We start from the raw sequence: 144,179 nt of genomic DNA, 5'->3' as shown, positions 1-144,179 counted from the left end.
AATTTTATTTTTCAGAACAATTTCTCTTTGTCTAGCTTCTTCTAACTTTAATTTAGATGGCCTTAAAGCCAAGTATTTAACAAATTTTGTAACCAAGTAGATGGAGCTTTAAACAATTTTTCAGTCATGTAGTCAAGGAAATGTTCAAATATACGTGTATTTGGTCATTTTGATGGTCAAATAGCCCAGTATGGAACTGCGAGATGATAGTCAGACGCGGGTGGCGCCCGTGCCCCAGCGTCCGCGCCCTCGCCCTGATGGTGCCCCGAGCCTCCGTCGACGTCTGAAATGCGAAATGGGGCACCGACGGGGCTGGCGCGGACGCTGGGGCACGGGCGCCACCCGCGTCTCAATGTCTGACTATCATCTCGCAGTTCCATACTGGGCTATTTGACCATCAAAATGACCAAATACACGTATATTTGAACATTTCCTTGACTACATGACTGAAAAATTGTTTAAAGCTCCATCTACTTGGTTACAAAATTTGTTAAATACTTGGCTTTAAGGCCATCTAAATTAAAGTTAGAAGAAGCTAGACAAAGAGAAATTGTTCTGAAAAATAAAATTAAAGATATAAAAACTAACCAATAGTATTTCGAATACCAAATAATTCGACGTATTTGTTTTTGAAATAACTAAATAGTTTGCATATTTGTCAAAAAAAAACTAAAAAAGTAATTGAAATTACTATTAATTTTACTTGCAATAGTAAAATACTAAACCAAATGTATAATTTATATTTTATTTTATTTAATAAATTTAAACTATAATACTAAACTTTTTCAAAAAAAACTTTTACAAACAAAATTTAAAATACACATTTTTAAAATTTAACTACACCAGCTCCAAGTCAGCTAGCGACTTTTTTTTTTAAGTAACTACTAACTACAATTAAAATCAAAGGATCTGCTATATTTTTCATGCTTTGAAAACAAGTCATTAAAATCTCGAGTTTTTAAATATATTTAAAACACGAAGGAGCAGATCTTTTATCACAAATTTTCAAAAATTATATTTAATTTAGTTTATAATAATATAGGGAACTCAAAAATTAAAAAACGAAAAATCAAAAAAAAATTACTTACTTCAACCTTTCTCCCAGTTATTAGTTTCGTTTTAAACTTGGTTTACGTTTTAGTTTTACTTTGCTATTCTAGAAAATTCCAAAATTCCTTTAGAGTTTATCAGTAAAACCACTTACTTTAAGTATTTTTTTTAATTAGTTCGGTCTAATAGTAGATTACGCACCTATAATCCATGATGTTTTCATTTAAATTCAAATTATATCGAATTGAAAGTTTGAAGAAAATATTAATTTAGTTTGTAAATGAAATCCTTTTATAGTACTCTGAAGGGCTCTTAATACGTTTTGAACTTCCAAAATAATTTAATGTACTAAGTTACGTTTAAAAGAACCTTTTGTAACAATTCCAATATAAATATATATAAAAAAAACCGTGATAAATAGTAAAACCCACTTATTTTTCAATTAATACATTTCAGATACACATATTAATTAAATAAAAGTATTTAAATAAGAATTGCTTCACTAAATTATGCATTTGTACTTTAAATAATACCTGATTTTGAAATTATATTAGAATAATTATATTGTTAAACTTCTTTCATTTTTAAAAATGTAGTATAAAATGAAAGATATTTTAATTAAAACATTTCTTAATTTCTTTATTACCTAAAAATATTTACAATATTTACAAATTTTTATATTGTTTAACTTCTTTCATTTTTAAAAATGTAATTGCTTGACTTAAATAAAGCGTGAAAATTATTAGTTTCAAATGATATTTACAAATCTTATCAACTCTAAAGTCTGTTTGTTTTATTTAAAAAATAGGCTTGTTCACTTTCGATTATTTAAACATTTAACAATTTTTATTTAACTATTGGTTATTTAAATAAATACCACTTTTATTCAAATAAATGCTTGGTTGGGTAAAAAACACAATTAAATAAGTTAAAATGATATTCTTTTTACCAACGTTTTTTAAATAAATCGGAAAATTTGTGGATAAAAATTAATCGACTGCCGAACACTAGAAGCAAGTCTAATTTAAATGCGTATATTTAAATAGGAAAAAATGAACGATTCGATCGGAGGCATATCATTAATTTAACGTATTGAACGTAGAGTAAGAGGCTTTTGTAGTAATTACTACCTATATTTGCATTTCAGAAATCTATTTTAACATATTGAACGCCAAGAAAAGAGGCTTTTGTAGTATTTACTACCTATATTTGCATTTCTGAAATCTATTTTAACATATTGAACGTCAAGAAAAGAGGCTTTTGTAGTATTTACTACCTATATTTACATATTGGAATGTAATTTAACGTATTGAAGGTAGAGTATAGAGATTTTGTAGTATTTACTACCTACATTTGCATTTCAGAAATCTTTTTTAACATATTGAACGCCAAGAAAAGAGGCTAGTGTAGTATTTTTCCTCCTATATTTACATATTGGAATGTAATTTAACGTATTGAAGGTAAAGTATAGAGATTTTGTAGTATTTTACTACCTATATTGGCATTTCGGAAGTATATTTTAACGTGTTGAATGTAGAGTATAGAGAGTGTTGTAGTATTTTTCTTCCTACGTGACTACACCGGAAACGTCTCTGTGTTATTCGCTTTAGTAATCAAGCCGACTCTGAACATATGTTTTACTCTTTATTCTACGAGGTTTAAACATACACCATTTCAGTATATTCTTAACTTATTCCATACGCTATTTAAAACACATGCGATAAAGATAACGAGGAAACAAGTTAACTCTGAACATATATGTTATGCTCTATACGTGAAGGATGTTGTAAGCTTAAATTCATAATGGTTAATGTGCAGTATTTTTCTACCTTTTTACATTTTATAGTATTTATTTATCTATATTTGTGTATCGGAAATGTATTTTAACGTATCGAACGTAGAGTAAATTTTTTTTATATTTTCTTTATATATTTGCGTATCAGAGTTGTGTGTTGTCGTATTAAAAGAAGAAAAAGGAACTTTTCATAGTGTTATTCTACCTATTTACATATCCGAAATGTATTTATATTTTACCGTATTTAAAATATAGGTAATTGTTTTTATTGGCTTGACTTAAATAAAGCGTGAAAGTTATTAGTTTCAAAATGATATTTACAAATCTTATCCACACAAATTTAATTTAATTTTAATTTTAGTGTTTTATAGTATCTTTCTGACTATATTTGTGTATAAGAATTATATTTTACCGTATTTAAATAGTAATAAAAGCGAATTGAAAGTTTGAAGAAAATATGAATTAAGTTCGTAAATAAAATCCTTTTATAGTACTTTGAAGGACTCTTAATACGTTTTCAACTTGAATAAAATTAAAAACAATAATCTAAGATACCCTTTAAAGTTAAATTCCTTTAGAGTTTATCAGTAAAACCACTTTAAGTATTTTTTCAATCCTTATACCTATATTTACATATTGGAATTGTTACAAAAGGTTCTTTTAAACGTAACTTAGTACACTAATTAAGTATTTTTAATTTACCGTAATTAAAATATAGGTAAGTGGTTTTTATCTTATTTTATACCTACGGAATGGATAAATAAATTATAGCAATAAATTTTTGGAGTTTGGAGATGGGTGAAAAAAAAATAAGGCTCTTCGTTTTTCCAACTGCTTTTCTGATGTACCCAAAAATGGACCAAAATAGACCAAAAGTACCCTTAAAACGACCAAAGTCACCATTTTCGGCCCTATGTACCCCATTTCGGACCAAAAGTACCCCAAACTGGACCTATTAGCTTTATTGTAATGTTAAACTCCCATAGAGATTCCCCTAAAAGAAAAAAACTTGCGGTCCAATTTTGGGTACATGAATTATTTCGGAGAGGGAATCCATGTTTTAAATTCAAATTAACCGCGCGCCAGGGCAATCTGCGCCTCCCAGGTAATCCGCGCACGCGCGCACTATCTTCCTGCCTAGGTTATTAATCATACAACTTACATAATTTCCACTTATTTCGTACGATAAAACGCGATCGAGATATTCGTTTTAAGAAATACTCGTTCAAGTGTCAAGCATATTTAAGTACTACAATGATATTAAAATGAAGTTTAAAAATATTTCCATTCTACTTTAACAACGAATATTCCATGACGTCAAAACACTCTTAAATTCAAATTAACCGCGTCCCCCGGGGTAATCTGCGCACGCGTCGCCTAGGTTATCAATTTTTACATCATTTCAACTTATTCCGTACGATAAAACTTGATAAGATATACGTTCAAGTATCTTTCGAGATAAGCGTAGATAAATGAACAAGTTGGCCTGGACACAATATGTTGATATACGAAAAAACAAATCGTCGCGAGAAATATCAGAAATACATTGACTTTTTGACGATTTTACCCCCATTTCATCCCTTAAATCCCGGATTTCGATCCCGAACCCAAACCCGAACCCGGGTTCGGAGCCTCGCCCTTACTTTCCCTCTACTGAAAACGTATTTTAGAAATTTCCCGAAAACATTTTGACATTCATGTTTTACTCTTTTACTTATAGTAAGCTTATAATAATAATGTTCTTGAATATCAATAACAGGAATGCGACATTTCGCTCTTTCCTGATGAGTTCCGATACGACGCCTCTCAATTCGTCGATTTCACATCCATCACCTATTCCAATGAACTGATGCTTTTCTCCGGAAAACCAATCGAGAAACATTCACACGTCTATGCCCTGGTGTTTCTGTTCGACAAACAGGCACGTTTCAATATTCGGTTACGTAAAAATTACATTCACGTCCTTCACAAATGTTTCTTTTTCAATATTTAATTGTCGTGAAATTTTCTTCGAGTCAGTGGCGTAGCCAGAAATTCGTCAAGGGGGGTCGAAGTACGTGAATGTTAAGATGAGGGTCGAGAAGGGGGTGGAAATTTAGTACAGTCAAAGGTAGGCCCAAGGGGGGGTTCTAGACCCGGAAACCCCCCCTTGTCTACGCCACTGCTTCGAATATACCCCATTCACAATAAAAAATTTCGATGGGCGGCGTTGAGAACATTCCAATATGGTACGATCTGGGCTTAAAAAATACGGAAGTGCTAAAAAGACCTTATTGGCTTTGCAACCACGGTTATAACTAGTAGAAGTTATTACGTACTGTCACATAATTTATTTAAGGACTAACCTCAACTAGCGGCACATCAGATTACGATATTGGTGAGTGTACCTGGCCTATGTTGAAAACCCAGAAGTTTCTTATAAAATTATCGTTGACAAAAATACAGACATTGGAGTTTTGAAGCCATCGCCCGTTATGAGTTTATCGTGATTGAAATTTATAAAACATTTTATAGAATTGTCCAAGCTGTTAAAGGTAAATTTTCAATCCAAATGGCCATGATAGTTGTTTACTGTGATGAAATTGAAGTCGAGAATTTCGTCGGGAAGTTTATGTGCACTTTTTGAATTAAATTATCAAGTAACTTCCAGCTTGTCGCCAGTTTCGAAAAGGAGGATTATGTCAATGCTATGCATAAATACTTGAACACAATTTCCTCTACCCGCATTATAATAGACTGTACCGAAGTGTAAGTAGATATATCCCCGTGACTGCAATGCAAAGTCACAACATATTCCTTTTATAAAGGAAACAACACATGTAAAACTTTAATTGGCTAAGTACTTTCGGGTGTTATTACTTATGTAAGCCCATCTTAATGAGGTTAATCATCTTATAAACAAATTAACAGGAGAGTTGTATATTTTATTAATGTTTACCTTATGTAGACTCAGGTATGATCTCCAACGGCTTAACGATTGAAGAACTGGGTTATGAAAACGCCCTTAAATTCTTGGTTCCTCCCTTTTTACCAATGAAAAAACAATAATCTTGCGAAGAGACGCTGCACTCTTTTAAAATAGACCCAACCTTAGTTCACGTGGAGGGGAATATTTCTTGTATGTATCTATTCAACGCTTTATTCCCGTGAATGTAATTGCTTCGGTTTGAATTATTTCTGACCTAGTTACTAATAGTAAAACTGCGATGCAGACTTTACAAGATGAGCTTTTGCACATAAAATGTCAAACTGTTCATTTTTAAAAATAATAACAATGGGATTTAGATCATGCATTACGCCACTAGATTGTTAAGATAAATGTAATTCCTCCTACCAATTTGACAGCGTGTCCACTTACACTATTTTTACTTAATATTGTCTTTTTTGTTAACATTTGATCTTATATCCAAGGTTTTCCATAATATTCGACAAAGTTAAATTAACTGTAAAATTAAGCCTTCGCCTATTTTAATGAAAAGCGATTTGTATTTAGGAATTCCTAACATTGTTTGTCAATAGTCCACCACTCATTTCTTAACTTCTTATATTTTCAATGAAATAAACTTTCTCTACATTGGAAAACCAATTATATTAACTACAAAATGAACTACAATTTTAACCATACTCACTTACGCCGTTTCTAAATACCTTTACTTGCTTACCTCAAATCGTAGCTCTCAGGACTGACGATCGGTGTCGCTAGTGAAATTTAAGTTTCGAATAGTTGTTGTAAGTCAATGCGAATATAAAGGGTGCTTCAATTTGATTGGGCCGGGAATTTGTATAAATAACTGTTTAATCTAGAATTTTGAAATTTTCATTGTTTATGGGCAAGGGAAAGTTTTATTATGTAAATTTCAGAAAAATTATGAAAATGTAAATGTTGTTTTGTTCATTGGTAAGTAAGCAGACGAAAAGAAAAAGGTTCAAGGAGAAGGTTGTAGCGGATATTCTGAAAATCATATTAAAGTCACTTCTGTCGAAAGCGATTATCTTTCTTTTACTTAGTCATGAAAATCAAATTAATTAAATCTAATGTAATGTTTTCGTAGTGATCGAAACAAAGTGGTTCAAATGTATGTCTGTTTTTATCGTTCACTTTAAATTGCACTTCGTTTTGATGAGGATAACTCCTGTGCGTATTGATTTAACTGCGGATAAGCATGTGTCGTCCTTTGGACATCCGATAGACGTCACACTCGGATCTTGCCTTCGTCCGTAGGACATCCCAAAATCCGGGATTGACGTCGGTTGGACGTTAAAGGACGTCCAAATGTCCGGTTTGTCCATAGCCGTAGTACGTCCCGGGGACGAGTTTTCGGACGTCCAACGGCGATTACTGCGGTCGTCCCCTGGATGTCTTTCGGCCTTTAATTTGGTTCAATCATGGCTCAATAGGGATGAAACTAGGACGTTCATTGGATATCGTATTCTGAACAAATAATTTAAAAAGCCAAACTTGATATTAAAATTTTATTCAAAACATTAAAATACAAGATAATGGAAAAATTCCAGCAACAAGTGTACAATTTGATTGTAATAACACGAACTCTGCATAAAAATTAAGAATTTAAATTTATTATATAAGGTTATTTAATTTTTACGATAGGAGTATTAGCAGTTAACATATAAATTACAAAACTTATATAGTTATTTAATTTTTATATAACAAAATAAATTTCGAACTAAACTATTAAAAAATTAAATAACCTTCCTTATACAAATGTAAAAAAAAACAATAAAATTAATTTTCAAATCAGAAGCAAAATAAAACTAAGCCATTTAATACTATTCTTTAAAAAAAATTAAGACTATGGGATGAAAAATGTACTCTAGAAATTGGAATTCCAAATTCAATATATAAAATATAACAGTATGAAATAAAGCTTTAGGCAAACCACTCGGTGAGAGTAATGAATAATAAACTTAAAACGTTAAATTGAAACATGTACAGGTCCAAAATGAACTTTAAAAACAGCGAACCTTCCCTAACTTTCGGAGAATTCAACGCAAATCTTACTTTTGGAAATACAAATTCACTAAACTATTCACCGAACACATTTGAGCTATAAGTCCACCATTCAGTGAGAGTGAAGATGAATACTTCATAAAGGTAACGACTCAAAATAGACTTTGATCAAACATATTTTCTTCCTACCTCTGTAAAAGACACATTAAAAAAACGAATTAAAATCATTAAAAAAATCAAACAGTTTTTTAATAAAATACTTACTCTTATGATATATTATCAGCAATACTAGAGATTACTATGTTATAATCTTTAACGTTTGTGTAGAACGCATGATGGACTTTATGGTGACCGATTCCAAACTATCGAGTAATGGCGTCGTACAAAAGAAACTTCAAACTGGGCTACCAGATATTTTAAAAGGATTTTAGCGCGGCCAACTTAAATCAGCTTTTTTGCAGTAATTGGCTGTGATTGTAGAAATAATTCATCAAATGAAAATAATGGAAATAAAAATTAAGAAAATAATAATATAAAAAAATATAAAAATTAAGAACAGATAAAATTAATTAAATAATTAAGTAGTTTTTAATTCACGTTAAATAAACTCGTAAATTTAAATAATAATATTCATAATAAAATTAATATTTTGTGGTTCATTAATCATTATCAGCTCAAATACAAATACAGGTGATACAATTTAAAATTAATTGCTGATAAACGCGCCTCTAGATAGCATTGATGGACGAAACATTTCGGACGAATAGTGGAGATCCATGCGACGTCGATTGGGCTGAATATCGGATGTCGCGAAATTGGTACTACGAGGACTAAAATGGGACGTCCGTTATTCGTCCCGTAGGTAAAATTTTGGACGGGACCAAGCTGGGCTCTATGGACCATGCTGGGACGTCCCAGGGACGATTTGTGTTTGCTGGGGTGTTGGTTAGCTAGTGGCAAACGTCGTTCCGGCACGCTATACCTCCCTTCTTGAAGCACGGATATAGTTGCTCCGTATTTCATTAAAAAAAAAAAGTTAAAAGCTCTCCATACATAGGCCATTGACAACCCATTGCTCACCATTGTGATGTTTTGACTGAGGATATGTGAAATATTCGAGCAGATAATTTCTTACATGCGCGGATGATTTAGTTCTAAACATATCGAAAAGCCTTCTGGTATTTTTATTATTTGAATAATAAGAAATACGTCTAGCGCACTTTTCACAAGAATAACGTGAAACACTGAACATGAATTTTTAGCTTACATGAACGATTGTAAACAAAGAAAGCGACCCTTTCTATAATAAATATTTCACTGTTCTTTGTCTCGAATCAGAATATTATAAAGAAAAAGGGGACATGTTTAATTTTTGAAAAGCTAATTAGACTTTGATATCCTTACAATAGCATTTTGTGAAATTCGGAGAACAGACAAACATTTGAATCATTTTGCGGCATCATTACGATTAAGATATTTTACGTAGTTCCAACCATGGGCCAAATAAATAGCGCTAACAGCCGACCACTATTGCCCCCTATTGAGAAAAACGCGCGATCGCGGACCTACGAAAATTTGGGGGTAAAATTTTTAAGGGCGGTTTTGAAAAATAATACACGTGGTGATCATAGTAAATATCCTGGAATATTTACTCACAGTTATCATATATAGTGTGGTTATTAATGTAAATACTTATTTTTATACGCACTAAGTTCATAATTGGTATAATAAATAAATTATAATTTCCTAGAATCGTTAACATTAATCTAAAAATGAGGGGCCTATATGGCAGGATTTTCGAATTACAACCGCCTCTTATTTCCGAATTCCGACTTAGTCAACACAAGATGGCGTTCGGGAAACCGGAAATGCCGGCTTGATTTTGCTCCCAAATCTTTTTATTTGCTCCTTTTTTATTTAAATTTAATTAGATCCTTGCTAATATACCAATATTTGTTTTTAGAAATAGGTCAAGTTGATCAAATTGAAACACCTGGTCTTCTTAAAAGTTTCCATTTGATCTGGCAAAAACCAGGACGTTCAGTATTCATTTTGGTCAAGAAAAAGTCAAGAAATAATGAAATACTGTCTAAAATCTACTTTAAAACTCTTCACTTTGCTTTAAAATAGAATTTGAATGAAAACATGTTTCTTGAGAATTCTTGAACAAAATCCCTCTAACGAAATCTTGTTTCAGAAAATTAAAGCTGCTTAAAAGCCCAAAGGGAACTTAAAGACAGAAATATTTGTTAGTGTGTAAATATAGGTCTAATAAAATTATGTCCTTGTTAGAAGGTTTAAATTTTTTAATTTTCTAGCGGATTATGTTATCATAAACTTAAGCGACTGTGTTCATAATCACGATTGGCCACTTTACCGTGCTAAAAATCATATTGCACATTTCATTCTAGGTCTGGTGCTGCATTCTATTTTTCCTCGCGGTAATTGCACTTCTATTAACCCTGAAGGAAACTATACATTCAAGGAAAAGATACAACACTTATTGGAACAATTTCACCCACTTACTTGGAATTCTACTTATGCAAGGTGTGAAATACGTAACTTCAGTAACAAAGAAATGATTGCAAGTATTGAGTAAAACGACACTCTAAAATCAAGTGATTTCATAATAAATAAAATTATAATATTATTTTTAAATTTAAAACTATTTGCTCAATAACAATAAAAACTTTGAGGGCAATTTAGGCAGTGATCTCTTCTTAAAAACCTATTGAATCCACAAAAATCATTTTCTTTTACCCCAATGTTATTTCTCAAAAACGTAAATCTTGAAGAAATTAGTTCTATTTAACATGTTTTATTCCGGTTGTCTGCTTAAAGCACGGTCCCTTATCAGTTCAACCACAGTAAATGTAAAGATGGATGATACTTATGATTCACCTACTTAATATAAGATTGAATATTTTATTACAGGAATGCGTCTGGATGTGAAAAGCTCGATTAAGAAAATATACTGGGCACTGTGGATTCTGTCGCTCCTATGCTTGACATTATTTTTCTCATCCACGCTGTTGTCAGTGATCACCTTACCCGCCACTTTGAAGTACTACGACTCGTTGGAAGACTTGGCGAATTACGAGGACCACAACTTACAAATACTACTTGAGACGCCTGCTCACTATTTCTTTCTAGTAAGTGAAGAATTTTGAACTTTTCAAATTTGGTTGGCAACAATTTTTATTTCTCTTTAGGCCGCTAACACTGAAACGAAAAGAAAGGTGTTGAATAAAGTTGAACAGAAAAATGGCTTGGTCTATTTTCTTGAAGTAGATATCGATACATATTTAGACGAACTGCGGGACGGTAACATTTCATCCATTATGGACGAAACTGGAACATTTGTTTTATTAAATATATTCGGAAAATGCAAAAAAGAACATTATTACCTACATATGTCTAAAGAGCCGATGACGGTGATTTTATCCACTATGCTTTTACGAAAGGGTTACCGGTCAACGACTTCTCTTAGATACAAAAAGATGTAAGTACAATACCTTTAAAATTAATATTGGTCTATGAAAAAGTATCGAAACTTAAATATGGTTTTATAAGAAGAAAATAAGGATGAAAGCATTTTCTTCTTTGTTTTTGTTTTCTTTTAAATATTTATGTAAATTACGAGTTTATTCATTCGTAGACGACCACGCAGGCGCTTTGCGTCCTTTATATTGAAGCATTCTTACGAGATCTGTTGACACTCCTGCCAAGATAAAATATAATTAAAATTCATGCAAGGCGATATCAAAGGGGCACTGGAAAACAAATGGCTGGGAGAAAAATTCAGATTCCAAACAAGAAAATGAAAAGTCAAAGCGATGATCAGGCACTTAAATTTTCATCAGATACTTTTAAATCTTAAATACGAAAAAGATCGCTGCCCCTAATTGTTAATTTTTAATTTTAACAGTGATGTCCTACTCTTTTCCTAAATTTAAATATCAATACTCATACCTTAATTGATGAACTCAGAGACGGACTGGCAACGTGCAAAGGTGGGTCACTTTACATGGCCGAAGTTGTGGAACTCGAGAGTGAATCCATGCTTGATTATAGTTGGTTTTCGCCATCGAAATATGAACAACCTTTTGTTGTTTGGTTATAATCCTTCAGCTACCCTCGGGTTCAGTAGGTAACGGACAAAACTGCGAAGGTACTACGGCTTCTTCAATGAAACGTCGCCAGGCTGCCTCTGGATGAATTCAAATGAAATTAGACCACCTGAAGGTTGAGCTATATTTTCATTTCAGGGTTTCGTACTTTTTCGAAGGAGGAAACTTTCATAGAGCGCTTAAATACGAAATAATAACGAAACCGGCTTGTGCTAAAGTGTTCAATCCGGGCAACGTACGAGTGATTCCACAACTAAAATTGTCACATTTTACTTTCGTATTTTTGTTGTTTTCTTTAGGTATTCTATTTTCTTCTATCTATAAAATTTTAAAATCACTTTTACTTGGTTCTAAATTTCGAAATTGTTGATAATTATTCTGAACTTTCGAAATCGCTTTTACTTTGGTCCAAATTTCGAAATCTTTTATAATTTTGCTGAATTCTCTAAATCGTTTACAATCTTGTTAAATATAAAAAAAAACTTTTACAATTTTGTTGAAATTTTTAAATCGATTTTACTTTGGTGCTTCATTTTGTTGATCGATAGAAAATCGTTGTTTTCATAAATGTCTCCTGACAAAAGCATTCTTGCTAATTTATTGTTCATCTTAAAATCATTTAAATCATAAAAGAGTTTATATTTTTTAATGAATCATATATTTTAAACTTTTCTACTTCATTTATCCCAGCAGGAATAGTTCGCAATCGGTATAAGATCATTCAATGTCATCTAAAAACTGCTTCCTGAAATCTAATATTTGTTAGAGGGTCAGTAATGAAATGGTAATTTAAATACACTGATGATATCTATTCAAAATGACGAAGGGCAAACACCGTCAGAGATCCATTGTAAAGTGTTATAATTAGACAACTTATGCTCTAGAATTTAACCTAAATTAAATATCACAATGAGCCAAACAACGCGTGGGTACTTTTAAGTCCCGCCTTTTGGGTAAACATTTAGCTTAAATTTCTTGTTTTGATTTCGATACTAGCGAAATCTGTTGAAAATAGAGCTAGTAAATGTCGAGCCGACACTTGCGTTAAAGCTACACTTGTCTTTTACCAATCATAACCAGAAATTTCTTCAAAGGAAGTTAGTATGCGTAGTTGTCGTGAACAGCGTGCGTCTATGTAAGAATTATTTTCGGCAATAGTATTCGTATTACCACTCGAGTTAGTCAGTTGAACTTAAGACACTATCCTAACTCACAGAACCGTACTCTGAGTTGTTCACGATAAAACTGAAAACATTGATCCGAGGTTCACTGGACAGAGGCGTCATAGCATCCAAATCGAAAACACTATCTTCGCCTTCTTAGTTGCGAACCCTCGATTAAGCCTTAAATCAGCGAGTTACAACCTTAGTTTGTCAAGAAACATTGACTGTAAAGTGCTGAAGCGTCACAACTATCATCAGTACCGTGCGACCTTTCAACAGACACTATCTCTTTATGACGAAGATATGCAACCTCAGTATGATTTTGGCATCTCGTTCATTATCATGTCTGAAGAAGATCCTTATTTTCGGCGATTATCCCTTATGTCCGATGAATATTATTTTTCGAGAGAAGGGATGTTCAACGGCCAAAACAAGTATTTGTGGAATGATGCTAATTGACACTTTGTATTCCCTTATCTGCACGACTTTTCATCCAAATCATCATAATGAAAAGAACTATTCAGCTTTTTTTCGAAACCAATAGACAAATGAGTTGTCTGAAATTCCTTTGGCCGATTAAAGGCCATGACGGTGCGCTAGCACATCTTTATCGCGATGTTGTAGAATTGGTAACTAACGAGTTCCCTCAACGATGGATTGGAAGGAACAAGTCAGATCCCCGGACCCAAAACCTCTCGACGTGTATTTATCCGGAGTTTCATCAAAGAACAAGAACGCCTGTTACGAGCTTAACAGATTTGCGCAAGATAATCAGTTGAGCTTTCCGTTTGTCAACTCCGGATATGTAACAGAGTGGGTTTCATGATATACTTTATTGAACTAGGTCTTGCAATGCGGTCAAGGAAGGAATAATTGACCAATACGTGTAATACCTGTTATTTATTAAAATATTTGAACCATCAACTCATAAAATCCATTTAAAAAAGTTTTTCTTGACCTCGAAAATAAATGAAAAATTTTAATCACTTAGATCGAAAATAGACTATTTCTACATTTTCAGTATGCACTTCAACTTTCTCATTTAAAAGTTTAATCTGACGCCTATTAGTGAAAAAATATTTTTTTTCGAAACAGCGAACATTTTACCAATTTTGATGAAGTTTTCAAATTAAAAAGATCCTTTACTAATAAATAAATCCTGAGAATTTAAGATTAAATAATGTATGAGAAAATGAGTCTGAGCGAGAAAATTGAAACACTCTGTATACAAAGTATTGATTGTCATTATTCGTTCTCAGCTAAATGTGTTTATTATTTGTTGAACTTCTTACATCTCATTAAATTTATTACATTCAATGTGTATAAAAACATTTGAAGGTTAAGCTCTTTTGATGGCCTCCATATAAAGATCACGTTGGGAAGCAGCCCCTTGACGACTAAAGGCCCAAAACTAAAGATAACCGTGGTTTGGGTCTTGGTGACTAATGCTAATAAGACAAGACGTCTCTTATTAGGGTCTATGATTGATAACGGAATTAAAGGATGACCAGGGCCCGTAACTAAGCTAAATGATCACAAGGGTTCTTTACTAATCGAAATAAAGGCATCCTCAATTTTGATCAAAGCACCTTTTAAAAATCATTACCGAATCTTAAAAGAACTTTTCAACCAGTTTTATAATCATATTTGTTGACAAAGTTGAATAAGGGGTGATTTCTTTGTTACAGCCCTTTAGTTTTACATTTATAACATGTAGCCATTGTATATATTGCCTTCTTTTTTTTCATAATTGACAATACGTGATTTTGTCGCATTTCAAAAGTCTAAGAGCGTGTGCTTATCGTCGCCTGTGAAAATTCTCGTTTTATAAATCACATGCGAAGATTGTACCAATAGAACTTCGTTATTTCATTTAATATATTCCTCATCATTACTATTTATTTATTCATTTTATTGAAACCGGTAACCACTAACTGATTATTTTTGGTATGTGAATTTCCTAAAGAAAAAAGGTAATAACTGATGTAAAGTGGATTAAAAAAACTTAAGAATTTTGTGTAAGCCACTATCTAAATGGAATTTGTAAAACAATAAAGGAAAATGAGGAATAAAGTGCTCCGTTTCCTTCAAACGGGTGTTAAGCGTCATTTTACTTAGTTGTATAAAAACACCCAAGTTGAAAGCGATTTATCTAGTTTTGAATATTTCTTCTTAGAAAGAGATAATCAATAATTTAAATGTATAATGGATATATCTCTGACATCATTATAAAATAAAAATTGATTTGCATAATGGATATTATCAGCAAAGGATATTTGCGCTTTAATTCAATACCATGGGGTGTCGTACATTTTGAATATATAGACACTACAAAGCAGGGATATTAAAACTAAAATTGGATATCCAGGGGACTTTTTAATTGCAGGATAAAGTATACCAATCAATATGATATGCTTTAATCATAATATCAATAAGATATCTGAAGAAAAAGGGTTTTTTCATTATCTAAGTTTTGATTCGGGAGAGCTCATTTTAAGCTTATTTCTTAACTCGAACTGAATAAGTTACGAAAAATTTATTTTTAAAACGCGCCTATATCCGATGGAATGTTACTGAGGGGCGCGTTTCTCGGATTTTCCCGAGACACCTAATTTTTTGGTTCATACAGAGAGCCTCGAAGGGATTCAAATACGATAGAATACATACAATTAAGATTAAAGAGAAATAAAAACCACTTTATGTATAATAAAACTGTATTTAATTCTAAAAGAAAACGACTAGTTTCGCCAGCCCATTCGGGGGCATCATCAGAATACATACAGTCAAGTTTTTCTTAGAATTTCGCAATTTCAAAATTTCCGTTTTACATATCTCAAATTAAAATTTTTTAAGGGTTCACATATTAAATAACATTAATTTTTTAATTATTTTACATTTAACTTTACAATTAATTCAGATAAATCGTGAAATCACTTATTTTATAATATCTTTGGAACGACATTTTACCTATAAGATGTTAGTCAATATATCTTAGACATTTAATTTGCTAGCCAAAACATGCTGCAATTTTCTTTCCTCTATTGCTACAATCAAAATCATTGACGTGTAAACAATTAAACGTATAAGCGTTTCGAGCCTCAGCCATCGTTTTCGCTATTAAAGCGCAGTGTAATGCTCAATACCAACAATAAATCTTTCTTGGACCGCTTGTTCAACCACCAATTCCCAGACTTTTGTATTTAACACGCATACTACGTCGTCTGCTACGTCAACCGCTCCATCGTCTGCTCAATCGCCTGCTACGCTGCCCGTTGTAATTCTTAAAATGCTTAAAACTAGGCATATATGAAGGCCCACTGTTAACGAAAAGGGATCTTTCCAGATGTGAACGCAGTCAAACATCTTGGGCTAAAATATCTATTGTAAGGACCGAGGGTAGAGGGTCCCAAATGCTTACAGTTCAAAGGCACTGGTCGCCCGCGGGTGAAAGTATTTGACCTTGAGCAAGCGATGCTTCTTCGTCCGAGATGCTCGCTAGTTTCCCCGTAATTGAAAATGCCAAGTAGCCGCCACTGCGAGGAAATTACCAGAATAAAGTCCGTCGCCTTTTTCTCGTATTCCATTGCTCCATTTCTAGTATTGTTAGACACCCCCATTTTTGAGGCCTGTTTTATTACGTTGTATTACTTAGAATGCCATACCCTTCGTTTTAAATATTTTTAGTGTGTGATTTATTGTTGTGTACCCTTGTTGGTCTTTTTGTATTTACCCCGTGACATGTATGGGTGTGTTCGCCCATATCTTTCGCTTCGCAAGGACGAAAGATAAATACTTACTATAGTTTATGGTGTCGGACCAAGGAGCGTGAGTTGAAAGCCGTTATCTTCGGAGAAGTGTCATCACCCGAATGGTGATTGGGCACTCTTAATTGCGCGTTTGGGTCACATGACCCAGAACATATAAATATAGCAATTTTGAGCGTGAAACTGTGTGTGCCGGACGAGCAGCGAACAGAACCACTTCTGAGGTCGTTACTAGCGACTCGGTTCAATAAAAAGTGAAAGTGACGGCACCGGTGACTTTAGTAAAACTAGTCGATATGACGAAGTATAAGTCTTACGCGTCTGCACCCATAGGCGTGCGCACGATAGGGCCAGGGTGGGCCATGGCCCGACCTGAAAACACGCAAAAAATCTGGGAAAAAAGGGCGCGTAGAAATAAATCGAAAACGTTAACGGGCAACGATTTTAAAAAGGAACGTCTAAAAAGGCTACAGGTAGAAAGCTAGTAATAAATCAAACACGAAAACTAGATACCTGGATTAAAAAGGATAAAATTAAAGGTTTCACGGATTTTTTTTAAGTAGTAAAAATGTGATTTTATGGGATTGTGAAAATCAAATTTTAAAAAGTAGCACACGTTTTTGTTAAAGCAACACGCGGCAATGTAATTTTGTAAACTATATTGGTTTTTAGTCTAGTTTAAATAAAGTACTATTGTTTCGACACATACTCTACTATACCAATTTCTAGCCACATCTATTGAGAAAGAAAGGAACAACACAGCAGCGCCGTGGTATATAAAAAGTTTCACAAAAAAGTATAGAGGGCGCCAGAGCTTAAAAGGGCGTAAAAAATAAGCTGGCCCGACTTGCTTTAAATGCCTGCGCACGCCTATGTATGCACCTAAATAAATAAAAAAAGGAACCAACAGCATTTACGCCATGTGGCCCACGTCAACATTAACCACCAATCTCTAAAAGCGGCTCAGGAACCTGCAGGTCGCCGCTGATCAGAAGCACAGCGTGCCCGCTCTTCACCATGAACTCCTAAGTTTGATTTTATATTTATAGTAGATTATAGTTGAGTACTCAATAGAGACTCATCGTTTAATCCTCATGACGCATGTGTCGCATAAACTATTTTAATGTATTTCCTTTTGTATATATTTGCTAGAGCTCTAGTTATTCCTTTTGTCGTTCGGCCGTGCATAGTGGGAAGTACTTCCAGGTTAGGTCACCATGTTTTAATATGTTTAGTGTTTCTATATGTACTTAATTTTAACGTTCCCTTGTTATTTATTTTCAATATTAACTGTTTATTCTAACGATCCCCTTTTGTTTAATTTTCAATATTAAAATTAAGATTAATGTCAGTCCCTAGACAACTAACTGACCGATGTTTTGTTTAAGCCCGCTAACTATAATACCAAAGGCGGTTAGGCGGATGGGAACCCGGAGTAAAGTTTGGTAATGCGTTAACCCGTTTGTGTAGTGCTTCTCTCGAAGCCTTGGTTCTTCATAGGTATCCCCGTAAGTAGTAGGAAACTAAATATGAACGCTTTTTTCCAAGATGGCCGCCAAGATGGCCACCAAAACAACCCCCCACCCCCCCCCCAAAAACAAAAATTTTTGTCCTTGGAAAAATCGAAAAACATATTTTTTTTTCAATCTCAAATTTCACCTTGAAGATGATCTTTGACCTCGACGCTCGAGCACTGACAACAACCACTAAGCCTCGGTCTATCACCCCAACAAGTTTGGTCACGATCGGACAAGGTCGAACCAGTAGTAGGAAACTAAATATGAACGCTTTTTTCCAAGATGGCCGCCAAGATGGCCACCGAAACAACCCCCCACCCCCCCAAAATATTTTCCAAAAACAAAAATTTTTGTCCTTCGAAAAAGTCAAAAAAATATTTTTGTTTTCAATTTCACCTTGAAGATGATCTTTGACCTCGACGCTCGAGCACTGTCTACCCCCCCTAAGCCTCGGTCTATCACCCCAACAAGTTTGGTCACGATCGGACAAGGTCGACCCGAGATATCGGCGGTAATATGTGACCCCACCAAATACTTCCACTTGTTTACTTTTGGTGTTACTTTTTTATTTTTTTCGTTTTTTCGCCGTTTAAAATGCTAATTAGTTATTTGCGAGATGGGGAAACGAATTCGCGACCTTCGCTTTAGACCCTTGGCAACTTTTGGCCACAGCCAATCACGTGATATCCTACTTACCCCTGTTGAAAATTAAACTTTATTTACTTTTTGGAAATAAACAAATAAACAATCAATACATAGTTTGCATCCCTACGTCATCAATGACGCAGTTCCAAGTATAGATTTAAGAACCAAGAATAAATATTTAATTTGAGCTAGAATGAACGGTTCTATGCCGCCATTTTGCCGGTGTAGATTTCTTAGTAAAACGCGAGGGTTAACAGTTTCAATCGTCTGTTTGCGGATTTTAATTATTTTCAAATGATTAAGAAATTAGTTTCACGTTAAAAATAATTATCTGCCTGGTTAAAAATTGTTCGAGTAGTTCAATTACCAAGGGAGAGCGAAAATTGTTTATTTTATTCGATAGCGAAGGTAATTGTAAAAAGGATGACCGCAAAGGCCTAACTTTGATAAGCTTTGTCAACTTGTTTTCGTAGATATTTCTTTCGTAATTTGATATTTTATTTAAATAACCCGGCCTTAGAATCTTATCTGACTTTGTTTAGGGCCCATTTAAAATTTGAAAGCATAAATCTAATTAGTTTTGTCGCTTTGACGAGATTACCAACAAAATGGCTACCTATTTAGTAGCTACGCGCGAAATGGTTTGAATTTTTGATCGCCCTCCCAGTTTCCTTGGAGACCATAGGCCCCTCCCTTCGGTGCAAACTATGTATACACATTTTAAAACAAATTACAATGGGGCTGGTCAATATCCGCCCAATAACTTATGTTTTACCCCTGTTGAAATGAAACTTTATTTACTTTTGGAGATAAATAAATAATACAATAACGACATAATAAACAATGAATACATATTTTAAAAACACAACAAATTACAATGAATAAAAGCGGTATTTATTTAAGTAATTGTTTGTTTTTATTTAAATAATAGGCTTATTCACTTTCAATTATTTAAACATTTTGCAATTTCTATTAAACTATTAGTTATTTAAATAAATATTGAAATATAGCCGAGCTTATTTTATTCATGGATTAATCGACTGCCGAACACTAACTTTTGCAACCAAAAGACTATAATTTTACACAAATGGATGTCTGGTTAATTTTTAATAGTAAAATAATATATTCTAAAGTTGGAAAAACATTTTAAATTACATAATCAATAAGAATTCCAAAACCATTTATTGAAAATAAATTAAAAATAGCAACATTGTAAATAGAATTTTCTCTGACTATACACAGTGAACGAACGGGTATTTATTGGTGACTATATTAAAACAAAATTAAGTTTATTAATTTGAATTATTTTCAAAATTAAACATAACTTACATTGATTGATAATTTTAACTTTCTGCTGAAACACGTTACCAGAAACACGAGCGATATCTTTAAATTCATAAATTATAATTACCTCTAGGATAGAACAGGTTCAATTGCATTAGCCTTGTAATTTGATACCCACCCTTAATTATCGTCACGTGTAAACGTTATCAACTACAGTTTCAGCCTTGTAAAACTAGTTTGGATTTTTCAACAATTGACTAATTATATCAATTAAACGCAAAAATGTTTATTAACATCTGGTATTATTGATCCTACTCTATTTTTTCCCAACTTTCGCATCTCCGCGCCAGATTGAATTAATCAATAAAATTATAAACGCAGATCACGTTTTGCCAGGAGACATTCAACAGAGCCCCGTTATAAAGAGAAAAAAAAACTGGTTGCTCTAACAAACGTTGTATATATTTAATGTGAATTAAAAAACGGTTTTTTTCAAAAAATTCAATTTTATTTTGTATTGCTCTGTTGTTTATGTAACTTTTCTCTATATAATACAAGAAATATTTATAAAAAAAGATTTATTTCATTTTATACACAGTGTTTTTCTTAGATTGAGGATAAATACATACCGAACTATATTCGGATTCTATACAATCTGTATCTCTCGAACGTCTTCTATTTCCTCTTACACCACATATAATACAAATTAAATGTTGAGGAAAGATTAATAATGCATCCGATGGAATTCTCATTGATAAACAATTGCCTTGTCTAAAAACAACAGGTTGGTAGTAAAATCGACATTGTTTATTCCAACAATAATACAGGAGTCCACCATATGTTTCTAACGACAACAAATAAAACCATCTTTTTGTACTTTAACAGAACCTCTTTCTAACAAATTTTTGCAAGAACTCTCGTCCACTGTATAAAATGAAGAAATAATTAAAAAATATAATTAAAGAATATTAAAATTACTAAATTACATACTTTTATCTCCAAAATTGAAGAAAAACTGTATTTCTTAATATTCAACTCTCTCGTTTACACGGCGAATATATTTCTAATGATTAAAGGTATAATTCAAGTTTTTATACAAATTATGTATGTGTAGATATTAATATTATCATAAATTAAAAACCCCGAAGATTTCAGGTTATATAAAAATAAGTCAAGGTAAAATCTTTTTTCATAATATAGTATATTTAAAATCACCTTTAGAAATAATTAATCAAATAATTATGTTTCAAAAATAATTTATATTTTGTAATTATTTTCAACCTTATTAAACGATAATTATAATACAAATTTATCGTAAATACATGTACTTTTTATATATTAAAAAGGGTGTTCGTATCGTTGGAATGTGCTTTCCCCCATCAATACACAAACCTGCTAACCTTGAGGAATTTAATATTTTTCAAAATATAAGTTATTTGTTGAGTTGTATAATATCACTGTAAAACCTAATTGCGAGTAAATTTTTTTTATTATATCACAGTTGAAATGGGAAAACGCAAGATGTCTCAAAAATCGCCCTCTTTAAAAGTAAAAAAAATGAAGTTATTTATGGGGAAACCAGAATTTAAATGCGATTCACTAGTTGATAATAAATGTTATTTTGACCAGCCATGTCGAAAACACGCGTTTGATTTTATAGATAGTTTTAAATTTAGTGTTAAATGCTGGGTTTGTCAAGCTTTATTTCTGAAACGAAGAGTTTTTAAGATGCATCTGATGAACCATTTGACATCTAGTTATTCTAATAAAACACTTCTTAATATTGATGTTTGCGATTGTCTTCATTCAAATCAACCGAAATACACAAGCGAAGAAGAAATATTAGACGACCAAATTATTGATTATTTGAACGAGTTTAACGTAAAAAATCAAGAATGGTACGATGATTTAGTAATCGACGGTAAGATTCAACCTTCGATCTCAAATGTTGAACCAACTAGTAAAGAAGAAAGTATAGATTCGAATATTCTTAACATGGCTGAAGAAACGTTGAATTCTTTAATGGAGTCTAACCCTGTGCTTACAAACGATTTGAAAATGCCGAGCGATAATCAGCTGGAAGCACTTATTTATTTTGAAGAATATTGTAAAAATAATCAAATTTTAATCTCCAACAATGCGGAAACTTCTATTGAAGTATTGCAAAATCTTGAAAAAACTTGTAAAATGATTTAAAACATGTAAATAAATCTTTTTTCTATAAAATACACTTATTATTTTCCATAAGAGATGATAAAATAGCGCAATTGATTTGTGAGAGAATATTTTATCCATCAGTAGTAGAGTGTGAAGTATGTTTAACCAAGACTTTACCTAAAGTTTTGACATAATATACTATTTCTTGTTATTAAACAGAAATTTAAAGAAACGGAAAGAGGATGTCATGGGTTCGGTTCAACCAACTAACACAACTTAATGTTTATAATTTAATTTATGTAAAATAATTAAATAAATATTTAACCAACAGTTAAAAAATGTTGGTATATATGATTATATATAGAATTTGTTAAAATAGAGTTAATATAATTTTATTACAAGAAAACAACAATGTATAAATACAATTCCGATTAAAAATTAACTGGGTATATATGACCAATTCTTTCTAAATCAGATCATCCCTTCTATGATTGTTTGATGAATATAATTATTGATAAAATAAGTCTCTCCAAGTTTAGTAATAAAAAAACTCAATAACGCATAATTTTTTTATTAACAATTGATAGCATCGACCCCACACAAAATTATTTAAAAGCTTTAAAAATTATAAATGTGAAGCATGAAATATTTCACTGAGTTTGTAAAAACTGGGATCAGTTTGAATTTTCTGAAATAAGTTGACAACAAAGATAAATCTAAGCGTAAATTAAACTTAAAATTAGGTAAATGAATATTGTAAGGTACCAGAATTTACGTACGTCTTATTATCTGGAATTTTTAGGCATCTTAACTACTATAAGCGTATTAAAACTTAATTTCATGTATTTGTCCGCGTGAAAAAATTTGCATTCGTGAACGTTTCTCTTCGTGTATTGAATAAACGTAACAAATTAAGAATAAATCGTTCTTATCGTATCTTGGTCTGTTTATTGTATTTGTACGTTTTCTGGTTCAATAGGCTACAATAAGTTTTGAAGATGACATATGGAGTTATTTATCTCCCGTCTTTTAATGTAAACAACCTATATTATGTGTAAACTATGAAATACATTTATAATTACATTTATTATTACCACTATTATAATTTCTAGAGGGCTGTATTTTTAATTTGAATGGTTTCTTTATTAAGCGTACAGTCAATGGTTTTTATTGTCGCTTGCTTATGCTTCATTTTAATTATATTTATAATTAATTTAATTGGGTACAAATATTAAATAATGGAAAATTTCGTTACAAAAATGTATGTAGGTATATTGTATTTTTTAATACATACAGCCATCTATTATTATTTTACATTTTAGCGTATACGTCACAAGATTGGATTAAAGACTTAGTTATTGGCAACAGCAAATATAATATATATAACTTAGATTAGTCAATTTATCATTTTCACAAGCACGTTGGTATTTTATAACGACAAAACGATCGTTAGGTTTCATGGAAAACGAAATAATGGGCGGGAATAATAGAACTGGCACGTGCTTTCCATAATGATGTTAGTGTGATGATTAAAAAAAGAATTTTATTTAAAACCGGCACTCTATGAACAAATACCAAAAATTTTGATTTTTATGGATTTTTGCCTATTTCATTACTTTTGACACATAACAGAATAAAATCTGTTGACGACAGTCGAACAAAATGAGTGCTGAACAAAATAAAGAATTGTGTAAGGAGAATGAATTGTTGTCACTACAGCATACAATTATAGAATTGAAAAAACAGAAACGAAAACTTCAAGCGGAATATATAGCAGAGAGAATACTCCTTGCAAGTTTGTTACCTTTCATACGAAAGGAACCTATCTAACGAATATTTGCAAAGGATTTCGGAAGAAAAAAGATTATTGAGTTAAGATGAATTATCCACCTGGGGCTTTTTTCGCCCTTTCTACGGTTTAATTGTTGAAAGACGGAAAGATTGTGATGTACCGTTAATAGTTCGCGGTAATCAGATTCATTTGTGTCCATTTATTCTTGCCAAAAAATTTTTATTTATAATTTTTATTTCAAGGTGTAACGATAAAATATTTTTGTGTAACCTGTTTAAAATCGGGTTGTTAATGTAGTTTATATTACGTGGTCTGTTAGAAAAAAACAAACCACATCGCTTTCTATACAAACTAGTTTCGCTTTGATTTTTGTTGGCGAATAATGACTTATAAAGAAAATAAGGAACCGTTTAAGGACTATGAACTGATTAAACATTTAAATAAAGAATTGAAAAAACTTAATCGAAATCTTGAAATGGATTTAATTGCACAAAGAATGATATATTTTCAAAAAGAGCATAATTCTCACGAAATGCTTTTGGAAGGAGCCCCAAAAACTGGGTTCTTAAAGGCGATAGACAATTTAGTGGTTTTTATAGATAGCGTGTTAAATGTTATTAACGATAGTTCCTTTGTGTCAACAAAAAATGTTGTAAAATATTAATAAAAGTTTTAAATTTTAAATCAGAGTTTTTATTTTAGAGTGTGACAGCTAGAAGGATGTAAGATAATTTAAAAACAAATTATAACCATTTTTTACAAACATATTTAATTTCAGGTTCAGAGTTGAAAATTATTTTATAACATTGTATTATTCATTTTTGAGTTTTATGTTAAAAATAAAGTTTTGCAAAAAAAGTTCTATTATCAATTTTATTAAAATAAGCAAGACATTGACGGTATAAGTTAGTCTTTTTAGATGTAAACTAGATTAATTGTTAAAGAACTAAAACCCAAAAATTAACATATCAACCTCACAGACTGTAAAACGTAGCAGACAGTAAAAGCGAGTCTTAAAATGTATTATAAATCAAACAAATTAACAATGTTTCGTGTAATTGATTTCTTACTATTTTGTACGATCACTTAAATGTATCGGCTGCATTTTTTAAATTTTAATTAATTTACTTTTGTATTGTCTTTAAAAGTTATATTTTAATAGTTATATTTATAATATGTTGTATGGATGAATACAGGAGTATTTTAAATCGCTATTTGACTTGGCCATCTACCGAACATTTAAAACCGTTTTTACTTGGTAGCGTTATAAATTTACATAATACTATTACATACTAAACAATCAGATAAAACAACCCTCATCAAGGCGGAGTTTCCCCAACTGTCTTAGCCGGCGGGCTATCTTAGCGTGAGGGAAAACGTTACGCGCACCAACTCCAGGGTATACCGGGAGAAAAAGCCTTACGATAAGGAAGAACGGTGAGAAACGCTCTCTATTAAAACATTCCTGCACGTTTTATTCGATCTAGCTAGAACTAAATTTACTGTGTTTTATAGCCGTTACGTTGCATTTCTAATTAACTCGGACAAAATTGTGTATTTTTAAAATAACTTATATTGTTTTAAAATTGTTTTTTTTGTTGTTGTAGTATCTTTAAAATTTAGGTCGGACAGTCGACTAGTTGTAACAGTATCAATTTTTCGGAAAGAGCCGATACATTTAAGCGATCATACAAAATAGTAAGAAATCAATTTCATTACACGAAACATCGTTAATTTGTTTGATTTATAACAGCGAGAAGCACTCTGTGATTTCGTAGAAATCTACGCTGCCTTTCGTATTTCACAGGATTATCAAGTGGAAGAAGATTTTTTGGATCAATTTATAGGTTATTGCCCATTTGACGTAAGGGAATTAATGGATCATTGTTTAAATGACGTACAATATTTAAAAAGTGTTTTCAGCTTGTAAATAAATAATGTATTCTCTGTTATCACATTTAAATAAATATTTATTAAAACAAAATTTCATAATCAAAGTAATTTCAAATGTTTACAAACTTCTAAATAATTTCAATTTTTCATTATGTTGATAGCGTTGTGTAAAAAATTCGTTCAATTTTTCCTTGGATGTTAATCCTGTAGAAATTGGATTTGGGTGCTTTCAGTAATATCATCCGATGGAGTAACTTTTCAATAAATCTTTGCACATAAGGATTGAAATTATTTGTATAATTGTATATTTGATTGTCAGTTTTGCCGTTTATATAATTTACCAATTTCTTTGATGTTTGACGTTTTGTGACCTATCAAAACACTTGCTTGTAACTTGTATGGTGGTTCGTAAGGTTTATATATTCCACACACATTTTTTTAAAGTTTGAAACATTGGTTTTTTAACTTTGAAACATTTTTACTGTTTCATTTTCGGAGTTTTTCGGTAGTTAACTTTTCTTTTAGACACAATTATAAGTATTGAAAACATGTTCAAAAATAAAAGTCTTTCAAACTCATACTACCTTTTTTTATTATTCAACGTAATATTTTTAGTCTAAATTACAAACAATTTAATATTTATTTTATCTTTTGTTTTAATTTAAATGTTAACTAAATAATATTTTTTATAGTACTCGATCGACCGATATTTTGCTAAAAAATTAATTATAAAATGCTACAAAATGGTTTAGATTTCTTTCGATCTAGACTGTTAATTAAATTATTAATTAAACAATAGACCAAAACCTTCTCGCTTAAGCTAGAACAGGGTTTTTGATTTCAACGATACTCGCACGGTATATTACCACAGTTCTGCTTTAAAACAAATTTACATCTCGGGTAATATTTTGCGTGTTCTTCGAAAGGAATATCGTTCTTTTTCCAGCATAGCAGCTTTCCATTGCTGGAGAAACATTTCACACAGTCTTTGAAATCTGTGTAGTAAAAACCGGCTTGTGCCAAATCTCTTACGTCTATGTGATCGATCGGAAAATTTTTAAACGATTGTATTCGTACCAATTCAGATCGCATTGGGCTTAAATTCCAAGGATTGTTCGTTATGCGTAGCACGGGAACATTTTCTGTAGATTCATCCTGAACAAATTTGCAATTCGGATACCGCTGTATATGAATTAGTAAAGGATGATCACCCTTTCTACAACTGCCAACTCGTTTACATTTAAAAAGGGTTGCCTTAAAATTTGAGTTGAAACTCTTTATCCTTTTACTTTCGAAATGCATTTTTTACGTATTTTACTGACTGTCAGTCATCGGAAAAGATTCGTTGATAAATGCTGGATGATTATAAAAATCAAGAAAAAGTTGCTGTAGTCACATGATGGTTAAATGTGACTGGCGTCTTCTAGCGGTATTTCCCAAAACTAAAGTTTTACAAAGATTTGTAATATTATAGGGCTGTTTAAATCAGCTACCTGTTTTTGAGCTAGTTCTTAATTATGCCATTTGTTTTCAAAACACCTGCCACCAAATACCTCATGTTCCGATAAAATCCGTAGTTATTCTTCAATAATTCGGTCTATTTGTTCGTTGCAAGCACTTATCTATTTACAAAAACATTACATAAATTTACCCAATATTTATTTTAATTAGATAATAAATGTATCGATATTATTCCCATTAATAATAATAATCACCTAAGTTAATACCTGAGGCACCACCCAATGGTAAATGAACTTACACTTAGTAAATTGAACTTAGTCAAAATTAAAAAACTAAACAAAATGATATTAATTACGCAATATCATTGGAATTTACCAAAAATTATTCAAATAAAAAATAACATTTGAATTTCTTAAAATTTATATAAATGTAGACAATGTTGTTTCTATTAAATTTATTTATTTCAATTAACCCAAGATACAAGCATTTATCAAAATGTATTCGAAAGTTTTCAATTTATTATCAAGTCAATCATAATAACTTCAGTTAATCCAATAATATAAGAACTTACCCAATTTAATTTGATTTAGCCGAAATGTATTCAAATTTACCCATTTTATATGAAATTGCCCATGGGTTTTTTCTTCAAATCGCTAATAATATAGAATTTATCGCAACAAAAGATACATTAATTTGCGCTATTTTGCAAAACGGTGCACAATTTCTTTCAAAAGAAATAGGATTGATTTACTCTGATGATAAAAATGTTGTCATTGTTCCATGTTATTTAATAGAACCAGTAAATCTTGAAAGATAAAGACTTTATTCTAAAATAATTTAATATTATCTCACCTGGAATGACTCTAAAGTTTAATAATCACATAATTTGCAAAATGTTCTTAAATATCAAACTGATGGACTGTTACTTTTAAATTGACAATTGCATACTACATTAAAACTAAAATTATGGAAATGTTTCCTAATGCGATATTCTACTATAATCTTCATAAATACCGCAAAAATAATGTAATTCATAGTATGCCAAATCTGTTATAATAAATTTTACATTTTAAAATTCAAAGCCCATTTGATATATTATTATATTGAAAATGGTCTTTAAGCTTGGTCTATTTATCTAATAATGTTCTTTTGGCATGTAAATATTTTACCTAGGACACCATTATTAATATGTTAAATTTGCTATGATCAACTTTAAAGGATTATTTGTATAGTATGTGGTAAATCCAACTATCGGAATAAATTAAACTGATTGTAATAATTGTAACATACAATGCACATTAATCAAGGCGATGGTCAATAAATCCTATTGAATCACAGATAAGTGAATTGTGAACGTTCAATAACAGACCGTAAAAATAATACCTAATACCAAGGTGAACAAGCTCGGCAACATGATAACACCCCAGTTTTACTACAGGTTCGATTGACTCCATTTTCATCACTTTAACCCACAGGTAAAACGACTAGAAGTTAATTACCTATCCATTAATAGTGTGGCCTACGGCTAGAATGTGTTTTGCGATTCATATACTCTTCGCTCGGTTAAGTGGAACTTATTCTTGCCTGGTTTGAAATATTTTACTAATTCAAGCATTCAAAGTTTTAAATAACACTAAACATCGCGATAATTCATATAAGATTTAATCATACGATTATTACATAATACATCCAAACATGCTTTTGTAGAAAATATAATAAACATTTCGTTTAAGTGTAAATTTTCTTGTCTTATGTGTACATTTAACAGTTTTGTAGGACTATGACGGAAATATTTGTCCAAAAAAAATAGATTTTTAAATAAAATTATAATTTTTCCAAATGTGGATCTTGGTACTGGAAAGGATATCTACAATTTCCACGTTAATTGTAGATTTTCTATATTATAGAACTAGAACGTCGTAAAGATCTTGTATTCGGAACGAAAATGGTTGTAATATAGTATATGTTAAAACCTTGAACCGTCAATTTGCTAATGTTGTTTAAATCTTCAATGTTTGTAATAGAAATTAAAATAGTTGGTGGAAAGTTACCGTGCACATATAAAGAAAAATGATATTGGGTTTATAAGCGATTGTTCAATGATTTTTATACATCAAAAACAACAAAATCATAATCAATTCAAATTGAAATATTCAACAAAGGCTATTTTATTTAGAACATCAACCTAACATTTGTTTCAAAATATCAAACTTATTTTTTTTAAATTTCAATCTCAACTATTTGACAACAGATACAAATATTATTTACTGATAGAGGAATTTATAACATTGTTATTTAAATTGTTATAAACTAATTAATTTTTCTTTAATTAGAGCTCAAACTTATTTTTAATGAATCTTTTGATTATTTTTTCTATTAAATTATTATTCTTATTTTTGTTTTTGGTTTAATTTAATTTAATTTTTTAATTAACTCAATATTAATTTAGTATATTTGTTTCTGCTGTCTTGTTTACCAACATATATAAACATCCTTTTTTATCTGCAAAGTTCGTTTTGGTTTATATAAATTATAATTATTATTGAATATCTTCAATGAAAGTAAATGGTTGTTTTGAATTTTTTTAACAAATATTAAAAATAAAATTTAAATTAATTTTTAAAATATTTTTATAAATAGAATTCCTAACATATTTAACATTAGTTGAAAATGTAAAATTCGCTCTGCAAACATAAAAAACCGAATATTTAAATTTTAATAACTAACAGATGAAATCAGAAGCGCATTGTGAATTTAACAGAATTAATAATGAAACGGTAATTAAGCTTTAAAATAAAAAAATAATCGATTTAAATATCCTCTTTTAAAGAACATGCTTCTGCAATTAATATTTATATTTTGAATTCCACAGTTAATGTAAAATTAAAAAACGTGTACTTAACAGTTGAAATGTCTTTGTGATTGGAAATACGATAAAGAATCTGCTTTTAAAACTGAAATCCATAAATCAAACGGTTTTATGATACAGGTTGTAGAACATGTCGTATAATTAGTAAATAATAATTTAAGCTAAATTGTTCGAAATCTGATACCTTGGATTGAAAACAGAATATAATTAGTGTTAATTAATGTTTAGTTTTCTTTTTAATAGAATAACAAAATCTAAGACCGTTGCGCCCGTACGTTCGAAAAAGCACACAAGTTCAACAAATTACGTTGCCTGTATAAACACGTAAATAATTCCCTCTATATAAAAACATATACGATAAAATTAAATTGTTTGATAATTAACCCTCGATATTTGTGTACAAGGTTACACTTATTATTTATTAATATAAGATAAAAGTATTTTTGAGAAAATTCACTTTATTCTAGTGAAATCTTAATAATGATTCTTATATTTTTTATCTTAATTTATAATAAAAGCTTTTACAGATAATTGATTTATAGAAACTACGCTTACAATATAAAAATACAAAAATGATACTGTTTTTTATTTATTTTTACGTTTTTTAATAATTAAATTTAAAAACATTTTTATATTCAAAACCAAATCCATTCCATTATTAGCAATGATGCTGTTGTTCAAATGTGTAGGGGAATTCAGCATAAAAACCGCTCTTTTAACAACGTAAACACATTACAACAGCATAAAATCAAATAATTTGTTAGTTAATATTTATCATTATATTTATTTAATTATACTTATTAACAATTACAAGATTTAGCTCGAATTTCAAACCTGATACCTAATTTCGTAGTAAAGAAATATCTTCTACGAATTCAGGTAAATATAACTATATTTATTTGTGTCCTTATAATATATATAATTTCTTTAATGTTCTATTTTTACAACCTTTAATTTTTTCATATTACTAATTATCTCTTAATTAAATAGGCTATTTTGTACATATTTTGAGATTGTTTTGTTAATCTTAATTGTTTATATTATTTAATTTGCAATTGTTTAAAAAATAATTTTATTGGTGTAATTTTTTTATCTTATTTATTGCAATATCCGGGTAGCCTATACATTTAGTGTTTGGCGAAAGAAGTATTATTATTATTATTATTCTCAATAGTTGTTAAGTATTATAAACGATTGCATCTTCAAAAAGTAAATTGTCAATAAGCTTTGTTTTTAAAAACATTAATTTTTATTTACAATTTTTTTCAAATTAGGGGATTTATTAATGTATATTTTGTTAATATCTGCGGTTGTTTGTAAAAACCAGTTTTTTCTTCTCACTGGCTCTGTTGAATGTCTCCTGGCGAAACGTGATCTGGTTTTATAATTTTATCGTTTTACCGCGGATATGTGTTATAATGTATGTGACAAGATAATGGTAAAATCGATTTAAATAAAGATTTTTGCGTTTGAAAGTGTGATAGAAAATTGCTGAAAAATCCAAACTAGTTTTAGAAGGCTGTAATTGTAGTTGATAACATTTACACGTAAAAATAATTAAGGGGTGGTTATCAAATTACTTCTACAAGGTTACAATGTTGAACCAGTTATATCCTAGAGGTAGTTTTTTATTTATGAATTTAAAGATATAGCTCGCAATCCGGCAGAATTTCATAGACCGTGTTTCTGGTAACGTGTTTCAGCAGAAAGTTAAAATTATCAATCAATGTAAGTAATGTTTAATTTTGAAAATAATTCAAATTAATAAACTTAATTTTGTTTTAATATAGTCACCAATAATCGGCCGTTCGTTTACTGTGTATAGTCAGAGAAAATTCTATTTACAATGTTGCTATTTTTAATTTAAAAAAGTTAATTATTTTTTATTTATTTTCAATAAATGGTTCTTGGAATTTTTATTGATTATGTAACTTAAAAATGATTTTCCAACTTTAGAATATATTATTTTACTATTAAAAATTAACCAGACATCCATCTGTGTAAAATTATAGGCTTTTGGGTTGCAAAAGTTAGTGTTCGGCAGTCGATTAATCCATGAATAAAATAAGCTCGGCTATATTTCAATATTTATTTAAATAACTAATAGTTTAATATAAATTGCAAAATGTTTAAATAATTGAAAGTGAATAAGCCTATTATTTAAATAAAAACAAACAATTACTTAAATAAATACCGCTTTTATTCATTGTAATTTGTTGTGTTTTTAAAATATGTATTCATTGTTTATTATGTCGTTATTGTATTATTTATTTATCTCCAAAAGTAAATAAAGTTTCATTTCAACAGGGGTAAAACATAAGTTATTGGGCGGATATTGACCAGCCCCATTGTAATTTGTTTTAAAATGTGTATACATAGTTTGCACCGAAGGGAGGGGCCTATGGTCTCCAAGGAAACTGGGAGGGCGATCAAAAATTCAAACCATTTCGCGCGTAGCTACTAAATAAGTAGCCATTTTGTTGGTAATCTCGTCAAAGCGACAAACCTAATTAGATTTATGCTTTTAAATGGGCCCTAAACAAAGTCAGATAAGATTCTAAGGCCGGGTTATTTAAATAAAATATCAAATTACGACAGAAATATCTACGAAAAGAAGTTGACAAAGCTTATCAAAGTTAGGCCTTTGCGGTCATCCTTTTTACAATTACCTTCGCTATCGAATAAAATAAACAATTTTCGCTCCCCTTGGTAATTGAACTACTCGAACAATTTTTAACCAGGCAGATAACCATTTTTAACGTGAAACTAATTTCTTAATCATTTGAAAATAATTAAAATCCGCAAACAGACGATTGAAACTGTTAACCCTTCCGTTTTACTAAGAAATCTACACCGGCAAAATGGCGGCATAGTTCATTCTAGCTCAAATTAAATATTTATTCTTGGTTCTTATATCTATACTTGGAACTGCGTCATTGATGACGTAGGGATGCAAACTATGTATTGATTGTATATTTATTTATTTCCAAAAAGTAAATAAAGTTTAATTTTCAACAGGGGTAAGTTGGATATCACGTGATTGGGTGTGGCCAAACGTTGCCAAGGATATAAAACGAAGGTTTCCCCATCTCGCAAATAACTAAGTAGCATTTTAAACGGCGAAAAAACGAAATAAATAAAAAAGTAACACCAAAAGTAAATAAGTTGACGTAATCGGTGGGGTTACATATTACCGCCGATATCTCGGTTCGACCTTGTCCGATCGTGACCAAACTTGTTGGGAGTATAGACCGAGGCTTAGTGGTTGTGGACAGGTGTCAGGCGTCGAGGTCAAAGATCATCTTCAAGGTGAAATTTGAGATTGAAAACAAAATATTATTTTGATTTTTTTCCAAGGACAAAAATTTTTGTTTTTGAAAATATTTTTGGGGGATGGGGGGGTTGTTTTGGTGCCCATCTTGGCGGCCATCTTGGAAAAAAGCGTTCATATTTAGTCCTTCTCTCTTACATTTGACCACCATTTTGAAAACTTGTCTACAATCATCTCCGACTTATATTTGGCCTACATGTTGAAAACCTTTAATACTAGAAGATCAATTTTGAACATTGATGTTGTAAAGTTCATAAAAACTGTTATACAATTTTGGTATATCTTATATTAACTCAAAGACCCTGCTTTAATTTGTTTCCTTTAGAAATCTGATTTACTATCGTATCTAATATCTGTGCCGTACAGGCAGTTAAACGACATATAATCATTTGTTTTTTCAGGGCAGCGTCTCTTATTCTGATATACAGGGTGTTTCAGATAATTCTGGCACAAATTTACAAGCGTGTCGATTGGGTAACAAGGAGTGGAAATTTTTCCAAGAAACCGTATCCGAGTAATTGGCGGTCAAAAATCACCCTCCTAAACGTCCAAAAACGCGCAAATGTGCAATTTCTATTATTTCTTGGACCCAATTGTTTCCTTTTACTAAACGATCAATAGTATAAAAAATTCGTTATTATTTGGAATAAGTATTCTACGTGTAGAAATTAACAATAACATGGTGTTTCATAGTGACCACGTCAATTGAAAGGGAGTTATTTATTGAACTTTTTTTCAAGTGACATAAGTACAAATTTAACTGAATTTAATAAGTGTACAAAATGATCACCCATGGCACACGAAAATCATTCTTTAACCCGTTCGAGGCGTGTTACGAATTCACGACCGAAAGCTTTGGTTGCGCTCCTTAACGGCGGCGGCCAGAACTACTTGTCGGAGGTAAAATTTAATGAACTGTGGAAGCTAGCAAGTTAGAAACTTAAGCAGACGCTTGACGATTTTAAACCACTTACACGGTTCGGCACCGTTGCGTCCTCTAGACCCGTTGAAGAAAAAATACTTCGAATTTTCCTATTTTTGGCTACGATTAGCTTGGGAGAGCTTGTTTTCGGTAAATATAATTTGGGGACAGAACCGACTGAAAAATTCTATCCTTAATTTATTAACTTTTTTAGCGGGCGCAACTTTATTATTATTTTTATAGTTTTGTGCGTTTTTAAAGAAGATACGTTTTCTTTGGTTGAGAAATACCTTATTTTTATTTGATACTCGAGTTAACTGCTCGAGCGAAGGGGCCCAGGTATTCTAATTCTTATTTTGAAAACATTTTATAAAGAAACTTCGGTACGATGGGAGGGGTTAAGCCCCTACCATGACCAATTGCCCCAAAATACCCGCTGTTAGGCAAGATATTGGTCCACTTAGCGTTCCTTTACTTTCTAGCGTGCAGAGATTCGGGGTTTTTCCACTCTCACTTTGCCCAATGTGGCAATATAAACTTTACCCGAACTCTCTTTGATTCTGGAAAAGGATTATTTTTATTTGGGAAACGAGAAACGGACGCGTTCTTGATTTCAACATACTCTGAAATCTCCCCCCTTTCTAGGAATTTACGCGAATTTTTAACACCCGTTTAGGTCGCGAATAATTTCACAGCGATCAATAATGCGCTGTCGTTGGTCGTCGATGTGGCTGACTTATGTCTTCTGTACCAATTGTTCAAGATGTCCCAAAAAAGTTGGGTATGGGGAGAAATTCGTGTTCTTAGAGTACCACGGGGTAAAAACGTCCTATGAGATAAGTTACTGAAAATTTCTAGTAGCAAAAGCTTATTAAGCGTTCGCATCTAGAAGTATGCTGTCGCTACAATTTAAAATAATGACGGATGTGATTTAATTTACCAAGAGACACCGAAAAAAATTCATTTCTTTATTTTATGGTTTCTCAGAACTAAATAGTAACATGACATTGATCATTGCATTTACGAACATTGTTCGAAATGGCCCCCATTGGCATTTAGGCAAGCTTGGACGCGTCTTCTCGAAAGATTATCGAACACGACAAAAGATTTCTAGCGGGTTTCGGATTGTGTAGCAGTCGTCAATTAAGCGTCAATGTAGGTCTTCAATGTCTTGAACTTCAGTCTTGTATACCAAATCCTTGATTAAGCCCCACAGATAGAAATTCCCTGGGTTCAAATCAGGAGATCTGGCTGGCCATACAACAGTTCCGCCTCAACCAAAGAACCTCTGAGGAAACTCGGCATCAAGATAAGCTCTAACCCGAAGGCTAAAATGAGGGGGTGCTACGTCGTGCATAAACCATACTCGTTGTATTTCTGCTAGCGGTACGTCTTCAAGTAGCTCTGGTAAAGTGTCTTGTAGAAAGGTTAAGAACGACTAATCAATTAGTCTTGGCGATAGAAAATAAGGTCCATTTAAATGGTCGCCAACAATTCCGCACCTCACGTTGAGACTAAACTGCACTTTATGTGACCTAACGGTAGTCGTTGCGCGGATTTTCTTGCTGACACTCATGACGATTATGTAAATTAAAGATTCAGTCACGGGATAAATTAGCCTCGTCAGAAACTAAGAGCGTACTTAACCAATTGACGTAGTTAATCTGCTCCTGAAACCACTGACAAAATTCGTTTCGTCTTGGATAATCAGCCTCATTTAAAGATTGAACCTGTTGTAATTGGAATTTGTGGTACTGGTGTCGTCTAAGGGTACGCCAGATAAGTACATGTCCGACTCGCAATTGACGTCCAACTTTTCTCGTTTTTGTCGTAGGATCATCGAAGAAGATAGTAGGTACTTGCTCTTCCATGTCTTCTGGGACGCGTTCTTCCGCAGTATCAGGGTCCCGTTGGTTTTAATTTTCCAGTTTCTATTACGCGTCTGTCAACCGCCGTGAACGTTTGTCAATTTGCAAGCTGTCTTTGAGGAAAGTGCTCCTGATACAAGCGCCACGCTTCCACCGCATTTCCCTGAGCGGGTCCATACATAAGATACATATCGGCATAGCAAAGCAGGTTTACGATACGTAATTCTATGCAAATTCGAGCCTCAAACCCTTCCAAAAAAGCTATCAGACCATGTAGACTAAACCCGTAGAATATAAACAATTTTTGTGGGTAACTATTTAATTATACCATTAATTACACAAGCCTTCTACATTCAGTGTACTAGCATTCGGGGGAAAAACACGGATATGAGTTAGATACGTTCCAAAATGCCCCAAATGCGTAAAATTTGCACTTATGGCATTAGAAGAATAAAAAAACGAATTTCAATAATTCGCTTTTTTTAATAGGCGTAGTCACCTTGTTATTGTTAAAACGTATTTCTACACGTAGCTTACTTCTTTCATTTTAAAAACGCAATTTTGATACTAGTTTTGTTTTTTATCGACAAAGACCAATGCTTAGTTTAAGCAAACAATTGGCGTTTTGGAAGCCGATTTTTGACGGCCATTTTCTCCGATACGGTTTAATTTAGGAGCACGTTGTTTTAGGACGTTTTCACTCCTTGTTACCCAAAGAACACGCGTGTAAATTTGTGCCAGACTATCCTGAAACACCCTGTTTACAGGTCTAACGTTCACCCAAATTTTCGTTTTTCGATTGAGTTTAGTTTTCTCAGCACCTAACTTATTTCCAAAGTTGTGTTCAGAAAAATATTTCATACTACCTGTTATACAGATTTTACTGAAGAAAACCTTACAGATAGTCATTTTGCACATTTTCTTGTAGATCTGGTGCTGCATTCTGTTTTTCTTGGCACTAATTTCACTAATTCTAAAAATGAAGAAATTTTCACATACCAGGAAAAGTGAAAACACCTTATTTAACAACTTCACCGAATTACTTGGACTTCTTCTAACGCAAGGTGTGAATGATTTCACTTTAATAACGATAAGGTTTCGATGTGTTTAAACTGATCTATGTTGACGTTTTAAAAAATAAGTATTATTTGAAATATTGAAATTATTAATTACCATGGTATAGAATACTAAAAAAAAACAATGAAACTGGAGAAGATCACACGGTACAAATTTATTATTTGGGGACGTTTCGAGCCGTGGCCCTTAATAAATCCACTTGTTTAGGCCAATTAATATAAATGCGTGAGGCGCGTGTGTGAAAAAAGGAACAACGTGAAAAAAAACGGATACCAAATGGAAGAAATAATACAATAAAAATATAATTTTATACATTTAGTAGACACTAGTTAGTTATTTCTGAACAGCCTCTATCTAAATTTAAAGTACCTTTTTTCGAATAAATATGCCTTCTAAGAATTTTGTCTTATACCAATTTGATTATCTCCTCAGAATTTTGATCGAGTGAGAGTCATTTTCACAAATATGTTTCGCAATACCATTTGTCAAATCACAGTTCTTTACACAAATTGTATGTTCTTTAACTCTATCGGTAATTGAACGTTTGGTTTATCCAATGTATACATTAGAACACGAGCATGGAATTTCATAAATTATACCTCGTAAATTTTCTTCGGAAATTTTTTGGTTTTAATGTTGAAAGTTGTTTTCCTAATGTGATAGTGGTTTTCGAAACTAGGTTTATACCAAATGGTTTTAAAATTAATTTTAATTTTTCCGTCGTGTTCTTCGTGTATGGAAGAACCAATGTTTTTAATTTTTCAGAATCAACTGGTTTTAAATTTTGAACTATATTTTGGTCCAGAATAGAAGTCACCGAATTTTAAGGATAGTCCAAGCTAATTAATTGATTAGTTATAATTTGTTTATCTAAAATGAGATTATCAGATATTTTCTCAATGTGGCTTTTTAAACCCTTTATTACTGATGTTTTCACCTGGTGAGGGTGATTGGAATTCGAATTTAGAAACGTTTTTGAATGAGTTGGTTTTTGGTACATCGTGAAACAAAAGCTATTTTTCTCATTCTAAAGTAAATTTAATTGTCGAATTAATATTATTAATAGATTGGTGAAAATAGTAAAAATTTTGTATATTACCTAACGAATTAGAAAAAAATAATTATTTCATTATTATATTTCAATATCATTTAGAAAGTCCATGGGCAATCTAAGCAGTATGCACTCACTTTCAATTTATTTAAGAAATCTAGAGAAAGGCTCCGTTCTGTAAGTATGCATTATAGAATCATTTAACGTTGCTTTATTGAAAAGATTCAGTTAGATTACGAGGTAAATTTGATAGAATACTCCAGTTTACGCTTCGGAAGGCTTCTCTGTTTCAGCTATAAATAGCTTTGCAGGAATGAAGACCTGCAAGAATCAGCTTTGTATTAGTTTTATCTTAAGCCTTTTGTGTTTTACTTGATACTCTATATTTTCTTTGTCAGGAATAAGTCTGAATGTAAAAAACCCAATTGAGAAAACGTATTGGGCACTTTGGATTCTATCACTTTTTGGTTTGACGTTATTTTTCTCAACAACGCTGTTGTCAGTAATCACCTTACCCGTCACTTTGAAGTACTACGACTCGTTGGAAGATTTGGCGAATTACGAGGACCACAACTTCCAAATCCAAATTGAAACGCCTATTCATTACTTCTTTCTAGTGAGTAGATAAAGCCGAGATCACACAAATCGCTAGAAACTAGTCGTCACGATGAGTTTGGATCAATATCATTGTTCCAAACTGGCATTCAAACCGACTTAAATTAGGTTTTAAGCTATAGTGAGATCTCCGCTTATTTTAGATATTTACAGATTTGGGTTAAATCAAGCTATTATTATCTTAAGGCCGCGAACACAGAAACGAAAAGGAAAGTGCTGAAGAAAGTCGAACAGAAAAACGGCTTTTTAAATTTTCATCAATTAGATGTGGACCAATTCTTGGACGAACTGCGGGACGGACTCGTTTCAATATCTGGGGACGACACCAGCACTCTCATCGTGTTAGATTTATTCGGTAAGTGCGAAGAGGAAGATTACCACCTGCATATGTCGAAAGAGCCGATTGGGGTGTTCTTGCTTACCCTGTTTTTACGAAAAGGCTACCGGACGCCGACCGCTCTTCGGTTCAAAAAGATGTGAGTGCAGTTGCTTTTTCTAATTGCGAAGTATTGGAATAGAATTATCATACAATTCACGCATTTTTAAATTTGACTTAATTATCTTATTTTGTCCGTAATACAAGATTAAATATGGATGTAGCTTTTCCCCCAAATCTTTTTATATTAAAAGCACTCTTAAAACCAGGAGTTTATCAGAGTAGGAGTATTCAACTTTGGAACGGCGTCTTATAACCCGTACCCTTAGATAAATTATTTGCTGTTATTCACCTTCATATGTGATCCTATTTAACTATTAATCTGCAATAAAGCTACCATTTCGGTGTAGATAGCTGCAGATCAAAAAAAGCAGAACTGCAATGTGGCGGTCATTTCTACATTTGTTGTTTCACAGCTGCAAATTGCTTAAAAAAACGCGTTTAGCAGAAGGAATACTTGGATGTCTTAAAAAACGTACTGCAAACAAAGAAAACTCGTTGCAGCTACTGTATATATTTAATTTGACTTCATTTACGGGCATTTTAAAGAACTAATAGTATCTGGAAATATATCTAGAATATGTGATTAAAAAGTTACATTTTTACCCTTTTCATTTCTGCATTGGCTGCTCAATCGTTGCCATGGTTTATAAAAGCAGCGTTATCTGCAGTTTATTTTTATATCTTCGTAAAAGATTCCCTTCTATGGCCAGGTATTAAACACTTTATCTTGCAGTTAGCGTGTCTAAGGGTAAACACTTATTTAGAATATAAATGTTATTTTAAGACTAAACTGAGTCACTAGCTACAAACTAGATGTTTGGATTGAAAGGTAGATAAATTAATCTTAAAAGTAAGCTGCATGTAAGGTATCATTTAGCTGTATAAATCTAGCTAATTTTTTACTAGAGGGACTATAACTTAACTGGATTGAATTATATCTGTAAAGACTTTGAAACGCACTTTAAATAGATCTTCAAAACGTCAGAAAAAGGCAGTTAGAATTTTCCTCTTTCGAAGGTGAGACTGTAATATGAACTGAAAAGTATTTCTTTACGGTCTGAACTTAAAGGTTTTTCAGATATATATTAGCAAATTGAAGGTTATTTGATGTGGAGGCGAACGTCTTGTTTGTCAATTTGGTTTGTGGCCAAAATTAAATGGCCACTGATATAATGATTGGACCATAATCATCACTCGGACTTCTTTATTAATCTTCTTAGTTTTTAATGGCTCCCATTGAGCGCGTTGATTTTTAGTAAAATTATACTGGAATAGGAATCGTCAGAGGTTCCTCTTCGAACGCTGAATATTTATATCTAATGAACACATGTTAAATCTAATTACATCGCTCCTGTATGTTAGTGCTTGTATATTATTTTATTTAACAATCATTTTCTTATTAACATATAAACTATTTATAAATAAATAACACGCCTGTATTTTGAATTATTTTTATTTCAGGGTTTCGTATTTTTTCGAGGGAGGAAACTTTCTTCGAGCGCAAAAATATGATATAATAAAGAAACCAGAATGTCTTAAAGTGATCCAAGAAGACAATGTTCGAGCAATTCCACAACTGAAATTGTCAAATTTGTATTTCGTATTCTTGTTAATTTCTACAGGCATTTTACTTTCATTGATGTTTCAAATTTGGAAATCGTTTAAAATTTTGATGAAATTCCAAATCCCCGAAAATTCACATCGAAGTTTTTTCATCTCAAGAAAGCTGTAATTTTCATCGACATCTTTTAAGGAAGTTAGTGATGGTCATAATAAAAGTCTTGTGGTTTCTGGAAATTAGAACGCGCTTTGCAAAAATGACCTCGTAAATACAATTGAAAACGAAAACGTTTGTCTCACAAAATAGAAAAGTTAAGATCCCAATAGCAGACAAAAAGTTTGTGCACTCAAAAACGTTTGTTATTATGAGAAATGTTTCCGATGGAAGTGGACCAATAAACTAACAAAAATCATGAACTAAACTAAAATGAAGCTTTAGCGATGGAGTTCGCTGTTAAGTATTTTAAAAATTACAATCGGAAAAGTATATCCAGTTATGTATCATTGAAAACTTGTACTGCTCATAAACGTTTCATCATGAATAGTTCGTGTAAGGTATCAGATTTTCATTTGGACTGCCTTTATTTGTGCATTGAAAATTCTAATTATTAAACAATTTATCGAAATATCTCTATTAATTTTTAAAAATTTAGGTGCACCAATAGTGTGCTCTTAATAATCGGCTTAGTTTTAATTTAAACGTTAACGCTGCTTTTAATTAATTAATTTTTTTTAAATTTTAAAATCGTCGTTTATTAAACAATAGTGATTAATGAAAATCAACATAATTTCATCGATGTTTTTGATCAAAATAACTCCTGTCTTTCGAGTTGTTTGTGAGTACCCAACTATTTTAAAATGTCAAGACTTTGAATTTGTTCGATCTTAAAGAATGTTGCACTTTTTTTATTCCAAATGCTACAGGGTTCTTGATAGCACAGCTTTTGGCGTTATCTTAGCAAATAAAAATAATTAAATTATGGGGGGGGGGATAGAACTGAATACGCCACTGAAGTAAACACTGCAGCAGTCGTATTTCAAGCTCTTGGGAAGATGCATGTGTTTATGATATTTTAAAATTGGAGGACATTACTCCTTGAGCGTGAGGGGATTGGAATAAACATCTAAAATCTTCTAAACATAGTAATTCTCTTTAGGTACAAATAACCACATTCTTGCTTATATCTGTGCGTTTCAAATATGTATGCAATAAATAAAGATGCCTAAAGGATTATTCCCAAATCACCACCTACAACCACTCACTTTGTAAATCAAATGAAATTGTTAAATTAGATGTTTAAATATGTCAGAGATAAAGTGTTAACTGTAATTTACCAAATAACATTTATTTTGAGTAAAAAGCCAACCAGTAGGCTTTGTTGCATTTAAGAAATTTTTTTAAGTAATTAGTATAAATTTTATTGCAATAATATTTAGTAATGCAATGAATTTTTAAAACTTAAGAATTTAAATAAATATAACTTCTTTCAAAACCTGCAATCTAGTATCTACCGCATAATGTATATAAATAATTAATTGTATTTAACTAAAAACAATGTTATGCTTCGCTTGATATTGTTGCCAACACCTCTTCTTTCAAGGCAGGCTGATTATTCAGCTTGTTCCATATCAAGTTGAATGGTTGAAATCTCCTGCCGTACTGGTCATGGCTGTTGGTGGTGACGTAAATTGGTGAATTAGAGGTGAAGTGCCTGGCTTCAATGGCGAGTGGTTGGTTGTTTTCAGTTGGGGGGGTGTCGATTCCGATAAAGCGGACCTTCACATTGTATCCTGGACTCAACTCCAACGTGAATGTTTCTCCGTCGTATAAATCGCTTACATTCCCTGAGATTATTTCAGACATAAATCTTCTCTAAAATGTAGAAATATTCTTTTCATTTCCAAGACGTACCTTTTTGAGCCTAAAACTATAAGGGAAAAACACATCAAACACGCAAACAAAGTGCTTCCCCCTATTATGATTCTTGTTTTATAGGCTTGTGTGTAACGGTCGAGACTATGCCGAAAGTGTTTTTGCTTTTAATATTAACATTTGCTCACCATTCATAACTGTTTTTTTTAGTTCATTCCCATTCCTTCACCAATGCATTTCTGCTCTTTCATCCTCATTCGTTTCTGATCGTTCACTCCTATTGAGTACTGCATTTCTTCTTATTCATTCCTATTCACTTCTGCATTTCCACTCATACATCCCCATTCCTTTTTAATCTTTCACTCCTATTCTCTACTGCATATCTGCTCATTTACTACTGCAATTCCGTTCATTCTGAATAATTTCCGTACCGCATTTTAGTTCATTAAGCTAGAATAACACACAAGGCAGATGAAGTAATTAATTCCGATCATTCCTTGCAAGGCATGCGAACAGGCCACACCAATGGGGATATGTAATTCAATCATTCGAGAGGAAATGTTTGCCATTAAGAGGCCCCTGGCTTTCATTGTATTCTAGACTCAGATGAGATGCGGGGGAGATGGCCACACTCCGACGGGCCGAAAGATTTACAGGCACTCCTTTGAGGTAGTTTTGCCAAACATGATTTTCCGCAGCCAGAGAATGGTTTACGAGATGATTAAACGAATATTCGGACATACATTGATATAAAATCTACGTGATTAGCAAATAGGTTTTTCTTTTTACAGGGAGCGACGTTGTGCCCAGCGAGAGAAGCTCATTAAATTTGCATCTGTATGGCAGATAATTTATAATTTTTGGTTTATTTGAAGGATTTGTTTATCTTTGTAGATTTTGTCTCGAACTTCATAGATTTGTTAATGTTTCATCGGATTTGGTGGATTTGTTATAAATGCCAGATTTTCAAAAACCCTAAAACTTTACGGATTTTTTTTTTAATTTTCGTGGATTTTCCAATAAATGTTTACAGCCACGAACAAGTGACTCTTCGTTGAACCTCCAATCATGAAACTAAACTTATATTACGTAATGAAATAGAGGCAAGGGTTTTTATAAAATTTATTTATTATTTTTATTATAAAAATTAAGAAATCCAGCATCACGCCTAGTTGTTTCTCAAGAATGAAATATTATTTAGTAGATAATTGTCGTTTTATTTTTTCATGGCCAACATTGACGCTCAGTTTCACGGCCAAGGATGCAGATTGCCCAAGATAGATCATTTCATGTTATACCTGAAAAATGAAAATTATTGTTGTCAATCTATCTATCTTATTAATTTCTTATCAATAGATAAATAAATAATTTAAATTCTGTAGTATAAATTTTACCGGATAAAAAGAGCTTATCTTGATATGAAAAACGGAATTTTGTCACCGCGTTTAACTTTCCGACAAACAGGAAATGTCAAAGACGGCTAATCAGTCCTCTACAATTAACAGCTTTTAGCTAATTTTTACTCGAACAAAGACTTTCTTATCGTAATGAACATCCATTGACGCAAAATACGCCTTCATTAAGTTCTAAATTTGGTTTTAATAATCAACGCCACTCTCTTCAGCTAGATAGTTTCAAAATGAATGTTAACTGAAAAAATATTATAAAATTCGTATGTCTCATAGTTTCGATACACATTAACCACCTAGAGACAAAGTTTGAATAGAAAATAACAATATCTTTTTAAAAATTCGCACAATTTCTATTTTGCCATCGCATACAAGTGTTGACACGAGTTTTACAAATCTTCAACGTCGAAATCTCAATGAATATTAATTAAAATTAACCCAATCAATTCATTTTAATGAAGAAACTCTTCTTCCCTCACTTACAATTAATTGGTAAAGCACTTAAGCTCATATGCCATCTTACATAGTAAATAAATTATTTATGGTAATTATTTAAGCTGAATTAATAAAATTACGGGAGTATTATAAACCCCGTTGAATTTCATCAATCGCAAAATTTAAATCATTTCATCAAACTATAGCCTATATTAAATTAAAATATGACTTTCACATTTTTATATATATATATATTTACTAAATAATTTGTCAATCAATTTTTGGTATATTTCAACATTTCAATATGTTATATATATTTTCTTATGTTTTTTATTCTTGTTGGTTTTTAGTTATTCTCCATAAAGGAGTTTCATAACGATCCTTCCCTTAACAGAAAAAAACAAAGTAAAGGTTGTAAAAGTTATTCTAAACATCAGCTTGCAACGCTTTTCTCAACAAGTTTTCAACCTTAACATATTTTCTAATGATACAAAAAAAACTATTTTTTTTAAATACGTGTAAAACCCAAATATTCATATGGCAACGCATTTCATAAATATTTAGTCTAATGTCATCAACACTTTTCCGGTGGGGATCCTATACGCGTCTAACGATTTTGAAAAACGTTATAATACATGTGTTTTAAAACGTGTAAAACATATACATGTTTAATACCTTTGTTTAATTTGGTAACCGTTGGTCTTAATGTTAGTGGATTGCTTTCTCTGTTTCGTTGGATTTTATTGTACACGCTAAAAAAGGTTGGGTTAAATATTTTGGGTAAAATTTATTTCGACCCAATTGGAGTAAATTTTTACCCATTTTGGGTTGTTCTAAAACTTTTGGGTTATTTTGAAAAGGGTTATGTGTTTGGGCTATTTCCCTGATTTGTCTTATTGCCCAGCTTGGGTTCAATGTACCCAAAAACTAGTAACACTCCATAATGTCGGCTGCTAAACGTTCTGATTGTTTGAATGTTGAGTTATTATTGGTTAATTTAACGTTTACGCGCTAAATAGTCGAAACTAAAATGTTTAATTCTAGAGTTTTCCAGGAACCTTTGAGTTTTTAGGCCCACAAAACAACCATAAACTGAGCTGTCGGCACTTAAATGACAGACGTAATTAAATTGTAATTTTAAATTATTCTTCATTAAGTTATAAGCAGTATGAACTTAGATATTTTAAAACATTGCATTATTTTCTTAACGAAATTTTATGCATTTCCTATACGTAATAAGTTTAGGCTTGGTTTGTTTATTGTGTTAACATGTTTTTACTTCCAAACATTGGTTAAGTTTTAGTTAGGTCTATTTGTTTAACAATATAAGCTTATTTGAATACTAAATGTGAACTGGATGGAAGTTCTCGAAATTAATGACCGCAATTACTTTATTGTAATATTACCAATAGTCATTTATGTGTTCAGTTTACAGGAGTAGTTTACCACCGTCTTTCTGGATACGCGTGGGGGGCGTACCGTGCTTTCCCCCACGCGTATCCAGCTGCGCACGGGGGGAATGAAGCGGGGAATCGCGTTGCCGACCCCCCCCTCGGGCGCGTGTCACGCGTGCACTCGTGCGTAACGAGCACAGGTGTTTTGAATAATTAATTAGTCGACCTGCCACTCAACCTGTTCAAGGTCGAATATTAATGAGCGTGGTATTGTTTAACTAGGTGGATTACCGTTAGGGGTCATTGACCTGTTAGATAGTAACATGTGTTTAGGATCAACAAGTAGTTACACTTGTTTTTTATATGTTTGAATATTAATTTTTGGCGGGAAAGTGTAAGCGTCGTGTGTATAAAAATCAACAAGTGGTTAAACTCTTTAGGTTTTTTAATATACACTTATGTTTGACATGCTTTTGGCGGGGAAACGGGTATAGTTTGTACTCTATAGGTCTATTACATGTTTGTACCTTTATAATTAACCGTTAGGGGTAATTGACCTGGTAGCTATATGGTTGAACTGTTAAAGTTTTGGCACGAATTTAACATGTGTTTCGGTTAGAAAAGCGCGGGAAATTGTAAGCGTCGATTAACAAGTGGTTAAACTCTTTAGGTTTATTAATGTCTGACATAAATATAAAGAGAAACCATAGACCATTTTTTTATGTCTAGTCACCACAAACTCTATAATCAGTTATGAATGCCTATTGAGCTTAATATACCAGATGGCCATTATTCCAAAGCGCCGCGTGGTTAAACTCTTTGAAAAGGTGTATTAATGTACAATTATTGAACATTTTCGGTTTGACCAACACCGAACCATATATCTCTAAATATAAGACTTCTTCAGATGTCCAGAGTCCAGGATCAGCAGTGTCCAAATATTTAGTTGCTGAAACTCTTTTTGACCTTCATCCTCTAATTCGAAATTTAAGACTTCTTCAGATGTCCATAGTCCAGGATTATCAGTGTCCAAATATTTAGTTGCTGAAACTCTTTTGACTCCCATAGAACTCGTATTGAATTCATTATACCAGATGGCCATTATTCCTATTATACAAAGCATAACAATAAAGTTTACGATAAATAACTTAACATTTTTATATTGACATTTCGAATTTACCGCGCCTCGACGAAAATCTCTCCTTTCCAAGCCCACTAGCGCCATCTATGTATTACATTGCAAGATTACCATAAAAATATATTTTCGAACAAATTTTTTTTTAAATATATAGCATAAATATCAGTCTAATTTGTTTATTATATACCAATATTAATAACACTTTATAAATTACTAAATTTTTTATATATAATATTTAAGTTAGATGGCGCCACTTTCTTCACCCAGCATCTTCAGCAACGCGGTCGAAATAGCCATTCTCCAAAAGAAAGTTAAGCCAGAAGTATTGTTAAGATAATGTTTTAAGTTTTGAACGTTTTAAATAGGATTTCGGGCACTCTAGTTATTGCTAATGGGAACTAAATTGTGCTAAGTATTTAACCGCGTAACTTTTAACATTTTTTAGATTTCTAGGAATTATATTGGCCGCATACTTTCCAGGTAAACTTTTAGGCTTATAAATGAACATTTTTTAAAATATTTTAACGTTCTAGGATGTACGCCATTACTAACGGCCATTGGTAAAGCTCAACGAACAGTAACGGACTCATCATTGTCATTTGACAAGGTAAAAAACTATAATTTTGAGCTAGTATTTTGTTTTGGGTCGTATATATAAATATATATATATATTGTATTATTCAATTTAAATAAGGTGTATGATAGAAAGATTTATGGGAGGTCGGGGGGGTTAAACTGGGTACGAGGCCCCGTCAAAAAGTTTCTCCAGCGCCACCAAGTGAGGCGTTTTAGAACGTATGTCGGGGAAACATTAAGTTGTTTTAAGACTAGCTTTACACACATTTTTGGTGGAATATTTTAAAATAATTTGAATGTTATTATAAGTATATTACCATGTCGAGAGGGATCCCAGCTACTGGTAGATTGTTGATTTTTCATAAGGAACGTAAGACTTTTTATCAGAAACATTAACGAATTGTGAGAATACATGGAAAAAATCCCGTCCTTTTATATCAGTAAATCCAGGAAAAACTGGAAATCAGAATCAGGTTATCGATAACTAGAGGTGAATAGCCCTATAAATTAGAAAGGAATGTTATAGTATATAACCAGTTGTTAATATCGTATCTAATTAAAGTTTACGTGGTGGTTCAGGCTAGTGGCCATATTATTTTTGCAATGGACGATCTATTTTTAACATTACCGAGTAACGCTTCAAGCGATTTATACCCGGAAAATACAGCGTCTACTTATAAAGTAAATTTAGGACGACCTTTAAATGTACCTTCAAATTTTGAAGTTGGAATTAGGGAAAATATTACAGAAAAAAACCGGTCATTTTTAGCAGTTTCCACGACAACCGTTAAAAACGTGCAACCGTTTACATACTTTAAAATATCAGTGAAAGTGGGTAAAATTGAAGCGGAGAAAGACCAGAATGGCAATATCCTTCGATATAGTGTCGTGCGAAAACTTATTGCAGCGCTTAATGAAAGTTTAAAAGAATTCGGGCTTGATAATGAAATTAAAATTGAACTCCACGCAAAACCAAACGGGCTCTGTTGGAATTTGATAACCACCAATAACTACCATATAAGAATTCCCAATGGACCAATTAAAGAGCTTCTCGATTTTGAACCTAACATAAATCCATATCGGAAAGACGGATTTCATATTGGGTCATATTTTTGTACGAAACCTTTTGCTGGTTATATAAAGTCCTTGTCGTTAAATAACTTTAATTACATTGAAATTAGAAGTGATAATGTACAAGACGCCGCGTTTAGAGTCGAAACTCGAATTGATTATCAAATACCGACTGGTGCTTACTCGAGTGTCCAAGACATTTTAGACGCAATGTTGTTAACCTTGGATGAGGAAATAAGGGATAAATCTAAATTAACCATTAACCATAATGGATCCGTTCACATTGGAGCCGCGGCGGGGTTTGCAATTATATTTCATTCATCTGAGAAAGGTCTCGGTGAAATGTTAGGCTTTACGCGCTTTAGTGAACTCTTGGCCAATACAGACAGTCTCTACGCTGCTGATTTATCAATGGGAGCCAGAACACTATATATATATTCAAATTTAATATACCCTCAATATGTAGGCGATACGTTTGCCCCTTTGATGAAAATAATACCGCTAGCTAGAAATGATAAGCCGTTTGAAAAATCTATTATTTTTGACAAAATTGATTACTATCCTTTGAGAACAAATAATACAGAAATAGTTGACATTGACATGAAAACTGATTTTGGCGAAACAATAGCCTTTATAAATGGTAAAAGTGTCGTTAGACTTCATTTGAGACGAAATGGCCGACAGTGAAAGTTATTTCAAATATTACCGCGAACAATATGGTGGCGGACCATTTTTTGCCGGACCTGTTTATCAACGGGGAAGAGGCGTGGGCGGAATTTTTAAAAAGCTGATAAAATATATAACACCCATTATCAAACCCGTGACCAATGAGGCTTTTGGAGTAGGCAAGAGATGGTGGTGACCCTAAAGAAACGTTAAAGAACAATTTAAGAATCGCCGGTAGCAATTTATTACATAAAGCGGCTGATCGATTAACGAGAAATCAGTCTGGCAGCGGCTGCCGTAAACGACGAACGGGCCCCATTAGGAAACGAAAAAAAGTGTCCAAACGGAGAGTTACAAAAAGAACCAAACTTGACTTTTTAGGATAATAATGGCGGTTTACGAGGGAATGCTAAGTCAGCTGGATATTTTTCAACGCCCATTGGTCAATACTAATGTAATTACCACAACGGAAATAAGATATTTACCAACAAACAATTTATCGGACAATGGCCCTCTGGAATTTTTTATTCCCGCGTCGGAAGATTTATATATGGATTTATCAAAAACTATGTTAAAATTGAAACTGAGACTTTTACATAACGATGGATCGAATGTCCCCGCCGCTGAAACAAAAGTGGCACCAACGAATAATCTAATAGGGTCGCTTTTTAGTCAATGCGATTGTTATCTCGGGGATACTTCTACCCAGTCCGCGAACAACTGCTACGCTTACAGTTCATACATTGAAAAATTAGTCAATTATGGAGAAGATGCAAAAAATTCGCAACTCCAAAACGGAATGTTTTATATGGACTCTACGACCAAGCCTACGGAAATGTGGTTAGATACGTTCAAGTCAGAGTCCAACGGGGCCCCGAAGCGAGGCTCAAGATCAAAAGAATCGCAATCCTTTGAAATAATGGGGCCCTTGTCTGTTGATATTTGCAAAATTAATAAGTTTATGTTAAACCAAGTTCCGGTACGATTTCGTTTAGTTAGAAGCCCGCGCCTAACTACCGTCATGTCTATGGAAGCTGGCAAGGATTATAAATTAGTTATAGACCAAGCGTACTTGTACGTGACAAAAGTTAAAGTTAATCCTTCAATCGTATTGGCGCATGCAAAAATGCTAGAATCAGATATTCCAGCTATCTATCCCTTAACGCAAACGATTGTTAAAAATTTTAGAGTAGCGAGAGGCCTAACGAGTATAAACCGCGATAACATCATTTTAGGTAGATTACCGAAACGAGCTATTGTGGTTTTTGTCAAGGAAGATGCGTTTATCGGGTCATTGAATAGTAATAGTTTACAATTTGAACATTTAAACGTGACCGATTTGTCCCTCTCGGTGGGTCCTGATCGTTATCCTCCCGATGGGTTCCAAATGGACTACGACGAAGGGAATTATTGTTTACCTTATCAGAGTCTATTTTCCGCGATGGGGATCGATGGGGCCGACCGTGGTAATTTCATAAGTTTTAAAAATTTTAAATACGGGTATAACATGTTTCTGTTCGATCTAACAAGCGACAACAACGCTAGTGGGGATTATATGTCTTTTAGAAAGGACGGTAGTTTACGACTCGATGTGCAATTTAAAAACGCATTAACCCATAATGTGACATGTATAATGTATTTTGAATTCGATAATGAGATTTTGATAACACGCGATCGCAAAGTAATTTATAACGCCGAATAAAACCCATTTAAAGCACTTTACCTTAAGCCGTTTAACAGTTCCTCGCGCGCAATCGTTCAACCATGTCACGCTCTCATTATCTCTCTGATAAACTGGAAATTTTTCTTTCAAATGACATTCCGGGTACCGATCTTAAAATTAAACGCCAAGGGCATAGAAAATACGTTTCATTTAATCTTAACGTTTGGGAAAACTTATGGACATTTTCCGATGAAATTGACACAACCCCCAACCCGATTTCATAGTTGGCTAACAGATTACGTAAAACTCGAAGGATTTATATGTCAAACAGGTAAATTTATTGATTTGCGTTCGCACGTCCGCGGAGCTAATGACAAGTATAATGTCTTGTACTCGACTTCAAACGGTTTTGCAATGTGTAAAACAAGCTGGGAGCGGTTAAAAATTATTCGTTTAAGTCTTAATACGGAAATTCAGGAGAGAAAAAACTGTTACCAGTGTATGAAGAAATGTATTATAGACGAATTAACCGGATCCTGTGAAAATACAGCTTGTCACTTTCAATTGGCTCATGACATTACGTGCCTTCCCGTAGCTTCGCATTGGTCTGAAAGGCTTGAGGCTAATGTGAAAAGAGCTCTTCCTCTGGTCAATTATCAAAAGACTCTAAATAATTTTAACGAAAACTACCCACATTGTTCTTTAAACATACATAATTTATTTCATGCAATGGTTCACGATGTAAATGAAATTATTACAGAATTTTTGTTTTAATAAATGGTATAAATTTAAGAATATGGTTTGTTTAATTTTTATTACAAGTTAAAAGGTCAAAGCGCGCGGATATGAATAAAACCATAGATAAGGTCTATTACGATCCTGAAAATCCAGGGGGATTAGGCGGTGTCAAGCGATTAAAAAAAGTTTGCCTTTAATTCCAAAGACCAAAATTAAAAAATGGTTGTTAACGCAAGACCCCTATACGTTGCATAGAGACCGAAAGCTTAAATTTGCTCGTACACCAACATATGTGACGTCACTGAATGAAATTCATCAAATGGATTTAATAGTTTTGGACGAGTTGAAACCAGATTATAATTATATTTTAGTTAACATTGACGTTTTATCGCGCTTTTTATCAGCGTTACCTTTGAAAACAAAGAGCGGGAAAGACGTTCTACAGGCGCTAAAAAAAATTCACAAAGTTAATAAACCCATGAAAATTAATACGGATCAAGGGAAGGAATTTCTTAATAAGACCGTACAGGATTATTTAAAAAAGAACGATATAAAACATTTTGTAAGTTACGGGGACATAAAATGCGGAATCGTAGAACGCGCCAATAGAACTCTCGAGAACAAAATATATCGTTTAATTACTAAAACTAAGAAACCAAATTTAATTAAGGATTTACCGAAAATTGTTAGATGGTATAATAACAGTGTACACAGGTCGACCGGGTTCAAACCGTGTGAAGTAACGGTTGATAATGAGCATTTAGTTTGGAAAAATCTTTACGGTAAAAAATCAATTAGGGAAAAAGCCAAATTCAAAGTCGGTGAACGTGTTCGATTAACAAAAGCCCCGAAAGCGTTTACTAAAGGCTACAAGGGATACTGGTCGAAGGAAGTGTTTACTATTAAGAGAGTGATTAATAGACCTCGTCCTGTTTACGTCATACAAGATCAAAATAAACAAGTCATCTTGGGTTCATTCTATCCCGAAGAACTACAAAAGATTCTATCATGAATACTAATCAGCTTGATGAATTTTTGAAATGCGATTATAGAACGCGCCCATTTTATATTGGTACATTTTCCAAAGACGCGATTCCCAAAAAACCGCCGAAACAGAAAACGTATTGTTTTATTATAAATACGGACGATTCGACGGAACCAGGTTCTCATTGGGTCGCTGTGTTTATTGAATCGGGAAAGGGAGAATTTTTCTGTTCGTTTGGAAATTCACCTGTTATGTAGAATTTTAACTTGGGTCATTTAGCTAAAAAGTGGGTATATAATAAAAATATTATCCAATCGAATGACTCGGAAACATGCGGTGCGCATTGTTTATTTTATATCGTATGTAAATGTTCGGGGTATACTTATAGAGAAATATTAGATATGTATAATGATACTCTATATATCAATGACATAATCTCGTTATGGAATATGTGTCTGCATTTAATGAATCACGAAAATAAATATTGTAATCAATAAATTTTTTATTGTATCAATCTTTCCATTTTTTAAGAGGGCTTAATGCGCGACGTCTGTTTTTAGGTGTCGGATAAGGTTTGCGAACATTTAGTCTCCTCTTCACGTGCTTTTCATTCGTTTGTAAATCTTTATCCGAAAATGGTAGAGACACAGCCTCCGATAAATTCTCCACGCTTTCAGCCGATGGCCTATACGTTGCGTCGCTGTCTCGTGTAGTACCCGTCGCGCCTTCAGACGTATTGAAGAGGTTCCTTATGTTACTGGTACTTTCGGAACGGCGTGGTGTACTACTTGAAAGAGGATCAAACTCGCGACGGAGTGCTTCGTGGACGGCTTCGGGAATATTCGGTGTTGACTCCGCTATCAAATGATCCGGTAGAAACGCCGGGACTGGGGGAGTAGGTCGAAGAGGGGGTCTCGGTTCCGCGTGTAGATAAACGGGAATCGGATCGGGAGAAATCAACGTAGTACTGGGTGAAACGGGGGAACCGCGAGAGACATTTCTCGGAGAATTTGTTGGTGTAGCTACGGGTTCTATCATCTGCGCCGGTGCGAGAAGAGGGGCCACGGGCCGTATAATCTGCGCCGGTGCGAGAAGAGGCGCTAACGTATTCGATGGAGGAGGCATCGGTGGGGGCTCTAAACGAACGGCGGGAACTCCTTGAAATTCTTTAATTTTAAAGTATCTTTGAAGCATAGTTAAATACTCTCGTAACGTATCCTCCTCACTCCCTACTTTAATCGGTTTATTTATGATACTTTTCATTTGATTTTGAATAATGTCTATTAATTTGGCCGTATCGCTAAAATAGCTATCAGCGGGGACTAAAACGAATTTTTTCATCGATTAATAATACGGTTAAGAACCACGGGAATTAATGAACCGAGAATTGCACCCCAGAATCCGCCTCGCTGAGATATTAGAATTTTGCGACGGTTTAAGTCGGTTAAATTTTTACGAGCAAGTTTTCTGATGCACGCTTTATAGCGCTGTAATATTTTTTTCCTATTTGCGCCTACAGGTTGCGCCCCCCGGGTAATATTAAGACAAATATTAGAAATAGAGTTTAATTGTTCGGGACTAGCGTTTTTAATTAAAAATTTGCGCTGACTGGGAGAAGCTTTTTTTATGAGCGTTAAATAAGGTTTATGTTCCCGTATCGCTCGTGGCCAAGTCATCTTACGTAATGAAACAATTTTATAAATACATTCAAATATATTAAAAAAACACAAAGCATTTATACAATGAAAATATTTTCACATTTTTTTATAGAATATATTTAACAGAATGAATTTTTTTTAAACATTATTTTTAAACCCGTCACCATTACTCTAGAAAAGTTATCATTGGGCCCTCTTCAAATAAGCAATTTGTTCGCACTTTGAAATGTTCTGGTGTTTCTTGATTTAAGTCTAAAACAATATTAGAATAGGGTCGGGAAGCAGTTACATTATTGTACACAGTACTTAGAAAATTTGGGTTATTAGGATATACTTGTCGACTGAGACATTTAATCTGACTAGGATCACGCGGACTCTTAAATAGAATAATATACGATGAGTTCAAGCTAATATCGCTCGACCTTGACCAAAAACATTTTGGGTTAAGAATAATATAGTTAAATTTAAGTGGTGACTACCAACACGAAATAATTCCGAAACGTACGCGTTATTTAAACAACTTTGAGAGAGATCGTCGAGAACGAGCAAGTTATTTATAGAACTATCAAATATTTCTTCCGGTTTCTCACTTAATAAACCCTGATGAAACTCGATATCAGGTATAATTTTTTTAAGCTCATTGAATTTTTCCGACCAAATATTATAACAATAAATGATTCGCTCGGGAGGTTTCTCGAACAGCGTGTGTCGATTTTTTAAAAGCCGAAAAGTCCAAACTGTTTTTCCGCATCGACTCGGTCCACTGATGAGGAACGTGGTCGGCGATTTAAACTTGAGCCGCGTTACTGACATTTTTGTAGCCGAAGGGAATACTGGTACCGTCGCTCTTGAAGATCCGCTTGTTAGACGTAAATCCAACGAGTTTTTCAGCTGGTTTTTGGAATAGCTGCCCCGTTTTTAAACGTTTCACGTTAAATGGGACTTCGACGCTGTATTTCAATTGTTGGTTGCGTGTAGCGAGGTCCTTCAAAGCTTCAAAGTGGACAATTGACTGATTTTTTTAGTCAACGTAATGCCCTTAAGTTTAGTGACAATCTTTCCAGATTCGAATAAAATTGAATAAGCTTTACATCCCAAGGAAACAAAGGCTTTTATATTTTCATTGGGATACTGGTCAGCCAATGTACCTAGGGTAGTCCCTAGCGGAATATTTAAGTCTTTACTCATATAAAGAAAAGCAGAATCAGTATCGACGTAATTTAAATTAGGACCAATTTGAGCCATTAATTTGTATAATTTAATACGGCCGTAACTAGCTACAAACGCGCCTATCGTTGGTGACCCTTTCCGATAAGTTGGAACGTAGTCTTCCCGAAAACGAGTGGTGACTAAGGCTATATCATCGTCTAGTAGTTTAAAATCCGTTAATGCTTTGGTTTTATCGGCCAAAATTTCGACTAATTCCTTATAAGAATTAATAAAAACGCTTTGACCTCTATTTAAATTAATGGAATTTTTGCCCCACAGACTGTTTAGACTAAGTTTACCAATAGCCTTTAAAGCGGGATTATCGGTTATATCGTCTAAATTTAAATCTAACCCGTCAATTTCATTAAAGTCTCGTAAATAATTAAGTTTTTGTTCTAATGTAATTATGTCTTTTGGATACGACGAATTTTGAACGAAAATAAGCGTTAACGGAAAAATTAAAGTTACAAGTTATAATTTCGGGGCTCGATTTTGGATATTTATAGGAACTCATCTGGACGGACGGGTACATGCTATTGAAATCCACGACTTTGATTGGTCGATCGGGAGTGGCTTCGGCGTAAATTACAAAGTTTTCGACCCTCCCCCCGCGAATGGCGTCTCTCGCTCCTATCGGTTTGGTAAAGGGTAGGGAATCGCAAAAACTCGCAATTGCTGGATCCTTTACTAGCTCATCATACTCGTGTTCCCATATACTAATAAACTGCGCATTAGGCTTTTCCTTTTTTAAAAAATTTTCGCGGTCGAGGGTTTTGAGATAAATATTTAAATTATAATCTTTTAACTGTTTATCGTAAGCCTGGTGGTCAGTGTGCAGTGGGCATTTATGGTAATGACAGCCGTAAAATTCGGCAATTATTTCGGGCGAGGAACAATAACCGTCTAATCGATAGGGATAAATGACATGTTCTCCACCTAGCGATCGAGCCGTTTGAAATGTCACGTTGAGTTTTTTTCCCAAATAAGCTAACCATTTTAGGGCCTTGACACTATGCCGTTTCCTATAACCCGTCCCCGGAACTATCGCGATAGTGTTTGGTTCGACAAATCTACTAAGGAATAAATTTGTGACGGCTCCCGGCAACGTTATGGCGTTTGACCCTAACAAATCAAAATCGACTGTTTTTAAAAATAAATTTCTAAAACTATCGAATCCTTTCTGTAAAAGTTTAACGTCATCGATCGCGTATTCGGTTAAAACTTTATTTAGATCAAAAACGACGTAACGTTGGGAATCGTACCATTGATTAAATTCTACGATTTCCTCGTCCGTAAATTTGTCGATACCAAAATATTATTTCTCGGGGAGGGCGCCGCTGTAATCTAAATTGTTTTCCGTAGCAAAAGAATAACAAAAATAACCTTTCTTTTGGACAATCTTAAAAGTTTTCGAGAAATTTCGAAGGGCTGTAGGTAGGAACATGAAACTATCGATAAAGGCTATTTTAAATTGGGCGAGAAACATACCCAGGGCTTTGGAACCGGTATAAATTATCTCGGGTTTTATTTTTCGTTTTAATAGACCGTTAAGAATAAGGAGCGTATCGAAACCACTCCCGAAATGGCTTATTAATATGACGTTTTCAAAGAGAGGCCGCGTAACTCTTTTGCGACCATTAACTGTCACCTGGCATGCTAATAAATAATCTAGGAAATTTTGAACGCAATCAAAGCCGTGAAATTTCCGGTAATCATAATTGGTCGAAAATGGCGCTTCTTGCATCGCGGAAATGATTAAAATTGGTCTAATTGCAGTGTCAGTCGTTATTGTCTCAAAATCAAAATAACATAGTCGTTTCTCATTTGATTTTATTTCTAATGGGCGGACGTGACACTCGTTTTTGGGATGCTAAATTTTGCAAAAACCGCATTTGTTGTCGCAATTATGATTACCTTCATAGTCTTTCCCGCAATTTAAACAGCGCCTTAAAACCTGACAGGTTCCTAGTTCTACGTGTTGGGAGAAACAATTTGGTCCGGCAAAATACCGATTACAGTCATTACAACGGGTAGCCTGTTCTAAACTAGGGTGGAAATCTGGGCCGCGACAGCGCCGGCATTTAAGGTTGGGTCCACAGTCGTGGTTCTTTTTTCTTTGATGTTATAAAAAAGGACTAGACAAAATTTACAATAATATTTTACCCCAAACATGGCCGAAAAAGATCGTACGACGTGGGTGTGGTCTTTAATTTTTAAGAGGAAAATTTGTTTTTCTTTGAAGGGCCCAATAAACACTTTATCGAAATTATAGTCCGCCGAGATTAATATAATTTGGTAGTCGGGTAATATATTTTGGAATCGGTTAATGTCTATTATTTCTACGGGGCCTTCGGGAACCACCGCTTGGGCGTGTAATTTTTTGGCTTCAAGTTCTTGTTCGGGTTTTGTCCCATTTCTAATTGTCTTTAATTGGTATTCGTTAAAACTAGCACCCTGTCCTAAACTTTTCAAATGCTGATAGTCGGCCAAAACTCTTCCCACCGCCAGGGCTCTCGTAAAACATAAATTGTCCGTATTTCTAATGGGGATAAATGTGTTACCTTGGCTAATATACTGATCTAAACATTCATAGCTTCTTGTTCTAACGCTGCGAGGGGGACCTCCCATAGGGGTATCTTGAAGAAATATTAGGTCGAATCTGAGGGGTGAATCTAGATATATTGTCTTAACGGACTGCGCTACCTTTTCAATCCCCGTTAAAATTCTCTCAGCTGTTAACTCATTAATATTCATTAATTGGAAATTTATCGGATCTTGCAGCTCATCGGAAATTACCACCACCCTGACGCGCGTATAGCCTAAGTTATCGGCCGTAATTCTATCTAATATTGATTGGAAAATACGGGTCAGTTGGTTACTGATATCCGCGTGGTTTAATTGGTCTAAATTTTTAAAATTACACTCGAATAGCATAGATTTACACCTATACTTTCGAGAAGAACTGGCAATGATTTTATCTATTGAGTAAAAGTTTTTAGGGTTGAAACGGGTGCTAAGATTGAGGGCCATGGTGTTTTTAAAGTCCTGCGTAAATATTTAATACGGTTTGAATCGTTGTCGTAAACTTCACAGGAATTCTGCAAGTTTAATAGTTTTTCGTAGGCACGTCCACGATTTTTATAGACGTCTCTTGCACGACAGGTGAGCGTTCTACCGCAGAACCACGGATACAGTTACGCTTCACTGAACTCTTCCGAGGAGAGTTATATTTTGGCTTGCCAACTTGTTATACTGGCAATTTTTATCCCGACTATATCCGTCCAGCCGTCGTCTACTTGCTTAGATGGACCTGGCTTGGATGGGGTGCTTTTGGGTGGCGCATCAACTGGTTTGAATGGTGATTGTTTAGATGAGTTGTCGAGAACCCCGTGGCATAATAAGTCTTCTTGTAGAAAAGCTTTTTAAATTTTCGCCTTTATATTCGCCTCTATTGGTGAACAGTTGGGTGTTTCGGTGCAATGCACGAACTTTTTCTAAAATTCAATTAAAACAGACTGAATAAACTATTACTTTGCGGTCAAAATCCATCGTGCCAGAATAATAACAATAAACAATCATTTAAAAAAATGTAATTCCCCAAATTTTAAAATGTACTTACAATTTCTTCGCGTCGAATGCAAGTTGAGAAATAAAGGCAAATCAACGCGCGCCTCTATTTATATTTACAAAACCCCCTAGCGGGACGCTATGGACACTCTATAACACAAGCTAATTTATCTAACGCTTTTTATTAATACATGCGTAAGTTTTCGTAATAAACTAAAATCCCCTAGCGGGACGCTTAGGAACTTCTATAACATGTGTAATTATTTGTAACGGTTTTTTCAAATCGATAGGCTGCTAATTGTTTGCATGTTTCGTTAAAAATTAACTTGATTAACTGAGTGTTATATTTATAATCTAAATAAAATAATGTTGTATTTGTGTTATGTAAAATTTTGAAATTCAAACAAGCTGTACTTTTTCCAAAAATATTGTTCACCTATATGTTTAAAAAGATAACAAATCACCCTCTAAATAGCTCTGTATTTGACGTAACTTAGAATGTCATACTTATCGACTTTCCGCAACTTAAATATTTCCCTTCAACCATTTCCATTACCTCTCGGGTAAAAACGACGCTTTTTAAAAATTGAAACACCTGCCAGTAAATTATTCCATGAAGCATGACGTTATGAAATACCAACGACCATTTTATATTTAACTAAGTCAATCTTGTGACGATAAAATAATAATAGTATGCGTTAAAAGGGTGAATTATAATACTCTAATTATAACAAAGCGTAACTGTTAATGTTTTCAATAATAGTTAGAGCTTTTTGACTCTTTGGTCCGAGTTTTATTCTTGAAGTGTATTATCTTTAAAATGGTTAGCATGTTGCCCCTTTTTATTATGACCGTTTCTACCTTTTCGGTCATTTCACTGTATTATAGTCCATAGGTGGTTTTTACTAACATTATACTAACAAATGTTAGGCTTAGCTTTTTATTTTGGCAAGTCATCGTGGCGCGTGTGGGTCATCATTAACCGTTTAAAAGTTCATATAGGGGCGACTTGTTTAAGTAACGGTTTCTATTCGATACCAGCCTAGCATTGCATGTTAAAAATACTATAACTTGTATACAGTTACTTATAAATGCATTATATATAATTTGTTTACACGAACTTATACATTCATTAAATTTACACGAATTTATAAAGAATCGTTAATGTTTCAATAGTAACATATCCAGATAATAACAAAAGTCTTGACCCCGCGCCCTTAAAGTATTGGCTAATCCTAAGAGTAAATACTTAGTTTATTATATGATTAAAGACGATAGTTTCCTATCATTGTCCCATAACTAAAACATGTCCGATTGGTAAAACTAAAAGGTTATATGTTACGGATATACGTAAACTAATATTTTTGAAGTAAATGTACACGATGTGCGTAAAGACATTGTATACAGTGAAACATTTATAAGGCCAGAGCTGCAGACGTTGTTAATAATACCAAGCTTATTCTTAATATAGGGACAACTTTTTTCAAACTGCGAGGTTAACGAATTTAACATTGAACTTAGTTTTCTAAGGCTTATTAAAAATATATTCACGATGACCACGCTCGACAAGTAATACAAATTTTACCCCGTTATGTAAGATGCCATTAACGCATTGACTATGTTAAAAACTTGAAATATCCAAGATGGCCACTAAAAACTTTAACTCCCTAGTTAATTTCTTCACCCCAAAAATACCCTTGAATACACTGTGTAAGACAAAACGAATTATGTGCTTAAAGACAATGTTAGATTAATAACCTATAAAATCTTTAAAAGGGACCCCTATTAGGGGTGACTTATATTTGAAAACATGTACCCGAATCCATATATACCAGCCTAGTGGCGAAAAATGGCAGCATTGCATGATTATAATAATTTAATTTATGGAAGACCCCTTTCAATAACCGTAAATCAGATGATCACGTGACGCGGCTTTTTGATCGAACTATCTAGGGAAAACGTGTTCTTGAAATGTCTTTTGGCCAGCACGCTAATGTAATTCCCCATTTTCAACACATGTTTACGTGAGATGACCCCAAAGACCCTTCCTAACGGACGACAGGATATACTATCTTTACCACGTTATTAACGTATTGACTATGTTTAAAACTTGAAATATCCAATAAAAAACTAAACTCCCTAATTTCTTCATCCCAAAAATAACCTTGAATACCCAGTTTACATTTCATAAATTTTAGGCTTATTATTAACGATGGCCAGGCTTAACAATAAAACTTTACCACGTAATGCACAATGTTTCTCGCGCGTCCTCATTAACGGTAATATAAAATTAATACATGATACATTGTCATAATATTTATCAGCTTAAACCCAAGGCCCTACCTTAGGCCTAGCGACTTTAAATTCGACGTTTTAGGTTAATATATATAAAAAATTGTTAGCAACAACTTGTTAAACACAAACTTGGTCTAAAGTATATATGGCAAATTTCCTAAAAATAACAGAGATGGACACCCTTTTCAATACGCCCTACAGAACCCGTTTAAATATGAATCATTAAAGATGGCTGCCAAAACACGTGAATTTCCAACCAAAATTACTAAGAGTTCATATAACAACCGTTAAAAGAGAGACCAGCCTCCAAACTTTACCCCGTTCTGTTAAGTCTTTTTTACCGCGCTTCCTAACGTTAAAACACAGCTTATAAAACTCTTTAATATTTACTACTTAAGACCACTTGTTGATTAACCCACAATACGTTACCTAACTGTTATAAACAAATATGCTAATTTTAAGAGTTCAGCTACTTGTTGATTGACCTCTAAGACGCTTCCTAACCGATGACAGGTAATAAAACAGTACGCACCCTACCCATATCAAATATACCGATTTTCCCGCTATAATTTAATATTCATGTTAATAAACCTTTCATAATTCAGAGTCTATGATTCATGTGTTTACATCACTTAAACACATGTTAAGTTCCCGCCAAAAATGCTAATGAGTTGTTAACCATATAGCAACCAGGTCAAATACCCCTAACGGTTAATTATAAAGGTACAAACATGTAATAGACCTATAGAGTACAAACTATACCCGTTTCCCCGCCAAAAATGCTAATGAGTTGTTAACCATCTAGCAACCAGGTCATGAACCCTAACGGTTAACTGGTAATTATAAAGGTACAAACATTACCTGTTTCCCCGCCATAAATTAATATTCAAACATATAATAAACCTACAGAGTGTAACTACTTGTTGATCGACGCTTACAAATTCCCGCGCTTTTCTAACCGAAACACATGTTAAATTCGCGCCAAAAATGATTTGTTAACCATATAGCAACCAGGTCAATTACCCCTAACGGTTAATTATAAAGGTACAAACTTTATAACTAGTAAATACAAATTTTACCTCCCCTCCACTTGTTCATTGATCCTTTTCGCGCTTACCAAACACATGTTACTATACTATCCATATAACAGGTCAATGACCCATAACGGTAAACCACGCTCATTAATATTCACCCTTTTTTAATTGACCTTGAACAGGTTGATTGACAGGTCAACTAATTAATTATTCAAAACACCTGTTAATCTCATTAATTATTCAGGTCACGCGCGCGTGACACGCGCCCGAGGGGGGGGCGGAATCACGATTCCCCGCTTCATTCCCCCCCGTCACGCAGCTGGATACGCGTGGGGGAAAGCACGGTGCGCCCCCCACGCGTATCCAGAAAGAGGGTGGTAAACTACTTACAGGCACCAAATTACTAAAAGAGTTTCGTACTATAAGCATCTACTTGAAAAATGCTTTTGAAACTTTGTATTGACGAATCAAATATTCGTGCATTTGGCAAGCCAAAAATTTGAGGGAAAGTCAACACTGATATTTTTTCTGGACAGAAATGTGGTTCTGTATTTTGGATAGTATGAGTGGAATTGGTGCCATTTGGAAATTGACACATTTCTGGAAAAATTACAACATATTTTAGTGGAATTGGTGGAATTTTGACCTATACGAGTTAATATATAACAGATTTTTGGAAAAGTTAAAACTTATTATAGCGATACAGAGAAATATAACTAATTTTCAAAACATTTTTTATTTGTATCTTGAAGTTGTGGATAGGAGGTCATTTTAAAAAGGTCTTAGCCACTCTGTCAAGAACAGTGAGGCTTCTGTATGACAGTGGAGTACAATCAAGGTTGCAAATTAAAATTTTTAGTTTTCAATAAACGATTATTAAATGTCTTCACGAATTAAAAGATATTATGAGCTGCAAATGGCTGAGTAGTTTATTCCCATTGAATATAGTTTAAATGTAACCCAATTAGTCTGTATTATTCGTCTAAGGCCATTAATAAATTATTTGGGTTAAATGTAGATTTTGGGCAATTTTTATATTTTACCAAAGTGTTTGGGCAAATATAACTACCCAATAATTTGGGTATTTTCCTAAATACCAAATTTATGGGTTGTTTTCATTTGCCCAACTACTTGGGTAAGCAAGGTTTGACCCAAGGTTGGGTAATTATTTTGCTCAAATTGGGTTGTTTATCATTTGCCCAAATTTTTGGACTGGAGCAATACGGACCCAAATTTTTGGGTAATATTGACCCAATTTGGGTTAAATTTGACCCAACCTTTTTTAGCGTGTAGCTCTCCCTAAAATAAATACAAACTTTAAACCAGAGCCATTTCGTTACATGGTGCCGAAACCCGGGATTTGGAAGACCAAATCAATGGATCACCGGAAAATACGCCAAATAAGTGCTCCAAGTCAAAACCGTGTTATCAAGCCGTCGGAAAATACGCCAAATAAGTGCGCCGGACTAAACAGTTCAGCCGTCTCAAGGGATAATTTGCCAATTAAGCGCCCCGGACAAATAAAATGACCGAACATCAAATCACCTTGGAACAATCACGCCTCAGCGAGATGTTAAAAGCCAAATCAATTAGAAAAATTGCCAGAGGTAACTCAACAAGTATACGAAATCAAATAGACGCTCTAGTTCAGGATGAAGGAACGCCAGTGGAAGAAATCGAGGACCTATTGGTCCTGCTTCAGCAGAAGGAAGACATCCTCAAGAAAGTGGACGCCGACATCATCTCGCATTGCGTCATTGAAATCGAGGTAGAGAAAGAAACCATTGAAAGCGTGAAATACCAAGAAGACATCGCTTTATCGAGAAAAAAGGCCGAACGTTTCGTCACTAAGAAGCGAAGCGAAGTATCTCAATCAACCGTTATTTCGAACCCAGATGGAACGACAAACACCGTGACCATCATTTGCGATAGTGATGAGCTAAAATAACCGGTGATGCAACTTCCCAAATTTAATGGTGATATAACGGAGTGGGCCGGGTTTTGGTCACAATTTGAAACGTCAGTCGACAAAAAAGAAGGATTAGGTAAGGTCAGAAAATGTAATTACCTATTTTCGCGCATTGAGGGTGACGCCAAAGAATCTATCGTTGGCATGAAGGCTTCGGCGGGAAACTACGATGAAGCGATTAAGATTTTAAAAGAAAAATACGATCGTACAGATCTAGTCATTCACGCCCACAGCAAACGATTAATGAGAGTTAAACCTATAGCCGATTCTAAGGATGTAAAAGGCCTACGGAAATTGTATGACACAATCCAAATCAGTACTAGATGTTTAAAGGCTCTAGGAGTGGAAGCGGCTCTAAGCGGAAACTTTATTTGCCCGGTACTGATAGAATGCTTGCCTCCCGACATACGTCTTGATTACAGCCGAGCCCATAACAAAGACGGGGATTGGAACCTGACCGCCTTAGTAGAATTCTTACGTAAAGAAGTAGAGGGCCGTGAAACTTGTACCTTACTTGTCAAACAAACCGCTAAATTTGATAGACGCCATCCGTACCAAGCGAGCGCGTTAACGTCAGCTTTATCTACTTCGGTCCAACCCGCTCAATCCAGATCGGGGTATTGCATTTTTTGCGAAGATCACTCTCACTCTAGTGTCAATTGTAAAAAGCACAATCTGCAAAGTAAAAAGAAAATATTGGCCGAATCAAATAGATGCCGCGTCTGTTTACGTCGAAATCACCTAACTAAGGACTGTCTATCCAAATTTAAATCCTGCAAAAAGTGCCGAAAAAACCACAATTTCGCGTTGCGCGAAGAGAATCCTGTAAATCAGCCACAAACAAAACCGAAAGATTTTACTCAAGAATGGTCAGCCAATGAAGTACAGGTCTTGGCTACGCCAGTCGAATGCGGCAAGACCATACTTCTGCAAACGGCAAAAATTCACGTCCAAAATCCAGAAAGGCCTAGTAAAGTGGTAACCGCAAGAAGCTTATTGGACAGCGGAAGCAAGGGGAGCTTCGTAAGTGAAGATGTCTCGCGCCGGCTAAAACTTTCCGTTGTCGGATATAAACAAGTTCAAATTGGAGAATTCAGTAATCGGTTCCCAAAGGATACAGTTCAAAAGAAGATAAAAGTCACGCTTCAAAACACCCACGACCCAACGAAGAAAATTGAGATCGTAGCCCTAGAAGTTCCGTACGTCTGTAGAGCCGTCACTATGATAAACAGCGAGGAAATAGAAGAATTCACGCGAAAGAGAGGAATTCGTTTTGCAGACGAAGCTAGCTCGAGCGGCGCAAGTACTACCGACATCGGACTGCTTGTAGGCGCAGACTACTATTGGGATATCGTAGTAGGGAATTATATAGAAAGATTTGGAGACAATCTGGTAGCGTTGGAAACTTTGTTCGGATGGGCAATCCAAGGACCAACTATTGGACTACAAGCAAACCACATCACAGTCACCAAAATCAGCGTGACAGAAGTGGAAATCAACCGTACTCTCAAATCTTTCTGGGACCTCTAAGCTATAGGGATCAACCAGGATGAAGAGCAAAATCCAATAAATCACGAAGTCACGGAGAACTTCAAAAAGCAAGTTCAATTCAAGGACGGCCGTTACCAGGTAACCCTACCCTGGGCAACGTCGAAAGAAATCCTTCCAAATAAACTCAGTGTCGCAAAAAATCGCGTGAAATCACTAGTACGAAGGTTCAAACAAGATCCAACCCTCTATCAAGACTATCGTAAGATAATTGGAGATCAGTTGGCGAACGGAATCGTTGAAGAAATACCGAAAGATGACATACTACTTGCCCCATCAGCCAGTCCATCGACAAGCTAGTCTAACCACGAAACTGCGTATCGTGGACGACGCTTCGTCAAGCATTCGCGGGTTGCCGTCGCTAAACGCGTGTCTGGTTGGCGGACCTAACTTGAACCCAAATTTGCTGCTACTCGTTCTAGAGTTCCGTAAACATCATGTCGCCATTACTTCAGATATTGAGAAAGCTTTCCTGCCAGTCATATTGGCGCCAGAAGACAAGGATAGCGTCAGATTCTTAGGGGTCAATGAAATCAACGGCGTCATACAGGAAGATAACTTTAAAATCTTTCGCATTGCACGGGTACCGTTCGGAATTACATCGAGCCCTTTCTTACTCGCGGCCACAATAAAACACCACGTGCAAGGCTACTTTGGAAAGGAACCGGAAGCTGCTAAGGCGCTTAATGAAGATTTGTACGTCGATGACCTTCTAAGTGGCGGAAAAGTGTTGAAGATGCTCTAAATCTCGCTAAATCCGCCTCAGCTATCTTGAAGGAGGCCGGCATGAACCTAAGAAAATGGTTATCAAATTCAGCCGAGCTAAATGCAAAATTGGGAAATGAAGACTGCCAGGAAAATACCTTAGTCAAATTAGGGGGAGAAACTGGAACCCAGAATTAATAGGTTCTGGGCCTCCTCTGGAACCCAAAAGGAGATTGTTTTACCTTCGATTTGAACAATCTCATCGATATACTAAAAGACGTCAAGAAAACGAAACGATACGTTTTAAGCACTGTCTCGCGTATCTTTGATCCCGTGGTCATTCTCACTCCGTACACTATTAGAGCAAAAGTTATCTTCCAAGAGCTTTGGATTGAAAAAGTGACATGGGATCAAGATTTACCAGAAATAATAGGAAACGAATTTCATCAGTGGTGGGCTGAGTTAAAAGACATACGTCATATCGCTATCCCAAGATGTTACTTACAAGATAGCGCGGAAGACATCTTAAATCTCCAACTACATTGTTTTTGTGACGCATCGACGAAGGCCTACGCGGCGGTTGTTTACGTCAGATACCAAACGAGAAATCAAGAAATCAGAGTGAGCCTAATCATCTCAAAAGCGAGTGTAGCGCCGCTTAATCAGAGTAAAAAGTGCCTCACGCTTCCCCGTTTGGAATTAATGGCTGCGTTCTAGGTGCTAGACTTAACCAAAATGTCAAGAAAATCTTTGAAGTCGAAAACCCAGAGGTATATTTATGGACCGACTCAACAATAGCGGTTCATTGGATTCGAAGAAAGGATAAATCTTACTCTCCTTTCGTTGAAAACCGAGCGAAAGAAATTCGACAAATGACGGATCTAAAATTATGATCGCATTGTCCAGGAAACACAAATCCAGCCGATATTCCTACAAGAGGGGTGACGGCTGAAGAACTACGAAGAAGCTAGTTATGGTGGCAAGGTGCTCCTTGGCTAAAGGAAAGCCAAGAAAATTGGCCCGAGAATATAACAAAGAGGGAACCACCACCCAAAGAAGTAGACGAAGAACTACGCAAAACGGTCGTAGTGGTCACAATAACAGACCGACCTGGAATAAACAAATTAATAGACTTGAACCGATGTAGTTGCATTAATAAGGTCCTTCGAATCACCGCCTATCTACTCAGGTTTCGTGAGGTAATGGGCCAATTGCGCAGTTCCCATTTCCGCAAATGCAATTTCGCGGTTTTCCATTTGCGCAGTATCCCATTTCCGCAGTTTTCCATTAGCGCGTTTTTCATTTACGCTTTTTCCGTAAGCGCAGTTTTCCACTTGCGCAGATATTTTCCATTTGCGCGGCTTATCCTTTGCGCAGGTTTTTCATTTGCGCGGTTTTTCATTTGCGCAGGTTTGTCATTTGCGTGGTTTTCCACTTGCGCAGATTTTCCATTTGCGCGGTTTCCCAATGGGGCTGTTTTCCATTTGCGCAGGTTTTTCTTTTCCGCGGCTTCTCACGACCTGAATATTCTATATTCAGCAATTTTCCTTGATATAAGATTTTTTCAGGTAGTTTATTTTTAACGTAACCTTGTTTACCATCCTACTATGCTGCTGGTGTATTTTTAATTACCGGTCGCGCTGTCCATACCAATAATTTAAAGTTGTTTGAAGTTGACATATCGGTTGTTGAATTATTTTGTTGGGAATAAATCTTCGGTCGACAAGCATCTCGTAGCTTCTCAGCCTTTAAGCTAAAAGAAAATGTAGTATCTGTAACACTGAGTACAGTATATTGGCTGCTGTTTAAATTTAGTGCCTTCCACCAAAAATGCACCTTTAAAATTGCACTGCAGAAAGAATATTTTTTTAACGGTTAGGTTAGCCGGGCGCGCCGCAGGCGCGTAGGCACCGTTTTCATATAGGAGTAGGATGTACCCCAATCTTTGCCAGTTTTCCATGTAGAGGTACACGTGGGTGTCGGCACCGGAAGTCCCCGCTTCCTTCCCCCTTCCGGCAGGTGGCGCGAGGGGGTCGGCATTTCCATCGGGGTAAGTCACCGAAGGTCATTGACCTCCGCAGAGTGGAGCGCGCTGATTGGCTGGCGTGGTAAATTCCCGGCGCGGGGAGCACGTGGTTACTACGCGTGTACTGCGCGCTGATTGGCTGGCGCGGCGCGTGTACTGCGCGCTAATTGGCTGACTCGAAATTATTCAAAATGGCGCCGATTGGTTGGCGTTTTGGCGCGAAAAGGGGTCAGTACTCCTTTAAAGGAATTCCCAGGCTCGCTATACTCGGGCATTGTTGTTTATCGAGGAATGCTAGGTTACCCAGTACGCTGTTAGAGACTCGGGGAATGTGTGACCTTGTAGCTATATAATAAAAACATTTTTTGGCGGGAATTTAGACAAAGGCTTAACATAAGTTTGTAACTTTCTTTTAACGGTTATTATATGAACTCTTAGTAATTTGGAAAATTCACGTGATTTGGCCGCCATCTTTAATGTCGCATATTGAAACGGGTTCTGTAGGGCGGCCATCTATATATTTTTAGGAAATTTACCATATTTACGTCAATTTTTTAACGCTTTTTAAACAAGTTGTTCCTAACGGATTTTTATATCGTTACGTACCTAGATGACTTGAACTTGATTATTATGACATATGTATCATATATTACCGTCACTTAACTTTTAAAAACGACGCGAGGGAAAGCTTTCTAATTTAAATTGAATACATTGCCACTATACGAAATATTTACATAAATTAAACAAGGTCGGTTCGCGCTCATGAAATTTAAATAAACGTTAATAATGCAGTAAAAAGCTAAGCCTAACAAATACTTTGTCGTCACAACTACTGTTACACTTTTTGTTATAATCTCCCGCGTATTGACTTAATAATAATGGTATTTTATAGCGTCATATGAAATAACGGGCGGAAATAACTTACTTACGAGTTTAAGGTGAATCCTACGAAGCAAGAATTACATTTGTATAATAACCAACAAAACATTTACTAAAAAAAAATTATAAACTGAAAATGTTTTTTGAAATATATTACGTCATTTAAACAATGACCAATCAAATCCCTTACGTCAAATGGACAATGTAATAGTATTATGTAAATTTATAACGCTACCAAGTAAAAACGGTTTTAAATGTGCGGTAGATGACCAAGTCAAACAGCGATTTATAGTCATCCTGTATTCATCCATATTATAAATATAACTCTTAAAATATAACTTAACATTTTTAAATACAAAAGTAAATTAATTAAAAAACGCAGCCGATACATTTAAGCGATCATACAAAATAGTAAGAAATCAATTTCATTACACGAAACATTTGTTTGATTTATAATACATTTTTAACGGTCTGCTACGTTTTACATTCTGTGATGTTAATATGTTTGGGTTTTAGTTCTTTAACAATTAAACTACTTTACATCTAAAAAACCAACTTATACCGTTAATGTGTTGCTTATTTGAATTGATAATAAAACTTTTTTACAAAACTCAAAAATGAATAATACAATGTTATAAAATAATTTTCAACTCTGAAATTAAATTCGTGTTAAACGTGTACATTGCTACTATAACTTTTTCAAAAAGCAGCAGTCGATAAGTATGACATTCTAATTACCGTCAAATACAGAGCTAGAAGTTACTTGGTTAACCATTTTTAGGTTATTTTTATCGTTAGTTATTGAGCGTTTCACTCCTATACGGTTCCATGGGAATTATTATTGATCGCTATTGTCAGTTAAAATAAGAATGAAAATAGAGTTGCAAGATCGGAAGAAATTTTTGTACAGCTTTATTTATACAATTTTCATACAACTTTATTACGCGTTATAATATAATTTTTAACTCGGAACCTAGAAATGAAAAATGCTATTAGAATCGTAATTATTTTTTCGGAACCAATTGTTTTACCTCCTTCTACGACAATAGTGATTCCCGGAGCTGTAATTAAAATTAAAAATTAAAAATGAGAAACATGATAGTTTGATTTTATATTTACCATTTCGGATATCAAGCGCTCTTGGTTTGTTCGCTGGGTTTGTCGGGGATGTGGCTGGTGTAGACTGGTCGTCCTCTTCCTCGGGGTAAAATTCTAGGGGATTACCCTCTATACTTTGAACATAGGCAGCCACTTGCCTTGCCTTTTCATAGGCGCACACATTTCTATTAAATAAGAAATACTATATAATTTCCCCACCAAAAGATGGTGATCATTGATTCATACCGCGTATGGTCGTTGTTAAAATGATGGTGAAAGTCACCCGGCTGTAGTTCTAAATCTGGAAAATTGGGGCACACAAACCGCGTGGCGACGATTATTCGATCTAGATCGATAAAGTTTCCCAGGTACTCTTTCGTTTGCCTTTCTTTGACAATAACGTATTGGGCCAGTCGCGTTATATTGAAGACATGGCGCTCGACGGCCTCAATATCGTATTGTCCCTGATCCCTGGGAAGCTTATGGACATAGTAGGCGATCGAGTCGATTTGGCGGTTTGTATCTCCCGAATAATTATTAGCAGCCGGGGTACGAAAAACAATTAGGTCTTCGCAACCATCTGAGCTTTTGTAGCCAATCTGTAACATTTATATTTAACTTAAAATATAAAATTTCCTCTTTTACCAAAAACCGTTTAGAAGAAGAATATTTAGTTTTTGGCCAAATTATGGCGAAAAGAATGTGTATAGCTACAAACGATTCCCTAGAAACAAAAACAAATAAGTATTTGTTACAATAAAAACACCTGGAAACTTACATTTTTTTTGCTTCGGGAAGATTCACTAGTGTTAGGATTTCTAGATTCGGGTGAAAAAAGGGTATATATATATATACTACCTAAAACCCCTTAGAGGGGACGTGTTGAAAACTCCAGCAGGTGTTTCGTTGACAATACAATTAATTATGTAATCGAATTAAATTGAGTCGCGCATTCGCTAGAAATGCGTTAGTGAACAATCCTTTCGCATAGTCATGGTAGAACCGGTTCATTCTGCTTTCGTACTAATTAATCATTTTGACAGTTCAAAGGGTTATTGAAAACACATATGACTCATTTGTTAACTGTCACGCGATTATATTGTTATATATAAGACTTGTCACTAAAATACTACTAAAATCCCCGTGTTATAACGCTTTCGTTGACCGTTAATCATTTTGATAGCTCAAAGGGTTATTGAAATCACATATGACTCATTTGTTAACTGTCACGCGATTATTTTGTTCTTCCCCCCACCCCTTACCAGTATCGCGTTGAAACCAACATTCAATCGGAAACTTCAAACTTGGTAAATATACTTTTCTCTCTCTTTTTTCTTGGTCGTATAATTTATCGTAGAATTAAAAATTAATACCATAAATTTAAATTTGTTTAAAATTTGCCTTTTTTCTATATTTTATTTGTATAGTAAATGGACCATATTTCTTTAAAATTGACATTGGGGGAAGAGTACGTCGGAACGACAACGGACTCTATGATTTGTTTATATTGCGGCGAATGCACCGAAGAAGTGGACGTTAGATGAGGAACACTCTTCTTTTGTTGGGGAAGAGAGTGCGCGCATTATCAAAGGAGTGTAATCTTCCGATATGGTAATGTCTATACCAAACACATCCCCGGGCATCTGATAAAGAAATTTCCGCCCCATCTCCGCTGTACGTACTGTGGAAGAAGAGGGTCGAAGAGCAGCCGTAGACGGGAGGAGTGCGAGGCGCTCGATTTTTCGGGTTGTTGTCACTTCGTGAAACGCCCACGAGACCGAACTGTTGTTCGTTTATAAATAAAATTGCGAATAATTTATAAATAAATGTCCATTGACTTTTCTTCATCCTATAATATAAGTTTATTCCTAAATTTATGAGCTTATTAGAATACGATTTCTTTAAGAGAAAGAATTGCTTAAATTATTAAGTTAGGGTTATAAGTCATCATAATAACTTATATCCAAGAAGTAATAAAAAACACAATCTATGGATATTTTCATTCGGATACATGATTACCTGATATGAAAACTGTTTTCAATAGTTGGTTAAGTTGCCCCGAAACATTTTTCGTGTAAAGTTAATCTAACATAAATCGGTTACGTATACATTGTTTGATAAGCCATCGAACCATTGGTCTGATATATAAAAAGGAATCGCTCACGAAAGACAATCTGTCTAGGGAGAATGATAGGAAATTATGAAACTAACATTTTTAATCTTATAATAAACTAAGGTAGTGCCTCGGGGTCCTGTGGCGTTGAGACATGTTATATATTTGTAGACAAATTAATTACTTCTGAGGGTGGCGCGGTAATAATTATCAATTACTTGTAAAAGTATATTAACAACGTCTTCTAAATAGTACATAACGGGGGTAAATTACTTGTCAAGCGAGGCGTTTTTTAAAATGTTTTAAGATAAAACTCTTGATCTAAAATTGCTTTTTGTTCACATAATCTCCAATTTACAATAAAGATATTTATATATAGCCACTGGGCATATATCGTACTTTTCTCTAAAGCACAAGAATATTTCTTACTTTCCAAATTAGTGTTGTGTTTCATAAGACACGTAAACCTGGGTCTGTATTCATCCAATTCAGTAACCTCCGGGCAACCTACACCATTTAGGTCTATTACTTCGCGGTTTATTAGTTCTAATAAAAATTTGCACTTTTCTTTTCCTTGACAAAATACGCGGTCATAGCCGTCAGTAGCCATTCGCATGCATTCTTCCAATTTGTTGTACGGGGTGAAACCATAGTCCCAAGCGAGACCGTGTATGTTCTTTTCTACCGAGGTGTTCTGGCGTTGAGTTTGGGAAGGTAGATCGGTTAGGGGGTATGGTGGAAGAAAAACCCACGTTGCGACCCGGGATGTATTTTCGGCCGCGCAAGCTGACGCTTCTTTCACTATTTTCTCATCTTTGGTCCGCCCGTCAAAGAATTCAAAATCAACGACTATTGATTTCTTATGCCTATAATTCAAAAGTAAATAGATTACCTTCCGAGAAAGAGGACTAAAATAAGATTATACTTACATAGTTTTGACTTGAATCTTCTTCGAGTTTGAATGGGTAGCCACTGATCGTTCGATTTAATATAGTCAGTTATTGCGTCATTGTTTTTACATCAGCACAGTAGAAAAACCCCTGGATTTCGCTCCACCGATATAACATTCACCACCACTCATTCGCCACTTTAGAACGCCAAGAAAAGAGGTAGTATTTTTCTACCTTTTTTAAATTTTGTAGTATTTCTTTATATTTGTGTATCGGAAATGAATTTTAAAGAATCGAACGTAGAGTAAAGAGTTTTTTGTATTTTCTGTCTATATTTGCGTATCGGAGTTGCGTTTTGCCGTATTAAAAGCAGAAAAAGGAATTTTATAGTATTATTCTACCTACTTACATATCTGAAATGTATTTTATCAAATTTTAAAGGGGATTTTAGTAGTATTAAGCTAGCGTAACTGAAAATGTAACTACTCCGACATTTTATGTAAGGGCGGCATTAAAAAACTCGGATACATATTTTTTTACATTGGAAAATTGACACTTTATTGTAATATTTACACTTTGAAATTCTAAAATATGTTTACGACTTTTGGGTCATTCCATGACAAATCGTCCAAAGGTATCCACCCTACCTTTTTAGATTTGGATAAAAATTTGCCTTAAGGGTTATTTTGGTCGTAAAAGCCGATTTACAAATTATTTTTAATGTGCGATAAGCGGTTTTTGAGATATTCGCTATAGAACTTTAGCAAAAAAGGCCAAAAAGGCCTCAACACCGAAAACTTGGAAATTGATATCTCCGTCAATAAAAGTCTGATTTTAATGATATAAAGCTTATTGTAAAGCATTTTTCTTATACAAACCAGCATAAAATTTTAAAAATTCTATATTGATTTTCTTAGTCTCAAAAAACAGTTTAAATTGTATGACCTTTGACCTTTACCTGTTACCCCAATTTTAGTGAAATATAAATATTTTTTTTCGAATTCCCCGTTTATGATTTAGTCGGAAAGATCAAAATCCCAAAGTAGTATTTTTAGTTCTTTAGAAATAAATTATTTTGTACAACCCCTCGTGCAGTTTTAGAGACATGGAACTTGGTAAACATATCTTGTTAGTCCAGTCGATTTAAATTAAAAACGGGGTGTAACTAAAAAAAATTGAATAGAATTTTTCTCTTTTGCACTGTGTTCCTAAAATCGGTCTGAACAGCCCCTGAAAAATTTCCATGAATCCCACCATGGGAAAGTGGTCAAAAGTGGTCACAGGTGGTCAAGGTAGATTTTATTTGGAAAATACGGTCGGGGAAAGTTTAAAAAAGTTATTCTGACTTCATGCTTTGAGATAAAAGGCTGAAATTTGGTGAATATACTTCACAGCTATAGGGGATAATTATAGGTCAAAGCTTTTTACCGCCGCCATCTTGGATTCAATATGGCGGACGCAAGTTCGGTGTAAATCTCGGAATATCTTATCAAAAAACCTTATAACGTATGCAAATACTCTTGATATTGTCTATTATCTATTTTTCCGGTTTATCACGGGCTTGCGCGGTAATAATATTTTCCCGCCATTCGCAAAATACAATATGGCAGCCGTTTCAACCTACAAGAGAGAGAATCACAATTGTTACTTGGACGATTTATGCCGAGTTTTGGCTTATTCTATAGGAAACTACATTCTCGGAGCGTTCCCGTCAAAATAAACACTATTTAAAAAAAGAAACATGAAATTAACCTAAATAATTTATTTTAAAAATTTTAAAACTTAAATATTTTCGGTATCAGAGTTCAATATCCGGTTTCAATGAGTTTTCGCAAATAGCTAATTGGCAAGGTCCGCAGGCCGACGAACAATTAAGGCTTTGGCTTTTGCATCGACAACTCTTATCGGAGCACCTCTTATTACATTTACAGCGTACTAAATTTAGTAAGCAAATTATAGCTGGTGTTAAGTCCATCGTTATCGGACCACCCTCTAATATCCATCCCCGGTCACTATGGTTCAGATTTTTGACGTTTTATTTCCATACAAATACAAATAGTTAGGGGAATACTCTCGGGTTTCACAAGTGAACTCTTAGATGCAACTTTTGAAAAAAAGGCTATGTAATGACCGTCAAAGTATCAGTTGATGTACCACCAAACATGGACTAATAGATTTGTATAGCCCCGTACCGTAAATAGATACAGAAACAGATAAACCCTGTTCCTTTAGAATAAGTCCAAACTAAATCGTCCCAGTAACAATTGTGATTCTCACTCTTGTAGGGTGAAACGGCCGCCATATTGTATTTTACGAATGGCGGGAAAATATTATTACCGTTCAAGCCCGTGATAAACCGGAAATATAGATAATATACAATATCAAGAGTATTTGCATATGTTATAAGGTTTTTTGATAAGATATTCCGAGATTTACACCGAACTTGCGTCCGCCATATTGAATCCAAGATGGCGGCGGTGAAAAGCTTTAACCTATAATTATCCCCTATAGCTGTGAAGTATATTCACCAAATTTCAGCCTTTTATCTCAAAGAATGAAGTCAGGATAACTTTTTTAATTTTCCCCGACCGTATTTTCCAAATAAAATCTACCTTGACCACCTGTGACCACTTTTTACCACTTTCCCAAGGTGGGATTCATGAAAATTTTTCAGGGGCTGTTCAGACCGATTTTAGGAACACATTGCAAAAGAGAAAAATTCTTTTGAAATTTTTTTTAGTTACACCCCTTTTTTAATTTAAATCGACTGGACTAACAAGATATGTATACCAAGTTCCATATCTCTAAAACTGCACGAGGGGTTGTACAAAATAATTTATTTCTAAAGAACTAAAAATACTACTTTGGGATTTTGATCTTTTCGACTAAATCATAAACGGGGAATTCGAAAAACAATATTTCTATTTCACTAAAATTGGGGACACAGGTAAAGGTCAAAGGTCATACAATTTAAACTGTTTTTTGAGACTGAGAAATTCAATATAGAATTTTTAAAATTTTATGCTGGTTTGTATAAGAAAAATGCTTTACAATAAGCTTTATCCCATTACAATCGGACTTTTATTGACGGAGATATCAATTTCCAAGTTTTCGGTGTCCAGGCCTTTTTGGCCCTTTTTGGTAAAGTTCTATAGCGAATATCTCAAAAACCGCTTAACGCACATTAAAAAAAATTTGAAAATCGGATTTCTCGACCAGAATAACCCTTAAGGCAAATTGTTATCCAAATCTAAGAAGGAAGAGTGGAAAATTTCAAAAAATTTGGTCGATTTGTCGTGGAATGACTCTTTTGTAATATTGTTACATTTCCAACTTGGCATCCTCGAATGAATGGACATAATGGAATTTGACGGCAATGAACTATTAACGGTATATCTCCGTCTTGCCATTCTTCGACCATTAGGCCGCAAAAAGGACATTTGACACTCGTTCCGTTACCGAGCGCATAAAATCCCCAGGCGGCCAAATCTTCGGTTGCATAAGTAACCCAGTTTTTAAAACTGAGTAATCTTTCTCTTTCCGAAAACATTTTTAAAGACTCGTAAGAAGATTCTCTTCGTATGGTAGGAAAACAATCTTCAAGTTCTATTCTCGCTGCTATATATTCCGCTTGAAGTTTTCGTCTCTGTTTTTTCAATATATTGATACTTTTCAATAGTTCCGTACACGGTTCGTTAATTTCCTTATCACTCATTATCCAACTGTCGTCCAATTTTGTTCTGTAAAATGAAATGTGTAATTCTGGCTTCGTAGGGTTACCGAAATATCAACATTAAACTAAAAGGGGCATTTCTTTGGCTAAAAGATAAGTATTTAAACAATGCTTACATTCTCAATAATGCAGTCGTTACAATTAGGGTAGTGTGTGCTGCCACTAAGTTCTTAAGTGTTGAAAAATGGCAAAACAATAATGGTCTTTCATACCCACGGTCAACGAATTAAGTAACGTTCGTAATTTGTTACGTTTAAAAAAGTTCAATTTACCCCTGGTGGTGAAAAATAACAATGCCACTCTAAAAACTCTCAAGTTAAGGTTGGGTTTGGTTGATGTAACGTACGAATTAAACCATTGCAAAATACGTTGGAGATTTATTTCGAGTTGTATAATAATAACGCCCTTGCGCTCTTCAATTATTAGTTCCTTTACACGTTACAGCGTAAAGTGTCTCATTGATGGAATAAGTTTCACGCTAAACAGACAACAATTCAGATGCAATGTTTTTAAATATATTGTTAGTAAGTTTTTCGAAAATTTTCCCCTACGGAAAAAACCAATAACTGCTGGGATCCAAATATTTTATTAACCAAAGAAAAAGAAAACTCATACATATCCAGTAATAATTACAGGCGCTGGATTTATAATGTCAAGACCATAAAAAAATATCGCAGTCTTTTCGACGGAGACGCTTGGAGAAAACGTGTCCATGACCGACGCGTCATTCCCACCACTACGGCACTTGATGTTCGCACTTTACTACGCGAGCCTTTCTTTTCCAGTAATACTGATGAATAGAACTACATTTGCAACACAAATCGTACCACTGTCCATCGTCATCTCGATCCTTTTTTGTGCAAGTCGTATTTTTTTACACACGTCGCATTTGTTAGGCATGGGCTCTCTGGTATCCGAATTCATGATGTTTTTTGAAATATGACGACAATGCTGATAGGGTGTTCTGCTAAATATATATTTACTAAACAGTAATAATATTAAAAGAGTACTAATTAAGACAATACTCAACCGTTAGCGACTAAAATCACGATAAACGGAAGAGATATAAACGCTAATGATTGAATGCTTATACCGGTAGATAAATTTTGGCAATTCAAAAACGGGTACAACGAAAACAGTCTTTTATCCTCCTTCAAATTGTAATTTTCGACCACTTTTTCGTAGCACGCGCTACAAAGAGTTCGCCGCTAAATGAGTCGTGCCTTTGGGTAATATCGTACCTCAGTTCGTTATTTTCCATATCACTCAATCAAACCCTGTTAACAATGGAAATAAACGCCGTGGAGAGAGATATAACAACCAATCCTTATCTGCCTTGACAGTGCTGAAAATCGACAAATTATTCTTCAAGCGGAAACTAAGCCTAACGGAAAACACTGAATCATTTACATTTCGACTATGTCGTCTTAGATTTGCAAGAGATGGGAGAAGCGTCGCTGGAACCGCGAATAGAAGAGGACGGAATGATGGTGGTTCTATAAGGCCAGAGCTGCAAATTGTATACCAAGCTGATTCTTAATATAGGGACAACTTGTTTCAAACTGCGAGGTTAATAATAATAATTTCGTACATATGCGTAGAATTTTTCTTTGTAATATTTCTAATGGTACGATTGTAGTATCATAAGTACCACCCCAGCCAATTATTCCGTATGATATAATTGATTGAATTAGGGCGTAATATACTGTTTTTAACCACGGTATTTTTAGAAAGTTTTTAATTTCACGGAATTTATACATAGTCGAATTTTATTAGTGATATAGGTCACATGTTCATTCCACTTTAGATTACTGTCTATTATTACCCCCAGATATTTTAGTTTATTTACTCTTTATAACTTTAAACATTTTCCAGTGCAGTTTCTACAATTATTATTTTCGTGAATTTTTAATTCTTTAATATCTATGTCGTCGTGGCCATTAGAATTAGAATTTTTTAAGATGCAATTATTATTTTTATATCATGCGGAATAACCGGCGAGAAAAAAAGACCTGGTATTATTTTCAGCTGGGTCTGTGTTAGAGGATGCATTTACATTAGTCGTTAGGATATCATTAGTTAATTTTTCACCAATAGAAGAGAAATATTCATTAAAAGAATTCGCTATTTCTTTCGGTTGTTTATCGCTTATATAAATATTATTTTTATATTTTATTTTGTCTATTGGGTTGAATTTTTAAGAGTTATTTGTTGATTCATTTATAGCTTTCCATATTAATTTGGAGTTACGGTTCCAATTTTCTATTTTAATTTTAAAGTGATCGTTTTTAATGGATCTGATTAACTGGGTTAATTTATTTCGATATTTTATATAATAATTTTTTAATGCAACGTTAAATGGTTCTTTTTTAATACGCTTAGCTAATAAACACAAAATTGGTCAAAGTTTTTTCTCAAACTTCGTATATTTAAGTGGAGAACTTTTAAACCATGCGAGGTTAACGAATTGAACATTGAAACAATCTAAAGGTATTTGCTAAGTTTGTTGATACTCAAATAAACGTCGCGCCGAAGTCACCATAGCAACGGGGGATTCTCCGCTCAACACCTGCTCTAAATAAATCAACAATGGAGATAAACGCGGAGAAAAGCATTCCTTTAAAGGAGCGCTATCGCCGTGGAGAGAGATATAGTTCGCGGTAATCAGAGGAGCGCTAATGGCGTGGAGAGACAGATCAGTAATCAGATTCCTTTGTGTTCGACCTGTACTGAACCAACCACATGGCGTTTTATACAAACTAGTTTCGCTTTGTTTTTGTTGTGGAATAATGACTTATAAAGAAAACAAGGACTATGAACTGATTAAACATATAAATAAAGAATTGAAAAAAATAAATCGTCAACTTGAAATGGATTTGAATGCACAAAGAATGAGATATTTTCAAAAAGAGTATAATTCTCACGAAATGCATTTGGAACGACCCCAAAAAACTGGATTCTTAAAGGCGATAGACGAGTTAGTGGTTTTTATTGATAGCGTGTTAAATGTTATTAACGATAGTTCCTTTGTGTCAACAACAAATGTTGTAAAATAAAGTCTTAAATTTAAATCAGAGTTTTTTATTTTAAACATAAAAGGATGTAAGATAATTTAAAAAAAAGTGATAACCATTTGACAAACATATTTAATTTCAGGTTCAGAGTTGAAAATTATTTTATAACATTGTATTATTCATTTTTGAGTTTTGTAAAAAAGTTTTATTATCAATTCAAATAAGCAACACATTGGCGGTATAAGTTGGTTTTTTAGATGTAAAGTAGTTTAATTGTTAAAGAACTAAAACCCAAACATATTAACATCACAGAATGTAAAACGTAGCAGACCGTTAAAAATGTATTATAAATCAAACAAATGTTTCGTGTAATGAAATTGATTTCTTACTATTTTGTATGATCGCTTAAATGTATCGGCTGCGTTTTTTAATTAATTTACTTTTGTATTTAAAAATGTTAAGTTATATTTTAAGAGTTATATTTATAATATGGATGAATACCGGAGGACTATAAATCGCTGTTTGACTTGGCCATCTACCGCACATTTAAAACCGTTTTTACTTGGTAGCGTTATAAATTTACATAATACTATTACATTGTCCATTTGACGTAAGGGATTTGATTGGTCATTGTTTAAATGACGTAATATATTTCAAAAAACATTTTCAGTTTATAATTTTTTTATTAGTAAATGTTTTGTTGGTTATTATACAAATGTAATTCTTGCTTCGTAGGATTCACCTTAAACTCGTAAGTAAGTTATTTCCGCCCGTTATTTCATATGACGCTATAAAATACCATTATTATTCAGTCAATACGCGGGAGATTATAACAGCAAATGTTTTTAACAGTAGTTGTGACGACAAAGTATTTGTTAGGCTTAGCTTTTTACTGCATTATTAACGTTTATTTAAATTTCATGAGCGCGAACCGACCTTGTTTAATTTATGTAAATATTTCGTATAGTGGCAATGTATTCAATATAAACCCGTTTGAATATGAAACATTAAAGATGGCGGCCAAATCACGTGAATTTTCGACGTAATAATTCGATAAATATGACATAATTAATCGGTGTTTGCGGTTCTCTCGCTATTGTCACTAAAGGTATTTGCGCCGCTAAGTTATTTCTACACCTGCTCGTAATCAATCAAAACCTGTCACCGCCTTAACATTGGAAAAGCCCGAGCGAACCTGGGAATTCCTTTAAAGGAGTACTGACCCCTTTTCGCGCCAAAACGCCAGCCAATCGGCACCATTTTGAATAATTTCAAGTCAGCCAATTAGCGCGCAGTACACGCGCCGCGCCAGCCAATCAGCGCGCAGTACACGCGTAGTAACCACGTGCTCCCCGCGCCGCGTAGTTACCACGCCAGCCAATCAGCGCGCGCCACTCTGCGGAGGTCAATGACCTTCGGTGACTTACCCCGAGGGAAATGCCGACCCCCTCGCGCCGGAAGGGGGAAGGAAGCGGGAACTTCCGGTGCCGACCCCCTTTCTACCTGTACATTGAAAAACCCTGATGATTGTGGACACTCCTACTTATAGGAGGTGTTCTACGGCAGAGGCCATTCTTACGAAATATCTTGGTATTGGCCTCTCACATAGGACGCTTACTGTCCTATATTGGAGGCCATTTCAACGAAATAGTTTTTATATAGAGGTAGTTATATCAAAGCTAACGCGCAACGGTTAGGTTAGCCGGGAGCGCTGCAGGCGCGTAGGCACCGTTTTCATATAGGTGTTCTACTACAGAGGACGTATATTGTCCTACGACAGAAGCCATTTTAAAAGTGGTGCTAAGGTATTAGCAGCATTTTTATCTGAAATTGAAACATTTTTTAATTCCTGTTTATTTTAGATTTTAAACATCGTTTTTATCTTTTATCATTTTTTATTGTTCGGAAATAGGTTTGTTTCAATTCACTTGTTTTTTATATACCATATATATTGCATCATTAAAATCGTCCTTAAAGCTGGAACTGTCAGTAAACAGTTTCTACACTATAATCTTAGCCTAAAGGACGAGAAGCTTCGAGTCGCTGTTGGACTATAGATATTTTTCCATGAGACTAATTCAACGAATGCTATTTCAACTAAGAAAAACCTAATTTTTTTTGGTATTTACAGCCCAACCGGACATTAAACAAGGTAATGTTAAAATTTACCTGCCAGAAATAACCCTTTTTCTAGGAAAAAGGATTAATAGTGAATATTTAAGTCATAAAAATCCCCGCAAATGGGAAGACCCTCCATATAACAAATCTGCGCAGCAGGAAAATCGCGCAAACGGGAAACTGTGCAAACGGGGAAACCGCGCAAACGAGAAAACCGCGCAAGCGGGAAACTGTGCAATCGGGAAAAAGCGCGGAAATGGTAAATTGCGCAAATGACAAACTGCGCAAATGGGGAGCTGCGCAAATAGCAATTCCGCAAATGGGAAACGCGCAATTGGGAACGTGCGCAAACGAAAACTGCGGAAGTGGGAAGTGCGCAAATGGAAACTGCGCAAATGAAAACTGCGCAAGTGGACCCAAACCTTTCGTGACAACGCTAAAAGGAGAAAACAAAATAAACACTTTGTCGAAATCAACGACATAGAACCAGTCAACGCCGACGAACTGGCCAAAGCTGAAATGAAATGGGTAAAATGCATTCAAGAACAGAACTACGTCGAAGAAATACAGGCGTTGAATAAAAACTCCAAAATCAAGTCAAGTTCAAAACTAGCCAGATTAAAACCAATGCTAGATCAAGAAGGATTAATATGCCTAGGAGGTCGGCTCGAAGAAGCTAGCCTTAAATTTGAAGAAAAACACCCCGTTATTTTAAACAACGGACATCGTTTCACGGAGCTCATCATGACTCGTAGCCACAAAGAAGTAATGCACGGTGGAGTCACTATAACCATGACACAAGCGCGAGAGCGCTACTGGATCAATTCAGCGCGACAACTGGCCAGGAAGGTCATAAACAAATGTCTCATTTGCGGAAGACACCGCGCCAAACCTGGCGAGATTGAAACGGCCCCGCTACCGAGAGATCGAATAGACCAATCTCAACCATTCGAAATCGTCGGAATCGATTTCGCTGGTCCACTTCTAGTCAAAAATCTCAAGCAAATAAAAAAATCGTATATTTGTTTGTACACTTGCGCCGTGACCCGCGCGATACATTTGGAAATTGTGCCAACTCTTACAAGCTACGATTTCCTACTCTCTTTCCGGAGAATGATTTTCAAGCGAGGAATACTGCACACCGTCTCAAGGACAACGCGCTCACGTTCCAGCGTGCTGATCGAGATTTACGGAAAATCTGGAACAACTTAAACTCAAACGAAGTTAAAAATTTCTTCGGACTGAAAGGAATCACGTGGAAATTCGTAATCGAAAGAGCCGCCTGGTACGGTGGCTGGTGGGAGAGGCTCGTTAAATCTACAAAAATAACCCTGAGAAAGGTATTGGGAAGAGCGGCTCTTACTTACCACGAGCAGGAAACCACACTCCTAGAAACGGAGGCTATGATAAACTCTCGACCTATTACTTACTGCGTGGCGGATCCGGAAGAACCCTCACCCTTAGCACCCTCACATTCTTAAAACTCCTAACGGAAAAGATGAAATAAAAAATGCTCCTTATTTTTCGATTTCTAATGAATCTTTCTTTCAATCAGTAGTCATTTAACTAATCGATAACTAAAAACTCGAACTAGGATAGCCTTTTTCAGTCGGGGTGACTCTTAATAAAAAGAAAATTAGAACCTTAGCTCTCCCTACAATAAATACAAACTTTAAACCAGAGCCATTTCGTTACAGGGTTGATTGAAAAAGTGGCCCAATTAAAAGAACCAAATATACATTTTTGACCCAAAGAACTGGATTTCTCGATAAGAAATTTGATATACATTCAGTCGTGAAGGTACTTATTCCACAATTCCCAATTTCCCACTGTTGCTAACCATTACACACCCAGGGTGCCCTATATGTGAGTGTTGCATTGAATTTTACAGCAATGTTATTCACCTTCTATAGCATGACGGTCGCTATACAGCAGACAGCTTTTAGGCTCAAGCCTCTATATGAAGCTCTAACGTTAAGAAATATATTCAGAGTTAAAATTTCAGTCAGACATTCAAACCGCAGACCGTTACCACAAATTGAGCCTAATCAACACTGTGTATAGGAACTCCGTCTTTATTCGGAAGAAGCTGCCGATTTCATTAAACTAATATACATCCAGGGTTCCCTAAATGTGAGCAATCCATTGAGATTTATAGTGAAGTTATTCACGTATTATTGCATGGAGGTCGGTATACAGCAGACATCGTTTATGCTCGGATTTAAGATTGAAAATCTAACGTTAAGAACTATATCAAAAGTCAAAATTTCAGCCAGAGATTCCAACAGTAGACCGGTTCATGCGCACCCTATTCTCTGAAAGAAATTTTGACATTTAATATGATTTTTAACGTTGGATTTTCAAACGGAAGCCTTAGAATAATTGTTGTCTGCTGTATAGCGACCACCATGCAATAATAGGTGAATAACCTCACTATTAATTGCAATGGCCTGCTCACATTTAGGGCACCCTGGATGTATATTATTTAACTGATATCGGCCGCTTCTTCCCCGCCAAGACGGAATTCCTTCAGTGTTGATAATCTCTAAATGCGGGAAACCGATTTTGTGTTAGAATCTCTGAAAAGGAAGTAGAAAAGGTAGAAAAAATGAATGTAAATGGAAAAACTAATTAGAACAAAAGCCTTCTATTTTATTTTAATTTGCTTAAAGTTATCTCTTAAGGAAATCCTCTTTGGCAATCTTAAGAAGTTATTCTGTAAAATCTAAAGATAAATTATTCTTAACATTCTAAAGAAGATTTGACCAGAAATTGTTACGAATTTGTTCTTAAGAACTCCTTAAGGATTTGGTGCAAAGAAATCCTAAAGGAATTGTTCCAAAGAAACTCTTAAGAACGATCTTGGGAAAAAGGTGCCAAATTAACCAAGAATTCTTATGATTTTTCCTAAAGAATTTCTAAAACATTTTCCCTTTTCTTCTTAAGAATCTAAAGGAATATTTTTGTAAGGGATATTCCATAGAGCGAAGAAGAGCAAAGTAGGGTCATTCACTGGAAGTGACAGTGGTTTTCCAGGAAAAACCGTATGAACGAGGCATTGGTAGATGTCGCGAGTGAGCTGGTTGTCCGTTAGCCTGGTCTTGGAGCCACTATGAGATATAGATAGAACGTCATCCTGACCAAAAGAGTTGTTTTTATCTTTAAACCGGAGTTATCGAACGTCTCAGGGTACTTATGGATATAGGCATTGACCACCTGTTTGTGTTGCTGCACGAAAAGTCGAGGTGGGCGAGAAGTTAAGAGGCTTTGTTGCGATACCCAGTGACCATTACGGTCGAGAGGCAAGGTCATCGTTCTTTAGAAAAGCGCCTTCAACGGTCTTCAGAATGGGCGAGTGCGGAAAGGGGACGTTAAGGAACTTTTCTCGGGAGGATAAATTGGGCTGGAGCCTCAATAGCATTCCAAACCCAAAAGAGAGGGCCACCGTGCAGAAAGGAATTTTAGAGTGTTTACTCGAATGATCTGATAGTATGGCCTCCGGAGAAGGTAGGCGCGGAAGGAATACATCGAAAATGGCCTTAGTACATGTCTGGCGAGTTTTAATCACGGGATGAGATGTAAAGTGCCAGCGATTGCACTCTGAATGCTCGAATTCTAAGCTCCACATTTTATAAGCCTAGACCACCCGGTTGAGTACTGGATAGAGATAGTGCGATTGCACCCAATGGGCACCTGCCCAAAGAAAATGGATTGATATAGTCGAGGCGGCTAGTTGATTAATCAGCAGTATCTGCCCCGTGAGGGAACAATGATGTCTATAGAGAATCCAGGGGTAGAGTACTCTCAAAACTCGGGTTTTAAGTTCTGGCCAGTTCCGAAGCTCGTAAGCTGAGGAATTTCCTAGATATACTCCAAGAAATTTCCGACCGTCCCAGTTTAATGGAAAAGGTGTACGAATTGGGGGGGATGGTGCGCTATTCACCACACCAGAGAACGAAAGACTTGTCATCATTCACTATTGTTCCAGAAGCGGAGCTGTAGGTTACGAGACAATCGCTTAATTTTATAAACTCTAAGGGATTCCAAGGGAGGCCGTTGAGGTCATCGGCGAAAGTGATGCTGACGAGGCTAAAATGGGCGGGGACGAAATACCTGTGAAATGCGGATCGTAAGGAGCACAAAAACGGCTCGAGGGCTAGAACGAAGAGAAGTCCAGGCAACGGATAACCCTGGCTAATACCACTGGCGAAAGGGATCTCGAGCGAGATGGTATTGTTTACGTGGACCCGAAAAATCATGTCCGTGTAAACGACGCGCAGTAAATCTAAGAAATCCTTCGAAATCTTGAAAAGGTAGACATGATCAACGCAATTGAACGCCTGGCGAAAGTCAATATTGATATTAGCGAGGGTCTCGCGGTTGGAATTAGAGATGGTGATAACATCGCGTAGAACGGAGAAAGAATGGTAGATGCATCAACTAGGAATGGAATAAGTCTGCGAGGGGTGAATTAGCGCGCCTATCACAGAGTTCAAGCGGTTGCACAGAGCTCATAGTCGGAGTTTGTAAGTGAAATTGGGCTCCAGTTAGCTAGGTTCATTAGGTCTCCGGCTTTTGGGAGCAAGGATACGATAGTATTTCTCCCATTATGTAGGGGAGGCTAGCAAGCCGTTAAAGACGTGTACGAAGACTGGGCCGAGGATGTTCCAAAAAGCGGAATCGCATTCGCCGCATGCCTTTACACGGGACCCTTTTAAACGCGAGTTTCTCTGGGAGATTAAAGCCTCTCGAAATGAGAGCAGCGTTGTGATCATCAAGGGTTGGAAAATCGTCGGGTAAAAAGTCAACTCTTTCAGATATCCAAAGATTTGGAAAAGAGGGTGCCGTAGTAGTCTGCGTCCACCTCGCGGATAGAATCGGGATCGGAGACGGTCAGTCCTCGGGAGTCATAACCCGCGGGAATAATGTGGGAAGCGACCGCCTTCTTTTCGAGTTTGTAAAAATCTCGGGAAGGGGTGTCGATACATCGGTAGAACGTTTCTCTTGCATGGACGAGAGAAGCGACTGAACGGACTAGTAAAACACTTAAGATTTTCACTGTGTTGTTCGTGTTCGGGGAGCCGGGGGGGGGAAAGCGGTCACCATTGATGAGTGATGAGTGATGGCCGCCGTTTCGCGAAACCAACGACGTTACCAAAAAGTCACGGAGGAAGATTTAATTTCGGGTTTCACGATGTCCAAGACCTCACGGGTGGTTTTGCGTCGATTAAATTGGCCAACATATCGCGATACTCCAACAAGAATTGGGTATTTTGAAGGCAGCGAATGTTCATGCGCCAAAACGGTGGTGAACGTGGTTTAGAAAATGTATCGAAAAATTGACACTAGACGGCATTGTGGTCGGAGAAACCTGACGGAATATGCTAAACGGCCTTAAGGCGACCTACAAAATTGCGAGCATGGATAGACATTACCACCGGGCTCATGCCACGAACGTTTGAAGACAAGATATTAACAAGTTGGCAAGCCAAAATATACCTCTCCTCGGAAGAATTGTCCCTAGTGGTATTAATTTCTCGAGATAACCCTTAAAGATATATCTCCGCAATTTAGAGTTATTTGTTAAAAATGATATCCCAGTTCTATCCCGCCCGGTATAAAATTTAATTATAATTAAAATAATTGAGACCAAACGACCAATTTTAATATATTCAGAATATCATAAGTTAAGTAATTACAACAGTGAGTTAGACGTTCTATAACAATGCACAATTGAATTAAACCCTTTTTACAGTACAAGTTTGTCAGTTGAATATACTACAAAGCAAATTTTAATGAAAGAAATATCTACAGAGGGTATTATAATGACCGTTCGCTTTTTGGTTTTTAATTTTAATGGAATCGGGCCGATTTTAATTAAACGATAGTTTATCGAAATTTTGTTAAAATAATATTCCCTAAGGCCGCGCGATAAATTTACGAGAATAATTTCCCGTCGCCGTTATATCGAAAATTTAGTTGATTCGGGATTGCCAGAACTTTAATGTTGTGGACGAGTGATTAGAAAATAAAATGGCAACCAGAATTATGCCAAATTATAAATGTTTATTTTTATTCAGAACAGTCTATGGAATTAACTTTCATCAATAACTCAACAATATATATCCCTTCTACGTAATTGTACAGAACTGGTACTCAAGTGTCTAAGACTAGATTTGTCTTAGTTCATCGTGATTGAAAAATAAACCAAAACATACTTACACTTAAGTAAATATCATAAATTATTATAAAATACGCGAAAAATTAGATAAGTCCATATTATTGTTATTATGGACTTATCTACTTTTCGCGTATTTTATCATCCTTCTCACAGTCCATAGGTGGTTTCTTCTAACTTATCATAAATTATACTGAGTAATTTTAACTAAATTCAAACTACCTTACTATAAACTCTTGTCTTAATTAACAGCTGAGAGCTGTTCGCTACTAATTACTTCCAATCTACTTAATTAGACTCACAGGTTGAGTTTATAATTTCAAGGGTATAATTAGGTTATTCCAATTCAAAAAATAAAAACAATCAATTTTATCTTACAGCTGACTTGAGTTAGTTCACAATTACCTTAACACTTTCAGTCTTAAACACGCACTGTTCATACACTTAAGTCCATTTACTCACGTTAAAAACGCGAAACACAATTTAACTCTTTCCTCATAACTTTTGACCGACACCAGGACCCCGTCCTTATGTAGGTCGTCTGACAGCCAAAAACTAAGAAAGACTAAATCTTCTGTATTGACGACAACGGCTTTATTTACGTTTATTTGGCGTTTTTTGTTTTGACCCCTCGAGATTTGACTAAAGTTCGAAAAATTGAATAGATTATATTTTTTACCCGGTTTGATTGATAGTTCTCCACACGGTGGCGCTATATTATTACTTTTATATAGTTTCCGCGGGAGATTTGAATAATTATCCTTTTTCTAAGCATTATTAAAAGGTAAAAAACCCGCCTTATCATAATGGTTTCTTTACTTTTTATTTTCCTAAAGGAAGTCAATGGCTCGGCGGTAAACTATCTGCATTGTAACGATGCGAACCGAGTTCAATTCCTGAACACGATCAAATAAATTATAATACTCAGATATTTAATTAAATGTAATATTAATATTGTTTATAAATATTTAATTAAATATAAGAATAATATAATTTATAAATATCTCATTAAATATAAGATTAATATAAATTATAAACATTTAAAATGATATAGAATAAATTATAGTACCTAACGTTATAACTTTGTAAATTTGAACTAAACCAGGAGAAGACAGAAATCAACTAGCTAAGGAAGTAATGATAATTCTTAAGGAGCTCCTAAACATCACGTATAACCTCTTACCGCATCAAGTATATCGAAGGGGAGAAAATAAACGTATCATTGTTAAGCTTGATAATCCCCACTTAAAAATGGAAATGCTTATAAGTTAAAGAGTTCAAACATCTTCCTGTCCCATGACTATACTATTAGACAAGAAGTCGCTAGATATCATCTTCGACAATTTATAAAATCTGAAGGAAATAGTACGGCCAAATTTCAAACTCAATTCACTGTGATAAAGGAAGGCCAAATTTATTATTATAACGCAGGAAAAAACCGTGTTGAAATCAAAAACTAATTACTTAAATACTTTTTAATATATGAAAAAATTATTCCTTAAATTGTTTTTTATTTTACATATTCATGAAAGTACTTTATTCAAATATTCGAAGTGCAAATGCTAATTTGAAAAAATCTTGTTTCTCATTTTTTTTGACCAAATATAGATATTTTTGCTTTAAATGAAACCTGTCTTAAAAATAACTTATCTGTATATATCCCAAACTACATTTTTACCGGTATCAGAGATAGAATTGGTGGTGGAGTTGCTTTTTACATAAAAAAATCATATAACATTTTCCGTACTAACTGACACCTGCTATTTTGCCCAAAATATAGAAAGCTATTCAATTAAACTTGATAAAACTGGAGATATTATTGTCATAATTTATAGACCACACTCTGCAAATTTCGATATATTTATTGAGAAATGTGAAGAAATCCTTAATAACGTGTACAACTCAAAAGCTAAAATCACTATTGTTGGAAACTTTAATTATGATATTAACAGCAACACGCCCTGCTCTCTGGCGCTTATTGACCTTTTCGCAAGTCACGGCCTAACTTAAAATATACAGGAACCTACTAGATTTGGAGCAATTTCCCCAAAATGTATAGTCAATTTATTTACTAACACTAACGGCGAAGTGACCTTTATTAAAGACACCGATGTATCTGATCATCTACCTATACGGTTTACCTACGATTCAAAGTTAAATACCACCACGGATATACGTATCAGAGATCTCTCAACTAAAAACATGAATAATTTTGTCCTTAAAATGGCGAGCATTAACTGGGAAAACCTCTACCATATTGATGACGTAAATCATGCATACAACTTTTTTAGCGACTCTATTTCTCAGCTATATAAAAAGTTCTTCCCCTTTAAAAATATCAAACTTACCAATCACTCATGGAAAACCGAAAACGTTAAACAAATCATTGTAAAAAAACGTCAGCTTTACAAACTTTCTAAACGCAACCCTTCTGTTGAAAACAAAACCAATTATGCTATCTATAGAAATTATTGTAACAACCAAATAAGAAATGCTAGAAGCACCTATATTTTTAATAAAATATAAGCTGGTAACACCATTAAGGAGAAATTAAGAGTTATTAACTCAGTAACCGGAAAAACAAGACAATGTAAGCCAATTCCAAAAACCATATCCGCAGATATAATGAACTCCCATTTTACTTCAATTATTAACCACGAAATTGAGTATAATTCTTCAGTAGAAATTAGTCGTTATTTATTTTAAACGTTTTCTCGACTGATTAAGATGTTTAATTTGAAATAAAATGAGCGTTAAAGATGCGGCAAGTATTTCGTAAGCGAGAAAAATACAAATACCCTCTGTAGATATTTCTTTCATTAAAATTGGCTTCGTATTATATTTAACTGATAAACTTGTACCGTATATAGGGTTAAATTCAATTGAGCATTGTTTTAGTACGTCTAACTCGCTGTTGTAACTACTTAATTTATAATATTCTGAATAAATTATACCGGGCGGGATTGAACCTGGATTACCCCAGCAAACACAAATCGTCCCTGGGACGTCCCAGCATGGTCCATAGAGCCCAGCTTGGTCCCGTCCAAAATTCGTTGTACGGGACGAATAACGGACGTCCCATTTTAGTCCTCGTAGAACCAATTTCGCGACATCCGATATTCAGCCCAATCGACGTCGCATGGTTCTCCACTATTCGTCCGAAATTTTTCGTCCATCAATGCTATCTAGAGGCGCGTTTATCAGCAATTAATTTTAATTAGTTTCACCTGTATTTGTAATTAACCCTAAATGGGTTAGAGTGTGCAATAACTGGTGGCTTTACCGGGGAGTCGGGGTCCGGTTCTTGTAACCCATAAGGGCGGTGGCGCACTGGGATATGTTAGCTCTGATAAAATGGTCCTAGCTCCACCTCCGACTTCGGTCAGGTAGGGGCTGGATACTGGGCTTCGGCTCAGGCTAACGGAGAGGGTCCGTGCAAACTGGCCGCCTCGGCGGAGTGGGTAGCCTGCTGTGGGGCGGCGGGCCTCCATATGCGGGCACGGCGGTCCTGTTTCCTGGCCTTTTGGAGTCACACCGGGATCTCCGGTGCCAGCTGTGCCGGGTTACTTGGACTGCTGTGTGCTCGTCGTTCCCCTTTAGGAGCTCACTCCAAAGGGCTCGGCTCCCTGCCTTCATAGGTAGGGTGTCGGCTGGAGTTGCTACAGCATCCATTCTTAATCCCACTGCTGTGTGCGAAGTGGGGATTGGTCCACCCATTGCTGCACCTTCTGCTGGGTTGAGTGGCTTGCGTCAAAGGTGAGACCATCAGTAGTAGGGTTCTGCTACCCATGCTGGATTTGTCACCTGCCCGGGCTAGGGGGACGCTGGCGTAGGGCACTATGATGATAGGCCTCCGGTCGTATGGTCTTTGTTACTATATAGGTACACCGGGCTTTAAATTCTGACACACTGTATTTGTAATTGAGCTGATAATGATTAATGAACCACAAAATATTAATTTTATTATGAATATTATTATTTAAATTTACGAGTTTATGTAACGTGATTTAATGAAATTACGTGTTAAATCAAAACTACTTAATTATTTAATTAATTTTATCTGTTCTTAATTTTTATATTTTTTTATTATAATTATTTTATTTGATGAATTATTTCTACAATCACAGCCAATTACTGCGAAAAAGCTGATTTAAGTTGGCCGTGCTAAAGTCCTTTTAAAATATCTGGTAGCCCAGTTTGTGGTTTCTTTTGTACGACGCCATTACTCGATAGTTTGGAATATGTCACCATAATGCGTTCTACACAAACGTTAAAGATTATAACATAGTAATCTCTAGTATCGCTGATAATCTATACTATATTCCTAAGTGTCTTCTGTCTGTCTGTCTCGCGTCTGTTTCTCTATAGGCGTCCGAGCCGTTCAATCTAGGACCTCCAAATTTCTCACAGCTATTCTTACGGCTCAAAGGCAGCGAGTCGCGCTATTTTCATCGATTACCAATTTGGGTTAAGTTAATTAATTAAATAATGTTAAAAAGCGAGTCGAAATCTATGTATTTTTGCCCCTGGAAAGGTGCCGTGAATCCTGCAACCTACGTACACCTATACAACCAATATTTTTCTACCTCAGTTAATTTCGCGGCTGCGTCATCGTCACTTGTAGAATGGAGACTGGGGGGGGGGCGAGGGGAATAGAGTTTTGTTAGTGACTCGGTCTTCACGGGATTTTAGTTCTAGCTGGGGTCCAGCCGAAACAGTCTTCACGGGATTTTAGTTCTAGCTGGGGCCCGGCCGAAACAGTCTTCACGGCATTTTAGTTCTAGCTGGGTCCCAGCCGAAACAGTCTTCACGGGATTTTAGTTCTAGCTGGGGCCCAGACGAAACAGTCTTCACGGGATTTTAGTTCTAGCTGGGGCCCAGCCTAAACAGTCTTCACGGGATTTAAGTTCTAGCTGGGGCCCGGCCGAAACAGTCTTCACGGGATTTTAGTTCTAGCTGGGTTCCAGACGAAACAGTCTTCACGGGATTTTAGTTCTAGCTGGGGCCCAGCCTAAACAGTCTTCACGGGATTTAAGTTCTAGCTGGGGCCCGGCCGAAACAGTCTTCACGGGATTTTAGTTCTAGCTGGGTTCCAGACGAAACAGTCTTCACGGGATTTTAGTTCTAGCTGGGGCCCGGCCGAAACAGTCTTCACGGGATTTTAGTTCTAGCTGGGGCCCGGCCGAAACAGTCTTCACGGGATTTTAGTTCTAGCTGGGGCCCGGCCGAAACAGTCTTCACGGGATTTTAGTTCTAGCTGGGGCCCGGCCGAAACAGTCTTCACGGGATTTTAGTTCTAGCTGGGTCCCAGCCGAAACAGTCTTCACGGGATTTTAGTTCTAGCTGGGGCCCGGCCGAAACAGTCTTCACGGGATTTTAGTTCTAGCTGGGGCCCGGCCGAAACAGTCTTCACGGGATTTTAGTTCTAGCTGGGGCCCAGACGAAACAGTCTTCACGGGATTTTAGTTCTAGCTGGGGCCCAGACGAAACAGTCTTCACGGGGTTTTAGTTCTAGCTGGGGCCCGGCCGAAACAGTCTTCACGGGGTTTTAGTTCTAGCTGGGGCCCGGCCGAAACAGTCTTCACGGGATTTTAGTTCTAGCTGGGGCCCGGCCGAAACAGTCTTCACGGGATTTTAGTTCTAGCTGGGTCCCAGCCGAAACAGTCTTCACGGGATTTTAGTTCTAGCTGGGGCCCGGCCGAAACAGTCTTCACGGGATTTTAGTTCTAGCTGGGGCCCGGCCGAAACAGTCTTCACGGGATTTTAGTTCTAGCTGGGGCCCAGACGAAACAGTCTTCACGGGATTTTAGTTCTAGCTGGGGCCCGGCCGAAACAGTCTTCACGGGATTTTAGTTCTAGCTGGGTCCCAGCCGAAACAGTCTTCACGGGATTTTAGTTCTAGCTGGGGCCCGGCCGAAACAGTCTTCACGGGATTTTAGTTCTAGCTGGGGCCCGGCCGAAACAGTCTTCACGGGATTTTAGTTCTAGCTGGTGCCCAGACGAAACAGTCTTCACGGGATTTTAGTTCTAGCTGGTGCCCAGACGAAACAGTCTTCACGGGATTTTAGTTCTAGCTGGGGCCCAGCCGAAACAGTCTTCACGGGATTTAAGTTCTAGCTGGGGCCCGGCCGAAACAGTCTTCACGGGGTTTTAGTTCTAGCTGGGGCCCGGCCGAAACAGTCTTCACGGGGTTTTAGTTCTAGCTGGGGCCCAGCCGAAACAGTCTTCACGGGATTTTAGTTGAATTACTCGCGCTAAATATTCTATCATAATCCAAAAACTTCCGAGTTTCCAATAAATCTTCTAGCTTGACTCTGTTATTAGAAGAAATAAACATGAATTGTTACAAAAACTACGACATTTCTATTATATTTATGTTATATAATAGTGTTTGCCAACTCAAACCGTTGGGTAGGTGCTTAAAGAACATAATAAGGGTTAAATATGCGGTTCCTGGTGCGAAAATGGTATTACACAGAGAGAAAAGCATCGGTGTCTCGTAGCTCCACCTATCGACCGCTACTGAAGTCCATGGGCCAGATCGCGTAATCGTCATGATTGATGGGTGAGGTATGGGAAAAAGAGTGATGGGTGTTCTGTTGTTCAGCTATTCAAGATGGCAGCCATTTCGAAATAGGTCCTTTGGCAAGAACGGACTGTCTCGTAAATATCATGGAAATTAAAATTGAGCTCCATAATTAAATTTTACAAGGTTTTTTTAGTTCAAACCACCGATTTTTTTACAATCACTTGTTAAGGTTAAATTTTTAATGTTTGAGTAAATACACCGAGAAACATTGATTAGTAAAATTTAATGGTTTTCTGAAGATATTTTTACACTTTTAGAAAAAATAATTTACAACCACTAGGTGCTAAATCAATTTTGTCAATTGATAATTTATAGAACATCATCTGAAACCTACGAATACCTTTAGATCGATCAAAAAAGACTTATTTTACACTGAAAAACGCGACTTGGAAATCTTACAGGTGGGGCAAGCCTAAATAAACTTGTTTGATTTGGGGAAGAGAAAGTCGCGCACTTTGTTACGCAAGTATAGCTTAATCATCTCAAATTCAACTCATTATTTTCGTTGCGACATTTGAAGTCACATTTTATTCAACATCATCGAGCTCTTCAATCCTTCGAATTCTGATTCGTTATTCAATAATAATAATAATCAGCTAGGCTAATACCCAAAGCACCACCGCAGGCCTAAGTCATTAAGGGACTTTTGAAGCCTTTTTTTTAAATTCAGGTGGCTGGGTTTCAATGCGTAGGAGGGTGGTGGCAATCACATTGGAGAAGAGTGTGTTACATTTTTCAAGTGTGACATCCATACCGAAGGCCGTCCCTAAATACTGTTAAGCGAGTTGTCATTGACTTTCAACAGTTTGGTCATAAAGAACCTAGGTTCCGTTGATTGGGTCAGATTAATTTGGACTTTGAGAACACGGTTCTTTCATATTTTGTTTCATACGATCTAAGAAGTTGAGGGACCGTCAATGCCAAATTAGGTTCCAGTAGAAAGCGAGTTTGGAAAATTTTACAGAAGTGTAGGTACTATCCTTTAAGAGCTAGGCTTCACCAAGGACTGATTGATGGGGATTTTCAAAGACGTTACGACTTTTCCAACTGGCTGTTCCATGCGGTAGACGATCCCCAATTTACGCGCCATGTTTTCTACACCGACGAATGTTCTTTTTCTAGAGATGTACCTTTCAACCTTTCAAGAAGAAAACCCTCACTAAGGATTCAAACATCATGATAAAATTCAAAACTGCAATGTTTGGATTGGACTTTTAGGAAATTGTTTGATTGGTCCAGTGTTTTTGCCTCAAAATCTCAACGGCCAGAATGATTTGGGTTTCTTACAGCATGAACTGGCAGATGCAATCGACGATCTTCCTTTGACTGAACGATGACCGAATCAATATAAAGCCAATATATTTATAAAAATAGCACACGCAAGTTGGCGGGGTCCTATTTAATCGAATTAAGTAATATCTGATTTGCTAGGTTAGGTTAGGTGGGAATTATATCGGATTGGACAATACAAGGTGCGTTTGGCCAGGAACTGTCCTCTAGGTTACGTTAGAGACGGCCCATGGTGATAGTAGGAATTGGGTTAGGGTGGCGCCACACGCTGGAAGTGCTCGAGCGAAGTGAGTGCGCGGCGCCCTCAGGCCCTAATACTTAGAATACATTGCAGTTTTTGAAAGTCAAACCAACACTAAAGACATAGTGCAGGCTTTAGCTCTGATTGAGCTTAGAAAAGATTAGGTTAGGTTTCCTTAAAATCCGTCAAAATCGTACGATTCGGCCGAATGGGAATTCGGTCGTATAGGAATTCGCTTATATGAGTCTTTCTATACGAACGAATTCCCATTTTACCGAATGTATAGTAGTTGTATTTATTGTATCTTTTATATATTTATATAAAATGTATCCCTAACATTATGTTGAATGATACCCGCGCAAAACACCGTTTTCGGTTTATTGGAATTCGGTTCAATGGTACATTCGGTCCAATGGTATACAATCGATGACTGAATTCGTGAACAACGCTTTCCCTCACAGATGGATTAAAACAATGGTCCAGTTCTTTGGCCTGAAACGTTTCCCGATCTGACACGGCTACACCTTTTTCTGTGAGGATTCATCAAAGAAAGGGTTTACGCCACTCCTATTGAAACTTCGCAAGATAATTGAAATTGCTTGTCAAGAAGTAACACCAGAAATGATAGAGCCTGCATTTGATGATATGATTGTTCGAGCTAAAGCTAGCTTGCAGCTAATAAAGGTATAATTGAACCCACTTTGTTAACAACTATTTAACGTGTTTGAAATAAATTATTGTAATCAATAAAAGCCGAAAACTGTTTTTGAACGTGCCAACTTTTCTGAGGGTAAAGCCTTTACACTTTTAAAACTAGTACAGTTATTCCTTAATTTGAGGGTTCCGTCGATTCCCGTGATACGTCTATCTCTTTACCTGATCAAACAAGTTTACTTTGGCTTGCCCAGCTTGTCAAAATAACTTTTTTAAGTGAGAAAAGGTTCTTTTTCATCGAACCAAAGGTGTTGCTAGGTTTCAGGTGATGCTATACAACTTGTTAATTGACGAAATTAATCTAGCATCTTTTGGTGAAAATATAATATTTCTAAAAGTATTAGAAAACGATGACATTTCACCAATCAATGTCTCCCGGTTTTTATACACAACCATAAAAATTTGAAAATTCTACCTTAAGTAGGTTTTGTAAAAAATAACATGTCCAAAAAACAAAAACACCCTGTATATTTGGGTATGATTTGCAATTCCTGAAGTGGTGCAGATAGCTTCTTTCAACTTATAACCCCAGCAGAAACAACACGATGTCATTGCGAAATTACACCCAGGGTTGAGAAAGCCATTTTAGCTAACTATTTTAAAAAGTAAGATTTGGTATACTCTTCTATTCACTAGAAGGAAATACAAACCTAATATTAAGTTTATCCAACAGAGATGAATAAAAACTTTCAAGAATTCCTGTTATTTTCAACTGCTTGGTCACTGGGTCCTCTGACGGTGTTGCCCAAAATGGAAGCTGAGGAAAGTGTAAGCATCATTTTAGGGAAAATAAGAATTTATTGAAAATAAATGACGTAGCACAGATCTGTCATCAAATTAGCGAAAGTATAAACTTTTAGTTTGACTGGGTAATTCCATTAAATAAAGTTAAATATTTGGGAGCGGCTGCACTCCCTCCTCCTCTCCCCGGTTAATTTTGCTTCGTTATTGAAACCTGGGTAGGTCTCTGCTAAAGAAGACGCTGTTAGTATTTATTCATAGTTATTCGTAAATTTAACCTATTAAATTATGTTACTTGAATTTTAACATAATTTTTGCTTCGTTTGCTTATATTTTAATAAGTTTATTTAAGAAAAAATGTATTTTTAATTTGTCTGTAGCAGACGTTAGATCATAAAGAGTTAGCTTGAAGAAGTTAGCGATGTTACGCTACCTAGGCTCGTTTCGATCGCGAATAGTATTGAGTGGATTCAATTGAATTTCTCAAGTAATCCGTCATTGCTATTTGAAATTAGTAAAATTCGTCTTGTGAAGAGTGACATGAACTATGTATTTGTACCCCGCCGTTCCGCCTGAGCACTACGGCGGCCTACGAGACTAATCAGGCCGGGGCAAAGTGAAGAGTGACAGTCATCTTTTACAACCTCTGTGCTTCCATGTGGCGCCACAGTCACTATCTCCTTTCGGCCGCCATTTAAGAACGGGGGCATAGGCTTAATGTGCTAATTGCGTTCTCAGAACACGCTTTTTTGAGAGGGGCTGCATCTTTCTAATTTTACGTCTCCCAAAATATTTTAAGAATTTATATCAATTTTATTGATGTACATTAATTTAAACAGATTTTAAACTTCGATTCCTTGCACTTACCTCCGTAACGCACAATCTTGGAATATCAGTAGAGTTATGCATCGCGCAAATTTGCTATTGAAGTTAAATTGAAATTAGTATTCTTAAAATAAAAAATAATGATATTAGAATTATTACCAATTGAACCATTGGCTAAGTTAATGTGGCGATCGACAAAATGATAATTTGGCCGCTATCGCAACACTTTCTAATTTCTTTTTAATAAAATTCGAGATGCAAATTTGAAAATGCTTGTGCGAAAGCGTCCATATCGTAGTACACGGAGTTTACGAAAGATGGCATTTTTGGTTGTGGGTCTAACTTACAATTGTTAGTGCATTAGGTTCCCTATTTTGCGTAAGGGATTTGGAATTCCAGGTGATATCAGGAATCAGACACTGTTTTTGAGATTTTAAAATACGATTTTCGTGTCGATTACTTATTTTTATGCTGATTTTCGCCCAGATTTTGCGACTTCGAAGTGTATTTCAAGATTTATAAAATTATTTTCGTCTAGAGAGAGTGGTATATTGGCAACTGAGCATGCGACAGAGCTTTTATTAGCAAGTCTTTTCTCTAAAGTTAATTGCCTAAATAAACAACTCGTAGTTTATGGAATGAGACGTGTTTTTATGTTATCTGTATTTTTAAAAGATGCTTATAATGGTTTTTAAACATTGGCATTGTGGTACGTTTGGAAAATAAGTGTTGATAGTTAATTTCATTGCTAAGAAACACAACTTCCACATTTCATAACGCCGTTATTAACGAACAGGTCGACGTGCAAAAAGTGTTCGCCAATATTAACTGAAACTTTAAAACTATCATTTAGTACCTTCTTTTATTTTTCGCGTGTACCATATAGCCGAAGGTGAAATTTTCTTCAGAATAATTAGCTGAATTCCTTATAATAACTTAAATAAAATAATTAGCGAAAGATATCCACACTCTTTAAAAAAATATTACAATTAACAAATTGTTGAAACCAAACACACATTATGATCTTAGATAAGGATCGATTCAAGATCTGTAAATACAACCGGGCATGAAATGCAACAAGGGTAATTACGGGATTAAGGTCAGCTTCGAACAACGTCAAAGCTCTTAACCTCAATTGTTTTTGTTTTTTCTGCGATTTATTTTCAAAAGTAACAATCGCCTTGTTGGGCGAATATCTCCAGTTCGTTATCATTTTTGAAATCACACCAGTAGGGTACGTTTGAATTATTTAAATTTTCATTTCTTGCCCAGATTGTTCGGTAGTTTCGCAGTTGAGATTTGGCGGGCCAATTTTTGGGCTATTTTCATTTTCATTTGAGTGATATTTGGAAATAACTAGAATCTCTGGTGTAAGTTTCTCCACTCATCTGTTTCTAGTTATAAGTTAGTTTCGTTATTTAGAACGCGTGAATCCTTATTATTGTCCGGTCTAATTCTTTTATCTAAGAAAGCTGAGAGACGACTGCTCCGTGTCTGTGTTTGGAGTCCTTTTATACCCCTACCCATTGTTTGCCTCTCACCCTTGGCTTTTGTTTAGGTTTATCTTCTTCCCCCCGCTTGCGGTGGCAGACCGGAGGGGATAAAAGGGCCGGAGTAAATTGATGTTCCGCGACGTGTAGGCTCCTGAGCGGGGGGATTTAGTTGCAACGGCTGGGGGAAATATTCCGGAGTGGGGGTTGAAGATGTGTAAAGGATAGTCAACTGGTGAGTACGGACACTACATCGGTTTTTCCACCATGTGACGGTAGTATTTCGATGTTGTTCGGGGCGATTTGACGGAGTATTTGGACAGGTTCGACGTATTGCCGCACCAGTAAGCTCTTATATCTACCGCAAATCATTAAAAAAGATTGAGATCCTCCAGAAAGAAGTGGTTAACCTTCTCGAACATGGCGGTGGTTTACGGTGGGTTCGATATTTCAAGCCGTCGAATTTCCGTGCAAGCTGGAGGTGTTGACTCGAGCCACGAGGTTGAAACGCAGGGAGAACGGGGACAAGATCTGAGTTGATGGAAGACGTCGGCGATTCCGTGCGGATTCTTCGGCTAGTAGAAGGATAGTAAGGGCGAGGCTCCGAACCCGGGTTCGGGTTTGGGTTCGGTATCGGGATCCGGGATTTAAGGGGGGAAATGGGGGTAAAATCGTCGAAAAGTCAATGTATTTAGGGTATTTCTCGCGACGGTTTGTTTTTTCGTATATCAACATATTGTGTTCAGGCCAACTTGTTTATTTATCTCCGCTTATCTCAAATTTCAAGAGTACACTTATATGGTACTTGAACGTATATATTCGGCTTTATCTCGTGTTTTATCGTACGGAATAGGTGGAAATTATGTAAAAAGTCATAACCTGGGCGGCCCGCGTGCGCAGATTCCCCGGAAGGCGCGGTTAATTTAAAACATGGAGTGTTTTTACTTCATGGAATATTCGTTGTTAAAGTGACACAGAATGGAAATATTTTTAAACTTCATTTTAATATCATTGTAGTACGCTTGGCACTTGAATCTATATCACGAGTATTTCATAAATCGAATATTTCAAGTTTAAGTATGAGAAACGTATCGTTCTCAGATGATACTTGAATATACTATAAAAGGGGTTGTATAGGGTTGTGGGAGATCATTCCACGGTTAACTGCGATAGCTATATTCAAGATGCCTAAAGCTCAACATATTTGCCCTACGTGCGCGAAAAGTTTCGCTACCAAGTCCTCCTTAAATCGGCATGTTAGAGAAGTACACGGTGATAAACATACGTTTGTCTGTGAAGTATGTGGTAAGAATGTTGCTAGATTGGAACATTTCAAGAGTCATCAACGAACTCATGACTTGAATGTACCCGGTCCTTCTGAACCCATGGACCTGTCTCGCACACCGTCACCAATACAACTTTCATCGGCATCTTCCCGTACACCATCACCATACCGTCCACCTTCACCTAGTCTGCTTCAAGATATTCAACTGGAATCCCTCCGTACACAACCATCTACATCAGCTTTACCAACAACCTAACACCATCACCTATTCCTGGCCTCAGCAATACTTGATGAAACACCACCAGCATCCCCAAGTATGGTCCTGGCCTTGAATGATACGCTATGATATTGATGCAGGGATGTTTATTGGACGTTACCGAGCTGCTTTCCGTAAATTTCTAATGGAAAGACTTGCCAGTAAACGTGGAATAAAATGGTTCTTACTCGTAAGATCTGTTTATATGAGACCTTTAGGAGGTGTGGAACAAAGAGCGGAAGTACGACCCTATTTCCGGAGCATTATGCAAGCAACATTAACGCTCGACGTCATTGAAAACCAGCTGAATGACTGCATTGAAACAATACAGTCAGAAGCGGAAAACTTTGAAGCGACAGGTATGTACTAAAATTTATAAGTTATATTTTGAACTAAAACATTATATTTTTGATAGGATCGGGTTGGGTAATTGATCGTATTCTGTATGTAGAATTAAATGTAGCATCTTACCAACCGTTGCGGGGTTCATCGTATATGGAACTACCTGAAAAACTATCTCGACGTCACGAAACGAAAATGATGAGAAATGTTTTCTCTGGTCAATTCTAGCTAAACGTCACCCAGTTTCTAAGCTTCATCACCCTAACAGTGTTTCAAAATATAGACCTTATGAAAATGAACTTGATACCAGTGATATATCTTTTCCTTTCAAATTAAACGCTACAGAACTTAAAAAAATTGAATTAATGAATAATTTATCAATATCTGTGTTTGGCTTCTCGGGAGATATATTCCCCCTTTACGTAAGCGCTAACAAGTGTGGTAAGGAAAGGGAGGTTGATTTGCTATACATGACCGATGAAACAAAAGATATTGATGATGGGAATAGACATTACTGTCTTATACGAGACCTAGGAAAACTGTTACAGCATCTAACAAAAAACAGAAGCACAAGTTATTACTGCAGGTATATTAGTTTGCAATCTACTAATTATTTTCTGTAATAGAATGTGTCTTCACCGATTCAGTGGAAACAACGCGGAACAGCGACGTGATGCACATGTTGAAGAATGCGCCACCCACGGCACTGAAACTAGGTAAAATATATTCAATTATGAATTTAACCTTAACATTAATTTTATTGTTTTTAGGGAGATTTCGGTCTGCTCGATTAGGGACTTAAAGCATAGTTAAATAAAAACGATCTTGGTGAAAAAGAAACATTTTATTTCGCGTCAAGTCATGAGAGAATTTTAGAAAGAGACAGTGGTTACATTTTTGCGGAGGAGGTATTTATAGATTTACAAGAGGGGGGAGAGGGATCAAGGGGTCAGGTGGCGCCACTGGTGGAAAGAATGTCTAAATCTTTCCCTTCCAACCCGTGACGCTGCACTTTTCCCACCTTGACCCTCGTGTTGCAATTCACGGGGGCGCGTACAATGGGTAAGATATTTCGGCTTATAACTATACAAGAAAATAGACAAATACATTAGTGGAAATTTTACTTCCAGACAATCTGGCGCCTTAATATTTTCTCGCGACAACTTGTTTTATTTTTAGTTCTTTAACAAATTATTAAAGGTTTTCACACTCCCCGCTGGGATATGTAGGTATCGAAATATCACAATATTTAACATTTATAATTTTAACATTTCAATTAGTCATTTAAAAGTTCTAGTGAATATAGAAGCTGAACTGGTCTACGTATTACAGTTCCATTCTGAGTTTTTACCAGACAAGCACGCACCTTGTCATCTCTACTATCGAGGAGCTCGGTAATGATACCTAACTTCCAATTGTGTTTTGCTATCACGTCTTGGTGAATCAAAACTACTTCACCTACTTTAAAACTATTATCCTTATTTTTATTTTTTCGAAATTCGCGGTTCTTAATTGCAGTAGATATTCTGACTGCCATCTTTTCCATATTTTATTATTTAATCTTTGCCGATATTTATATCTCTTAGTTAATTCTTCGCGAGACGAGGCGATTTTTATTTTTGGAAAGGTTTGTGGAGGTAGGCAATTTATTCTTTGCCCTAACAGAAAATGTGCCGGGGTCAGCGGTTCGGGCTCACTAGCTTCGTTAAATACATACGTCCAGGGACGGGAATTTACAGCCGCTTCAGTTTCGGCTAATATGGTTTCGATTTCCTGGTAATTAAGGATAGATCGTCCCAAGACTTTTTTAAGTATAGTTTTTGTGTTTGAAACTAATCTTTCATAAAAACCCCCCCACCAACTGGCTCTTTCCGCTATAAATTGCCAAGAAATTCCCTCTTTTCCGAAATATTCTAGTAACTCCTTTTGTTTTAAATTTTTCCAAATATCTTGTAGGTCTTTATTGGCTCTCTCAAAGGTCTTAGCATTATCAGAGTAAATTACTTTTGGAATGCCGCGCCTGGCTACCATGCGTCGGAACGCTAATAAGAATTCGTCCGTACTAAGAGATGGCATGATCTCCAAATGTAACGATCTCGTTACCACGCATGTGATTAAACAAATGTAGGATTTATCTAATTGTTAACTTTTCCCTTCGTAATATTGGGGACCCTTGATGTAAATTGGGCCTGCAAAATCAATCCCAATGATTTCGAATGGTGGGGCTTGTTCGATTCGGTTTTGCGGGAGAGGGGCGGAAGGCGCGTGTCCTGGCTTAGCCCTAGCTCGTCTACACGCCAAGCAGCCTTTCACTACCTTTTTTTGCCAACTGCCGTCCAGCAATTACCCAATATTTCTCCCGCGCCTGCGCTATTGTAATTTGAGTGCCACCGTGTAGTACATTTCGGTGATATCGCTCCATTAGAAGCTCGGAGAAGCGCTCTTTTTGGCTTAAAATAATAGGGTGTTTTAGATTATAGGCCATATTTGATTTTTCTAGTCGACCTCCCACGCATATTATACCCTGTTCATTAAGTATCGGATAGAGAAGTGAAATTTTTGAGGATGGTTTTACCGTTTGTTTGTTTTTTAACGCCGTAAGTTCCTCGCCGTAGGTTTTTTCTTGGCTGCATTTAATCCACTTAATTTCGGCCGCTGCCATTTCCTCCGCGGTTATTGGGCCTATTTGTCTTTTTGGTTTATGGGTACGATCTACATTTCTTAGGACGTACGCCGTGACTCGAAGAGCCTTATCCAACAAGCTAAATCTGTTTAAATTTATTATCTTATCAAGACTAGGTTTTTGGGTGAAGCTTATTACTAAAGCGTGAGCGCGCCTTTCCCTGTCTAGCTCGTCTTTATCTACCTGTCGCTCTTCTTGGTTATCACTGGGCCACTGCGTCTTGGGCTCTCGAAGCCACCTCGGACCTCCCTCCCACATTTCGTGGGCGTTTAGTTTTTCAGCTAAAATTCCCCTTGTCGGGATGTCTGCGGGATTTTGCAATCCAGGACAGTGATTCCAATCCCCAGGATTGGTGAATTTTCCAATTTCTAATACCCTATTGCTAACGAAAGGCTTCCAATTAGTAGGAGTGTCTTTAAGCCAGTGTAAAGCGATTGTGGAATCTGTCCACAGATAATTCTTAACACGAAAATACGTCTCTGATGTAGTTCGTTAATCTGGCACCAAGGACGCAGCCCATTAATTCTAAACGAGGTATAGTCAATTTCTTGAGGGGTGCTACTCTTGTTTTGGAGGCTACGAATGAGACTCCTATTTCTTCGGAACTAGTTATGTAACGGACATATATTGTAGTGGCGTACGCGCTTTGGCTAGCGTCGCAAAAGGTATGTATTTCTAATTCAGTGACGTTACCGTTCCCTTTAAAATAGTGTCTAGATAACCTAACGTTACGTAGGAGTGGGAGCTCACTGTACCAAACCCTAAATTCATCGCGAAGTTCCCCCGTAATTTCTTGGTCCCAGGTTAATTGTTTTTCCCATAATTTTTGGAAAATTATTTTGGCCCTAATTGTAAAGGGGCCCAATACTCCTATAGGGTCAAATATTCTGGCCATCATGCTTAAAACGTGTCTTTTTGTGGGCCTAATGTCTTCTAGTATGTCCATTAGGGCATCCAAATTAAATGAAAACGTATCTTCGTCCGTTAACCATTTTAGTCCTAATACTTTTAGATTACCCGGGTTTTCTTTTCCCTCAAATAAAGGAACGTGTTTTCGGGTTTGTTTTTTCTCACCCCAGAGGGCTCTTAATTCGGGAGAGTTCGTTTGCCATTTACGAAAGTTCATGTTAGCGCTGCTAATTAGCTTGTTGACGTTTACTGATAGGTCAAACGCTTCGCTGACACTTTTGTCCCCTCCTGTTAGATCGTCTACGTATAAATCGCGGTCCAGGGTTGTTACCGTCTTTTTATCGGCCTCCTTCGTGTGGTGAATGTGGTATTTGATAGTATTTGCCAGTAAAAATGGACTAGCGGTGATTCCGAATGGCACGCGTGTCATTCGAAGATGGATAAAATGATTTTCCATTACTTTGTTACTCGAGTCCTCGTTATACCACAAAAACCTCACGGAGTCCCTTTCGTTTTCTGATAGCGCGATTTGTAAGAACGCCTTTTCTATATCTGCTATAAACGCGATTTTATGAATTCTAAACCTCAACAAAATTAGTAGTAAGTCGGGGTTTAAGTTAGGTCCGCTGAATAATAGGTCATTCAACGAGGGTGCGCCCTTAGCGTGTGAGGAGCCATCTAGAACCACTCTCACCTTAGTCGTGACGCTGTCGCGTTTTACCGCCTGTGGTGGGAGATAATACGTGCCCCGGGGTTTTATTTCCGGTTGGGGGACCTTCTCGACTATTCCTAAACGTAATTGTTCGTCAACAACCGCCTTGCATTCTTCGTACAATACTGGGTCTTTATTAAATTTTTTAATCAAGCTATTTCCCCTAATAGTGGCCTGTCCTAAATTATCTGGTAACGCTAATCTATCAGTTTTCCAGGGAAACGTTACGTGATATCTACCGTCAATCATTTTAATTTCACGGTTGAAATTTTCCACTATTTCGGAATTCTTTAGATCCATATTTGTTTGTTCCCCATCTTCTATACCCATGCTTTCTAAAGTCCAATGTTTTTCCATTGTTTTGGAAATTTCCCTTTCGGTTACGCTAATTCGGGGAGCGCTGATTTGGTTGCAGTGTACTCCTATTCCCCCCTCTTTTTCTCCGCAGGGACCTTGTACGGTCCATCCGAAACAAGTTTCTAGCGCCACTAGTCTTGAACTAAATCTTTCGATCTTTCCGGTCACTATCGCGTAATAGTAATCTCCTCCAATAAGGACGTCCATGCTAGAGCTATCCATGCATTTTTTACTAGGTCTATCGGCTAATTGTAGGCCTTTCATTTGCATGTAATTTTCTACTTCCTCACAGTTTAGAGACGTTACGGCATTACAAACGTACGGAACCTCAATGGCGATAATTTCTACCCTTTGTTTAGGGTTGCGCGTATTTTCTAAAGTTAACCTAACTTTATTTCGAATATCTTGCGAAGTACTTTTCGATCCAAATTTACTTATTTCTATTTCAATTCTTCCCACGATGGGTAATTCTAGTTTTTTCGATAAATCTTGTCGTATAAAGCAAGCTTGAGCCCCAGTATCTAACAAACATCGGATTTCCACCCCCTCCGAATTATTGGGAGGTCTAGCTATGGCGAGGGCCGTTTGCAGTAGTACGGTTTTCCCCCCTTCCCCGATTGATGCCTTGGCGCAAGCTACGTTGGCTGAAGCTTTCTCGTCGTCTTTCCCCATTTCGCTATTGTTATCCAACCCTTTATTTACTTCGTTTTGTTCACATAGCGCGAAATGATGCCTTCTCTTACATTTGCGGCAATTTTTAAATTTGGAGTAACAATTTTGCATTTGATGCGAGACTTTGAGACAGATATAACACCTTTGTTGGTCCCTAATTATTTGCCTTTTTCTTTCTAGAGAGTGTTTAACGCAATTAAAGCTTTTGTGGGAATTTTCTTGGCAAAATACGCAATAAATGTTGTCCCCATAATTAGTATTATTTCTGCTGTTTTGGAAATTAGGTTTTTCTACAACGGTAGTGAGCGCCGAAGCTGAATTTGCATATTTAAAGGGTTTTTTAGACTGATTTTCGTTTAAATTATAGGAATTATACTCCTTGAAATTATTAGAAACCCCCGCGCCTAAAAGGGCCGAAGTTTCTCGGCTTTCTAAAAACTCTAATAGAGCATCTACATTCCAATTAGCATCTTTCACGTGCTTCCTACTGTATTCGAGTCTTATTTCGTCAGGAAGACATTTTAATAACGTGGGCCATAAAAATGTACCGTTAGCGACCGTGCTCACACCGAGCGACCTCAGACTTCTGATATTAAGTTCACAAGAGTCAAATAGTCGCCGGAGTGCTTTATGATCGTTAACTTTTCTAACGGGTTCCATGTTAAGCAATTTACTCATGTGAGTATGAATAATTAAATCGGTACGCCCAAATCGATTATCTAGAATTTTTATGGCTTCATCGTACGTTTCATTTGACGCGTACAATCCCGCTAAAGCTAACTTAGCGTTGCCTTCTAAATAAGACAATAAGTAGTAGAATTTTTCAACTTTTGGTAAACTCACATTATCATGGATTGCGGTCTTAAATTGATTCCAAAAACTGTTGAATTGGGTGATGTCTCCGTTGTACTTCTGAAGGACGAGTTTAGGTAGTTTCGTCCCCGTCTGGAATGATGCGTTTGTTCCGGTTGCCCCTGCAGTGTTGGGGCTCGTAAGTCCGGTTCCGCCATTGATGGGGTTTGTAGATCCGGTACCGCCGTTGATGGAGATTGTAGAGCCGGTACTGCCGTTAATGGAGTTCGTAGAGCCGGTACCGCCGTTAATGGGGTTCGTAAGGCCGGTAGCGCCGTTGATGGAGATTGTAGTGCCGGTACCGCCGCCGGTAGTATTTGCGGGCAATGCGGAGCCGGTACCGCCGCCGATAGTATTTGCTGAGCCGATACCGCCGTTATTCGTGAGAACCGCACTGCCGGTTATATCACCGAGTTTCCGGATTTGGCGCTGGGCTTTTCTGGTGATTAAAGTGATTTTTTCCCTGTATGTTTCGTAGGCTGTCTGTATATCTCTCTCCATATCCTCATCGTTGTCGATGAGTACCACTATTTTGGAGTCGTATTGAATTAGGTCGGCCTCCTTTTGTTGTAGTATCAGGATCGCGTCGTCTAGATCCTCCGCAGTAGTGTGTGAATCGTTAATGAGGGTCTCGATTGAAGTTATTTGTCTAGTAACGAGACATCTAACGATTTTGCGTGATGACTTTAGATTCATCAACTGGGCTTCACGTTTCGCCTTCGCCTGGTCGGGCTGTTGAGCTGGATCCGGCATTGTAGTTTAGGTTCCCGTAGTCTGGGATGGTTGATCCTCAAGTATTGGAACCGCTGGTTCCCGTAGTCTGGGCTGGTTAATTAGATTTTTGTTGAAAGATCTCCTGAGTATCGGATCTTTATTTTTATCTCGATAACTATTCCCTAATCTGGTTTTACTTCCCGGGTTTCCGGCACCATGTAGTTTTTAGTTTTAGGAACTACCGGGGTTGGGAGAGCTAATTATTTTTACCATAGCGCCGACTGAAAAACGCTAGGTTTACTTTTGCCTGCTCGATTAGGGACTTAAAGTATAGTTAAATAAAAACGATGTTGGTGAAAAAGAAACATTTTATTTCGCGTCAAGTCATGAGATAATTTTAGAAAGAGACAGTGGTTACATTTTTGCGGAGGAGGTATTTATAGATTTACAAGAGGGGGGAGAGGGATCAAGGGGTCAGGTGGCGCCACTGGTGGAAAGAATGTCTAAATCGTTCCCTTCCAACCCGTGACGCTGCACTTTTCCCACCTTGACCCTCGTGTTGCAATTCACGGGGGCGCGTACAATGGGTAAGATATTTCGGCTTATAACTATACAAGAAAATATACAAATACATTAGTGGAAATTTTACTTCCAGACAATCTGGCGCCTTAATATTTTCTCGCGACAACTTGTTTTATTTTTAGTTCTTTAACAAATTATTAAAGGTTTTCACACGAGTTTCCTCTCGATTCCCGAGGCTCGGCTCGATTCGCGGAGAGGGGGATAGTTCTGACTATTCTTTCCCCCAAAATCTCCTATACAAGAGAAACTGCCTAACCCAAGGTTGGTCAAAATACTGCGTGGGCCTAGCCCTCCGCCCCGTTAATTCCCGTTAGTGGGCGCCACTAGCAGAAATAAAATTCAAATCTTTCTCTCTTCGATTCTCTCGAGGATTTTTCGCGCTCGCAACGGCCCCCTGAACCACCTCACGTGCTGACGTCACGAAATGGGGGAGAACACGTCCCAGAGAACAGCGCGTCTTGGGTACTTAGAGTAATACCACTTATGCTATAGTATAAATATTTCAAATCTCTTAACCTCGGTTTTCGTAGGGGAATACACCGACCTCTATGTGAAAAGCGATGCGTTGCTATTAGCCGACTTTTTTGAAAATTTTAGAACATAATCTATAACTCATTATAAATTAGATCCCGCTCTCGCTTACACCGCACCAGGTTTAGCCTGGCAAGCAGCTTTGAAGATGACCTATGTTCGCCTCGATCTCATACTTGATATAGATCAACACTTATTTATTGAAATGGGTAACCCTTTTTTGATTTTTTAAATATTATTGTATTTACATTTAATTTTTTAGGTATTCGAGGCGGTGTTTCAATGATCTCAACTCGTTATTCTGAAGCGAATAACAAATATATGCCCGACACACATGATTCGTCTAAAGAGAGCAGTTATATATGCTATTTAGGTAATTTACATTTTAAAAAAAAATTATTTTTTAACGCAAAAAGCTGCTCTATTTTTATCGAATTTAAATTTCAAATCAACCATATTTAATAAAAAACGTGGTTGTTGACATAAATCAGTATGGACTACGCCTAACAAGTCATTCGCCCCTTTTTGCGCTAAACTCGCTCGTTTAGAGAAACCATCGTTATCGAAAAATGAATCGAACTTTCCAGGTGTATCCCGATTTGAAAAGTGAACTCGTTAAATAACTTTTTTTCGCAGATTCTCCGAACGTTAATAAAGTTTGTATCATACTTTTATAAGCGTTATTTTGACTGGAAGGTGTTACTGATCTTTCATTCAGAAATAAATGAACGTCGCTAAAAAGCGAATGAAGAAACAAATTCTCGGGGGCGATATTGTCGGCTGGAGTTCCGGCTGCCCCACCTGGAACCGCGGGTTGCGGTAGTTGACCATTATCTTTAGTTACCTTAACTCGAACGTGCAACAAAGTTTGTGAAAGGTCTATATACGTTTCAGAGTTACCGTTGATAGAAAATGTAATTGATGCGTTATCAACTATATTTGATATTGGATTATACTCAACCCATTCACCACCAATAATCGAAGATTGTGTCATAGGTACTTGAAACAAATCTAGCTCGGAATTTATACACCCAACTGAGTGCGGGTGTAAAAGGGACATTATGAGAATATATCGGAACGTTTAGGGAACCGTCCTTTCGCTATCCTGCCTGCTGTTGAAATGCCGCTTTTCGACTGAGTTCGATTCCTTTTATTTTCGGAACCTGTCATTCTTTTAATATGATCCGTAGCTGAAGATTTTAGTCTCATGGCTTCATCAGTTGCTGAAGCTTAAGTTTCACTTCCAGCGTTAATAGAATGCGATTTAAGCGCTGTTTTAATTGGGACTCCGCTAACAACATCGGTCGCTACTTTCGCTCCGGTACTTAAAAGTTTTTTTCCCAAGTAAGAAGCGCCTTTCTTCAGTAAAGGTACCGCGAATCTAAACGCTGAAGATAATATATTTCCTAGACCATGTCCTCTTTGCACGGCTAAACCTCTATATACGGGTATTCCACCGAAATCAACCTGGTTTAAATAATAACTTTCGTAATCAGTTCTTGAAGGTGAATATTCAGACCTCATGATGTTAACTGTTCGCTCTCTTAAGCTAGAATGAGAGTGTGTCCTGAATGATTAAAGGTTTATAGTGAAGTCCACATTTTACGGGGTTTAAAATGTAATACAACGTGAGCTTTTCCACTATGAAACTGTATTGGCTGACCTAAATCATCTGTTATATTAATCTCTATAGTCTTAATATTATTACACACGACTGGTAGGTAATGAGGTTGTGAAAATATTTTTGTAGCTGTTTTCCCATTAGACTCGGCTTTCTCTTCGACGCTTATGATTCTTAATATAGGTGCTAAACTATCCCCAACAACGCTATTTTCAACCAGATCAGAATAAACGAATAAGGAATGTAACCCAGCGTTCATATCAACTGGGTAGGGGGTTATCATTGAATTTAAAATGGCGCTAATAAAAATGGAAGAAAACCACCCTTTTGTACCAGAATCTTTCGTCGTTTTGATAAAGGGTTCTTCTTCGTAACGTTTCGTATAACCGCGCTATGTTTCTTTAACCACTTACGATGACGTTCTGACAGTTCAATTGTTCCGTGCAATACATTTATACAACATTCAACGAGAGCCAATATAGCTTCCTTGCTAGCGTATTTAATAGATTTAGATTACAGGATGTTAGGAAACGTAGAAAGTCTATGTTTTTCTTTACTCGTTTTCAGACATCCATTTAGGGATTTTCTTAGCTTTTCTTAAAGCGCAATGAACAGTTTCGGAATGAAAAGGACAGTTTAATTCAACGTCTTCTTGTTCTGATAATTTAGGACAACCGGTATCTTCGATGTTAGTTACTGAAACGCCGAGGAGTGTCGATAATACTGCAGCTTTTTCTAAACCTTTGGTGAAAAACGAAGTCGCTTTTTCCGCTATCTGATTACAAATGTCACGTCTCGTTCTGTAAGGACCTTCGCCGTCATCCCATCGAAGGTGACAAATGTTATGAGATATACATCTGCATTGTCTTTTTTCTTCATTTGAAAGCTTTTTGAAAGGGTATGGAGATTTGAAAGTAAACACTTCCGATTCTTCAGTTTCTAATACTAGGTAAGCTAATTCTTTAACAATCCACTCTCGATTAACCCTAAAGAAATTCCCTTCTATAATACACTTAATTTTGGAATAAAGACCGCCGATTCTTCACCCGGTATTAAACCTGTTCGTAGTAAATACTGATCTGGAGTGTGAGGTTTCAAGTTAACTAATAAATACCCAAACTTCCGTGACGTAGCTTGTTGAAACGCATCAATAACGTATTTGCTATTGGTTGGAGATATCTGCCTCGCGAGATGATAAATTGTTGATTTATCTCGTGGTGATTTAAAAATAAATAGATAATGAGCATTTAAATTTAAAGTTCTTATTTCTTTTCCGGGGTAATAAAAGTTTTGCATTAAAATTAGTACGGAGGTGTTTCTGTGATGAGATCCACGAATAAATAAATTAGTTACATCTTTATTATTAGATATCTCGCATAATAAATCGTCTAATATAACTAAATTGCTAATTTGCGGGTTTAATATATTAACGTCGAGTAATCCTTCGTGAAACTCGACTGAAGGTGTGTGTTCTAATATTGATTGAAATAGTTTCGGCTGATACTCGGTATAATACCATATTATCCTCTCCGGAGGAGGGGATATGCAGGTCTTCTTATGTTGAATCAACCGCCCCACCAGGAATGACTTTCCGCATTGGGTGGACCCGGCTACAAGCCCATTCATGGGATGTTGTAAGCTTAAATCCATAATGGTTAATGAGAATCGGAACATTAGTGCAATCAATTTTATTAGTTTTTTAACAAGTTTTTAGCATTGCATATTATTAGTGACATTATATTATTTAAAATTTCTTTCAACAATTCACAGCGAAAAGTAAACATTTCAATAATATTTTCACAATCTACCGACATAATTATTTCATAAAAATGCAAATCTACACGCTTAGAATAATCCGTCATGATACAATCATGCTGGAGTTGAGATGGATGAATAATTTGACAGCCATTGCACGCTTTCTTAAGAGCTTCGTGTAATTGTTTAATTACAACGTTAGTCATCGCCTCCTTTATTTCCTTGATTTGCTTTAAACACTTCTGAATAGACTCGTACCTGTCGAGGAAATTCAACCAAGAAGATTGAGCGAAAGCTACCCCCTCTTTAGTCGGTAACAGTTTTCCATAGTTTACCCCATAACCATGGTACATTTGTCTAACATCTAAAAGCTTTTGTTCGGCAAATCTATGAACCGAAAACCGTTCGGTTTCAGAACCTGTGAAAACCCATGTAGTTTCAGCTTCGTTATTGAAATAAGCTTCAATAGCATCTTTCTTTGTCCATAGCTCTTGCAGTTCCGCTTCTGTTAGTTTGATGCCCTTTGTTAAATCTAATAGACCGCAGTAGATGGTTTCATCTGCATAAACGATTAACCCTTTATCACCAGACACAGGAAATGAACAATTCCTATAAAATAAATACATTAAGACAAGTTAAGAATTATCACTGAGTATTCCTACTTACATTTTAAGGTTCCTCGGAGTCACTTCCAATGCAATTCTAAATATGGTCTTACTATTATACGGTTTTCCCTTTTTATACTCTGAAATTATTTATCTTCGATATCTTATTTATTAAAATGTGGTTTAAAATTAATTCCATTCCACGTATACGCATTTTGAAGTGTATCGCGTTACGTATATAGGAATTTACCCGGTCCTCATACGGAATCACGTGTACAATTACAATACTTGAGAACGATACGTTTCTCATACTTAAACTTGAAATATTCGTTTGAAATGCTCGTGAGATAGGTTCAAGTGCCAAGCGTACTACAATGATATTAAAATGAAGTTTAAAAACATTTCCATTCTACGTCATTTTAACAACGAATATTCCATGACGTCAAAACACTACGTGTTTTAAATTCAAATTAACCACGCGGCTGGTGCTTGCTTTTTTTGTTAGGTTTTCGGCGGAGTTTCGTATCTCTATAACTGCCAGGATCTCTGATATAAGTGTACTCTTGAAATTTGAGATAAAGGAGATAAATAAACAAGTTGGCCTGAACACAATATGTTGATATACGAAAAAACAAACCGTCGCGAGAAATACCCTAAATACATTGACTTTTCGACGATTTTACCCCCATTTCACCCCTTAAATCCCGGATCCCGTTCCCGAACCCAAACCCGAACCCGGATTCGGAGCCTCGCCCTTACTTTCCTTCTACTTCGGCTGTTTCTTGTGCTATTTATATTAATATCATATTCCGAACGGTTAAATTCCGAAATAATTGAAAATAAGGTCAAATCCTCGGTAAAATCACCTTGGGAAAAAACTCGAGAAATAGATATGAAAAAGACAAAGCAGTTGGCTAAGCCTAATGTGGAGGAACTAAGCGATGGTGAAGAGATTTGAGAAACGGTGGAAGCTGTATTTAATGTTTGAAGAAGTCATGAAGATAATGGGTTTCGACTACAGAATATCACTTAAAGTCGCGATTGATCACATATGCGCACACGTGCACAACGTTGGCTCACACATTTCTATTACGATTGCTTATACGTTAGCTCACACGTTGCAACAACGTAGTCTTTCATGATCCCACCACGTTGCCTCACACGTTTGAATTAAGTTGGCTAACATTGTAGCCATTACATAGACTCACACTTTCAAACCACGTATTCGGTGGTCTCTGAGAAATCAAGGGCCCAAAGATACGGACCCCTGAGGGCCTCAATGGGTATCGTAATAGAACCGTTTTTAAATTTTAGCGATCATTACCCAAACTGAATTGTTTAACATACCTGGTTTTAGAAATAAGATAGTGAAACGCGATCGTTTTAATTGGGTAATTGAAATTATTTTTTACTTTAACTGATTTTTTTAGAAACCAGTCCTTGGAAATAAGCTAGCAACAGCGACTTATACCACAGCAGCTAACTTGCCAGTCATCGTCAGCACCTCCGAAATGGAAAAGACGCGCGGTAATTTGTAATTAAAGGCATTCTTATGTATATTGATTGACCTTACACGATTTTATAGAATCGCAGAATATATTGAAAAATAATTACGACCGAAAAATTAGTTCCATATTATTGAAAGGGACGAAGTTTGCGTACGTCCGCCACGCTGCCCCCTTTAAAGATTTCGCGCAAGCGCATTGAGAAACTAACGAAGATAAAAGGATAAAAAGCAGAGACCATATGGAGTTCCAAATTAAAATACTCATTTATCTTTGGCCGTAAGTGTAAAAGCTTTATATCGCGAGCGGAGAGGCCGGGGATCGATAACTGCTAAGTCTAGTTAAAACAAAATTAACACTCATTATAGGCGCTAGAGCCATCTGTAATGCTGTCAAGCTATTAGGCTACTACTCTTTTCTAAGAAAACTAATGTTTTTTTTAAATATTTCACATTTGTGTAATGTTACACTAAACAGACTGCATATTTAGTATACTTAATAGAGGAGTTTTTAACACATGATTTTAAACGAAATAAAGTTTGTGTTTTTGAATACCTAAATACATGTTTATGAAACGAGTAATTTTAAACATTTGGAAAGGAGTGTTTTAGATTAATAACAACACACGCGGATAACACTATTTGTTACATTAATTTAAAATAATGTATTTAAACACCTAAAAAATAAGGTTCTAGCATGTATGATGATACTCCAAACAAATTAACTGTTTCTACCTGGGTAAGGCAAAGTGACCTGCCCTTCCGGAAGACGCCTGAAGCGCTTGAATAAAAGTGAATTTTCTCTAGAGCGGACAGGTCCCAACGATTTCAATAACGTCAATGAAGGTTTAGGTAAATAGGGAGTTTTAAAATGCAAAATTCTAAACTTTTTGTCGTCGGAAAGATTGAAAAGGATTTTGCTTGAAAATCTGGGTGGCGCCTATTTGGTGATTGCGAAAAGGATTGCTGGTGTGGAAGATTAAACTGGAATAACTTTAACGGTTAGTAGTGTTCGAACTGATTAATAAAATGTCAGTGCGATCCGAACCAATTGACGTTTGCTGAAATAGTCTCCAGTAGTAATTAAAAAAATTAAAATCAGAAAATTAATATATTTCAATATCAATTTGAAAATCTTTAAGCAATCTAAGCCGTAGGCACTAACTAGCAATATATTAAATGAATCTAGATAAAGGTGCCCTTCTATCTATCCCCTTCTGTTTTTACGCATTTGTTAATCCTTAAACGATGATTCATTCAAGTGATTCAGAAAGATTTTATTTAACTAGCTTATCCATCAGCAAACTAATGTTTTTTTTTAAATATTTCACATTTGTGTAATGTTACACTTAACAGACTGCATATTTAGTATAATTAATAGAGGAGTTTTTAACACATGATTTTAAACTAAATAAAGTTTGTGTTTTTGAATACCTAAATACATGTTTATGAAACGAGTAATTTTAAACATTTGGAAAGGAGTGTTTTAGATTAATAACAACACACGCGGATAACACTATTTGTTACATTAATTTAAAATCATGTATTTAAACACCTAAAAAATAAGGTTCTAGCACGTGTGATGATGCACCAAACAAATTAACTGTTTCTACCTGGGTAAGGCAAACTGACCAACCCTTCCGGAAGACGCATGAAAAGCTCGAATAAAAGATACAAAAACCCTATGTATATAGAACATATCGTAGGAAAAATGATTTTTAAAATTATTGAAGAATAAATAACGGACAATATTGTATTGTATTTTCCAAACCATAACGAGCGAGTTATATAAAATTGCATCTATAAAATGGTCTGAAAAAATCGACGCTGTATTTTCAAATCCCTATTTTACCCTGTTGTTTAAAAATTTCTTTAAAGTTCAATCACTAAGCTTTTCCTAATATCCGTTTATTTCAGTTATTAAAGTTGGCTCCACAATAGAGCGTTCTATAAAATCGGCCCAAAACCGGCCAAACGTTTCATACAGACTAAAGAACTAGTTCAGCCGGACTAACAACTTTTGTTATTCTTTGGTTTAAGAGAATTCGGCTTATGTCCTGTCTTCATATGAATATTTAAGAGACGTACCTTTTAGGAGTTGTAGGAGGGACCCTAGGTGTGGAAGTATGTTTGGGGTTAAGAATATTTTCATGATCTCAGTTTCTTTTTAAAGCCGTGGATTTGGGACTAGTATTTTGCTTATTGGCCATCACACATTTATGACAAAAATCATGTAAAATACGAAAAACGGCGCGGAAAGCCGGAAATTAGTGAAGCCTAGGCTAGCAACTACGTTACTCCTAAAAATCGACTGATCTCTATTTCTTACGGGACTGCCAGATAAATATACCGAGTTACCATGGTTACAAACTGTGTTGCTTAGACGCGTTGTTGTTTGTTCAAGTTTTAATAAGAGCCAGACTTTGTGCATTAATTTAAAACCAGCGTTTTTTATGTTATGTTAATAGTAAATTTTACCTTAAAAATGGTATTTTTATATTAAGAGAAATAAATAGTTTTAAAAATCATCAATTTTCATGAAGCGATAAACATTTGTGTTGCGTCCTATTTTTGATAAAAAAATCTTATTTTATTCCTATAACCGAAGAGAATTATTCTATATAAAGCATAAGTTATTAGTTTAACATAAGATGCAATAACCATTTTCCAACTTTTTCTTTTAACATAAATTTGCCCAAAATATTAATTATATTTCCCTATTTTATCTCCTACTCTTGTTTAATTCTTCACGAAGAATTTATCAGAGAGTTTAACTGTTAGCATTGTATCTAAACCATAATCTGATGATAATATTAGCGAATAAGTAGATTAGTCCATTATGAAAAGGGATAATAAAGCTAAACCCTAAACAAATTTGAAGAAATTTAAAAACTTACTAATAGCTCGTAGCGATAGGTCTTCGAGCAAAAAAAGACGCGAAACTCGTACTAAATAGATCTTCGAGTGAAAAACTAAATTAAATTAAATTAAATAGTCAGAAATTCCAACGGTAGACCGGTTTCGTCCTATTTGAGACTCGTCAGTACCGTGCGGGAAATCTGGCTCGCGACTATAACACCGAATAGATAAACTAAGCCTAAATATTAAAAATTTCAAAATGACAAAGTCTGGTCGGGAAATATAAGAAAAGATCTGAAGCGTTACTTCGCTTAATGAACGTAGCTGTTGCTTCAGAAAAGCGTTTAATGGGAGGAGAACGAATTTTGAAAAACAACTTTCATTTTTGTAATCGCAGATTTAACCTACGTCGCTAGTCCTAGGTGGGGTTAATTAAAGAAGCAGTATAACTTATTTTTCCTTCTGAGTTATTTTGCAGATGAGAGCATTGTGGCGTTAAATTGGATTATTGACTTTCCATAGCCTAATAAATTCCTGGTTCTGGGTAAAAGTAATAAATTTTAGCACGTAAGAAATATAAATTACTGAAAAAGTTAACGTATAGTAACAATAATACATGTATATGAAGCCAATTGTGTTTAATTATATTCCATAAGTGTAGCTGCGAGTCGAAATAAAACGTAAAAGCTGTAACAAAGCTTACCAAACTATAAAAGTACTTTTAACTAACATATTGCTAATAGAAATTTTCCCATTTAAGTAAACACCTAAATCGATCTATAAGTTAGACGAGGTTTATCTATTTAAATTTGTACTCAAAAGTTGTTCGAAGCAACTGTTTACATATTCTTTCCTGAACAAGGGATGTTGAATTTTCTCTGCTTTTAATATCATCTATCGGTTAAAGTTTCAATGTGTAACTGGAAAAACAGCAGTTAAATCAAGTGTAAAAACACGCTTAAAAAAGAGCTGCGAGGGTGTGGCTAGTAGTTACAAAATAAATTCGCTAAGACACCTGCTGACAAGCTCTATAGAGCCATAAATGTAAACAAATAGATGTTAACACAATTCGAATCATAATTTATATGCACTTTCAGATATTATGATTTGACTACTCTTATTTACAATGCCACTTAAATATTTACTTAAAAGCTATAATCAATCTCAATTAATAGCTTAAATCGGCATATTTATATTTTGTAGTAAAAATAATTTTATAAGCAAACGTTCTTCAACAAATTTGAATCTAATTACCGTTATTTTTGTCAAATTGTTCTTTACTTTTTTTCAAGTTGAACATCACGGCCTAATAATTTGTACTACTAGGCATAAGTAATCTTAATGAAATAATTCTGTTCACTTATCTTTTAAACGCGTATCTGCTGGAATTGTTTCAAACAAAAGAAGTAACCGAGTTTTTGCTCTATGTCAGAATTAACGGTTTCATTTCGTTGGTTGAGTACACTGGTAAAAATTCATTCCATCAACCTCTATAAATGCACAGGAACGTATTAGAGTATATCCAATCCGCTTAAGCAATAAGCATGTCGAACCGCTAGAGCCGACAATTTCTATCCTTCCAGGTACGTCTCTCCGGATGAACGGAAACCATTTCGACCAATACCACCAACGATGACGACAGATCACGCCATCGTTTTCAACACCGTACCAGAAATAATTGTAATTATTATTATAATTTAGGTCTGATTTCAACCAATTTATAAAGTTTTATCAATTAATAATTATATTCTTCAATTTGGATCAAAAGTATTATTTCTGATCATGTTTTCAATTTCGAGAAATCAATAATTTATTTACATAAAATTTCAATTACAGCCCTTTCTAACCATTTTCTTTTATCATTTTCGTCTTGTTACGAAAAAATACACAAAACTAATCAAAAATTGGTCAAATATATAAAATTCATAAATTTTTATTTATTTTAACCAAGTAATAAAGTCTAATTAAATTTCTTAAATATTGATCAAAGATATTAATTCTGATAAAGGTTGATCAATTTATTTCGAGTGTCAGGTTCTGAGATGATGCTAGGCACTACGAGTCCAGGTCGTCATTGCTTATTTCATGATTTGAGGGGAAATAACGACCATAAAAGGGTGGGCAGAGTGTAAAGATTCATCAATAACGACTCGCATAGTAAACATATCCAACATGCGAATCGTTTTTAGGCTAAAAAAAGATCATTTCAAAGGAAAAACAAAACGGTTTTAACATATCTTGTCAAGTTAGCAAAAAGGGCACTGCTCGGTAGCCTCACGGCTCCAGCTAGAGACCCCCGAGTCAGGGGCGACTCAAGATACAATTTGCAACTGGGCGCCCCTCTTTACTCTAAACATTAGAGAAGGTTCTTTTCAAGTGGCCGCCACTCACAACGTCTACTCAATGGGCCACCCTTCTTTTAATCCTTCTTGACCCCAAGTGGTGTTCTTTCCGTGAATTTTCTCTAGAGCGGACAGGTCCCAACGATTTCAATAACGTCAATGAAGGTTTAGGTAAATAGGGAGTTTTAAAATGCAAAATTCTAAACTTTTTGTTGTCGGAAAGATTGAAAAGGATTTGGCTTGAAAATCTGGGTGGCGCCTATTTGGTGATTGCGAAAAAGATTGCTGGTGTGGAAGATTTAACTGGAATAACTTTAACGGTTAGTAGTGTTCGAGCTGATTAATAAAATGTCAGTGCGATCCGAACCAATTGACGTTTGCTGAAATAGTCTCCATTAGTAATTAAAAAAATTAAAAACAGAAAATTAATATATTTCAATATCAATTTGAAAATCTTTAAGCAATCTAAGCCGTAGGCACTAACTAGCAATATATTATAGGAATCTAGATAAAGGTGCCCCTCTATCGATCCCATTCTGTTTTTACGCATTTGTTTATCCTTAAACGATGATTCATTCAAGTGATTCAGAAAGATTTTATTTAACTAGTTTATCCATCAGCAAACTGAGTTTTCGAAAATCAATATGTTTAAATTCAAGGTTTTTCTCTTTCTGCTGTCAGACGATGTTAAAATAGCGTTGTAAGAGAAAATGGGAACCTACCGGATCTTTGTATTTTAGTCTAAAGTACATGTTCTTTGAAACTCTCTATTTACTTGATAGGAATAAGTCTGAAAATGAAAACCGAATTGAGAAAATATAGTGCACTTGGGATACTATCGCGTTTATGTTTGACATTATTTTTCTAACGCACGCCGCGCTGTTGTCAGTGATCACCTTATCCGTCACTTTGAAGCACTACGACTCGTTAGAAGATTTGGATAATTGCGAGGGCCGCAATGTACAAATCCCAGTTGAGACGCCTCAAATAAGAATCAAATTAAGGGATTCATTCTTGCCTGAGTTTAACCGATAAGTGTGAAAAGTAAGACACTCATGTCGGTGTGTGGATAATCTTCATTCGCCAAAGGAGGAAGCGCAAAAGAAGATTGAAGGAATTTCCAAAAATCAGTGAATGAACTCTCCGCTGGGGGATCGAAAAGGGCAAACAAACTAAAGGGAAATGGCGGCGCCCAAGTTCTGCGCGAAACAAAATAATTACGGGATATCAGGTGAAAATAAAAATTAGCCGAAGAACCTTTTGGTGTTTAATTTTTATTATCAAAACTGAAAAATTACTTAAGAAAATTTATTATGAAAGTGGAGTAAAATTATTAAATTATTTGATGTTTAATTGACAAAGATTGATACCCTAATTGTTTAATGTTCTTTAGAATTAAAATTTATTTTGAGTTAGATAATCAATAGACTTTATCCTAATTTAAGATAGTTAATTAGTTGGGTTAATATTTAGTAATTTGATGTTGAAAATTAACTTTAATATATATTACATCTGTAATCTAGTAGCTAATACATCATGTATATAACTAAACAATTTTATTTAGATATATACTATCAAATATCTTTTCCTTCAATGCGGGCTGAGTGTTCCGCTTGTTCCAAAGCGTGTTGAATGTTTCCGTAGACAGCGTTGCTCTTCCGGTACACGAGGCCTAAACTCACCAGGATGACCGAGACGTTCCCTTCACCTGTTGATACGGAACCCAAAGCCCTGCCGTACTGGTTAGGGCCGAAATTGATGACGTTGATTTGCCGATTAAGGATGAGTTGCCTTAGGGCCCGTTGCAAAACTTCGTTCGGCTAGGATTCTTCGTCACGATTCTAGCTAAATGGGGCGTGTCTAGCCAGTTGGCGATCCTAGCCGAAAAACGCGTTGCAAAAGCATATTTTCAATTTGGCTAGCGATAATTATTCCTAGCCGATTGGCGACTGCTCCTACGCAGCCGCCGAACGGCTAGAGTGGGAAAAATGGCTGAATTTTTCGCGTTGCTTGATTTAAATGAATTGAATAATCGCGGTAATGAAGCTGCAGAACCTGATTTAAGGCGCGAAAGAGTACGACATGAACGTCCAAATCCATTAGAGCTGTCTGAGAAGGAATTTTTACAAAATTATCGTCTTCCGAAACCCGTATTTATTAAATTGTGGACTGAGCTTAGGCCAGATCTTGAGCATGACGTATTGCGCGGCCGGCCACCGTTGCATTCTGCAACTCAGGTATGTCTTTTTTCTTAATAAACTCGATAGCTTAGAATTAAGAGAAGGGTATTTGTGGCCTATATTATTGCTTATTGATAATATGTATATATTGTCTGAGATCTTTTGCACGCGTGTATTGACAATGCCAAGCTAACCGTCATTTTAGGAAAGGCGTTTTCCCAGGGACTTCATCTGAATTTTTGACCCAAAAGAGTTCATGAACAAATTTGCATTTAGCTACATAATAAATTTACTGTTTAATTGGTGCAAATAACTATTTCGGTTAAATATTGATAAATATTAAATTTGAGGCGTTTTTGCCCCAGGTCAACAGCGTTTTTCCCCCTCCCAAAAAATCCTTAAACGACGGCCCTAGGTTTGCCATTTTGCAGTAATTCACCGTAATTCTCTTTATTTAAATATGACTTTTTTTACGATTTAAACAAGTAAAACATTGAACAATGGTGTAAAGTAAGACACTCGTGCCGGTGTGTTGATAATCTTCATTCGCCAAAGGAGGAAGCGCAAAAGAATACGAGGTGATTGAAAATGGCGGACAAACTGAAGGGAAATGGCGGCGCCCAAGTTCTGCGCGAAACAAAATAAATAGGGGATATCAGGTGGAAATACAAATTAGCCGAAGAACCTTTTGGTGTTTAATTTGTTTTATCAAAACTTAAAAATTACTTTAGAAAATTTATTATGAAAGTGGAGGAAAATTATTAAATTTAATGTTTAATTGACAAAGATTGATAACCTTATTGTTTAATGTTCTTTAGAATTAACATTTATTTTGAGTTAGATAATCAATGGATTTTATTCTAATTTATAATAGTTAATTAATTGGGTTAATATTTAGTAATTTGATGTTTGAAACTAACTTTAATATATATTACAATTCTCTATCGGTAATCTAGTAGCTAATACCTCATGTATATAACTAAATTATATTATTCTATTTTATTTAGATACTATCAATGATATTAAACACTCCAAACACCTTTTCCTTCGATGCGGGCTGACTGTTCCGCTTGTTCCAAAGCGTGTTGAATGCTTCCGTAGACAGCGTTTCTCCTCCGGTACACTTTGGCTAATCTTACCAGGACGACCGAGGCGTTCCCTTCACTTGTTGATACGGAACCCAAAGCCTTGCCGTACTGGTCAGGGCCGTAATTGAGGACGTTGATTTGCCGATTAGAGATGAGTTGCCTTAGTTTAGTACTGGCTCGAACGGCGAATGGTGGGTGGCCCTTCAGTTCGGGAGCGTCGATTCCGATCAAGCGGAACTTCACGCTGTAACCTTGTCTCAACTCCAATTTGAATGTGTCTCCATCGTAAACGTGGCTTACCTTCCCCGATATTATTTCAGACATTATACACCTCTAAAAATGTAATAACGTTCTTTAGCATCCAAAGGCTTCCATTAGTGTGAATAAAAGTAGAATCGCCAAAGACAATATACACACAACGAGAGTGAATCCCTTTAAATACTTTCGATTTGAGTATTCTGATTCTGGTTTTCTAGGCTAGCGGTTCCGAATATTTCGAAAACATTTTTATTTACCAGTCACAACCGTATTTCAGCTCATTTACCCACAATTACGCATAAGGTGGGTGAGACAGTTACTATACGTAATAACTTGAATCAATTTCACCCACAAATATTTAGCTCTATCATTAACTCGTGGGAGACCGGGCTTCAGAACCAGGTGTCTACAGTGAACACTTTCATAACTATTAATTTTGAAAAAGCTTTACCTAGTATAAAACTTGATTATAACGATTTCAATAAAAAAAGTTTAAATATATAAGTACAATCATCGTCTACAAATATTTTAAGGTACGATGAAGTTCTTTAAGAGAAGTGCAGATACTAAATCTGATCCTATGCCAGCGGTGGAAGATGGATTATCTCCGTTTGCAGAATCACTGCCGTTTTGGCAAAATCCGATAAGAGTTACAGGTCCAAATGTGAATAATTTATTTCTCAAACAAAAAGAGTTTCTGTATGAATTTTAATATATTTTTATTTTTAATTATTCGTCATTATTAGGCTGAAGTCGGCATTTACGCTAAATATTGAAAGCTTGGAAATATTCCGAAGGTTTCTCTAAAAAAGAAACCCTTGTTATCTCTCAAACAGAGTTTTAATTCCAAATGTTTTCCTCTAAGCAAGAGCCATAAACTATCAAAAGATAAAGATCGTTCCAAGTATTTTTTTTACTCAAGGAAGGAAGATACAAGGGCTAAGTGGGTCTGAGAAGACCGCGAGCCCGGTGAAGAGTTTGAGGCGTGAGTGGGACGCGGAGGACAAATGCGGTCCGCCCGTCCACCGGATTAATCAGGGCGAGATATGCGTTAGAGAGCTGCAGAGCAGCGAAAATACCATACCGTTTCCGGTCCGCTTTGTTTATCGTCCGTTATTTCCGTCCGTTTCCGGTCCGCTTTGTTTTCTGTTCGTAATTTCCATCCGTTTCCGGTCCGCTTTGTTTTTCGTCCGTTTCCGGTCCACTTTGTTTATCGTCCGTTATTTCCGTCCGTTTCCGCTCTGTTTAGTTTCTCGCCTATTATTTCCGTCCGTTTCCGGTCCGTTTTGTTTCTTGTCCGTTATTTCCGTCCGTTTCCGGTCCGCTTTGTTTTTCGTCCGTAATTTCCGTCCGTTTCCGGTCCGCTTTGTTTCTTGTCCGTTATTTCCGTCCGTTTCCGGTCCGTTTTTTTGTCGCCTATTAATGTTCAACAGATTTTGAATCCATGACTTAGACTCAGTCTGAAACGATTCGCGATCAACCATTTTGGAAAGTAAATCGATAAAAACACAAAAGCATTAAAAAAAAATTGATTACGGTTTACTTTTTCCATACTATCAGAAAAACTGAAATCGAATTGAATGTAAAACTAAAACTTTACCGCGAGCCGGGTCACCCCGTTAATATATTCCCCTTTTCGCTAAACGGCCTTGGTACCTTTTGCGATACTGCGCATTGATGTACGCAACGTAGTCGTAGAGAAAAAGGCTTCAGTTGCAGTGTTGTTTCCCACGAGCCGGTGAAGAAGGGGGATGGATCATGGACAAAAGGGGGATTATGATCTCACTGTCTGGGAAAGTGGGAGACCCAATCCGGAGCCAAGAGAGAAATTAAAATGAACCACTTCCCGCTTTTCTTTAAACCGTCCCCGTCCTAGCCTAGTAGCCAGCTCGTTGGAGAAGAACGTTCCGTTACAACGTTTTTTCGGAAATTTCCTCCGATCCCGTTCCGTTACAACGATTTTTCTGAAAATTGCTCCGATTCCGTTCCGTTACAATAAATTTTGGGAAATTTGCTCCGCTTCCGTTCCGTTACAACAAATTTTCAGAAATTAGCTCCGATTCCGTTCCAGCGCCGCAGAACGGAACGGAGTCCGCGGAAACGGAATAATTTCCGCTCCGTTGCAGCTCTCTAATATGCGTAACGACCACGCCAACGGGGGGATACGAGGGGACAGGGGTGGGGACACCCGTGGCGGATGTATTCCGACCACCCGTTGGGTGATTGGTGGTCGTCCTCACAAGGCCATCCACAAACTCTGCCTCCCAGGCGCTTGGGATTACAGGAGTACGCCACTACTCCCGGCTATCGTTCCAGGTATTTTTATACTATTTTTTTTGGTTAAACTATTTGTGTCAACCTCTTTTATTATTCTAATTTGTGTAGTTTAATTAGAAAGTGAAGTAAGATATATACCGGATAAATAACGCTTGTCCAAAAATTAAAATCAACTGATTTTTCTTACTTTGTTACACTTATCGACGATCGGGAAATATCAAAGACGGTTAATCGGTCCGGTCAAAATAACAGCTTTGAGCCGATTTATAATTTTGTACTCAACGGAGAATTTGTTATCGTAATCATCGTCCGTTGACGCAAAATACGTTTTCGTCTATAGTTTTAGTTTTGGTTATAATTATCAACGCCACTTTCTATGGCGTCATCGATGCACAATAAATGTGAACTGATAAAATGATTAATAAGTTCATAGGTCTCATAGATATCCCTATCACTTTATGGTCAGTTGCTTAACGTTGATTATACAGTATATTAGGGAAATAACCAAATAATTATATTTACAATTATTTTAGAAGGAGACCCAACTTAACTTTCCTTTAAGATTCAAAATGGCGACTACTGCCCTTGACAGTTTATACTTTTTATGAAGTGTATTGTTAGTATGGCTTAGTGTGTTAACCAGCTTGATATCCAACATTTCATTTCTGTAACGCAAAAATGTAGAATTTAATTAGTCGCTTTATTTTAAGATATAACGCACCGTATAACCGTAATTACACGAGACGGTATGGCAATCCGATTTTCTACCTCCCTTGAATTGGTCTATTTAAATAATTAATTAACTTATAGCTTCAAAACGGTTTCGAAAATAATATATTATCATTTTGAGCTATTTAAACTACCAATTTGTAATGAAAATCACGGGCGAAAATGTGACAAAGTTTTTTTAAACTACAGCCTTGACAATAACGCTACTGTCCAAAATTGAACGATCCCCGGGTTTGGCCAAATCAACACAGATTATTAGATGATGGGCCTATTTGGAAAATAATCGCAAACCTGTGCTTTTGAAAAACCATATCAGTGACGATTTGAAAAAAATTAATTATCTTTCTGGCTGTTGTTGAAACATTTCTTATCGGAAGTCTTTGCTTATTGGATAATTTCCAAAGTTATTTCACTAAAATTAACACAAGAAATCAATTCTACGGCTCAACAGAGCTCTAATAAATTTGTTAATTCCAGTCAAATACAGTTGAAAGGGCACGAATCGTTGCAGTTTGGTAATGAAATTTATATAAGAAATTAGCTGCATGAGTAGTAGGATGATACTATTTTATAAAAACGTTGCTTGAGCTTTGTTTAATTTTTGTTGGATTATCAATGCAAAAAAACGTTCATTTCATTATGTTGGCCTATGGGAGAATTGAAACCGAGATCTTTGCGCTATCAGCCTTTTTTTTAATATATCTTTTATCTACGGGAAAAGAATGTCGTTACCAGAATAAAAATAGTTTAAAACTAATTTGTGATGTCTATAATCCAACACTTTCAAACGCTAGCTTAACCTGTCTAATAATGTTCAAAATGTAGTGGAATTAGATGTGTGTCGGTAAGTAACCTATTTATGAGCAGACATGACTCGTTGAAGGTTTGGAGAATTAATAAGACCACAATGCACAAATCCCAATTGAAACGCATCTGCACTACCTTTTTTAAGTATAATATTTTAGAGCTTTTAAAGTTGTGATTGCATCAATGCATTTTTCTCTTTCGACTGCTAACATGGAAGCGAAAAGGAAAGTGCGGAAGAAAGTCGAACAGAAAAATGTATTTTTCAAGTTTTTTTAATTAGATGTGGACCAATCCTGCGGGATGGTAACGTATAACTAATAATAGTCGAAACCAACGCTTAAGTCGTATTAGACGATTTTCAAAAAAGCAAAGAGGAAAATTACTACCTGCATATGTCTAAAGAGCCAATTATGTTTTCACGAAAGGGTAACCAGACACCGACAGCTCTTCGGTACAAAAAGATGTGAGTGCCGCTACTTTTCCGTGTGAAGAAGTATTGGAAATTAATTATGCTGCATGAAAAATCTTACTAATTTATCTGGATTCTTGAATGGTACATGAACAATTAGGTTGTCACACTTTATCCTAATCAGTTTATATTAAAGCACTCCTAAAACTAGGAGCTCATCAGTGTTATAGAGTACTCAGTTTTGAATAGCGTTGATGGTAAAGCCATATGCCGAAGCGAGTGTCATAGTTAAACACTGAAATTGGCACATTTTACTCTTGTATTCTTGTTGCTTTGTCTGGGCATTTTTCTTTCGTCGCTGTATCAAATTTGGAAATATTTTCATTTTTTTTTGAAAATACAAACACCTGAAAAGAAAAAGATTCATATTGAGGTTTATTCATCTCAAGATAATTTTCGTTTTTCTGAACGTCTTCTAAGTAAATGAGTTAGATTTTCCTAAGATAATTTTTAACACAACAATCAGTGTAATGAAGAAGTCTTGTTGATATTGTAATTAGAACGCGCCACGCAAAATAAATCGCTTAAAACCAATTGTGAAACTAATCAGAAAAGGTTCAAAATCCCAATAAGATACCAAAAGTGTGTACAGAATGTCTCTAATTTCCCTTACCCACGTTTAATTTGAATGTAATTGTTACGATGGAAGTGGTCCAATGAACAATGAGCTATGATGGACTCAACCTGTGTCTAGAATTAAACATTTAACGACATAAATTTGCTACAGCAAAAATCATGGTGCGAGGTTCATTGAAATCTGAAACAAGTTGGTAAGCCAAAATTTACCTCTCCTCCGAAGAATTGTCCTTAGTGGTATTAATATCTCGAAACGTCCCTTAAAGATATATCCGCAATTCAGAGTTATTTACTAAAAACGTAATCCCGATTCAATCCCAACCGGTAATTTTTTTAATTATAATTAAAATAATTGAGACGAAACCACAGAGTGTAATTTATTCAGAATAATATAAATTAAGTAGTTACAACACTGAGTAAGACGTACTAACACAATGCACAATTGAATTTAACCCTTATTTACAGATCAAGTTTATCAGTTAAATATAATACGAAGCCAATTTTAATGAAAGAAGTATCTACAGAGGGTATTTGTATTTTTCTCGCTTACGATATACTTGCCGCATCTTTAACGCTCATTTTATTTCAACACTCGCCCTTGATGAAGATACCGTAGAATACATGTAGCTATATTCAACATCTGGTAGTGGACGACTCGTAGACTGCATTAGGAATCGTAGATGTCCAAATATCCACACCAATAAAAAATTAATTAACAAGAAGCGAAAAACTTACCATTCACAAAGCACAGAAAGCCCCTTGACTAAACGACAGCTCGTATATCAATAAATGACAGTAGACGGAATAGTTAGGGGTTTTTATAAATAAAACAAACGAACCCAATTGATGAACTGCATTAAACATCTTAATCAGTCGAGAAAACGTTTAAAATAAATTACGAAGTAATGACAACTTAGTTAAAAACCCAGACCACTATGTAAACAACTCGATATTTTCTTCATAAATGAACGATTACCCTTGAAGACTAATACGCTAAACACACAATAGATAAAAAATAGACTGAAAAAACCAAATAAATTACAAAAACTAACGGGTTCTACCCTTTAATCATTTTATCTGCTGACTGCGCTAAAACAAAATTTGACCTTTAAATTTTCACACGTAAAATATTTAGACTTTAACAAGTTCACAAAAATTAAAAAACAAAGTTCAATAAACAATATATACAGATATTGTATTCAGCCGTTTTGTAAAAAAAACCCGCCTTATCATAATGGTTCCTTTACTTTAATACGTTCCCTAAGGAAGTCAATGGCTCGGCGGTGAACTATCCGCATGGTAACAATGCGACCCGAGTTCAATACCTTAACACTATCAAATTTTATTTTAAAATACTTAAATATTTAAATAAATATAAGATTAATATAATTTATAAATATTTAATTAAATATAAGATTAATATAATTTATAAATATTTAATTGAATATAACATTAATGTAATTTATAAATATTTAATTAAATATAAGATTAATATAATTTATAAATATTTAATTAAATATAAGATTAATGTAATTTATAAATATTTAACTAAATATAAGATTAATATAATTTATAAATATAAGATTAATATAATTTATAAATATTTAATTAAATATAACATTAATGTAATTTATAAATATTTAATTAAATATAAAAAAACTAAAAACTGGAACAGTCATGTTCGAAAATCTTTGAACCATATGACTTCTGTCTTTTGAGTTTTCTGCTAAAAGCAATTATTTTAAAATACTTTTTCCAACGTCACGAGAGTGGGGAAGGAAGTACGGTGGCATATGTATTCTTCACTTCACTCCCGTCATTTCGGTGACGTCGTTAGAAGTCAGCTTCAGGGAACCAATGACAATGGATTGATATATTTAAGTATTCATTCTCTTCCTTCAGTTAAAATAGACAGATTTCTTTAGAGGGCAAATAACGAAAGCCTTCCTGCAAGCTAAAATCCTACCATTATTACAGACCCCGCTAATTTAGGTTTCTTTTTCTAAAAATATATTTTTTTAGATTTCTAAGAATATTTTTAAATATTTCCGTAACAGAGTTTAATGTCCATTATTGGTGGCGGTGCTGACCCTGTAAAAGCCACAAACATTTTGAGACGATTTTCTAGAATCCCCGTCCCGAGACGGCGAAGAAACCACGCTTCGGAAGTTTCAGGATACCCGTAATTATCACTCACTAGAAATAAATATATCATATTTCCGAAATATTTCGTCATTTTTTCCATACACTGCTTTTACGGAGTCGTCACATACCATTTTAACCACTTACTTAATTAACCATTTAATGTTTAAATTAATAGAATTTTAATTACTCAAAGTTAAACTAAGTGCTTTTTCAAAACAATATTTCGATGTTTTCGAAATTTTTATCATAATTTGTGAGCCATCAAAATTCGGTAATTACTACAGTAAGAAGTGCACCTTTTACTCTTTCAAACGGTATTTATTTTAAAAATCGGTTAATTACTATTAATTATATACGTAAAAAGATTTATTTTGTCTAATCGCATTTTTAGCGTCCCGAATCCTGATTAGATAATTGCGAGTATAAATTATAACAGACAGATTAAGTGTAATAAAATTTTTGGTTAACTTCATTCTAGTTAAGTTTTAAGTACTTAAACTTAAAGAGTAAAAATACTTTTACAAAGACTTAATTTTCAGTAAATACTACGTTTCGAATGAGGTATGAAAATCGATTAATTATGATCAGTCGCGTAACAAGGGGGGGAGGCACAGGGTGAACGTTTCCTACCCCCGAAAGGTATGGTTTTTTGAACAACTTTGTTTTTTATTTTGCATTCAATTTTGTGCGTGTTAAGAACTAAACTACTATAGTCGCGTTTAGATAATTGCGAGAGAGTTTTAGTAATGCCTAAAATGTATATTTAAATGCAGGATTTTTTTATTACGCCACCGAAGATAATTAGAGTTATTAAATTTGGGTTAACTTAATTAAATTTTAACTAATATAATTCAAATGTGTTTCACGTTAGTAAGTCAGTCTTTTACTCATTTTCCATCACATTCGCACAAGGCAGCACATTATAATTCAGAAGCTCTGCATTTTGATCTAAGCATACCACATCCTTTTTTACAACCGCAATTAATTAATTCATAGCAGCTTTTTGATGCTTCTGGTAAGGGCGTCACAGTAAGGTTCATACGAGCCTTCAAATAATTGCCATCCCCAATTTTCGGGGGGTGGAAGAACCATTTGCGGTTGAAGGGCCTGTCATCAGCAAATGGTACACTGATACACCACTCTCTTGATATGTTGATCCAAAGCCGCGTGTGTTGGTGGTGTATTTTCATGTGAATTACAATATGTCTGGAGAAAATGAACTTTCTGGCTTCGTTGACGTCATAACTTGTACTTGTTCTGTTGCACATTAGAATTAAAAATCTTTCAATTGTTGACAATTGAAGCGCTGTTACTTTGGTGTCCGTATGATATATGTTAGTTAGTGTGTCCGTATTCTTGGTAGAATAGGCATGTTTTCCGAGCTCTTTTTCCCCATGGTTTGCAAATGACGAGACAGTGTCGCGTCCAGTTAATCCGTGAAAAAATATGAAACATTTTTGTGGACCATAGAATTGGATATTTCGTAAAGCGGGAGGTAAAGAAATGACTTCCGCGCTCCAAATGCGATTCACAGTTTATTTAACTTAGGCCGTGGAATAACCATAATCCTGAGAACCACGATATCAACTGTTCGTATTTGAATTTTGAGATGGCCTTTCTCGCTAGCTTCAGGTGTGAAGAATATCACGGGTGTCAGCCCCTTCGTTGTTGCAAGGCTTCAGTAATCGCGTTTCTTGTCGCATAGGGATGGAGATGACGTTAGCACCGTTAGTCACCACAAGCTCTTTCTCAGGCACGTCAAATGCTTCTAACGCGCACTTTGTCAAATATTTAAAGAGCTATGTCTTGTTGCATCCTTATGTGTTTGTTCTTGTTAATTAAACACTCTCAATTGAAGCTATAAAATGTATTTCATTATGATGATATTTACATACATGTATGAAGTTTTAAGTAAGAGTACCGAACATGTCAACAGCCGGTAGACCACTTTCTAGGCGCTCATAAGACTAGAGCTCCCTCCGCTTCCCCACCCAGTGGCGCCCTATGGCTATTCTAGTTCATAACACATCCACTCGTAGAAATGATTGCCAATTTCTGGGTATTGGGGAAAAATCCGTAACGCGAGCTCGTAATCCCGATCTACACTTCTCTCTGACTGAAACTTTGAGACAAGTTGGTAAATAAGTGTCTCATACAATATCTAGACGATTAGCATTCCGCACTTGATCTTTTATGCATGGCACAAATACGGTATTGGCATACTCCCCGAATGTTTTAATTGTTCCAAATTTCACCATCTGGACAATTACTGGTCCACAGTGCCGTAGTGAGGTTATTTGGCGCGCAGGGCCAAACTCCAAAATTTGCGCCCCCCCCCCACCTACGCTGGCCCCAATTTCCGCCATAAAGTTCCTTGATTTTAAACAAAACCTAATCATTATATTTACTTTAGGTGCCTTTTTGGCGCCCCCCTCACTACGCCTCTGCTGGTCCATCTAAAATTAGGCATACTTCCAAGCACAATAATAGATCGGACTTTGTTCCTGGTCGTAAGGTCATATTATTGGATATTGAAGGTGGATATGCTTGGTTTTCGTGGCTGAAGAACCGGGATTGACACGCGATGCATAATCGTGACAATATCTCCAAATCACTTGATTTTTCCAAGACCCTTAAAAATAGGATTTGAAAACCAACATAATTTGTTACGAGATACAGCTTCATTAATAGGTTTGACTCTGTCAATAAGTCGAATAGTCGATCTAAAATGAACAATTGGAATTGATCTTGGCCTATTCGTTCAACATTGCGTACGCAATTGCTTCACCATCTAGCACTAGCAAGTCAGTACTGTCTTCTTCAAATGGATTTCCGAACTCTTGAAAAGCATCTTTCAGAGTTCTTGCGTCCGTTTCAAATGGCTCTTGGACGCTTAAAGTTTGTTCGTGGTGTTTAAAGTTTTGAAATAAGCTTGGCTTTTCCTGGAAGGGTTCAAACTCTTTTATTACGCGAGATACTTCGCTATCATCTACGACGCGCGGTTGGATTTGCAGTAACTCTGACCGTCCCACCGTCCCCTTTAATGCGAGCATTCATCTGTTCGTGAGCGTGATCAATTGAAGTGGTAGAAAATGGACTGTAATTTTTCTTTTCAAGAAACATTCCGTTTTTGAAATCCGAAGCAACATTTGGATGGTTACTAGGAAGTTCGGACTTATCCCTCAACTGTTTGCTATCCAACGCGCGTAGTTTGTATGGTCGAGCGCAAAGAACCACGAGAATCGAGGTACATCAAACAACAAAAATGATAATGTAAAGCTCCAGAGATAAAACAATCGACCAAAACCGTTTGTCGGATCCAAGCTTCGATCTCAACGACATAATTCAGTGACGTTATTTCTATGGGCCCTCGTTTCTATACGCATCACAATTCCTTACTTTTGAAAATATTGTTTTCATCGGCGGAACATTTGGACTACGAAGGGTTACGTCAACTGATAGAACGTCAGCGTAATCGAACGGTAGACGTTTAACAGTTTTCTCCTCGCTATCAGAAAGAAATTGAATATTTTTACCTCTCCGAGGGGACAAAGTCCCCTAGGAGGGGTTATACAACCACCGTGTCTGTCTGTGGGTCTGCGAACGCGTTCGCATTTTCGGTGCAAAGTGTAATCACTGCGTACGCAGTTTCTCAAAGGGTTGGCAAAACCACCGTGTGACGGTGAGCGTCAACGGATGCATTTGCGGTTTGGTTTGGATGGTGTTTTTTCGCTCACCGTCGTGACGGTTTGGTGTATTACGTTTTTGTAATGTTTATGCGTAGGTTGTGAGTGTTGAATTTGTTGTGTTTGTGTTCTGATGGTTGTGCATGTTGAGTCTGTTGTGTTTATATGGGCGTTTTGTCTCCAACTTCTTCTTAATGACTTTGGGACGGACCGAGTGCTGAGTGTAATGCTACCTCTCAACGTCCAATGGCAGGGTTTCCACCAGTTGTACATGGTATTCGTCTTAGTATCAATTTGCGATCGCATCGGGCGGGATTTGAACCCGAGACCTCCTGATTGACAGGCGGACGTTCTACCACAGAACCACCGACACTTGTTACGCCTTATTGAAAATTAGACCTTCAGCTTTATCGGAAGCGTATTTAATAGAGTACGAAATTTTTGTTTAATTGAAATAGAATTGAAATTGAAATTATTGCATCGAAGAAATTCTAATTTAGCGTTTCTCTATTGATTAAAAACATTCGGCTTGGCAGTCGAGCGCTCTACCACAGAACCACCGATAGCTGCTTAGATTCACTGAAATTAAGACAGGCATCGTAAGCATAATAGGTAATACAGTCTTTTTTTATTAATGAATTTATGAAGGCCTAATCTGGTTTTTTTAAAGGTTAAATCTTGTTTTAGCGCAGTCAGCCGAGATTAGAGGGTTAAAGGGTAGACCCTGTGGGTTGTCCACTTTGTTAGTTTTTTTTGTTATTTATTTACGGGTATTCTTAACGACCTATATATAGTTGTGTTAATTCAAAGGAGATAATTTAACGTTAATTGCTTTAAGAGCTGACGGTTAGTCAAGTGGCTCTCTGTGCTTTGTTGATGGTAAGGTTTTTGCTTCTTGTAAATATATTTGGTGTGGATATTTGGATATCTACGATTTCTAACGCAGTCAATGATTTCTTGGGTGTGCGAGTCATTATATGATATTGGAAATTGGACGGCATTGGTCTTTTTCATGCGGTATGTGTCACAACGTCAACTGGAAGTTGAAATAAAATGAGCGTTAAAGATGCGGCGAGTATTTCGTAAGCGAGAAAAATACAAATACCATCTGTAGATGTTTCTTTCATTAAAATTTGCTTAGTATTATATTCAACTGATAAACATGTACTGTAAAAAGGGTTAAATTCAATTGTGCATTGTTTTAGTGAATCTAACTCGCTGTTGTAACTACTTAATTTATAATATTCTGAATAAATTAAACTCGATTGTTTCGTCTCAATTATTTAAATTAAAATTAAAATTTTATACCGGGCAGGGTTTGAACCGAGAATACGTTTTTCGTAAATAACTCTGAATTGCGGAGATATCTTTGGGGGTCGTATCGATAAATTAATACCACTAGGGACCATACTTCCGAGGAGAGGTATATTTTGGCTTGCCAACTTGTTTAAAATGCCATCATTCATACGCGTTGGATGTTGAATTAAGGAAATTGCGGTAACGTGATAGGTGACAGTACTTTATCTACAATTGTTAATAATAATGGAAAGAGGTATTATACTTTTTGAGCTAGTTGATGTCGTTAGGGAATAAGCCGTTCGATGGTATCTTGGATTAATAATAGTCTCTACCTGGATATATCACTCTAAAAATTTCCCAACTACAAATGGCTTTTGCGACTGCCGCGCCGCGTCGCGGAGAAATTTGGAATATCCCGTAATAAACAAACGAAATTTCCGGTGTGGAAAACAAGAGCTTTCAAACCTTTTCATTAGGCTCATAGATCTTCTATTTTCATTCAATTTAAAAAGGTAATTATGATTGAAGCATTATATTTAATCTATTTAAAGTAATTAATTTTGATAGAATTTAGTGACAATGTGGGAAGATTGTTACCAGTTAATTTTTAATGCTCCTGCTACCGCTTTTGTTTCCACTAAATGCTTTGAGGATGAGGATGAAAGCTCCTTAAGTTCTAATGGCGCTTTAGATAATTTGGATTATGATAAATTTATTGCGGATGAGAACAATTTATATTCACCGTCAGATTCAGGTAAAATAAATGTTACATGAAAATAAAACCCAGTATATTAATATTTTGTTTACAACAGACGAGAGCGTTGTGAACCCATCGAAGAAAAGGAATACTAAAGATAATGAATCTGGTAACATATTTAACTTAAATTCCTAAAGCAATTTCAAGTAAGTGTGCCATTCTTTTGCAGATGTGATTCTTTCTGATGAAGAAGTTGAGAGTTTTCTAAATGCAATTAGCGAAGGTAATGGACAGCAAAGTCCATCAAAAGCACTATCATCTATAACAAAGTATGTATTTAACTCAACTTTTACGTATGTGATCACATTAATCATTAAGTTTACCGCTTCTTTTAGGCATTTGTAGTATATGCAGGTCCAAACAATTGGAGGAAGAACCAACAAAGAATAAAAGAACTAGAAAAGTGACTAGGAAAAGACTTATTAATCGTAAATTTTTTATAACTATAGTGAAAACTAATTTTACAGCTGGAAGCTATGACCATGCTTTTGATGCTTTAGTCGACGAATGTCAAGGTCGTATTAAAGAGAAGTACTTAACAGAACTTAACTCAACCAACGAGATGGAAAATCTTTGTAAATGGATGATTTCGCTAACTGTATCTGAACTGTGCGAGTTGAAAAAGAAACTGAAACCTGTGCTTACAAGTACCCCAGAGTCTAAAGTCACGGAAAAAACCAACCACATAATAAATAACAGGAGTGAAATTCTTCAAATATGCGAACATTTGAACTCACCCTTAGTAAGCTAAAATTAAGCATTCAATCTAATAAAATGATAACCATAGCTGAACGGGCTCGTGAGCCCGCTTGTTAATTTTCCATAGGAAGGGCCCGGGCTCTCGTTACATTACGTCTATGGAAACGTGAGACGAGCCCGTTCAGCTTTGGTGATAACATTTTAATAGGTTTTTGTTAATTATACTGTGATAGGTTTAGTCGATCCAAAGCAATGTCTGAGCCATAAATATGCTGATCAGGAGAGTATGCAGCTCTAAGTTTTCGTTTGTCAATCTTGAAAACCAACCCCTCTTTTTAAAAACCTGCCATTCCTCAGAGTTGAAATATTCTTTAAATTTTAACACAAATTCTTCTGAATCTACAGTCCCCTTTTCTTCCAGTGGTTCCCATATTGTATGACTAATTTTTTTCTGGCTTTTCCAATGCTTCAACATTTACGCTATGTTCATCACCCTAGGAAAATAACATATTTATGAGAGTTCTTATTCATATTCTAACTAAAGATTACAGTAATTGGATCTTCTATTAGTGTGGAGCATAGTGGAGGGACAAAAAGTAAACGCTCATCTTCAGTGTAACCCATAGCTTCTGAAGATCCCAATTTTGTACGACTCATCTCTTCGGGGTCTTCCAATAATTTAGAGTTGTCGCTACAGTCATCATTTCTCTAAAAAAACAACACATTACGATAGATAGTAGTTCTTATTCAAAAATTAAACTGCAACTGAAGCTCACAGTAATTGCCTCGGTGTATAATCCATAGCTTCCAGAGGTCCCAATTCTGTATGATTAATATCTTCCGGCTTTTCCAATACTTCCAGGTTTACGCTACCACGTTCATTTCCCTATGAAAACCATGCCTTTATGAGAGATAGTTCTTCTTAATCAAAAATTTAAAACGCAAAAGAAGCTCACAGTAATCGGCTCTTCTATTAATGATGGAGCAAGATTGTATTGTTATCTTGGGTGGCAGTTTCTTTGGCTGACTTCAAAATTGACACCATTCTCCTCATGATTACTGGAGTTGTTATTGCAGGTTCTTTCAATATTGGTGACAGGATCGATTTTCTGGGTTTTCTCCATATCTTCATAATCCGTGGCGTATTTTTGTCTCTAGGTTCAATTTGTGGATCAAATAGCTTAAGAGTAATAAATATAATTAATCTATCTCTTAAAGGTTTGTTTCATTTACAGTCACAAACTTACATTGCCATGAATAGGGTCAGGATGTTGAACAGAAGGCCCATTGCCTTCGACAAAATGCCTACTACATATGTAAGTATTTTCATTGATATTTGAGATATTAAATTCTGGTCTGTCTTCCTGAAGCCAAGCTAACTATCTTTTACAAGTATTAGGATTTGAAATTGGCTTTGCAAATGGAAAAAACTTTACCCCAGCCATATGATCTTTGTGATTAAAGCGTGAATCACTTCTACAATGTGGATAGGCACACCGTTTTACGCCCATTTTGATAAAAGTTATAATACCTAACTTTGAATAATTATAATACTTAGTTACTCATCCATAATCTCTAATAATTGTTAACAATACAACTGCCGAAAACGGAATACTCCTTAACCCTAACCGCCGTTTTATTTGAAACGCGGAGAGCAGACAACCTCGGTAAGCAGAACCCGTAACAAACGGAAGCCAAATAAGAGGAACTTCCTTGAAAAACAAGTCGTCGCGTACGTTATTTTCCTTCCCTTTTATGCGCATCGGCAGCCGTGGCGAAATGCACGCGGGAAGGTAGAGTGATCCAGGTAGAGACTATTATTAATCCAAGATGGTATGAACGACTGAATTTTACTTGCAAATTTTTAAACTTCAATTCCGGCCAATCACAGCACTGGTTGCAAAAGTTGTGAAATCAGCTGGGTAAAAACCAAACACACCTTTTGTTATCGGTGCCTCTCACATGTTTATTTTTAGGATTTGCACTATAAGAAAGCTGCTGATTTATTACAATATATCGAAACTGAAAAAAAAATTACATAACGGAAGGAATAAAAATGCTAATTGATAAATTAGCAAATGCCGAGGAGTAAATAGCTTTGGTTATAGAACGAATAGATTCATCCTTTGAAAAATGGTTTCGACACGTGATTGGAGATAAGAAAAATATTTTATTTTCTTTTAGATTAAAATAATGGCTTTGTAAGTCTCCAGACAAAAATGATATTTCACTATTTTAAATCCATTAGGCAATTAATAAAACTGAAATCTTTAATTTTGTTAATTTTAAATATCCCTATTAATTAAAATATGCAAAGAGATGAGATACTTCATGAATTAAGTCAGTTTAAAGTACATCATAACTTTTAAATAATTTTTTCTACAAATTTAATTTTAATATTTTTGATTTAAACAATTTTATTTTAAATTAATTATAATAATAGGCAAACCTGTCTATTCACATAAACAGATAAATTATAGTTTAAATATGTATTTAATATTAGTTATTCCTCCTTGTTGTGTATTCCTGTTCTATGTTTCAATTTATTAGATCAAATACATATAATATAACTGAGTACTTTATTAACATTCCTTCATGTTAAACATTGTGAGTAAGACTGGCGGGAAATACTCTGTTACATTTCTTAGTCTTATTTTGCACCCTAGTGACATCTATTGTGTATTATTTAATGCGGTTCAAGGTTAAGGTTATCTGGGGTCAGATTCTCTATTACAACAACTTTCTTTTTTTTAGTTAAGTTTTTTACCACTTGTAATACTTAACAGCAATACATTGTAATGTCCCTGTAAGGTGCTACAGTCTTTTTGGGTATTAATTGAGTCCATAGCGATCAGGTGGTTTGACCGGTCGCTCTCTCGTAGATCGAATATTGGGTAAAGGTGAGCGGGTTATTCGAGGCGGGGGTAAGAATGGTGCACAGTATACTGGAAAAAGGGACGGTGGTATGTTCTGCAGAGGGTGTGGAGAATTTCCAGGCATCACAGTGTCTCTTGATCTATTTGGAAGAAGTCCAATTGGATACGGGGAATTTCCGGGATGTACAGTATCGTGTGTATTTGTCAAACCTAGTTGTTGCGATAGTAGCATGTGATTGTGTGACTGGGATTCTAAATGTTGAGAGGGTTGTGTGATCACAGAAGTGCGTATTATTGTTGGACATGATGTCGTAGGAATTGTCTTGACCATGATACGTGGTTGCGTTGAGCTGGATGTGTGCGGGTGTACGGTGTCAGGCTCGTTTGGTTGGATGTTATCTCGCTTCTGTGATCCTGCGTATTGAACTTGAATTTCCGTTTGTGGTGATGGTTGGTGTCGCGGTGCTGTTTGCAGGGTGGTTCTAAGTTGCGTGTTATTGGGCAGGGGCAGAGTTGTTGGATTTAGGTCGTTCCTCAGATGGCTTGCAGAAGTATGATGTATTAGACGGAGGTGGCTTCGAGTTCGACGTCGCAAAACGCAATGATTTGAGAAGGAAGCCAGGTGCAATGTGAGGTAAGATATAAAACCTTATCACCTATTTGTAAATCAGTCGGTGTGAGATGGCGATGGGCTTTGTCCTTTCCAACCATTCGGTCCTGGCGGTCTTGTAGGGTTTGGTGGATGTGATCTGTGGGATAGTGAGGTATCAGTACACTCTTAGCCGTGGTTAATGGTGTTCTTATGCGCTGCCCCATCAACATTTCTGTTGGAGATGGGAGGTTGCCAATGGGGGTGGATCGAGATTCCATCAAAAGGTACTGTCAGTCTTTACCTTCTAGGCTTGCCTTGGTGACCATATTTTTATGGTTTGTATCGATCGTTCAGACATGCCATTAGACTGTGGATGATAAGGGCTAGATTTGATGTGGTGCACACCCCCTTTCTGGAGGAAATTACCGAATTCGTGGGAGTTGAAGGGTGGACCTCCATCCGAAATGAGCCGCTGTATGGCTTTTGTTTTGTTGGGATCAGCGTGTAGACCTGACGGTGATATAATATGGCCCAAGTAGCGAATGGTTTTGACCGCTAGTTAATAATAATAATAATAATGGCCAATACCCAAGGCACCACCTTAGGCCTAAGTCATCGAGCGATTTTTAAAGCCTTTAATTCAGGTGGCCAGGTTGCAATGCGTAGGAGGGTGGTGGCAAGCCCTGCAAGCCAACAGCTCCCTACACTAACTATTACCGTTAACCTCAACAAGTTTTTATGGAAGGGGAAACCGAAGAGCTCGGGGGAAAACCCCTTAAACAAGTGGGGAGAGAACTTGCAAACTCAACGCAGAAGGAGTTATTCCAAGTTTTCACCCAATGCCACAAGCTGGGATCGAACCCGGCTCCTCTTGCTGCGAGTAGGAACATGCTAACCCCACCGCCACCCCACCTTTGAAGTACTGAATTTCAAGCCATTTAGTTTGGCAAGTTCCAGTACCTGAATCAGTAGTCGGTTGTGGTCTTCAGGCTGCTTTGCGTTTAGGAAAAAATCATCCGTGGATATCTTAATGTTTGGAAATAATTTCGGGGGATATATTTGGTGCATTGCTCTTTGGAAAATCTCGGACGCTGTACATATGCCATACGGGAGTCGTTGAAAACGGAATCGACCAAATGGGGGGGGGGTAATTCATGTACATAAATAGGAGCTAGCATCATCAAGCTCGATTTGCCAAAAGGCACTCTTGGCATCGAGGACCGTATATTGAGCAGAACCATGAATAGAGGAAAAAATCTCTTGTGCAGTCATCGGTGGGTATGGTTCGCGTTTTATAGCTTTATTTAGCTGTCTGGGGTCTAGGCACACACGAAGGGAGCCATCAGGTTTCACAGTAACCACCATACCACTAACCCAATCAGTTGGTTCATTTACTGGAGTTATGATATTGTTAGCCTGCATGCGCTGAAGTTCTTCGTAAACCCTGTCATGATATGCTTGTGGTATTTTACGAGCTGCCGTGATGAAAGAAGTGGCATTAGGCTTAAGATATATTATATGCTGTCCAGGTAATTTACCAATTGAGTCCAAACAGTCATTGTCCTTAGCTATTATTTGCTGCGCTGTGAGCGTAGTGGCTGAGAGTGACGTTGGAGAAGGGGGTAAGGAGGTTGATTGTTGAATGGCATTTATCTGTACCGTAGAAGGCTCGGATATAGTGAAGGAAGACGAATGATAAAACTCAGAGCTACTGTGGCTGCAGCTCCCAGTATAGGAGTGGTGTCATCGGTAGTGATATAAAAAGTGCAATGTGCTGTGCGGTGTAGTGAGGAGCATTGGAGACGGATGAAACCCGATACAGGAACTTGGTGACCAGAGTATGAGGAAATTTGGCATCGTGAGGTATGTAGTGGGGGTCGCACTGATAAAGTTTCGTAAACACTCTCTGGTAGGATGTTTACCTGGGACCCTGTGT

General features: G+C 35.7%; 2 protein-coding genes across 14 annotated transcripts; one reads left to right on the top strand and one right to left on the bottom strand.

The window, feature by feature from the left end:
* The first annotated feature begins 47,913 nt into the window (after positions 1-47,913).
* On the top strand, positions 47,914-123,075 carry LOC149926181 (uncharacterized). 13 transcript variants are annotated; one of them, XM_090161177.1, is made up of 7 exons: positions 47,914-48,081; positions 48,135-48,208; positions 98,701-98,773; positions 98,842-98,936; positions 116,531-116,627; positions 121,047-121,143; positions 122,588-123,075. In XM_090161177.1, the coding sequence occupies exons 4-6, from the start codon at positions 98,844-98,846 to the stop codon at positions 121,097-121,099; spliced, it is 243 nt and encodes an 80-aa protein (XP_090017303.1). In that variant the 5' UTR covers positions 47,914-48,081; positions 48,135-48,208; positions 98,701-98,773; positions 98,842-98,843; the 3' UTR covers positions 121,100-121,143; positions 122,588-123,075. The 13 variants fall into 13 exon arrangements, 4 of the variants coding, with proteins under 4 accessions (XP_090017303.1, XP_090017301.1, XP_090017302.1 ...); XM_090161175.1 differs by lacking the exons at positions 121,047-121,143; positions 122,588-123,075 and adding an exon at positions 116,686-117,105; XR_016477045.1 differs by lacking the exons at positions 47,914-48,081; positions 48,135-48,208; positions 98,701-98,773; positions 98,842-98,936 and adding exons at positions 103,542-103,823; positions 111,382-111,492; positions 113,410-113,689.
* LOC149926182 (uncharacterized) lies at positions 71,080-72,218 on the bottom strand. The gene is made up of 5 exons (XM_090161027.1): positions 72,067-72,218; positions 71,535-72,012; positions 71,310-71,473; positions 71,222-71,251; positions 71,080-71,163 (listed from the first exon to the last, which is right to left on the bottom strand). The coding sequence occupies exons 2-5, from the start codon at positions 71,894-71,896 to the stop codon at positions 71,138-71,140; spliced, it is 582 nt and encodes a 193-aa protein (XP_090017153.1). The 5' UTR covers positions 71,897-72,012; positions 72,067-72,218; the 3' UTR covers positions 71,080-71,137.
* Positions 123,076-144,179: the final 21,104 nt, after the last annotated feature.

The sequence above is a fragment of the Leiobunum rupestre genome, chromosome 10 (genome assembly GCF_980474605.1).
Source record: "Leiobunum rupestre chromosome 10, qqLeiRupe1.1.hap1, whole genome shotgun sequence".
In the NCBI taxonomy this organism is placed as follows: Eukaryota; Metazoa; Arthropoda; class Arachnida; order Opiliones; family Sclerosomatidae; genus Leiobunum; species Leiobunum rupestre.
This window is presented reverse-complemented; position numbering and strand designations above follow the sequence as displayed.

What these genes read in the sequence shown, in the direction of transcription:
- LOC149926182 (XM_090161027.1), bottom strand. Translation starts at nt 71,896, where the DNA reads ATGTTACAGATTGGCTACAAAAGCTCAGATGGTTGCGAAGACCTAATT. An exon ending in AGCGCTTGATATCCGAAATG is followed by an intron (nt 71,252 to 71,309) that starts GTAAATATAAAA and finishes TTTTAATTACAG; the next exon opens with CTCCGGGAATCACTATTGTC. An exon ending in CACTATTGTCGTAGAAGGAG is followed by an intron (nt 71,164 to 71,221) that starts GTAAAACAATTG and finishes TTTCATTTCTAG; the next exon opens with GTTCCGAGTTAAAAATTATA.
- LOC149926181 (XM_090161176.1), top strand. Translation starts at nt 98,844, where the DNA reads ATGAATAAAAACTTTCAAGAATTCCTGTTATTTTCAACTGCTTGGTCA. An exon ending in AAATGGAAGCTGAGGAAAGT is followed by an intron (nt 98,937 to 116,530) that starts GTAAGCATCATT and finishes TGATTTTTTTAG; the next exon opens with AAACCAGTCCTTGGAAATAA. An exon ending in CGAAATGGAAAAGACGCGCG is followed by an intron (nt 116,628 to 116,685) that starts GTAATTTGTAAT and finishes ACGATTTTATAG; the next exon opens with AATCGCAGAATATATTGAAA.